Here is a 144,179-nt window from a genome sequence, read left to right on the forward strand (position 1 = left end):
AATAATGATGTATTAGGAATTAAAAGGTGAGCCATAATTGTACTCATGGAGAGGTGTTAGAGTGTGAGAGAATCCCTTCCCTGCTGAACAATCCAAAGCAAAAGAAATGCACAAGAACTAATTTTTACCCCCAAACCAGACAAATACAATTTGGTAGGATTTTTAGAAAGACAGTTAAGATAAATAGATTTAATAATTTATTTACTTTTAGTTGCAACTCCTCCACATTTGCTAATAATTCCAGTTTCTCTGAGCTTTAAGTTCATAAAAGTATAGTTTGTCTACAAAAATTTTGGAGCATCGTGAATATGCTTTATTTTTTATTATTATTTTACTGTTTTTTCTGAGTGGATTTTTTTGAACACTCAATTTTTTGGTTTTTTTTCTTTAATAATTTTATTAACGATTTCATAGTGGTCTAAAATAATTTTCTTAATAATTTAAAAATATTCTTTATTTTATTTCTTTAATAATGCACAGGACTTTCAGCAACCTAATTTGGAACTAGATTATTTTTCAAATAATCTTCTAGCCCAAACCACTTTATGATTGTATGATTCTAATCTTAGGAAAAGAAAGTCTTCAGCATCTGTGGGTTGTACCTAGGCTGTAAGCAGTGCTCCTAAGGTGCTGCCTACTGTGACAGTTGCTGTCGTTGCTGAATACTTGTGACTCTTGAGGGAAAAGGTCGGGGTGAGAGAGGAGAGAGAGGGTCCTCTTGAATCACATAGATGAATTGAGTAGTGGTTGTCTTTGGACAGTGAATCAGTAACTTGTTGAAGCTTCTGTTTTACCAGCCTGTCTTGTGGCTCTCTGGGATATAGGTGCCCTGCTGGTACCTCGTAGGCTCACTCTGGACAGGAGATGTAGGCACAGTCCTGGAAAAGTGCAGTTCCCAGGTAGCTCTGAGTCATTGTATTTTGTTGAGATGACAGTAGCACCTCACACAGCTCCACTCCAGAACATGCCTGACATGACAAGAAGCTGTCAAGTTATAAACAGCTGTCCTTTGGTTGATGTGAGTGGTTCTGAGGCAAGATGTCTGTTGCCTGGAGCAGGCAATACCACTGCACATGGAGTTAAAAGAACAGCCAGGGGACTGTGCTGGCCATGGCCCCTCATCTCTAGACAGCTGTTACAATATAGTATGTGTGCCTGTGTTGGTGAAACTGGAAAGCATGTACTGATATATCACAGGATCCTCTTGCAAAATGTAGTGTGAATGTGGCTATTGTGCTCCAAAGAAGGCTGGGACTTCTCCGATATGGATGTGACAGGGACATGCCTTCTAGGGTAGACATTGACATGGTAATTTAACAAAGTCAGAATATAATGTAGCCAAAGCAGAAATTTCTTTGGAGTTCTGTGCTTAAGCTCCAACACATCAGGTCACAAAATCCATTTCTGGCTGCTTAGGTATGTCTGGCGATGCATCTGTCCTAACTTTCATTTTCAAATAATGTTTCTTGTAGACCCTTGACCAGCAGTGGAATTATATTAGTGTTCTCTTTTGAAGTGGGCCAAGTATGTATCCAAGCATGCAAAATTTGTGAAGACAGACTAAGTAAGAAAAAGAGACCTGAGCTGATGGTCCAGAGATCAAGCTTGACCCAAGAGAAAATGGGGAATACAAAAGCCTGGATTTTACTCTGTACTCTAGGGTCTACCTCTGCATTTTATTAAAAACACTGAACAACCAGGCCACCATCCTGAAATGTGCAAGTTTTGGTATCAAACCTTCTTGGACCGTGAAATGTTTAGATTCTGGCATTTTTGTGTTCTTGACCAGTGCTCTAATAAAGATTTAGGATGCAAAATATCTGTGTTACCAAAGTGCAAAAGGAGGCCCTTCCTATTAAGGGTTTTTTACGAGTCTTTTTCTGAAGATGGAGGGAACATTGGTAGAAACAGAACAGGATCTTTTGCTATCATCTGTTCTTCAGGGATAAAGTAATGAAAGCATCAAACTAAAGACAAGTGTGGATTAAAATATAGGTAAGGTATAGTAAGTAACAAGGACAAAAAGACATCTGTTAGGAAGAAATTATTTTCAAAAGTATGAACAAGAGTCCCAGTTGAGCAGGGAGCCTAAGAGATAGTGTCACTGTAAATTTCAAATGCACTGATGTTTCTACATAACTGTTAGTTTTCAAAAAATGTGGCATGGGTTAATTATACTGCCCAGCTTTTGGTGAGAATCTTAACGGGGGTTCCAAAACCTGATGTAATGAAAACAGTGGATGAACATAGTAATTCCAGGATACAAATTATGCAGAAGCTGTAAAGTAGCTAGTTTAGACATTTTTTAAAAAAAGGTTCAAATGAAGCAAATAACAAGGTAGTTGTTGCCTGTTGAACTTAATAACAGCTTCAGTCCACACAGAAACTGTCTTGACTGAAACATTGTTCCTGCATAGAAAGAGTACATTGTTAGAGCTGTGCTACGATCGGCTTTATGCAGAATGTGACAGAGGTGTTCTAAGAAATACCAGAAACAATAAGAGAATCAAATTTCATAAGGTGAATGACACTGTTAATTTCTATGGAAACTGGAGGTAAATGATAGACTAAGGAGAGTCAAAATGGTGTTTGTTAGAGAGTAAAACATCCTTGACCTGCTCACTCCTGAATATTGTCTTCAGGACTCCTATCTTACAAAAGAGTATAGTAAAAATGAAGAGGTGTATTACTTATCATAGAAAATATAGAGGAGGTATGCTGGAAAACAATACAACTGTGACTATTTTGGCAAAGGTGAGATGAGAATGGGTATTCCGTGTTTTTTTAAAGCAACAAGGGGGAACCTGACTGAATTATTTGGAAGCAGTTTTAAAATAAAAACAAAGCAAATAAACATAGTTTAATCACACAACTCACTGCTCCAAGAAGTTTTGAAAACCAAAAGGATAAATGATGCAAAGAGCTGTTTTACTAATATCTTTAAGAAAGTTCCAGAAGCAGCTATTAAAACCAGTGATCTCCATGTGGCTTTTGGTTCAGTAAATCCGTAAGATCCAGGTCATTGGAACATGTCAGCATACATTGTTAAAATAATCCATGTAAGTAGGATATTTCACTTCTTATTTTTTCTAAGCATCTGTTACTGATACACAGGAGAGTGGGTTGGGCAGATTTTTGATTTGGTGTGGTTTTGTGCATAGATGTGTCACATCCTCCTCCTGTGAGCACTCTGGATTCATTGATGCCCGTGGTCAAAGTTTTCCTGGACCTATTTGATAATGGGTCAGTGGGCTTTGAGGGTCTTTTGGTGGTCTCAATCCACCTCTACTGGATTGACCCTTCCTTGACAGCTCCTGCCTGCTTGTTGATATCACTTCAGTGCTTGCTCTGTCCTTTATGTGGTCACCATGGACCAGAACAGGGAAGTGGGCCCAGAAGGGTGCTTCCCTACCTCCATAAGGCCCCGCTTTCCAGACACAACCTGTTTTAACTTCCCTGCTTGAGTGGCCATTAGTGTTTGAGGCATAGCAATGCAGTAACTGCTTAATGTCTGAGCTTCTGCAAATTGACAAAATTTAGTCATTTTTTAACAAAAACATTTAAATTACATTTTGTTCAGTATGGCGATTGATGCTGCTTATCTAAAAATAAAGTATTGGAAAATTGACAAACTGGACTCACATGAAGTATCTAAAATACAAGTACAGTTGATACATTGGCAGAGTAGATGTATTTTATGTGTAAAGCCAAATCCTAGCAGATGCTGTTAGTTGTATATTCCCCACTGTAGCTGATATAAAAGGTTTTGTAAGAGCACTGAGTACTTGGGTCCTGGCACTGTCCTACTGAAAGATCTCTCTCAGTGGTGAGCAAGCCATCTCTGTGGAAGAAAACTTCCTATTCCCCTTGGGCATATCACACGTAGTCTCCATATGAACCAGAGCGTGTGTTTTTGAAATACTTGTTCCTTACGATGGGTAGTGGGACTATGTGAAAGATAGCACCCAGAGAGGCATTCCTGGGCATTTTGTTGTGCTAACAAGTATTGAGGTGTTGTGACTCACTCCTACCCTGCTTTCACAATTGGTGGTGTTGAACTTTGAAAAAACATGCATATTTCTCAAAGCTGCAGATAGGCTATAGAACAAGACGCTTCTATTGATACAATTAGATAATAACTGAAATAAGTTCAAAGCACAGATTTCTAGGGTAAAAGAACCTGGTATTCCTGCTGATGAAAAAGAAGAAACTAGTCTTTCAGGACCACCCACCTCAGCAAAGCTGGTTTTCTTTTTATTAAATTCACTAGAAAACCAGGAAAATAAGAATGCATTTGAATACCCATGAAGTTGCCTGGTACATAAGTCTAGAAACAAAATTCCCATTATATATGGAATTTATATATGGAATTTACAGAAAAGAAATCTGTTGATCTGATCTAATGCTGATGTGATGAAATCCAGAGGGAAGAGGCTTGTACTGTGATTTTCAGAAATCACTGTTTCCTATTTTTCACTCTGAAACATGTGAAATGAGTTGAGCATGCTTTCTATTTCCCAGAACTAGCAATTTTCTGTCTTTGGAAAGTTTTAGAGGGAGGAGCTCAGAGGTGCTGTGGGAGGGACTAAAATTCATATTAAAGTTTTGGCACGAGAGGGAGAATTGTCAGAGTAGAAGGTTTCTTCTGAGGTTTTGCTTTTTTAATTTTTTTTTTTTTCAATTTAGGATGATAGGTATTTATGTTCAGATTCTTCTAATCATTCTCTTTTGGAATGCTGATTGTCAGATTATTCCCAGGATTGAAGAATGTGGACTTTCATGTTCTCAGGTAATCTCTTACTTGTTCCAATTTGCTGTCTATTAGTATAGTAGTTATATGCTGCCACAATAATTGTAGGAAAAGCAAAAATAGAAAAATATTTCGGCTGTCCTGAACATTCACTTTATATTCCTGTCATTCTGAATTAAGTATCCAAAGTGGCAAAGATGGCTCTGAAAGGGTGTAAAAAAAAAGCATCTTTCCACTGTTTTCCACTGCTGCTGTTTGTTTAAAATCTGTCTTTTGTATTTGAAAAAATTATTTTGTTCATATCCACTACTTTTTCAGAGTCAGTTTTTACAACAGCAGTGGTGCCAAAGAGATGAGAGAGGGAGGAATGGGAGGTTTCAGAAATTCCTAATTATGTTAGGAATATTTGAAACACTGACTTTCCTGTGAATAAATGAATTAAGCATGAGAAAGAGTAAAACGTGTTTTTCATTTTGTGGGTTGAATGTAACTTCAGTATCAAATTTAATGACTTCTGTATGTGCATGAAAGGAGTGTGAACCATACCATCTCTTTAATAGCTTTGGATTTTGTATGATTCCAACTATCCCCGCAAAGGGGCAGTATGGAGATACTCTGCTCCTCTTGGCATTCTGAAATTGTAAGCATAGAGTACATTGAAAGAGAAATTTTTAAAAAAGGATTATATAGGCAATCTGACTTTTGGTCTTAGTGGGGGATGATAACTGTGTACTAGCTACAGAGAAGTGAAATTGATAGTATGAAGGAATCTGGCTGTCTGTATACACTGCTTGAAGATGTCAGTATTTAGGACAGGCAGTGAGACATTCTAAAGATTGTTTAAATGTGGTGGTGCTACTCAGATATTAAGCTAATTCATATTATAGCAATTTTTATATATTTTATATGTGTGGCCTAGAAAAACAGTAGGAATAAAGATGCTCATAAAATACGAGACTGAGCAAAAAAAGCCCTCTCTATATTTAAATATTCATGTATTATAGTTAATGTTCCTGTATTCAAATTCTGTAGTCTATATCTATTTAGATGTTCTTAGAATCATATAGCCATAAGAGATTAATATCTAGATGTACCTGAACACTTTTAAAGAATTTTTATGTACTTAGGTTCGTGAATGCAAATACACATCTATTTTAAATAATTTATGCTCATTGGTCCGCTGCAATGAGAGTTTAAAATAGAAATGATTTACCATTCTAATTTATCCCTCTAAAGAGTGTAGGACTATCGGACTCAGCATGTAAAAATCAATACCAACATTTTTTGATGAGTTTCAGTCTAGGGGACAGGATTTACCTCTGGGGACCTTAACAGGTATCTTTCTCTGTCAGACCTTAGGTATGTATGTTACCAAGACTGATTCACTAATTGCCTATGATATAGACACAACCCTGAGGTTTGGCAGACTGGATCCCTTTCTTTGCCATCAAGAGTCTGTCTTACACTTTTTCCAATAATGAAGATTGATTAACTGAGAAAGGTCTTATTTGCAGGGGAAATACATTGTTTCCAGTATAATGGAATCAATCAATCAATCAATCATTTGTGATATTAGGGACAGGACTCAGTTCATGTGCTGTATGTGATGTTTCTGCTAGTTGTATTCAGTAGAATCTTGAATACATTAATGACAAAAATGTTTTCTCAGAGGGAAAAATAATGATCCCAACAGGATAAATTACTGCCAGCATAGCATTTTCAATCTAGTGCAAAGCATTTTAACTAAATGAACTTTAGGGTCTCATGACTGGCTTGTTAGAGGAAACTACTTTTCCTTTTCCTTTGAAAGTAACTTCAAATTCTCTGCACAACTGACCATGATTTGTGGGCTCAGTCCAATTCAGGAATTATTCTAAAAGGGAGCAGTCAATCTTCCCCATGATGTGTAACTCAGTGTTCCTCATAGGGGTACTAGTCAGGGGTTACAGTTTGTCTGTGTGAAATATGTGTGTGCTGCCTTCTGCTACGGCACATCAAGTCACAAAGTAGAGAACCAATGACTTGTTTCTAGCAATTTCCTTAATGTGATAATGAGACACTGTAATTTTAAAATTATCAGAGATTTCTGCAGCTGCTGTTTTTACAAGTGAATATTACAGAAAATTAGGGTTTTTTCTTGTGAATTTTTCCTAAACTTGGTACAGTAAATTTCTCTTTTGCATTCAAACTTGAGGCTGTGTGGTTTTTCATAAAGCAATAGGGGGATGAAAAGCAATTAATTAGCATTTTTCTGCATTTTTCAAACTATGGGTATTGTCAGAAGGTTTTTAGCAGGTTTGATAACTGAAACTGTTGAGTTTGACCAGTAGACTAGATTTTAGTGTGTCTGTGTCCACTGGATATTTGTGAGCAGTTTTGACCTCCGTGGGTACTCCTTATCGGAGTAAAGCACTGGCTGTACTTAAGAGGGAAATAGTGATATAACTATTTTGAGGCATATGACTTGCAAAGCACCTGCCTTGAACTGTTTAGATTTTGAATCTTATCACAGCTTTATGAATCATTCTTGGTTTACCATGGGTATTCAGAAAGATATCCTTGCATTGCCTTGTATAAGGCACTGTTCAGGTTTCATTACTGTAACACAACCTGTGCATCTGTTCAGTACAGGAAAGGAAAAAAATAAAAGAACATTGGATGTTTATGCCAGTATTACATGGAATTTTAAAGAGCATGAAAAATATGGAGCTGTGGGTTGAATGATGGCAAATGAACGACTAAGCTTTTATTGCATGTTATGATTTTTTCTCTTTTATTTTAAGAGCTTGGCTTTAGAGCTCACGTGATACTCTAGTATTCAAAGTTTAAATGATGTGGGCATGTTCTCCATGCCCCACCCAATAGCAAACACAGTTATCAACCAAGTTTCCTTGTGAAAGCATAGGGGAATCCCAGCCTGCAATTGGAATTGGGTTTGTGCCCTACTCATTTTACAATCCACATTGTTTGCAAGCTGTACACAAAGAAATAAGCTTATGCCAAATTTGATTCAACAGCTGGTAAAGATCAAGAGCACTGCATTTAAAAAACAATCCCCAGAAAACGATGAAATAGTATTTGTGTTGTCTGCTATTTAATGCAGTAATGCTTCCAAAGTCTGTGGCTAAAGAAGGAAACCCTAAACTGAATCTGGGATTTCCCTTTAATTATAAAGGTTATTGGCAGCAAATTCTTGATAAAACTGGTGCTTGTTCCTGCTATTCATAATCAAAATGTGTGGTGTTTCTTTACTGGATATTTATAGCATGGATCAGTCCATTCTTGCTGAATATTACATACTGCAAAACCAGTGATATAGTATGGCCCTTAGGCCACAAAGTCAGCTGACATAAATTGGTATTCTTTGTTCATTATTAAGCAATTTATATTTTAAAAGTGATCCCAGGCCTTTAGAAAAGACATGATAATGTAAGCGACATAATTCATTTGTCCTCTAAAGTCTGATTGAAAACATGATTTTAGACATGGAAAATGTCTAAAGAGACTGATCAGAGACCTGACTTCCTCTGGGTGAGTGAGAGAGATACACCATGAAATCCCATCACAGGAATATGATTCAACACACTTCTTTTTCTATGCACTGATATACCTGATGACTGAAGGAGATGCATAAATATATAAAACATATCCTCTGCTAATATTTGCTGAGGTGCAGTACAATCCACCAGAGCATGCCCTAGATGGAAAGCCTGGGGTCTACCTCCCTGCCTGTCATCGACTCACTTGTGTGGCCCTCTTCAAGTCATTTCATTTCTCTGGTTTTCACAAATATAAAAGAGCGCTGACCTTCCTGTGTGGTGTGTCTTAATTATATGTTTTCATTAACTGCTTTGAAAATTATAATTAAGAGTTATGTACTCATTCATCAAAACAGTCATACTTAAGGGGCTCAGTCATTTTGAGTCATTGTATTAGAGTGATACTAACCCATTTGCTTAGATCTCCTTGCTTGCCTTCTCTGCTGGTACTTAGGAGAGCAGCAGTTTAGCAAATTTGGGTGGCTTATCTCTTGGACTGTGTTACACATTTGTTCTTTCAGTCAAAAATAGCTTGGCAATGACATAAGACAGCTTTCTGTTGTGTCCTATGTCACTGGTTGGGTGCTGTCACATTTCCTCACCTCCTGAAAAGGAAACAGCCTGTGACAGGTACAAACAGGGACTTACTGCAGTGTTCCTCAATGTTACAGCATGTACCACCAGCTCCTGTAAGAGAGGTGGAGATGGAGAAAGCTCTGCAATTCAGATCTAGCAAAAAATTCAATGGTAGATTTTGTGCTTTTTCCCTTCTCTCTTCCTCAGGAACTCTGGAAAAAGGTTGTAAGGTCTGGAAAGAGACTAGCCACTGGAATAGCAAGAGCAGAATACAAGCAGTCGTGAAAGCTGGAGGTGCAGACTTAACAGGTGTTGGAACTGGAGCTGACAAAGTGTCTTGGAACTAAAACAAGGCAGCACTAGAAGCTTCACCATGAGATATCAGCATCAGTTCCGTGCAATCAATACCCATAGCAGGAGACACATATTTAAAAAACCCAAAAAGGGATATATAAGCAAGGTCAGCAGAAGATGGGAGCAGCTGGCCTTTATTATTAGCAGTGAATTTTAGCTCACAAATCTCTCTCTGCCCTATTCTTAGGAATCTGATCTATCCTTCGGCTCCATTTGGACCCAAAACTAAGTAGTGGGTATTGAGACTTGGAAGTAGGTGCTTTCCACAGCTGTCTGACTGCTTTGCAGTTGGAAAACTACTCGTGATTTGATCAAATCTGGGTGGGACAGGTTTTTTAGGAGTGGTAATAACTTTAATGAGACCATGTGGTGTGACCTAGCTGGAATTCTTGCAGTAAGGTCTAGAAATAGTTTAATTTGTACTTTTGTGGAGTTGGCAGTGCTGTACCTGTTACATTGTCATGTCTGTTTATACTATTCCATTCTTCCTCTCCTGCCAGAGTGCCTGCGCATGCAAGAGAACCAGGGATGATCAAAAATGAGAAGGACCAAAAAGAGGCTTAAAACACTTTTTTCTAAGGATAGGTTTGGATACTCTCCTGACTTTTTGGCTCAGCATTGAAATGCTAGGCTTTGGTTATGGATGGATGGATGGATGGATGGATGGAAAGATAGGTAGGTAGATAGATAGATAGATTTAGACCTAAGAAATGATTTTCCTCCTATCTCTGCCTGAAAATGCATTGGTTTTTGGAAGCCATAAATTTCTGTGTGCTGTGTTGTGGCTCAGTGGTTGTTCAAACTAGGATCCCACATTTGAAGTTCTATGAGTTTTGTTACCATTATCCCCACAAGATCCCTAGGTTTTATATACCAACCTGTTACAGATTTAGTTTTCGCAGACTGTTACAGACATAGTAGTTTTCATAATGTCAGAAAAATATATTTCCTTGTAAAACTTTTTTTTTTCTGATTTTGTTAACATTTATAGGCTATTTTTTGAAAACCAGGAAGTTATTTGCCATCTTAAAAATACAAACCAGAAAGTATGCCCCAAACTGCAGTGTGTTGCTGAGGAAGTTCCAGATCAACTCTGGTCTGCTTGGCTAGGAATGATCACAGAACCAGTAAATTCATGTATACTCAGATGTAATACAGACACATCATAGCACTACCCCTGCATTCACAACCATAGGAATTCACTGGGCCAGAATTTTCTGAGGTCATGAATAAACTGGAAAGTCATAGTAACTAATGATGCTGAGCACTGGGATAGATTGCCTGTGGAGCTTATAGAGATCTCCACACACACTAAGAAACTATAGCTATGTTTAATGTAGCTCACATATGTCTCACATAAAGGTCATTCTTCCTAAGGCAGAAATGCAGAGTAGATGATATCTTGAGTTTTCTTCTAAGACAAGTGTCTCTGATTTCTTTCATTCATTCATCCTCTTCTCTTTTGTGGGCTCTACAGATGGTCTTTCAAATCATATTTGACTTACTCCTTTGAAACAGTCAGCAGAGCCAAAGACCTGTTTTGCTCTATGGCACATCCCATCCTTCCAGCATGCAAAATATAGGACTCACCATGAAAACCATATGGGACATTCAGTCTCATTCAGGAAGTGTCTATGCAAAAATGAAGAGAGTTTTAGTTTTAATTTGCAAATTACTTGTGGGTCTTTCTCTTGCAAGGAAATGTTTCAACATAGTTGCTTTGAATAAGTGTGGTAAATTTCAATAATTTCTGGAAAACTGATTGTCTTGCTATTGCCTCTACTTGTCTGCATATTTTCAGAGAGTATGAATCACATAAACAATGCTGTACAGTACTAGAGGTGCATTCATTGTCTTTCCTTGGAAAAACTTTGAGGAAATAGAATTTATTGCAGTTAAGATTTTCACTGCCTCCAGTTTTGTTTTTCCCTTTCATCCCTACATATGCAAACTTCCTTCATCTTTTTCCAACCTCCTCATCTCCCTGACCTGCTGTTCTTTTTTTTCTGCGACTGCAATGAGTTTTTTCCATTGCTTTTTGAATTTTGGTATAATTTTTTCATAATTGCAGTTATCACTGTAGTGTGATGATTCATGCTTAGTTTTGATCAGTAATATGTGTTCTTTGGAGTTTTTTCCCTCTTATTTTTGATGTATTTTGTTTATATATGATACAATAGAATAATTTTTAGAGCATGGTCAGATCGTGTGCCTACTCAGTCAGCCTTTGTAGCTTATTTTCTCTGCAACTTAGAGGTCAAAAATCACATACAATTTTTAAGCAAATGTATGGCATAGGTGTTTTTCAGTAAGTGCTATCATTAGAAATGAGGCACAGTGTGAAGCAGCATATGAAAGTACTAAACACTGATGGGTTTATTCAGCTGAGGCCATGCCCAGGAATTACTGCTGCTTCCAGGGACTACAGTGTGATCAGTAGGGTCAGATGATACAATGCTGCCATTGTGAAGTTGGTAGGATCCTGCTTCTTTGGAAGCCCTTCTCTTGGACCTCTGCCTCCTTTAATTGCCCTGTGCTAAGTTTAGCAACTACAGTATAAGGTTACATTATATAAATGATCTGATTATTCCACAATTTGTTCCCCCTTTCCCGTACCCCCAACAAAATTATGATTAACAGTAAAAAATTTGAGGAATAGATGTATGTAATGACTTTTCAAATGATTTTTTTTTGGTATTTTATATGATTTATTTCTCTTTAAATTTCCCAAATTTATACATAATTAGCTTCTCTCTATCACTTATCTCACACTGCAAATGTTTCATCTACAATACACACTAGATTTTTTCAGTAGGGCTTCTCTACACAGCAAATCTTGAATTTTTTATTTTCTCATGTACTCACATTACTCGTTCTTTCAGGGAAAGGTGTTTTTGGCTTTTGTTGCTCCTGATAAGACAGCAAAGACATGTATGTAGGAATTCTGGTATAGGGTTTCTGATGTAGGATTCGGACTTTCAGACATCCTAATAACACAAATATGAATAGCCAGGAAATAGTCGTCTCTCAAAAATTTTCAAGAGTACAGCTGCAAAAACCTTCACACTCTAAGATTTCCCTCATTTTTCTGTGGCTAGAGTGTTTCTGTAACTCACTATTAGAGCGAGTCAGGCATGTTTAGCATTGTCTTTAATAGAAGAATTTCCTGTACTGATGCTGTGGCACCAGGCAGGAATGCAGAAGCCTCCCAGGACTGTCATCTGAGAGTGTACTACCATGGCTTGTACGATGTCCTGTGCGAACATTTGTATGGCCTTACACCCTTACACAACAACATAACAAGCTAAGGCTAGAATGAAACCAAAGTCAACGTTAAAAAATACTTCTCATTTGGAAGGGCTATAATCAGGGGTAGTTCCAGGATTATTTAGACTTGAAATTTTCTTCTGTTTAAGGAGAAGAGGGAGAAACATCATTTTGATGGGAGCTGAGATTACCAGTTTGCTTAAATTATATTTCAGGTACTTAAGTCCTCCTTTAAAATTTGGCTGACTTAATCCTTTTGAAAATGGCTGACAACTTTGGCTTTATGTCACTACCCACTAATAATGCAAAACTCACAGAGAAATTGCCTTACTTGGGAATGATGTGACCTCATGGGCAAAACTGTTTGCATAGGTGTGTTTGGTTTGTGAAGTTTTGGTAGCTGGGGTAGGGTGGCTTCTGTGAGAAGCTGCCAGCCAGCTCCAAGACAGACCCACTGCTGGCCAAGGTCAAGACCATCAGTGATGATGGTAGCACCTCTGGGATATCAGCTTTCTGTTATCACCTGATGGAGCAGGTGGATGCCTGAAGGAGGTTGGGACCCTGTGGGAAGCCTGTGGTGGAGCAGGCTCCTGGCAGGACCTGTGGCCTGTGCAGAGAGCTGCCACACCAGAGCAGATTTGCTGGCAGGATTTGTGGCTCTGTGGGGGACCCACACTGGAGCAGTCTGTTCCTGAAGGACTGCACCTTGAGGAAGGGATCCACTCTGGAAAAGTTCATGAAGAACAGCAGCCCATGGGAAGGAATCATCTTGGAGAAGTTCGTGGAGGTCTGTCTCCTGTGGGAGGGACCCCTTGCTGGAGCAGGGGAAGGAGAAAGAGTAGTCCTCTCCCTGAGGAGGAAGGAACGCAGAGACAATGATGATGTGATGTGTGATGAACTGACTGCAGCCCCCATTCCTTGTTCCCCTGCCCTGCTGAAGGGGAGGGGGTGGGCAAATCAGGAGTGAAGTTGTGCCCATAAAGAAGAGAGGGATGGGAGGAAGGTGCTTTATGGTTTGTTTTTTACTTTCTCATTAACTTACTCTGATTTTAATTGTCAATAAATTAAACTAATTTCCCCAAGCTGAGTCTGTTTTGCCTGTGATGGTAACTGCTGGGTGATCTCTCCCTGTCCTTATCTCAAACCAGAAGCCTTTTGTTAAATTTTTTATTCCCTGTCCAGTGGTGGAGGGGAGTGACAGAGTGTCTATGGTGGGCACCTGGCATCCAGCCAGGGGCAACCCACCACAACAGGCAAAAAAATGTATCCCCACTTGCATCAGCTTCAAAGTTCATCCAAATCAGCGGAATGTGTCTCACCCACAATTTCTGAATGTAAGCAGTGTGGCGTTTTTCGTTTATAAATTTGACAGTGTAAAGCTGAACACTGAGCACTACTCCTGGGACTGACTCTAGACATATATAAAGAATAGTTGCCTAAAGCAAAACAGTGAGGGCTTTGCTGTGTATGCCAGAACTTTGGAAAACCAGGCCTGCCGTACATCTCCTCTTTTTTCTGAGCAATGGTGTTAGGATAAATGAGAAGACAGTAACTGGAATAGAAAAATATCTTCAGGCAAAAATAAAAATACATATTTCCAAATGAATTAATTACTGTCTCCCGCAGTAGGAGGAGCAATTCTGTCCTGGAGGGTCTCTTCTCATAATCTTCACTTAAATTCTTGCTTTTTTCTTTCTCTTTCTCCTTGTTTCCTGTTCTATGGCAATCTCACTGCCCACTGGTTTCAGTCACCACTGAGACCGCAAATCTCAGTCCTGTCAGTGTTGCTGAGGAATCTTTTTTCTTGTAGCCTGTTCTGTGCTACAGAGATGATTATAACATCCTAACCTCAAAGCACAGGATATCCATGGTTGTTTGGAGGGCTTGTGAAATCTGTGTCTTCCAGTTTTTCAGGAAATGGCCAAAATAATGGCTGACATGATCTGGTGTTGGTGATGGTACTGCTTCTAGCAGGACGCTGGACTTGGTGACCTTCAGAGACCCCTTTCACCCTAAATTTCTTTGATTCCATTTTATCATTCCCTGTATGAGACCTCCAGTAAGTCATTGAAATAATTAATGTTGTGTCAGAGTATCCCTGTCTCATTGTTATGCCAGAAGTGCTGACTTAGTATATTAGTTCTCCTTTTGTGTAGTTGAGTGGTCTGAAATTTTTGACACATTGTGTATGGGATGGTGCTGATTTATACCAACTGAAAGTATGGCAGTCAAAGTACATTTTAATTTTACTGTGTCTATTGTATGATATTCTGTTTTCTTAACAACTTATATTAATATTTTAGGAAACATGACATCAAAATGATTGACAAATTTTGGTTGGGTTTTTTTTGTTTGGTTCTTTTTATTTCTAAAAGAAAGAAGTTAATGCATACTGTTGCTTCAAGCAAATTCTGCTTCTAGTCCCGAAGCTGAAGTATACAATAGAACAGGCAGCTTTTGTTTCAGGCAGTCATAGCTCCCTTTGGTCCAATAAACTTAAAAGCAAGTGGTTTATATGTAGGTCCTTTTTGTATCTCAACATTACTTTTAAATAAAATTACTTAAAAAAAATTAGGAGCGGGGAATATTCTTCCCAGCAATATTGTTTTGTCTGGCTATTCACTTACAGGGTAAATGTATGTCACTGCCAGGAGTGAAATTACTGTGCTTCTAACTCTTCCAATTGTTCTGCTCAGGGAAAGGGATCCAGCCATGCAGCCACTGCAAGTGCCAGAAGATGTTATATGCCACGTGCAGTCCTGATAACATATGGAATGGTGTAGTTAAAATACGGGAACAGGATTCCTCTGCATCAGTACAGAGCAGGAGGAAATGCATTCTGACTGGAAAACAGAAATCTCTGTTATACCTGACTAGTAGCAGGTAAACAGAAGGACAAAAATCTAAGGGGGCTGAGGGTCTTGGGCTCCTGAAGTACTGCTAAGCTGTGATGGAAGAGTTGGCCTTGTGACAAGGAGCAGGTTGTGGAAGACAGGGTCTGTACCTTTGCATTTACATGTGAAATGGAAGATGGTGCAAAGACGGTGATAGGCTCTGCTTGAGATCCCTATGAAGTCTTACTGGAGAGTGTCCAATAATCTTCAGTAAACACAATCATGTCTTCCTTGTTTGTTCATGGTTGTTTCATGTTGTTGATGAGCTCAGAACACATCAACAGAGTGTTAACACAGCCAGAAGTTACTTTGCTCTGCTGGACTCAAGCCAACTCTCAAAAAGTGCATGACCTCATTAGCACTGTACTGAACCTGAGCTTGATATCCCACTTCTGAGTAGCAATTATCCTCTCAGATTCAGCACTGCACAAATGTGATGGGATGTTTTTTATTCAGCTTAGAACACACAGGGAAAAGACTCGAAGCTGGGTAATGTGTAGGTGTGTCTCAGATGTTTTTTTTTAGCATTCTATAAACAATCCAGCAGCATCCAGGTGTTTTTGTAGTTTAAAGTAGTCCAAAATAACGCTTTTCCATAAGTTTGGGTGCCTATTTCTTTTCTGCATGATTTCCAGGGTGGAAAGCATCTATTTAAGTGAAACAATAATGAACACAATCAGAAATCAGTAGAAGCTAACCATTACTGTGTTCATGAAAGAAATTAAAAGATTTGGTGCTGGCAGACAACAGGGCTTCTGGAATAGCCTTGGCTCTCACAGCAGTGCACACGAAAGCCTGACTGATTTTAAAATGATGCTTAACCAGTTTTTGAAAGGGATTAGATTATATGGTACCTGTGGTTATCAGGGGACTAGACCCAGTGATCTGGGACACCCTTTCTATTTGTCTGCAGAATGAGATGGATTTTTGCAGAGCATTGTCTCTCAACTGGAAATCAAGAAAGAACAGGATTAAATTAATCATATTTATTGGCCTTTTGGATAAAATTTGAACATCAATTATTGCAAACCCACCCTTTCCCTGTGTTCTAAAAATCCATACAGTCCCATGCTTGCTTTTAGCGATGGTTAAAGAATAGAAATTGTTGAAATAGAGGGACACATCAGAATATGGTCATGTTCCTTTCTCTCTGCCTTCTCTGACAACTGAACCTAAACTAGAAATGTAGCTAATAGCTTTGCCAGTGAAGATCTCTCAAAAGGGGGGAAAACTCTTCGTTCTACATTCACTGACTTTAATGTAGCTATCTTAATGAATGAATGTTAAATGTCTGACAATCTAGTCCCAACAAAAGAATACATTTTAAGGCATTTTCAGGCTTCTTACTATTCCTTACAGAATTGTGAAAGAGCTGTCACCAACCCTTCTTTGAACGAGGTATAACAGAACTAACAGGTAGACTGTGAAACCAAAATTTCCTCAGACTCTTTCCTGCGTGACAGAACATCCAGGGAAGAATTTCCACAATTCTGCACTTGATTTAGTGCCTGGAGATACGAAAGGAAATGGGAAGCAGATCTGATCTTTGTTTCTTTTTCTTGGCAATTTTAACTCATGATAACACTCTCTGTGCCCCTTAATCCAAGTCTTCCTCTGCTGATCTCACTTTCTTCTCTACAGTCGTTAGACAGAACAATGGGATATTACAATTACCTTAGATTGAGGAGAAGTTGCTGTGCTAGCTAAAGAGTTGGCACCACATCTTCTATTCAGAATGCTTCACGGTGGTGCTGTCTGTTCAGATAACCTCTAGCTACAGTTGAGTAACACCACAAATGGGGAAAACCCCAGAGAAATAGGAAAATCCCTAACTGTTTTTGCATTGTGTAAGTATATTTTGCTTAGGCTCTTTGCCAAAGAAGATATGAATCAAAGATTCTCCTTGTATAGGAGTAAAATGTGCCATCATGCTCAGGATCTTATTTTTGCATAAAAGATGCCCTTGGCATTTGTGAAAGGGGAAGAAAATTTCCATTCTGGTTTTAGTGTGTTATGTTTTTCTATTGCACTCATCACTGAAAATTCCTGAAAACAAAAGATATAGAAAGTGGGAGAGGAACTTGGTTAATTCATTTGAGTTATTCTTTCAGACAAATGGTCTCTTTGGACTGTTTTGCAAAATGATTGTAAAAGAAAATACCACCCCCACCCACTTGGTATTGTACAATAAAAAGAAACACTTTTTAAAAAAATAAGAAATTGGGCTGTGACCAAATGTTGCTGTAACTGGCAAGTGTTTGTGCAAATATTTGATTATTTATGTAAGCCTTCCCAACAACTCCTCACCCAGAACACAACCAAGTACCCAAGGATGACAAACCATCTCCCTACCAGAACAAAAGTCACTGAAGGACATTTCTTTCTTTCCTGTGAAAAAGGCAAGAAAATAAATGTAAGAGCTCAGATGATAGGATTCCTCTATGCAATACTGAAAACCAAACATTAATTAGGATAGACTAGAAAGTATAAGAGCAGTTCTTTATCATGCCACAGCCCCACAGAAGTGGGTGTTTTGGTTTTCCCCCTGCAATGTATGTAATTTAATTATTCTACATACAATTTTCATTTTTCAGGTGTCATAACAGGGGTATGACCTCTAATTAAAAGGATGAATCCTCTGATTTTTGTGAGATTTTTTAATTGTTTAGTTCAATAGGATCTTGGGTTTTTTTAATGCATTTTTTGCACTAAGGTTGTAACCAGAAAGAATGGTTAGAGAAGTTAAAGATGCTGTTCTAAGAAATTTTGACTGACAATTGGGTACTCTGTCAAGCTACCTAACCAAGATATTTTCAACAGTCTGGCTGCAAAATGGGAAGTTAAAAATATGGAAGTAATTTGCTGAATGATCAGCCTCACGAGAGATTAATTTCTTCCAGTAAGTAATGACTGAGAAATTAGTTGATCCAGCAATTAGGTTTTCTCAACAAAAAAGTGAGCTCCCTAAGTCACTTGATTTTTCGCAGTCATTTTGTATATTTGGCTATTCCACCTCCTAGGGCCATAGAGAGCCTCGAGTAAAGAGAGTCAATTCAAGTTTTCTTGCAGCATACTTCTGCAGGATTTCAGTAGAAATAATCCAAAATTAGGACTTTGAAACAGCAGTTAAATGTCCACTAATTTTATATGAGCTGGCATGTTCCACTTTTATTGGCTTAGTGTTGCACTGAATAATTCAGAAAATGATAGTCTTCTTTCTATTGATGAATGTGCAGTGGGATCATCACCAAACTACCAATGAAGCTTATTTTGGGGAGATGGTGTCAGAAGTAATTAATAACAACCATTTCTGTAATACAGCAGAAATTAGGTTTTATCTGTTACCATTTTCAGTTTTTCATGGGGATTTGAGGAAATTATAAAACCATTGAAATAGAACTATCCCAGTTTTAGAACAGTTATGTAAAGAAGTTTGGTTTATTTTATAGAATCATAAAATGGTTTGTTTTGCAAGGGAACTTTAAAGGTCATCTAGTCCATCTCCACTGCAGTGAGCAGGGATAGCTCCAACCAGATCTGGGTCCTCAGAGCCCCATTCAGCCTGGCTTTGAATGTTTCCAGGGATGGATCATCCACCAGCTCTCTGGACAGCATGTGCCAGTGTTTCACTGCCCTCACTGTAAAACATTTTCTTATGTCTGATCTAAATCTACTCTCTTTTAATTTAAAACCATTACCCCATGTCTGGTTGCAACAGATCTTAATTTGAGTGTCAAGGTATTATGCTGTAGGAGCAGCCAAAACAATATCTTTAACGTCTCAAATATTTTTTGTAATGTTCAGTCTATGAAAGTATGTTACCATGCCTGTCTTATTATAAAATGTGGTTTAAAATACCACCTTTTACACATTTGCATTTTTGTGAGTCATAGTAACAAGGTGCCAATAGTAAAAGATGATAACTTATGTCCAAAAGTGAGTGTTAAAAAATAGAAGTGCCAAAAGGACAGAAGAATGGGAACTGATACTGGTTAGGTAGTGGTCACTGGTTTTCTAAAGGCCTCCTTTAAAAGAGATCTTACTTAGCTTAAATGAAAAGCTGTGATGAAGGACAGGACACACTCCTTGGGTACACCAGGCAACTGCCTCAGGGGAGCAAACATGCTGCCATTTCTCACCTGCAGAAATAATATGCTTTTGCCCTACAGCTTTGTTTCTGAGGAGCACAGAATTCCCTGTGGATGAAAGCTTCCTGGAACACCAAGCAATAGTTATTTTATGATGTGCTAATGCTTGCCCAGGCTGCAGTCTCTGTGTTTCAATTCAAGTAACTTCTAAATGTCCACCAGAAGACTTTTGCTGGCTCTAAAACTCAGATAGTTGGCTTGTTGACGCGATCCTAAAATGTTTTTGAAGGACTGAGAGCTGCCATCCCATTTGAGAGCAGAGGAGACAAAGCAGTGCTTGCTACTTTTGTGGGTGTGGTAGAAGTATCTCTGTCAACAGGACACTGCTTTTAAAGGAAAGAAAATGGGAACATACATTCTGTATGCAAAAGAATACTGGTATAAGGGCTATGCCAGAAACCTGAATGCCAGAACAGCAGCAAACAGTATTTGCTGGCTAAGCAATAGCCTTTTTTTAGAATGTCATGCATAGCAGTCAACATAAGATTTGTTATTTTTGTACTCTACAAAATTTTAGTGTGTGGTTAAATGTTTATTTTACTGGGAAAATGGATGTAGTCTGTCTGAAAGATAGCTGGAAGCTTGTCAAAATCTAAATGCCAGGTTCACATTGCATCTTACAAAGACACTTTCCCTTGAACACAATAAGTACTGTGGCTGAGTAATTTAATTTTCAGTCTTCTAAGCCAGATGTCAGAAATAAAAATTCTTATTTCTAGACTTCATTTTCAATTGCCATAATGCTTCCTTTCTAGTGGGAACTTCTAAAAATCATATAATATTCAATAATTTTCTAGATATCTTCCATTATAAAATCATTGGGTTTCTTTGCTCTGGTGCGAACAAATCCGTTGTAGAGTTCAATGAAGTAATAAATAAACTCTTGGTCAGTAGGAATGGCAATACCTGATAAAATGATGCCTTTATTTGATGGAACCGTTATACTTGTTAGAACAATTACACACCTCAGTAGGGATACATGAAAATGAGGATAGTGCTGATCTTGTGTCCCCATATGTATCGGTCATATGCAGCACTGATGTGCTTTTTCACTGTATTTGAAATTCTTTGTTTTTAAATGTTGAAAATTATTTCTGTTGTGGACTATGAATATGTTTACCTGTTTAAGGTGTGTTTACTTGTGTACAATGATTGAGCAATATTTATTTTTATTATTACCTCAGCTCTTATAATATTTTGTTTCTGTTTGCAGGGGATTCATTGTAAAAGCAAACCTTCTGGTGAGTATACATTATTCACATTTTTACTGTGTTTGTTTCTAAAGATAATTTATTAAAGATATTAAATCCACTATCCTAGTGACATCAGATCACTGTCATGACAGGGTATTTACCACCAGTTCTTTTGTAAAAAACATTGGAAATTGGTAGGTTTTGATAAATAACAGGTTAATAATGACAATTGCTTTATAATTTTCCTTACCATAGTGAAGGAAATGACTTGGTAAGTCATTTCACATGTTTTTATTGCTTCTAATTATTATTATTGCCTAGAGTAATAATACAGGGTCTTCAATTACCTGAGCTCTGAAGCCTCCATCAGTCACTCCTCCACTGCACACAGTCATTTGCTGGGAAGTATGAGGCAGCTGCGTCACAAACAGTCCCCCCTAAGAGGACAGTCCCAGTTTCCGCTGAGAGGACTGTCACAGTCCCCACTTGAGAAGACAGTCACAGTCCCCTCTGAGAGTACAGTCACAGTCCCCCCCTGAGAGAACAGTCACAGTGCCCCCTGAGAGGAGAGTCACAGTTCCCCCCTGAGAGAACAGTCACAGTGCCCCCTGAGAGGAGAGTCACAGTCTCCCCCTGAGAGGACAGTCACAGTCCCCTAGCTGAATGTCAGCTGGCACGAGTCCTTACTCAGAATGCATGGCATTTATGGGACCAGTGTTAAGGTGGTGAGAAAGAACATGAGTATGGAGGGAATGCAGTTAAAAGTCCCACCAGAAAGTCTCTTGTCTTCTGCCAGAGAGCAGAGGGAACCTTTGGTGACTGGTTCAAGGGTTGTGAATGAATCTTGTTAGGATTAGGCAGCTGAGCTGGTAGTTGCACAAACTATGTGGAAGGTAGAAGAGGAAATAGGGGTGTTGACCCCTGCCCTGCTAGCTGAAGCATGCCTTCATGTCCTTGAGCAGTACAGGCTGAGAAAATCAAGCCCTTCAACCTCTTCTCAAAGGGAAGAACACCTGTAATTCTGTTGGTTAAAAACCTGTGCTGGGTGTTACACAAATGCAGATCTAGATAGTGGAGACTCATAGGTACCACGAGGTGGTGATTCATTCCATCCATTTTAGGGCAAGGGGATTTATATTCTGGGAGGGAGGCAAGAGGGGTTGTCACTCTCTGTTGACTGCCAGAGTTGCTTAGATCACAGACAACGCGTGGCTGAGGTTGGAAGGGACCTTGGGGAGTCATTTGGTCCAACCCCTGATGCAGGGACACGCAGATGATGCATGTCAGGTAAGCTAGATGTTTCACTCATAACTGGAAGGGCACTGAAAGGTTTGTAAATTAAAGATCCATATCTTTGAAGATGATATATGTGAAGCTAGTTGTAGGTTTTTCAGTGCTGTCTGAAAAACACTTATCAGCTATCTTTAACACAAGTAACATGTAGGATGACTCAGCCTTACAGGGATGATGAAAAAGCATTTTTTTGTTTTCATACTAATTCACTTGTGCAACAGTGGGTGTACACTCCTTTCCATACTTCCCTGTCTATATTATTTTTTTAAATTATTTGTTATTTGAGGTTAAATTACCTTAAAAGACCTTAACTCTATAGTAGAGGACTTTGCAGAAGTAATTTCTTTTACCTTTTTTATTTCCTGAAATTTGCAACCACCACATCAGTAGTATTTGTCAATATGGCTTTGACTCTGTCTTCTTCCTCCTGCTCTTCTAGACTGTTAGGTAGTACATAAATGTTGGGGTCCCTCCCCTGCCGTGTAGCCCTGGGAGAGGGGCCCTGAGGGGACAGACACGGGGTTTCCCTGTCCCTGCTCAGCCTCGTTCCCATTGGTTGGTTTGTGTTCCCTGCGCGGGCAGAAGGACCCTTGGTCCCGTGACTGGAACAGTTCCTCAGCAGAGCTCCGGCCATGCGGCTGGAGAAATAAACATCTCTGAAACATCTAGCAAGAATCTGTCTGTCCTATATATTTCCTTTCCACGGGACGCCTGGTTTGGTATATGCATGTTGCAGGATCCCCACTGCAACACATAAGAACTACTGTAGTATTTGAAATTCACTGTAATATATCCATACATGGATATAAAAATATCCATGATTTTAAAAAAACTTACACTTTCAGAAAATGTGTTTGGCACATTTGGCACATGTAAATCACCATGTTGTTCGATATCTTTGAAAGTTTGAAATGTTTTCTCAACACATAACCATGAAGCCCTTTTAATTTACTGTGCATTGCAATCTATTGTGAAAGAGAGGCTGTCAGTCTGAAATTTAATCAATTTCATAATTGCTGTAAGTACTTTCAAGTAGTGAATTTTGTCACTTATTAACTGAAGTGCACCATGCGGTTATTGTAGGAGAGCATATCTACTTTGTTGATGAATTTTGTTGAATCATCCTAATGAACAGATGCAGCAGATACTGTGGTAAATCATATGCAAATAGGTTAGAAATACTACTGTCATTTATACTCATGGAATGATGTGCCAGTGAAGCAATTCTAGTAAGCTTTAGAGATGCTCACAGATTTAGCACTGTTAGTATCCTTAAGCAGTTCAGATTCTTACAATACTTGTAGGCAAGACATATCACATGAAGAACAGTTAGGATTTTCTATTGGGTGTTGTCTCAGCCTTGTTAGAATAGGTTTTCTCTGCCTTTTTTTTTTCATGCTGTTCTCCAATTCCATCTTCTTACCTGAGGCTTCAAATTATCCATCTAATAATTTCTATTGCGTATTCATTGCTCAGCTCTGGCTTCTATCGTCCAACTGTACATAAGGTGTGATTTTCTGTCATGACAGTTCTAGGTTGATTGCTGCATCATCAGATAAAATCAATCATCAGATTAAAAAAAATTATCTCCTGTGGTTGAGCTGATGGCAAAAGTACAAGGATATGTCTACATGCTGAATAATAAGCCTTGGTTTCCTTATGCTTGGGCTTATATGTGTCCATAATTAAGGAACCTTTTATTAAAGCAACAATCCCTCTCTCATGTAGGGCTAATTACAGCTATTATTCATAAACACAAAATTTAGGTAAGATTTACTCAGCAGATGGTTTGTGTAGCAAGATGCATCTTTGTGTCTTCTTGGGGTATAGATAAAACTACTTGTGTGAAAAGGAAAATGGGGTGTGTTCCAGAAGAAAATATCTTAAGGGAGGATTAAAAGATGATAAAGTAGGAGTTTACTGGAGAATTAGTCAGAAATGAGTCTCATACTGTGATGATTTATACAATGAAAATTATTTTCTGTCAGGTCTTCCTCGTATCATGTATTTACTGTAATTCAAAGCTAGTACCCTCATGCATGATATGATCCATTTAAATTATTATTAATGAGTTTTGCAGCATATTTTGCAATTCTTATAATCTATCATAAAATTAATGGGAAAAAATCCAAAGTGTTAGCATAATTTCATTTTATTCAGTGCATTACATATTTGTTCTCAGTTTGAAAGTAGAAACTATGATCAAAGACAACATCTCTGCTGACAGGACAGTAGCCCCTAAACCTGTGTTTGTGCATCTGCCTGATGGTGATCCAATGCCAGTTATGCACCCAGGTTGACTTAGAATTCTCGTGAGATAGTTCCAACCCTGTGACGTCTGATGATATCATACCTCAGGCTGTAATAGCTAAGGAGAAAATTCAGCTAAGTCATGACAGTTTCCCCCAAAAATAAATAAATACTGTCAAATGATATGGAGAAATACACCTGAATAGAATGCTTTGTAAAGAACTGTCAGCTTCGAATATCTATCTATCTATCTATCTATCTATCTATCTATCTAATCTATCTATCTCTAGCTTTCCACATATGTCTACATACGTTGCCTTTCCCTTGAATCATTTCTGTGCAGACATGGGAATGGGTGAAGTTACAAGGTTATAAACCTGGATCAAGAAATTTGCACCAATAACCAAACCTTAAGCAGAAACAGTTACTCCCAGATACCATTGGGTATCCACATCTGCATCTCATACGATGCCATCAGGAAAATATATGTTTGAGCAAATAGACAGAGCTGAAACTAATCATCACTTATCACATTATTAGTAATAGTTATCAGGTAGTTCTGCAATATGGTGAACTCCCAGTTAGTTGTGGGTGGATTAATTGACTGTTGTACAATAACTTTCCATCCTGAGATACCTTCATGATTATTACACCACTCATTCTTGGAACATGGAATACAGTGTTCATATCCAGCTGCTGGGCACTGTACTTCTAAAGGCTGTCTCATCTCTGTGGAAATGTGTATAAATTCTTCAAAAGTCAATGTATTCCAACTGCTCTTAATGCCTTATTTGTAAATTTTGAGTGATCTGTGTTTTTGATTTGTTTTGCATAAACTGTCTTCTCTAGTTGCCGGTATTTCTTTGGGTAATTCAGAGTTGACCTACTGCCAGGTGAGGTAAAGTCCTTGTTTTCCCACGCTTTTCTACGTGGTTCACATCAGCATATCCTGTTGCCTCCAAAATATGCTCAATGACACAGAACCAGGATAACAGAGTGGAGATTCAGGTGTGAAGTGTTTGTCTCTTCTGACTGTATGTGTGTGATATGTATCACGCAGGACTTATTTCTCCTGATACCAGGTGTGAGGGCACTTAAGGCCTAGCAGATTTAAGCCAAGGTGTCACATTTTTGTCAGCCTGTCTTCACAGCCTGCAGTATCAGTATCTGATCTTTGACAAAGAGCTTCAGCTGCAACTGGACACTGGGAAAATGAGGATCTCAAAATACAGGGAGAAGTCCTGTTCAGATTAATGCACTTTCAGTCTTTGAATTTAGAGCACTTTCCTTCACTGGAAGGGTTGGAAGGATAAGTAAGAATAAGCTTTGTCTTTCCTCCTTCTCCACACCCTTCCTTTCCCCTGTGAGAACTGTGGATGTATCTTCCATGCGAGTCAATGAGCATCCACACTTGACAACAGTTCTTAGCTTGACATTGAGGGACGCACCCTTCCCTGATGATTCCCATTAAGAGTGTTATCCTGAATTTTATGGCAAGCACAGTATTTTGGCACTGCTGTTTCATACTTTCATACTCTTTGCCATACTTGTTGAACTCTTTCTAGGAGCATTTTGAACAGTTGACTAATATGAATTTTTTTTTTTCTTTTCTTTTTTTTTTTTTTCTTCCAGCCTCTCACCAGGGGAAGGAGAATGTTCAATAAAATAATTTGTTTTACTTGGGTGGTTTTGAACTTTCATGCTATGTACTGAAGGGAGAAGGCTGAGAAATATTTCAAAGAAATAGTTATGTAGTTACAGCTAAAAAGAGGTGTGCTGCATTGCATACCACAAAGCCAAGGGACAAAACCTAATTCCGTGGCTATTTGTTCTGATAATTTCTTGAACTCCTAGTTTTTGGGACTACAAACAATGGATGTGAAGTAGAGAAGCCCAAGGAATGCATTGGGGATTAAATCCACTGTACCAATATAAATTAATAAATAAATAACTGATTTATGTGCAGGGCAGCCTGAGAAGTAGAAAGAGATGAAATATGCTAACTGATGAGGTTTGGGGCCTTAAGACTACTTTTTCCTTCTATACTAGCCTACAGTTTTAGCTCTGCAAACCCATTTCCTAAGGCTTTGGAATGACTAAATTTCTATAGGGAAATAGAATGAGACATAGTAGCTGTGTTCTGTGCCTACTGATTACTGTGTTCTATGCCTTGAAGAAGGCCTGAATAATATTTATTCTGCTCTTGTTCTGGTATAAAGCAGAAGGAAATCCTGTAGGTGTAAGGTATTCTTCCATGACTAGGAATGCAATGGTGCCCTCTTGTGTGAAAGAGAAATTTTAAAAGTAATTGAGACCATCAGAAAGTCCTAAAATTAAAATACTACTATGAGAGTGCTCATAATATCCAGGTAATGGTTTTGAGAAAAGTTTATATAAACTATTAGTTTAGCTGTGATCTAGCAGATCTAATTAATTAAAAACAGTATTAGCCTAGGTATGTTCTGCTAATCTTAGTTGTTAGAAGTGTGATTGCTTCCTCTTGTGGGGTAACATTTCCCTAAGCCTAGAAATTTATACCAACCCCCTACATTGCTAACCAGCCAACCAGCTATTGTTGGCCATGTGAAAGTCTTAGGTAAAGTACTGGCTTTGCTAAAGTCAGTGGTGACTTTCTTACTGATTTCAGGAGACCTGGAACTTCCCCTGTAGCGCTTGCTCTGCCCCAGACATCCTGTGTGCAGTGAGGTTTCTCTGTGCTTGTGTTTGCATTTGCAGGTGGCATTTTTAACAGCTTCTGCCATGATTCTCCTGCATCTTTATCTTCTATGGTACTGAAAAGCATGAAGATCTCAACAGTGATGAAATGTGTCCAAGGAAGCCCATGCTCTCTTCATTTAAACATTAAAGGAGCACTGAGTCTAGATGGTAGGAATCAGCTTTGCTACTGAGCCCTTTCTGTTCACTTTGTGTTTACAGCTGTTCAGCCAAAATTTGTTCTATATTGTAATATTTGGGACCAAGCTGTTTTCATGCAATGATATCAGAAAAATGTTTTTGTGAAAGCATTTTACTGCAAAACAGGATGAAATTGTGACCCTTCTCAGGTGAATGAGAACTGAGATAATGAATTCTGCCTTCCAATATAACACACATAACTTGTCCTCTATCAGTGCCCCAAGCACACAGCTGCCCTTTTCTTTCTTGCTCTGGCATCCATGCAGGCACACACAGTAATTCTGTCTGCTCTGATAATCTGGACATGAGTGACTGCCCCAACAGAAGGAGAAACAGTTTAGTCATCTGAAGTTACAGTTCTGCACTAAAATAAAATGAAAGTACACAAACTTCTTGTGCATAGTCTATTTTTACTAAGATCATGCCATTCATGTGCTCCATGTGTTACCGTTTAGACATTTCCTAGCTGCTTCACTTAGAGTTAATAGGTTTATTTTTAAATTTTGCATAATTAAAGCTTCATTTATAGCAATCTGTATTAAATCCTTGTTCCTACTCCCATGTGTGGGTTATATATAATGTCCCTTTTTTAACAGAGATAAAATACATGTTCCTTTCACTTAGAAGGAAAGCTTATGGTATGGTATATTTTAATTTATGTTTTTGTTCTTCTTAAAGATGCTTAAATTATATTTTTGCAATCTGTTCCTAACTCATTTCAGAGAATGTCCGTGGGCTGGAAATATGTTCTTTTTCACTGGACACACAGCAATCTCAGTGCACAAATGTGAGATTCACTAGGAAAAAAAGCAAGATGCTTAATGGAAAGAAGGTAGACTCCTTTTTGGGGGGGAGTAGTGTACCATTTAAATGTTTACAAGCCTTTGGAAAAAAATATCTTTTGTATCTCTCTTATTTTCTTCTTATTGACTTTGTGGAAAACTGCAGTGAAACATATGCTTCAGCATTGCCAGATGAAACTCCACAACAAAATTCCCTTTTATAATGTATACATTCAATTCTCCACCATTTTTGTACTTCTTCCACTTACCTTTTGATAAGGGAAGCTGCCTCTGCAGAGCCTAATTTTCATATCAGTCTTGGTAGCTTTCTTTTTGTGCCCCCCAAATTTTGTGGAAGATTTTCTGACTCCAGTGTCTAGGAAGAACAATGCTACAATGATTTTAAGTGTGTATTACTTCACTCAAGCCATGTCAATGGAGTTTACACACCTAGAAGACAGACAGGTGCCTAAGCACTTGTGCTCATCTGTCCTAAGCCCTTGTAAGGGGCAGTATTTGTTAAGGGAAAGTATTTGTTATTAAAATTTGCAACTGGGGAAAAAGAAAAAAAGAACCACCCTTGACCAACTATTTAAAAGGCATGAATTTTTGCAGTTACTGGTGGATAGCTGTTATTAATCCTATACACAATGTGTTGCTTCATGTGCTTTGTACACCTTACACTGATTGCACAAGGAACAAAGTTCTCCTGAGCTGCAAGTGCAGATTGCACTTGGTGTCACTTGATGATGGAACATCCCTATGGGCAATGCAGGGCCACTAGTCAGCAACCAGTATCTTTTAGAGTAAGGCAAGTTTATAGGCAAGAATCAATAAACATATTTAATGAAATTTTCCTAGTTTCAGTTCAGTGACTAAAATGGTGACATAACACATCTTTTACCCTCCAAATGCCTTGTACCAAATAGGAGAATATCCCACATGAAAACCGATATGGAATTTAATAGTTAACTGATAGCAGTGAGGGAATGACCTGGTAGAACTGGACCTCAGCTTTTGTTTCCTAAATTGCTTTCTGTCTCATTAACAGAAATAACTCATGTTATCGTAATTAATAAATTTTCTGTAGTTGCCTTTAAATATTTAAACAGACTTTTTTTTTTCTATTCTGCAAATGTTTGGGCTTGTAAAATGCCTATAGACTGGGGCTTTTGTATTTTCATGCTTTTAGGATTATTCAATATCTTGTAGATATTTGGATTTCCAAAAGTGAAGCTGATAGCAACATCCTGGATTAGAAATAATGATACTTTTTGAAATCCTTTTATTAAGTTGTATCTGCTTTTACATTCCTAATGCTACCTTATTGACTGCTTAATGCTGCTTGTAAATGTAAATATATCTGAACAAAAAATATTTCTTGCTTAAATATCTTAACCAAAGGTTTTTCTGTGTGGATGCTAGCAAGGGCTGGCAGAGGAATTTTCCTATGAAACTTTTCTTTCTCATGAGAGAGCAGTTAGAGAAATCCAGCTTCTCACAGCTCCTCTGTGAAAGCTTTCATTCTCATGTGAACGGGATGGACAACAGTTTAGAGAATGTAAACCATTTCTACACCTGCAAGTTGTTTTGAGAACTGTGAAAATTATTTTCCTTCTCTAAGAATAATATTTGGAAATGGGTGTCTTACTGCTCAACCTATCACCTTGAGAGGTGGTGGGTCAATAGGGCAATCATGTAATTTCTCTTTTACAAACCGTGCTATAAAAGCTATGGGTGATTAAACGAGGTCGCTTCGGCCACATCATCTGACCTGGACTTATGTCATGATTTCGCTGTTCTCTGGGGATAACAGCAGCATTTCTGTATCTGGAAGTCATGCATGAACTTGATTTTATAAATGTTTTAAACAGGTACAGGTACAATTCAATTGCTTTGAAGTCAATGTAGCACAACACATCTATGTGACCATGAAAACTGTACCACATTACTGTGAAGTCAAGCTGAGTCAGCAGTACTATGTTGAAGGTAGGAAAACATCTTAAATCAGATGTTTTTCAAGAAATATCTCATAAAAGATAAAAACCAAGCCCAACCAAAGAAAAAAAACCCCTCAAAGGCAAAAGCACGTCCAAATCAGGTTCTGGGATACACTGACCCAACTGATGGTAGACTGCATAGGCCAGGACCAGTCTTAGTTTATGTTTCAGTGGGTTTTTTTGTTAGCAAGTAAAGGTCTCGACTTGATGTAAACCCCAGAGTTTGTATGTAAAAGTATGTGGAAAACTGAATTTACACTATGCATTTGTCCCAGTTGCCCTTCTTGTGATTGGCATGTGCTCTTTCTCTGGCTGTAGGTTCAGCCCTGCCTGCTCTCTGTGCCTCCAATGAGCTTCTGCTTCTCTGCATGGGTGGGCCAGGGGTGGCTTCAGAAGCTGAGGAAAGCTTAATAAGAAAGCCTATGAAAATTTGTTTTTACTTTCATTAACTAGCCATTCTATAGCCTGTTTATATGTAACTGGAAAAGATTAGGTAGCATTTTTCCATGTTGTTGGGATGAAGTGATGCCTTTTCTTGGTCTTAAAATCAAGAGTCAAGCACGGTTAGAAGGGGAAAAGGGATTTTACCTCGGTATTTATTTTAAGGATCTTTAGGTGCACCGAAATGCACACCTCAATGCACACCTTCAAAAGATCTGGTATAACATTATAGGTTTTACTAATTAGCATATCTAACAAAGATTCCCCAGTGAGAGGCTTGAATGGGCCCCTCTCCCCAAGGAGCCTTCCCCTGGATGGTTCTATCTTAGTTTACAGAATGTGTTCTGGAGACGACCTTGGGGTCTGGGGCACACTATCTTCTACTTATGAAGCTTCTAAAATGTTTAGTCTCTCAGCTTGACAAACAAGTCCAAGAATGTAGGCAAAAAGCACTAAGAATACAGAAGTTGTAAAAAAGGTATAACAGGGGTACAAAAGAAAAGGCAAAATATCTTCATGGCATCAGAATTGCCTCCAAATTTTTTACAAATTATGCCATGTGCATGCAAAAATTGATTCAGCACCGTGATCCAACCAAAATACAGTGTGGCCAGGGAAGGAAAAAGCAAAAAAATGCCATGACACCCCTTGTTCGATCCCATGCCTGGGATTGTCCTGCTTTCCCTTCTCCAGAGCCCATGGATGGGTGGTTCTTGCCTTTGCCCCCTGGTATGGTGCCATCCCTGCTACATGATTGGACACTTTGGTACAAGTAAAGCATTTTTGTGCTTAAAAAGCCTTTAGTTTTCTTATAAATCCTGATTCACTGTTGATGTATACAAGTACTTTGTGAACAAAGAGTGGGGGGAAACAAGGCCCAGTTTTTTTAATAAAGCCCAGTTTTAAGACACATTGCCAGGGTGAGTGAACAAATGAAAATAGGAAATATTTCTTGGTGGAAAAGAACTTTGTGGGGAAATTAGAGTAATTCTAATACTATGTTATGCAAGGAGGGGTGAAAGCAGCACATGAAAAGTTGTTTTAATGTTCTTAGGAGTTAAGTTTTGGAGATAAAAATACCAGATGTTCTGAAAACGTTGCCTGGCTTCTAATTCTGGTAAGCTCCCTAGGAGCTAGATAGGGTGTTTCTTTCTAAGGCTGGAGTCAGAATAGCAAAAATACAGAATTATTGATAACAGAGAAATGAGCCTGGTAAACAACGGGAGTTGTTTTTTGGGGAAAAAGTAACCAAAATTAATATTACTGCTTAAATTATTGTTAGGTTCTAGGTGAAGAAGTGTGATGTTATATCCTCAATTGCAGCCTTAACTGCTGATGATGTTTCTCAGTAGAAACCCCAGACTGGGGAGATAGCTCCTTAAGGCATATTGTGATATAATCTCTGTGTGTGGGAAGAGTACTTTCCTTTTTTGCTGTTTATCTAAAAGTGAAAGTAAATCTGCCTTTAAAAAGAGGGATGAGAGAGGTTTCCTGTTGGGAATCTATTGGATAATTTGGCAGTTTGTTTACACAGTTATATGAATAAAGCATCACTGACACAAACTCTGGTTTCTACTTTTCAGATTGCAGAAACAGTGATGTGGGAAAATATATTCCAGTTTGTTCAGGTGAGCTGACCTTCTATGCAACTTAGAGCTGTGCGATATTTCTGCTGACCTATACAATGACATGTTTTCATACTTTGATAAGCAGGGAGAAAAAATTATGATTTCCAACTACCACTACTCATAAGTGCCATGTAGTTGATAGGTAATGTTCTGGAAATACATTTCTACGTATTGAAATGGTACACGGTAGTGTTCTGGAAATGTATTTCTATTGAAAATGCTACATGGCAGGTAAAGATTTTGATAGTCTATTTGATTCCTAAAATTTTGGAAATAGATTTGTGTCCTTTTAATGCACTTTGGATTGCTGGTTTTATGTTTTGTCTATAGACAAACCTCATAAATAGACTGAAATTAATTTGCCAAACTGCTGTACTGATTTTGGCATACCCATGAATATATATATAAAAAAATATCCTCTCACATATTGCATTTGTCTGTCATATTCTCTATGTAACAAAATTACAATCTTGGGATAATCAGCCCTTATAGTAGTATTAGCGCGTATATTTCAAATGTTTGTACATAAACTACATAAGATTTCAAGTATTGAGGCTGAGGTGAAATTGGTAGGTGTCTCGGCCTCTCAGTATTACAAGTTCTAAGCTAAATAATGCTGAATGACGATTACATCTCATAAAAAAGAACATGAGGGCTATCAGGTTATAAAAGTAATAATAATTTCAAACATTCTAAGTAAGAATCTATAGATGTTGAGTTTCATCTCCATCAAGTTAAGAAATATATTCTGTGCCTTTTATAAGTAGATAAAATAGAAATAATAAAATTATAAAAAAAATACGTAATAATTTCATGCTTGATTTGTTTTTTCAGCTGGAAAGTTAGATTACAATTTAGACAGGGCAAGGAAAACTGTAACAGTGAATGTATCTAACTTCCCCCGAGATCAAGATTATTACGTTCGCCTCTGCCACAAATGGTTTACCTGTGAAGATGTCGGGGCATTTGCTGTGGTGAGTTAAACTCATGGTGGTTTGGGGAACTGGTGGGGGATGCCTTGCAGGTGCCAATGCTCATTAAGGTCACAGTTATAGGAAATGCCATCTATATCTGTATCATCTATATCATCTATAAAATCTATATCTCTATCATCTATATCTATCTATATCTATCTACATCTATCTATATAATCTATGTTTATACCTATGTATCTATATCTAATCTATCTATAATTTAGCTTTATTAAAAGTAATTTACTGTCTTGGATTTATGACCATCTTTTTCATTTCAGATAAAAGGAAAGGAATCTTTTAAATCTGTTTCTCTGAAATATTCTCAGCTACTCCCTTGTCTTTGCGTTGAGGTAATACAGTCTGGAATTTGGTATATATTTGTGTATCTGATTAAAGAAATTTTATCAGGGATTTGTGCTAAGAAAGGAGGAAACACCTAAAGAAAAAGGTTCTAGACTCAAGTTTTTGACTAAGACTTTTTTCACCTTAGGATTACATAAATGTAAGGAAGAGATTTTTAAGGAAATGCTAATTAAAACATGGCAATCAGAAGAAAATGGGATACAATTTACAATAATTTATGGAATGTGTTGTGTAATATTTTGACTGATTTTTTATAACCAGTGAAAAGACAGAAAATTTAATCTGACTGAATATCAGCAGCATTTGAGATAGTATTGCATGAGAAACTAAAACAGGAATTGAGGAAACTGAGAGTGAGAACAAGATTTGTATGGTAGATAATACCTAGCTGCAGGGCTAACTCAGCAACTCCTTTTGGATGGGCCTCTGCTGGTAGGGAGGTTACTTGAGGACCACACTGAGAGCCATTCTCATTCAAATGTTTTCATCCAATGACATGGGCACAAAACGCGGGAACGTGTAATGGAATTTGCTGGAACACTGTTGGGACATGTAATCAAAATGGAAGAGAGTCAGGGTAATTGGAAGACACTAGAGGTCTCCATTTGTGACATAACTGAAGGATGATGCAGTTTAAGGTATGAAGTACAAGTTCATGCACTTGCTCTAATAAGAAGAATTCTTGCTGTAAGATGCGAGTCCCCATTTAGAAATAACAGTGGAAGAAAAAAGATCTGGGTGAAATAATTGATCACAGGGTGATTAACTAGCTTGCTTCCATAATGTAAGCGTGAACAAAAGTCTAGTGAGTTAGATTATTCCAAGCTAACAGGAAAGTATGGGCAAGGCCTTCTTTGAAATACTGTGAGGAATCCTTGTATCCATATTCAAGAAAGATTAATTCAAAAGGAAGATGTACATAAAAAAAATCTGTACTGATTGGGGAATGAAGAGACTGTTTTACAAAGGACATTCAAAGACCATGTTTCCATTAACCTGGTAAAACACATGGAAAGAGAAGATATGCTTGCTGTGTAAAGGTCATTTATAAGGGTCACTTATAAGGAAAAATAAGATATGTTTAAAAAAAAAGCCATTCTTGCAATGAGATGGAGGGGGATAAACTTCATTCCATTAATATATTCAGGTTAGTTACAAATTTTTCTGATAACCTGAGAAGTGAGATTTTGGAATATCTTTCATACAAAGAATAAAAGGTCCCAAACAAATTTAAAATTATCTTGATAGCATAGAAAGATAGTATGTGAACCTAGTTTCTCACTGAATTTTGGGGTAGATTTACCTTGGGGATTAAGAATCTAAATGTAGATATCCAATACATATTGCTGCATTTGAATTAGGTGTCCAAACTCTTAAAGTCAATGGAGATCTAATTAATGCAGTCAGTTGCTCACCTGACCAAAGGTAGGTGGCCCTTTTGGAATGTGCTGGACTGCACTGTAGATTCCACTGGCTGCACTGGCTGGGTCTTCCCATTACTGTGATAGTAATTTGGGCACTTTAGTCACGCTTAGATGTCTACATTGTGGGACCTAAAATCACATACCTAAATACATAAGCAGAACCCCAAAATCTATTCCAAGCCTAGGAAATTTTTTAATTCCACCCTGGAAATATGAGGTCTCTAGAAAAATATTATTCCTCTCAGTATATATACAGAAAATTCTGCAATAGGATTGCTGAGGAAACAGATGGGAAGTCTAAATAACAGAAACATTTGCACATGAATCTAAATAACTAGGGTATAGCAGCACTCATACACATATAGTTGAAGACTGGGTTAAGTGTTAGTCTTCAGATTTTAAGGATGCATCCTTTACCATTGGCCAGGCCAGGAGATCTGATATTATGGTTATTGAATGTTTTGTTACCCCTAGAAAGTAATGAAACTGTAAGAAACTTAATGAAAATCAAACTGGAAGACTTTCTAAATGAAATTGGGCTAAATATACGACTTAGCAATAGTAGGAATATAGTGTTAGAAGGGATCACCTTAGTTCAATGCCCCTAATGATGAACAATAAAATAAAAATATAGTTCAAAATTTCTTTTAAAAAATGACTTCCAAAGCTTTCTAACAAACATAACATCATTATCTTTGGTGGAAAAATTTTCTGTCACATTCTACCTGAAATGTTAAAAACATATGTGTCTGAGAATCTCTAACTGATGCCTACTTTTTGGCTGTAGGGTTGGCTGGCACTTCCAGATGCAAGGAGGATACAGCTTTGCCCCTTTGAAAATGGTAAGTATTGCGTGATTACTCTTTATGGGAGTGATTTTCAGCAGGTCCATTAGTATGTCACAATTTAATCTACAGTGAAAATCATGTATTGCAAAACTTCAAGGAAGTCATCATATTGGTTTATTTTACTGTGGGTAGATGAAATAACTTACTTTCAGACCAAATGGTTCACCAAGTTTATGCCAACATAAACACTAAGTAACTTTCTAGTCATTTCCCACATTTTCTTAAGTGACACACAAACTGGCCAGAAGGAATGAAAGGTCAGCTTAGAAATGATGTGAGAAGAGGTCTTCCAGGAGATGTTTGAAGAAGGTGTACAGTACCCAACTTAAAGGAGAGAGCAGGGGGTTGAAAAAGGCGGTTAATATGTGAGTTCCATGCTTAATGCGAAATTATTCACACAAATATTCCAGCAATGTCAGAATCTGGTCTGAGATGGCAGCTGAAAAAGAAATTGCCTTATTTACACACACATATGAAAGTAAATGTTTTACCAGGCAAATAGAAAAAAGTGTGGCCTAAAAAGTGTTTTATTGTTTTAAGTCCAAGGTTTTGGTTTAAAGCAGATGTAGAAGTACCAGACTTATTAACAGTGTTGATTCATGTCTAGACATCTTGAATAATGTTTTCCCTCTCTCTTTGTGCACAGATACACAGGTTCTATGGGATAATACTGTTTATAACCCATTGACACAAACCCTTGCTTGGGAGCCAGCCTGTCCTGTCCTTGTCATGGTTAACCTGTGCAGGTTCACCAAGTCGAATGACCATTGTGAAGATATAGAAAACTCTTTCAGAAATTCTCCTGAGAAAGTAAGAGCTATGTGGATTAATTCAAACTGTGAGATTGAAGGCCATCACCAAAGGCGTAATGTGAAGAGCTAGACTTTGGAATAAGAGCAGTTGCAAATTCCTCTCTTCTTCTCAGATACTTAAAACTATTCATAATCACAGTCTGTTCTTGCACACTAATCAAATGATTTATTCAAAATGGTTATTGACTCATTATAAAGAAATAAAAAGTGGACATGACTGGGTAGGTAGTAATGTTTGCTAAATTCTTTGGGGTAAATAAGATCTGCTTTTTATTTATAGTTCATGTCAGATTCCCTTTAAAGTAAGGGAGACAGACACATTGTGAGGACAACTCATCCGTGGATAGGCGTAATATGTTGGAGGGATTTCTCTCTGATGGTACTGCCCTCTTTTTACTGTCACAAGAGTCTATTTTGATTAGATCAGGTTTAGATGGTTAACATTTAGACACTGAAAATGTAAATGAGATGAAGCTAAATCTCTTTAAATATTTCTGGAGACAGCAGTACTTTGGTAGGACACAATTGTTTTGTAATTAAGAACTTTCTGAAGTGCCTTCCTCAACCTGGTCCAGTGTCTTGAAATTGTGGGTGCTGAAATACTGTGTCCCTTAGTTCTTCCAGGACTTATTTTCTCAAGTTGAAAAGGGTTTTCAAATGCATATGTCTTGAATGGCTTAACACTTCAATCTGAAATCTGATGATACTGAATGCTCTGGGTTTTTGAGGTTAATTAGAATTCGTTTCATCTTGAAAAGTAAGTTTCAGGCTTGTCTGATTGTGGAGAGAAGGCAGTAAATTTAAAGTAACAACTGAAAAGGTAAATAAGATTAAATACAAGATATTAATTTTTGAAACTTTTGGATTAATATTATTATTCTGATGACATGATTGGGGAGGGGGTGGGGCTGACTCAAGACTGTAGAATGCTTTTGTGATTAGGAACTCCTGGCCTAGCCTTTAGTGATTGTTCAAATCACTATTTTATGAGTTTCGACAAAGCTTTGATCTTGAAAAAACAGATTAATTTAATTTTACATGTGAGTGATCCCTGTGGGTTTATTCATCTGCTGGTAACAAGTACGACTCATTGCTTGCAGGAGAGAAAAAGAAAACAAAAAGAAAATAAGACTGAAATGAGGTCTGGCTGGTAATGATTGTATCTGTTACCAGAACAGAATCCAACTTTGTTACAGAGTATGAGTGTTTTTCTGTATTTACTCATTGCATTTAATGGCTGAACATTAATATTAATCATAGAATCACAGAGTATCCTGAGTTGGAAGGGACCCACAAAGATCATCAACATTCATGGATAGAAATAATTCCCTTTTTTCCTCATTAATTCTAGGAAGTTTGATATTGAATTTGATCCATTTATTGTACTATAACCCTGAAAACCGTCTCTGTAGTGTGCTGGAAACTACTGCAGATTCCTCAGATAGGGCCAGCTGCCCAGTAAAGCCACACAAGGCCACACACTCTAATACTATGCACATGTACTGACTTAGGCTCAAAAGCTGCATCTCTCCTCTTTAATGAGGCTGGGGCTTTCTCTGTCAGTGACAACACTGACTCCAGGTCTGAGCAGACTCTTACAGAACTATCTTCTGGAACACCACTGTAGATGTACCTGGGGACATATGTTATGTTCTCAAAAAAAGTTACAGGAAGGAAGTGTTTGGCCGTGTATTGTGCTCAGTCACTTGAGCAACAGGGTTTATTTAAGTAGGATCACTTATATGTCTAGTAATTGTTTATATAAGACAAGGCTTTTTGTGGTAAAGCCCCTGGTGGGTAAACAGTTGTTAATCAAGAAAATAATGTTTTGTGGATTGCTTAAGTGGATTTCTAAAATTCAGCCTACATTTCACTGTTCTGAAATAGGGATATGGAAAACTGAAAGATTTCTCAACTGATGGTGGAATAGTTTTGGGTGTATGTTTAAGTGTTCTGCTGAGTTGTTCATGAGTGGCAAATAAGGGATTGAAACAAGATGACTGTGTAATCAGAATTTTGCACAAGCCACCATGGAATCAATTAATTTAGCTCTAATGGGTCAGGCTGACCATAAAAAATACTATATGTTGCAGATAAAAAGAAGAAAATTTTTCAGTAATCCAAAGCAGCAGTTGTTTCTAACTCTTTTATGTGATTAACTGCCTGGGATATTTATGAAGTAAACAAACCAGTTCCCTTCTCAGTAATCAAACCATGAAAATTTTGAGTAATTTATTTTACTAGTGAAATTGATTAACTAGTGAAACTAGTTAATAAAACTAGCTAATGCTGAGTTCTTTGTCTTTCAGCAGGTTAAATATTCTCGTGTGGACACTCACCCAAAACTTTGCATGAAGGTAAAGGGATTTCTTTGTAAAACACATATTAACTGCCCTTTTTCTGTCTCTAAAAAAAATGAGCTGCTGATATTCTTTATGATCAATATTTTGTTTCATAGGTCTGATGAATGGGAACTAAGAATGAAGGAAAAGTGAAAGATTAGATTAGAAGGTGATTGTTTTGAAGTGCAACAGCAATGATAGATAGGACACAGGTCAGATTTTGCCCTTCATTTTTTCTGTTTAAGAAAAGCACAAAAAATTGGTTTTCATCAATGCAAACTCTGAAGAATGTGCTAAACTTAACATATAAAGTTTTTCAAATATTTGAAAATAAAGTGATCAATACAATACATTTAATGGAGTATCTCTTACTAATCTAGTTGAGAAAAAAAAAGCCAAATAAGGCTAACACAGGCATATTATTCTTTTCGATTACTTTTAAGTCAGTGGAACCAGATGTTTCTGTAAAATATACATGATTATAAATATCTGAAGAATCAGGGGATCTAATTTAAGTCAAGGGTTGGAAGATATCATAAAGCAGGAAAGCTGTGAATTAATCTTCTGCAACTTTCTGGAATGTTCTGATCATCACTAGTTGAATATTTTGCCACAGATTGAAATTAAAAATTTGGTTTTCCTAACAGATTTTTCTGCTTTCAGTTTACAACCAAACGAGGATCTTGGATTAAATGTCCATTTGCTCATGGAGAATTTCCAGGTAAATATATGTTCTTAAAATTACATAAAATTATACTATGGAAAATATTTAAATCAGTCACTAGATATGAGCTGTCTCTGTTAAGTGAGAAGTGTTCACAACACTGTAAGTTTTAAGTCAAAGAGATTTGAAAGCTCGTTACTTCTATGAATCCTCAGTAGATCTAGTGTTCATCAGCATAAAAAGTAACTTGTAGGAATCAAAATAATTACTTGCATATCATTTGATAGCATTTAACAAATACAAAAAGATTTATTTTAGGCATAAATTTTAGAATATAGTGTATGGTCCCTTTACATCTAAAAGTAAGTCTTTTCCCCTACTATCAGCCTGGAAAATGAGGACTGCTGCAGTTGCAGAACAAATACAAGTTTTCTTCACGTCCCAAACCAAGGCACAGTTCTCAGTGCTTGTGTGTAACAGGACGCAGATGGCTTCATGTGAATCTCTTGGGATGCACCATTCAGTCTCTGTGGTTTGTATATATTATTTCTTAAGCACTGTAAGACTTTTAAACATACCTAACTTCATTCATTTATTATTCCATTTATTGTTCTGCAGCTTGAATCCATTAATAAATCATGTACATATTGGAACAATTACTGGAACATTTTAAAAGCATGTAGTTCTAATTCTGATCTCACACTGAAGCAAGAAATAAACAAAGATCCTGAAGTCAAATGAGTCACATCAAAGGATGTGACTATTGAGCATATTCTTCTAATGTCATTTTTGTAGTGTGGTATTTGTATTATGTATATAGCAAATGTTACTGTTAGTATTTCATATATGGGTCACTGATATAGCTGACCTGGCAAATCACACATCATGAAATGTAAGACTTGAGGCATCAATCCATGATGAACTCTAAATGTCACAGCTGCCAATACAAACTCAATATGCAAAAAGGGCTAGTTTTCAGCCAAATTATCTTTTTTAGCCAGCTGATTGTGTGGCTACACAACTGCTTCTTCCAGCAAAATGGGGACAGAGTGGGAAAAGATTATGGGAGGATGAGATTTCTGTTTCAGGCAGCAGCTAGTCATGAGAGCCTCATTCCTCTCTCGCAACTGTCTACTTCTCACACATTTTCGGTACATCACTGTGGTTTGCCCTTGCCCATTAACCCTGCCTATCAGTTACCTTGTTGGCCCAAACGGTGGTCTACTGAGACACACATCTGGAAAGTGAGGTCAAACAGCAAAAGAGTGGCCATGGCATTATTTTTCAAGCAGGGGACTATTAGCAGGATATATTCTAGTAACTACTAGGACCACCACGCTGAAAGACATCCCTCTGGTTCAGCAGCCAGCTCCTCAGTAGTCTTATGTCCACTGCTAAATATGTGCTCCTGCTGTCTGCTCCACTGACCAAGTACATGAGGTGTCATATAATGAATTTTGAGAAATTTAAGAAATCTAGATGTTGTGATTTGAATTTTTACTCCTGGCTGTGCCTGTTGACTTCACTATAGGGGGATGTGCTTTTAGAAGATACAAGCATAGCTCCTCCATCTGCCCTCTCTTTAAGATATATTCCAGCTGTACTTATTTGCCACTATATGCAGGGACACAATGCAGCTGTGCCTTCTTCAAGTACTTGTGATACTTCTAGTGAGAAGGGTGCACATACAAGGGGTTAGCTGATAACCAGGGAGCTATGAACAGGGATTTCTTAAACATAATGGGCTGGAGACTGAATGCTGCATTTGTTTTCTAACAATTCAGTTTAGATAGTTATTGCACCTCTGGTGCTGAATGTAAAAGAGCAGCTGTTAAAAGCAGAGTTCTCTCACTCAGCTCAATCTGAGGACATGTGTAAGCGGAAGGTGACATCTTGCTCCTCTAGGAGATCCCAGAGCTGAATAACCATGGGGGAAGGCCTGGGAAAAAACAGCTATCCTAATTAACCCAGACCACAGAGGGCATTGGTGGTAATATCAAGAGTCTGTCCTAATGGGAAAAGCTGTGTGGAAAATGCTGTATTACTGGCAGAGATAGAGATCTGTAAGGTAGAAGAGTTGTTGGTGCTCAGGGAACGTCCAGAAGCACTTCCCTTCAACTGGTCTATTTCACATGAAATCTGTAGAGTTTATACCTGCTGGTTTTAAAGGTTCCCTGTGTGAATTGCTAAGTGAAAGGAGTAACGGTGAAGCACCAATAAATCACAGCTAGATAATGAAGTGTGTGTTTCATGAAGGCACTGATGCATTTAAAATAATGTTTTCTTCCCTGTGGTACAAAGTTGTTATGTCCTCTGCTACTGTGACAGAAGGGGATCCCACATAAATTACATACGGTTCCTTTCTCAACACCTTGCACAGTATACACAAACTTTTCATCAAGACCTAACTCTGTGTTCTCAGAAACCAATGTTGATCCCTAACTACTAATTCCTCATCAGTCATGTTTGAAAAAGAATATATTCACCTAATTTTCCCCAAATTACTTTATGAGTTTGCCACTCTGAAGAGAGTGGTATAGGATTCATAGCTATTGGTGGAGTAACAAACATTATTTTGAGGACAAACCATAATCAATTAAATATTAAATGTCAAGCCAGTCATTTAGGACAATTTTACCCTGAGGCTCAGCTTGTTCTCAGCATACAATGGGATGGGATGTCCAGAAGAACTGTAAAGACAGGGTCATTCCTTCAACTCGTACACCAGGGAAAAGAAATGAAGATGGTGTGAGGAAGCAAACATGGTGTGAGCTGCCACACTGGGGGGAGAGTGTCCTCCTTATGAAGCCCATAAAATGCAGTATCATTAGCCCTCTTCCTGTGCTGCCACACTGTGCTTGGCAGAACTACACCAGCTGCTTATGGTCATTGAGATCTGGGGTTATCTTCTGAAAATAAATAACCTTTCATTAATTTTCTAACACAGCAGAACATGTAGCAATATTGGCAACCAAACCAAAGAGCTGGAGAGACACAGTATGTTTTCATTGTTCCGGGGTATGGAAAATAGTATGTTTCAATTTCTTTTTTTTCTTCATTAGGGAGATTCTGTTTCAATCCCTATGTCACGGGAAATGTGTGGCTCAACAATTTGCATTCAGGTATGTGTCTTGCTTTTGCCAAGTACCCTGTACAAAATAAACTAATAAACAAATCATTAAAAAACCAAGCAAACCAGCAGGTACTCTCACTGCTTTCTCCTCTCAGCTAAATCTGATTACTGTGCAAATCGAGTTGGCAAAGAGCATTATTTATAACTTGGTGTGCTGCCACCACCTTGCTTTGAGATGACATTAATTAACTGAGAAGTTGCTCTCCGTGATCTTGCTCCTCTGTCAGTGGTAGATAAAAGGCTACCACCAGGATATTGCTAATTCTGTCTTTATATGTTCCTCCACAAAAAAAATTTCCAAGCTATCAAAAGATCCAAGTAAATAATAGATGAATTTTCAAAAATTGACATTGGCTAGAAAAGGTGAGGCATATAGCAAACAGCACAGCACATGCATGGTATCCTAGAATTAGCGCTCATGAAAGTAGAACTGAGCAAATTATTTCTAATATTTCTGCACACTATTTCCATAGCTGAACTTTATTAAGACATTTTACTCACAGAAAATGGGCATGAAGCTGATAGATTTATTCCTCTCTGGAGTTAATGTTCTCAGCAGACACTGAGTGAAATGAAACTGATAGTGCAGCTCTGAGGCTCCAGTAGCTGCCCTGGAAGGCCCTTCTCAGCTTTACTTTCTGCTGCTGGGAAGAAAGAGGCAAGATGAAAGTGAGATTGGCAAGAGCCTTCTGAGTAATGAGAGTAGTTGTTCTTTCCCTAGTGAGAAATGAAATTTGGTGGTAAGACTGATATTTTCCTGCATAAATTATTTATTTTGTAAATAAGACATGTCAGACAAGACCAACAAAAATTATGATTAGCTCTATCATTTAGAGACCTAAGTGATTGCAACTCACTCAATATACACTAGACCAGCAATCTCCATATGTGTTTATTTAAAAACAGATTTAAAATGCAGTCACTTGAGTAAACCAATAAAGCAATCTCGTTTTGTCAACACAAGTGTTTAGTAACAGTTCTGCTGAAAAGGGAATAAGCCTCAATTCTTTCTTTTAAAAGGGCTGGAGAACAGATGTAGATTATTCAGTTCCACTGCAGGTCTGTGATACCTACTGTGGTAAGTATGCATGATAACAAAAGAAACATTGGGTCTTGATTCTGTAGAAGAGAACATTTCAGGTGAAGTGTGTTTCCACTGGGAAACTGAGGTGGGATTCACCCGACTGAATGTAGATGTGTGCATGAGAGCTAGATAGGCTCTGGTTCCTTTACAGACAATGGACTCATATACCTCATGAGCTATTTTAATTAGCTCTGCAAGGGCAACTTGTGTGGCTGGCTGCTGCCTCTGCTTCCTGGGTGAATTTTCCACCCTGTGCCAGATTCTGTGTGTCACACCTGTATTTACCTTCCTGTCAGTACATGAAAAAAACCATGCCTTGGCAAGGGGAACACAGTGCTGCCATTGCAGTGACTGCAGCACAATCCTGATGTCAGTTCCCTACCACTGCAAGTGGGACAGCAGCCCTTCCCTCACCTTCCCAACAAGTGGAAGTTTGCTTCTGGATATTATGATTATGATTTGAGGTACACTCAGATACACTATGGAGTCAGAATATTCTGAAATCTCCAAGCCCTGAAAGTAAGGCAGTGTAGAAGTTAGTGAGTTCAGAGCAAACTAAGGCTGTGGGGTTTATGATTAGGAGTACAGGAACAGATTGACTAATTTAGAAATAAGAAGTCTAAAAGGAATCATGCTGAGAGAAGCCTCAATCTGAGCATTTCCAAAAACACCTCCCCAAACTCACACAACCAACCAACATCCCCTTCCAGTTCACTCCAAATATAGTAAATCCTGTGACAGATTTTCCCTGTTGTCTAAAAGCACCTGTCAGTGAACTACAGCTTTAGATCTGAAAGCCTGATAATAAAAAGAAGAGAGCTTGAATTTGTAGTTTGAATGTAGTTCCCTGTGCAATCATTTGTATAATGCCAGTTCAGGTTTCTTCTCCACTGAAAAACTCATAACAAGCCCACTCAAGATGAATAAATTAAATAATCAGAGTGTTGTGTTTCATACAGTGTGGATGAATGTTCATTTTTCATGTTTTCCATTTAACAAATGCAGAGTATGACAAAAACATGTAAAATAATTAAAAGCTCTAGAGCTGGCAGTCTTGGAATTTCCCTGCATCTCATAATAGGAGAGACTATGTGTAGTAAATGAAATTAGGAGAACACTGAAAGCTGACTAAAGAACTTTTTGGGCACAATATTTGATTTAAATGTTGAACATTTTGTCACAAGTTTCTTTGGTTGGTTGATTTGGTTTTTTGTTTTGCTTGTATGTTTGTGCGTGGCTTTTTTTTTTTTTTTTCCTTTTCTTCTGATCAGGAATTTGTAGAGATTCAGAAAAAAGAAAGAGAAATTGTGCACTTACCAAGAATATTAGAACTATAATATGTCATCACTGTGCTCATTGTACATTAAACTTATGCTTCATGGATTCTGACATAACTTACGTTTTTGGGATAATGGGATCCACATTAGTTGGTAGATAAATCCATCTCTATCTGCGGACCAGTGTTCTCAAAACCTCCTTCTAATGTTAAATGTGCATGTTAAGTATTACCATTAAAGATATCAAGCAGCGTCAGTGTGTCCAAAAGAGTCATGACATTATTAAAAAGCAAGATTACAGTCATAACAACATCTATTATAAAAAAAGTCAGTGTGTCTAACCATCAGGAAGGCTGCTTTTTACCCAGGCTTCAAGAAGAGCTTTCTGGCATGTAGAATTTATTATGCTACAATGGACTGCGTTTTTCTATAAGTAGCTGTGCTTTGGGAATTACAATGGCTTGGTCTTGTTTTTTCTACAATGATGGAAATGGGAAAATAACTATTTTTTTTTTTATTTCCATTTAATAGCATTGACTTGGAGGCAAAACTTTGTGTTCTTTTTAAACTTTATATTTCCTTTGACCACTTTTCTGGGTTCTGTTTAATAAAGCCAAGCATTTTGAGACATTATTTCACCTATAAAATAAGAAACTTGTGTGTTTTGTATGAAAAAATAACCAAAATCAGTTACTGTGAGAATAAATATGTGAATCATAATGAAAACAAAATGGCAACCTATATTTGAACTTGTTCCCTCAGGTTTTCATGGTCATACAGTGATGGAAACCCAGCAAAGGCTATGACACATAGGTATTGATCTAATGCCCAGTTTAAAACATCCGTGGGAATGTGTGGAGTTTTTAGTCTTGAAACCGTATCATTGGCCTTGATACAGGAACAGAAGGAATATCTGAATGAATTTTGTATATAGCTATAAGGAATATCAGGTTCTTAACTCTCTCACTGAAGACATTCCTTGGTTGTGTGCTCTCTCTCCTCTTGCTTTCTCTCTTTGCAGTTTAGTCTGGAATCAGAGGTCTGCTGCTAAAGTGAGAAGAAAGGGAGGCAAATAACCAGTGGAAGTGAGACATTTGTAAAGTAAAAAGGCAACCTTTGAGAGCCCTGAAACAAACTCAGATCTGCTGTGCATGATCATGCTGTGCATGATATTCACATTACTAGCACCTGTCCCCTGCTTTCTCACTGATGTTTGCATGCAGATCAGTTCCCCCTGTGCTCTCACTGATTAGACATGTCTGCCCAGCCATTCCAGTGCTGCTTCTTATTGCCACAATCCTTTACAAAATACCTCTCCTAGGCTACAGACAAATCAGTTATTAATGCAGCCCATGGAGGTGCAATTTGGTAGACCCCAAGCCCTTAAAAATTCTCTTCCTTTAAGGACACCCTTTCAGAGCCAACCTAGAAGAGTGTAAGCAACCTAGAACTCCAGAGAAAACAGAGATGGTCTCAAAAAGCCTTGTTAAAAGATGGGAAAAAGATGCAGCCTTGCAAAAGCTATGCAAATCATGTGGTTGAGAAGGGGCTACCATCCTTGCTTTGAGGCAGTCTTTGGCTTCTCCCTTGTCAGAAGATGCCCTTCAGAATAAAGTATCCTGGTTTTGTTTATTTGTTCATATGAGCACAGTTTGAACTGTGACAGTCAAGAACACAAGCTGTAGACAAATGGTTAGATTTGTTATTTTACACCAACTATATATGAATGCAATGACCTTTTTCACATTTTGGAGAAAATAACCTCACAAAAATCTTCTTTCCTCTTCTGTTTTTCTCCTAGGATGAAGAGTGTGCAGTCCTTGCATTGAATTAAACATGTTCTCAAGGTTCTCAGTATCTTTTCAACATTGTATTTTGGTGCAACTTGCAAATCTTGTCTAACGCTCATGATACTTTCTAAATACTGTGAAATTATTCTCATGAGTGAAGAATTTAGCAACTTGAGCCTACTCTAATATGACAAATTCAGATTATGATTCCTCATTTCCCAAGTATTTCAAAACGAAAAATGTCTTAGATCACTTAGAAAATCAGGTCCACATTTCCCATCTAAAGTAACATTTTATATAAAACATGCTATACTTGAGTACTTTCATAGTACTGTGTACCTATAGAACAAGTATTTCAGATTTTCTTGTTTGTAACCTTCATTTTTAACCATAAGCAAAAATTTTTGAGAAATGAAGTATGGAGGAAGTTTTCTCAGCTTTGGTACATTATTCTTCTTTGCAATTTCCTGTCTTGACTTTCTCATGCCGTTCTGATAATCTCACCATCACAGCCCATATTCCTCAAGTATATCTAACAACTGCTTTCTGTGTTTGCATTTGTGTTTGACATGGAGATAATTTTCCTATTTGTCTGAGGTAGTACATGTCTTTGGTTCAATATCTATTTAAAACTGCCTTGTGGAAATCCACTCTAGAAGGAAATAGTTTAATGGAAATATTTTTTCCCCATTATATCATTATTTATACTCAATTGTTCAGGATAATATTACACAGTGTACTGATTATCAAATATTTGGCCTTTATTTCACTGAATAGTCCTGTCAAACATCCTTCCTATTGTGTAACATGGGAATAAAGGCAACTAAAAGATGATTAATGGCATATCATGAAACCATGTGGAATTGATCATGTGAGGTCAGGAATATGGGTTAGGAGTATCTGGAACAAGAAGTTGATCAATAAAAAATATTTTCCACCTGAGTGTGTGGGTTTTTAAAATTTGTTTGTTTTGTTTCAAGACATTCATTGAGACATTCACAGAGTATGGGATAAGAGACATATCCACTGCATTGAAACACAAGATTTTTTTGAAGTGCCCTGGAGAGGACAAGTTCTTCTTGACTCCTTTGATATAAAACCTTTATTGTTTATACTGCACATCTATTAGATCTAGTCTCATTCCAAGCACTGCTGCAGCTCCAAAAGCAGAGGTGGCAGGGCAGCCTTCCTAAAGCACTTAGTTACTTTCTTTGTGAAGTTGAAGCTCTGATCCATCCAGACACATGCTTTTCCTCTAATACCTTTCTGGCCATCCAGCTGAGAGAGCATTATAATACTACTCTCTTCAATTTCTTCCAGTGAAAAAGTCTTTTCTGCAGGAAAGGTTGATTTGTACAGAGTGATTTTTATTGCCATGGTATCTTAAGATCAATTTTATGAATATGTTTCAGACAGAAAATGAATTAAAATGATGCAGGTGTATCTAAGGCTAAAGCAAAACACCACCTCCAATGACGAGCTCATCTGAGGTCCTGAAGCAACAATAGCTGTACTAAGCTCTATGCTTTCAGTGAGGAAGTCCTGTTTCAGCTGCTTAGACACAATCTCTTGCACTATATCACCTCTTGTTGGCTGCAGCACTGAAAATACAAAAGAGAATATGACAAAAGAATATGAAATTTCCTGTTTTAGAGGAAAATTTGGATGGTGGACATAGCAGACACATCACTTAACCTGAAAGCGTTCATCCAAAGATAGTAGTGTAGGCTCCCACGATGGCCACTGCAGAGAGACAGGTAGTTTCCAGGTATTTTTCATTCTGCTTGGATACTTGCTTTAAAGGGAGCCTAGGCAACTCAGCCTAAATGCTTACCATTGCAATGTTCCTGCTTACACCAAATGTTTGCAAATAATCCTTAATAGTATTTCTATACTTTGGCTCAGGTCTGCCTGTTCACATTTCTGTAGTGAGAAAATTGCTGCTAGCTTTTCTGACTGACTCCCAAGCAGATCTGTATGAGTCCTTTTCTAATACTCTGCTTCAGGCAAACATTGTCTCTTCTAATTACAAAATTCCTGGGACCAGCTCTTCCTGCTCTTTCAGATGGTGACTGGACCACCCCATATATGTAACACATTTGGAAGAAGTTTCATGATATTTTCTAGAGAAGTTACAGCCTCTACTATTCTTGTGACTTGATAGCTGCAAAAGTAAAGGTGTTTAAAATTTTCACAGGACACTTTAAACATTGGTAGACCAGTCCTGAAAGAAGGTGGTACTAAAATCTTTCCCAACTCTAAAAGTATTCATTACACTCTGCTGACCACTGAAATGTTTTCTTTTTCTCACCCAAAATACGTAACAGTTTTGCAATGTTGACCAATGCACAAGTAAACGTGTTGTAGCAATAGTCAAATGCAAAAATCCCCTATGTGCTGCCTATAGACTTGGCTAATTCTCTAGAGCCTCCACTCCTTTGTTGAAGGAAATTCCCTTCTTGCTTACTGTGGGCCCAGTCTAGTCACCCTATTTTGAAATAACCTGCATGTATTTTTTATTTTTTTTTATTTCATGTGTACATTCTTACTAATATCACAGAGCATCAATGTCCTAGCTCTTCTGAGATATTAGCAAGTACCAGAATATCATTGAGATATAGCAAAAAAATATTACTAAAAAGCATCTTATCAGTGTTTAAGACTTTCTGTTATGTCTAGTGCATTGCACAAACCTGAAACTAATATTTAAAGTTAACACATAAATTAAAGCAGTTTTGTTCTGCTTACTTAGGGACTTATTTTCTTGCTATGCTGACATGTGGTCTGGTGTGGGAAACCAGCCTGGTGCTGCTGCAGTATTCTGGACATCCTTTCTTGCAGTAACAGATACATTTCCTTGATACCAGCAAGCTACAACTGAGTGGCATGCTTGAATTCCCACATCCCACATTAGAGTAGCTGTGTGCTCACCAAGTTGTAACAACAGCACAGCAGAACTAGTCATGCTCTGCAGGCTGTGTTCCTGACATACCTCTTTTTGACTTCTGATAAACTACTTCAAGGAAATAAATGGGAAGAGAAATAATGACTACTTTTGTAGGGCTATTTTACTGCTGATTTCACTTTCTGGACTACAAAATCAGGCCTATGTGAGCCAGCAGAAGGGAAGCAGCCCAGCTCTAGGGGAGTGCAAACAGTTCTGCTCATTAGGTCCTTAGCTGGCAGACTGACTAAATTGTCATACCTGACAATACACTGCAACCTGAACACACCTGTGCTTAACAAACAGAAGGAAATGTATTTGCTTCAATTTAGTGTGGAAAAGTTCCCCTTACTCATATCCTGTAACAGTTGGCCTCAAAAAATGGTGACTTATATCTCATATCCCCTGTAACTTTTTTTACTGTACACAGAAATATCTTTCCTGGATTACGAAAACAATTTCTGTCTCTTATCCAGAAAGCCCTTTAGTGCAAACATGTAAAGCTGCTGTGTTCAGTGCAGCACTGGAACAAGTCCAGTAACATGACAGGAGCTATTCCTCCCACCCCCCTGCTGGTTTTCTACTGCTTCAAGCCACTGTCATTATCACTGACTCTTACTTTGCAGAAATAGGCCCTTTCATGTGGCACTAAGGGCCATTTTTGAAAAACTTTCACTAAATGTAGAAGGGTCAGTTCTGGTACTAGATTCAAAAACACTCTAGAAATTATTATTTTCTAGGAACCATCAGACAGATTAACTCTCCATCATATATAGGTCTAAATGACTTCTTAATATATAGCTGATACAGTAAAACCAGGACAGTTTATCTACTGAGAAACACATGATAATTTCTCTAGACTGCTTTTTTTAATAGGTGAAATTTGTCAGATTTATTTTCTATCATTGACTACATTCTAAAGAATGAAACCTAAAACATCCTCTTTTAAAGCTGTGTAAGTTTCTATCTAACTTCTAAAAGTCAGTTTTCAGTATCAGCTGTGGATGGGATTGTGTTGCCTATTGCTGTCTCCACATGAGTGCTATAAAGTTTTGCACCTTTTCATATCATAGCCAATAGAATAAAAAACCTCTTGCCTTTGACTTGATAGCCACTATTCTCATATATTTCACAGGTTGTAGTGTCTGACCACACACTGCAGAGATTTTCAAGCTTTGCTTACATTGCTTATGTGCATTCAGAAGCTGGATTTGTGCTTGATGAACAGTTTTAGCACGAGAGATTCCTTGATGGGATGTGTTTGGAAGAAGAAAAGATGAAAAACAAAAAGAATGCCCAGAGATAGGATGACTAGGTAAAAGATAGGGAGAATGTACTTTGAGTCATCTATGAGCACAGGTAGGGAGAAGCTCTCAGAAGGAAACACTGTATATGAAGCCTGCAGAAGAAAGCCCATAAAGGATGAAGAATGACGCAGACATGCAAAAGTTTAGGCAGGGGTGACTGGAGGTGGGGCAGGGGAGATGGACTGAAGGGGACAAAGACTGTGAGGCAGGAGAGGGAAGGGGGAGGTGAAGTTGGCCAGCCCAGGTGTGATTCACATTCCTGACTCACAGCTACTCCCACTCAGAACCTAAAATAGGAACACAAGTGCAGAGTAACCACAGATGTGCTGCTCTGCACCCAATATATACATTTTCCCTACCTGGCTGCTTCTCATCTTCATCCCTGTTATATTCTTGTCCCGTTCTTCATGGGGCACAGTGCCAGAATGAGTGGGAGGCAAACTGACCCAGGACCTCTCTGTATAGCAGGGAGTCCTCTCCAGTGAGACTATGGGCTTCTTACCTATGGGACTTCTCAGTTTGTCAGGTCCTCAACAAGTAATCTTACAACAGCCTGTGGAAACAGCCTGTCATTTTTATTCCTTTCTTCAATAGTAAGAGTCCTAACAGTGGTGAGTGCAGGAACTCAGGCTTTCTGATCAACAAATCAATATGATTACACAGAAGTATCTTATTGTTTAAAATACACTCCACTCAGACATCTCACAGCTTTGACATCATACCCTACTTACACATTCTACTTGTACATATTTATACATAACTTATACAGTTCACTTACTTATACATTTTATAATTTATAACTTCCACATATCACACTACTTATACATCTTACTTACACCTTTTACAACTTTTACCTAATACACTACTTATGCATTTTACTTGCTTATCTTATACTACGTGTACATGTTACTCTACCTATACAATTTACAACTTATCCATAATACAGTCCATATACATTTTGCAACTGCTGTGCATGAGATCTCACATTGCTTGATCCCTCTATTTTGTCCATGAGCTCTGCACGCACTTTTCTGAAAATACGATTGGTTTCAATCCAGTGCAGCACACTCCTTTTTTATCTATTCCTTGCTGTCTTGGTATTTAGTTTTTCAGCTTCCTCTTTTCCAATTCATTTCCAATTTAGCACAGTTTACCTTTCAGTCCTTGATGAATTCCTGAGGGCTCTAACAGGCAGGACTCCTGATCCAGGCGAGCAGCATCAAGATGATGCCAGCAACAAAACCCATCCAGTGATGAGCAGCCAGGTTAGTCCAAGAACTCCAGACAACAAGACAACAAAGGACAGAGAGCAAATATAAACCTGCCCCACCTCTCCCCTCAAACCTTCAGACTGGAGCTTAAAAACAATCTTGGGGCTGATGTGCTGCAGCTGAAGGTGGAAAGGCCAGGTGAAACCAGTGAGGGTAATTCCAGCCTGGTCCCACTCTGAGGGCTCTGGTAAAAATAACTACAAATGGTTTGGCTGGGGCACACTATCAAGGTTCAAATACTTTACAACAGGTGAGAGAAAGTAAAGGTGGTTCAAACAAGTGGAGAAACACTGAGGTTCACAACAGCCACGCACCTTTGATAGTCCTTTCATGACCATTTTCCCCCTTAAAACTAGTGAAAATTGACAGAGATTTTATTTTATTTTTTTTCATTATGTAAATTTCCCTTTATTTTTTAGAAGTAAATTTTCACTTTCTTTAGTTACTTAATATTATAATGAATCTAACAGCATTGGCCTTCTGTGGCAATCAGCTTCCTTTCAGGTGGCTCTTCCTCTTCTGTCCTCTCTTCACATTCCTTCTGAAATCTAGAATGTCTTTTTACATCTGTAGTTTTCACTCATTGATATTTTTCTGCAAGACCCTGGCCAGCTGAGAGCCTTCGCATTGGACTGTTGCCAGCTCATTCTGGAAAGGCATGGTTCTCTGTATGCCTGCAGATACCAATATCATAATAACCCTTGAATGTTCTGCTTGTTCCATTGATGTATTCTTTTGTCTACCCAGTTCCTTATCTGTGCCCTACACTAATGAACCATGAGTGTCTGGATATTTGAGAATATTTCTAGACCATACAAGCATTTTCTCTCTGTTCTAAGATGGCTGTGTGTGTAGCTGAGTCCTGGAAGTCACTTAACCGTATCTGTGTGGGAATATGGCTAATTGAAAAAGATTTACTGGAAGTCAGGATAGATTGATTGATCAGCACTAATGTGGTTTCCAGACTGAGGATAACTTGCTCTGGCCAAGTCAGAGCACAGACAGCAATCAGGTATCTGTCCTCACTTTACTATAAAAACAAAAAGCCAGCCTTTTTTTCTGGATATATATTCTGTAGTGTTATTTGAGATGTGTTTCCCAAATTCACGCTTTTTGTCTTGGCTTATTTAAGGTATGAGACTGAGTTGAGCCAAATGAGGTACCTCATTTGGGGTCCTCTCCTTCAGAAACTCAGGCTGAGGCTGTGAGTTAATGATGCCCAGAAAACTGTCATAAATATCTCACCTGACTCAAATCCTTTGTCATATTTCCAGGCAGCTGACTTCTGTGGTGTTTTTGACTCTCAAGTTTCATTCTAGAGGCACATTTCTAGTTCTTTAAGGCTATGCTATAGAAGACATTAATTTGTAAGCACTAAGGTGACCAGATTTTTAACTGCTTCTATGGCCAGGAGAACATTCAGCAAATAATCAGTTGTTGCTGTGCTACAGCATATATACAACCTAGTCTGCACAAGCAGACTAAGATTTACTCCATGAAAAAAATCACAAAGATAATATAAATGTACTTGAGAGGCCTGTTTATTACTGCTTGGTGCAGAGACATTAGGTATCACAGGAAATAGCTGTACAAAAATTGCTGCTGTTGTGTCACTGCCTCAGATGAAAGAGGATTCTGTGATTCCTGAATGGATGCTCTGCTGTACTCCAGTTTAGCAATCCCCTGCTTCCAATACAAGAGAAAAAGTAGAGATTGTGTTTGAAGAATGTGCCATGTGTGTTTCCGGGGAACACACATTCCCATTTTACAAGACCCAAACACTGTAAGCTAATTATTTTGGATTCTCACAAGTTTCTGTTCTCTTTCTCCAGAAAATACTCCAATACATTCTTTCCAGCTCACAGAAATGGAGAACCATTTCATCCAGTCTTTAATGGAGATAATTTGTGTATGACTCAGCATACAGGGTAGCAGCATTCCCTTATCTATTTCTTAAGGTCTGTAAAGAAATGGCTTTAAAATGTAAGGCAATTTTATGGAATTCTGAAAAAGTACAGCACAGTGGGGGTGTCACTTAAAGAATGTTCATTGTAACATAATTCATAACCACAATTCCCTATGTCTAATCTGACAGTTGTGAATTTTTGTGAAGGGTGTGTGCTGTTCATGTGGGTGAAGTGTGAGACAAAGGGAGACAAGGAATGAACATTGCAAGAAACTTTCTCTTGCGTATCATCTGCCCTGTGAACCTGACAGCAACAATTTCTATGCCTGACAGAAACAATATTGTTCCCTGCCCACTTAGTATTGTCACGAAGAAAACAGATAGTGTCCTGCTTGAGGAAAGTATGTATTGTATCTGTAAGTCATTGTAGTTAGTAGTAGTAGAACCCAGTCAAATAGGGATTCCATTTTTCTTTTGTATTACTTTTTGCTTGGCGATATGCGCACACTACTGAGTTTCATTTCCCAGAAGCACAGAACCTCTTAATTCTTCTGTGAAGTCCAGTGATTCATTTCTAGGTAAGTGGAAACTGAGTTTTTAGACTATGAGGCATACAGAACAGTTTTTGAAATGTGGGTAATTATAGGATTATTTCATAGAGAACAAATAATATGCATGAGGAATCAAATCTATTCCTCACTAGACAAATTTTAATGGGCTCTGGATCAGAACATTATAAGCTTCCATGCTTTTGCTGTCATCCTTGCTTGTTCCTTTAAAGGCTGAAATTTATGTCCCCATGATACCACTCAGGGCAAGATGCTGTTCTGATATTTTGTGGGGTTTGCTACCTTTTCATCGTGTTCCGTGATAAAGATCTCCTCCTTCAACCATGTTGCATCTCACGATGAGACAAGCTGCTTCCCCTTATGCCATCTCCAAATCAAGTCCATCCTGAGGGAGGATTGTGAGGCTAGAGCTAGAGGCACACATTTCCATTTTGCCATACAACAATGTATTTTCTTTCCTGTTCATGGAGCCCAGATGGTTGACATCTGGAAAAATTGAGGGTGAGGAGCTGGAAGAAGCAAAAAGTACTGTTTGGGGAAAGCAGGAAAGCACAGACAGTTAGATCTTTTCCTCTGTAAATTCCATCTTTCTCTATCTGTTGCAGAGCACTTCAAACCTAATCTTGATGAGTTAGCCAAGAGCAGAGCTTCTCTGAACCATTCATCACCTTTTCCACATTTCTATGCAGTCACCTCGGGCTTCTGTAACTTTGTATGAGGACATATTGGTACTGTGTCAAATCAAATGTTCATCTAATTTGTACTCTGTCTTCAACGGGTACATCTGCTTTTCTTAGGAAATTAATGAATAAATGATTCTTGTGTGTTTAGTATCTCTGGAAGGGTTTTTTGTACACAAATTTACCTAAGTGTTTTTTTGAACTCATGTAAATCTCATATTTTCTATTCCTCATTTCGTTAAACTCCACAGTTTAAGCAGGTGATGTGTGAATTATCTGTCCCTGCTTTAAACCTGTCACCAGCCACTACGACACTCACTGAGCTCTAACGTCCCCTAGTTTATGTCAAGAGGAACAATGAACTGTTTCTCAGTACTTATTTTCTCACATTCCTTATTCTTCATTGACTTCTATGTTATCTTCTCTTGATCTTTTTATCACTTTGAAGAATTTAGGTCTATTTAGTAATTCTTTATATGGAAATCACTTGAACTGTATACAGTATTCAAAACATGAAAGCTTATGATTTTATACAGTGGCATAGAGCTGTTCTGTCCTGTTCTCTCTTCTCTATCTAATAATGCTGACAACTACCTGCCTGTTTTTAACAAGTACTTCTAAGTACTGAACTGTTGACAACATGGAACTCTTAGAAATCCAAGATCTCAATCCCTAGTGCTTATGGCTAAATCAGAATATAGCACTATATTACAAAAAGATGCAGCTTTATGATTTCTTCAGACTCTGCTTCTTGTGACTGGACAGAAGAGACAGATGCTTCATTAATACTCCTTCAACTAAGCAAGTTCATAAGGAAAAATAGACAACTGCTGAAACTTCCCTTGCATTAGACAGTTTTTGGTAACACTTCCATGAACGTTAATACGCCCTATGCCAATCTGCAGGGAAGACCCAGCCAGAGGATGTCCACTCTTTAGTGGGATGTTTGTACAGTAAGTAGGTTGCTATTATGGTATATATGGTGTGGCCATGCAGTCTCTACATAGCTGGGTTTGAAGGGAAAAGAATCCTGATCCTCTAGTCCAAATCACTTCTGCAGCAGGCTGTACCTGGCAATATCATATATGGACTATAATATTTTTCAGCAAGATAGGCAGCTTTAGAAAAGTTCTGCAACTAACTCATTATGGTAGGGTTTTTTTCCATGAGTCTACCAAGACACTGTGAGCCAGCATAGGACACATTCTCCATTAGTTAAGGTTCATGGTAAGAGTGGTGATGGAGGTGGTGGTGTCCATGGTGTTTTCTGGAGCTACAGAGTTAGGATTGTTTTTCCCCCACAAATCACTTTATTTGTCAGCACTGAGAACCACCTACCTAGCATCATCAGCTTCTCACTGTTGCAAAACCCATTTGTAATTTTTCAAATTCAGCTTGAATACCTTAGGCTCAAATGTTTTATACTATTAGCTATACTATTTTATAAGCATGTTGAACAGTATAGAAACCAACAGATAGCAGTAAAAATGTACATCAGTATTCCTTCTTTAATTGCTGGATACCTTTTCCATGCCCTCTATCTCATCCTCATATTTTTGTCACTAGAGACATCATTGTCTTCAGATAGATTGATAATAGCACAGCTGGGTCCAAAACTGAAAACTCTGGAATTACATTGCACTTATTTGCAATTAACCATGGAATGCTCCAAAGGGAAGTGCTCCAAAGAGAAGTTCTCAGCAGTGAATGATACATCTCTTGGTAGTAATCTCTTAATTTATGCAAAGTAGTGTTTGATTTGGATTACTCTTTTTCCTTCACCTTCTCAGCTGTGATTTTTATCAAGTGTTTCTTAACAGCTGCATAGGTTTAGCATTTATTTGATTAATTGTGAAAAACTGAACACAGCTTTTAAACCATAATGACTGGTGAGGAAAGAATAGACTACCCATTGGGCCTAGGCTCAAGTCTTGCTGAATTTGGGAGTTTGATGAGGAAATTTCAACCTGTGTTGAAATGTAATGCCACAATTGCATGGTTCCTCTGAAACTGCATCACAAAATTCTCCACACAAGATCCAGGACACTTAGTTATCTGCTCGTTTGTTTTCCTTTAATTTATTTATTCATTCCTTGGCATTCTTGACAAATCCCTATGATTTTCCGGACAGTCCATTTGGAAAACTTTCTGGATGCCATTGCTCTGTGTGTTCTCAAAGCCCAACAAGACTCCTCAGCAGCAATTCAGCTTCTCTTTCTCTTAAAAGTGACAAAGAGAAGAGGAAACCAAAAGAAGGCCTTCCCTCTCTTGGTGCACTGGATTACTGAAGGCTATGATGTGACGGTTTGGAAGTTACCTTATCCAGTAGCTTAGTCAGTAGGAGGTGAAGCCAGGTGATTCCCAATGCCAACATGTGTCTGAGCTCTGGTATTGACTTTTTATACTGTCCTGTCTCCACAATTTGGGAATTATGGAAATCACCTTTTGGGTCTGAGAGAAAAAAGGAGGGGGAAGAGGGATTCCCATCCACTTGTGCAATAAAAATGCAAAGCAGGGTCTTGAGGTACAGTGAGGAGAACAAACAAGGCTGGAAACTCCCTCTGGGAACTGATGAGACTGAACTTCAATGCAAACTTGTGATGATCAACACCCTGACACTGATGTGTCTCTGAGCTGCCTTTGGCTGGTGTCTCAGTAACGCATGGGAAGGAGCAGGATTCCTTGGTCAGAGCCAAGAACAGGCCCTGGAGCATATGGCTGTGCAGGGGTACCTGCAAAGGCAGCACTGCAGCTCTGTGGCAGTGACTCTGGGGCAAGTGGGGAGTGCAACATCGTGGCTGAGTGTGCTGGAAATAGACTTCAAAACCTGGTGTCTGAGCCAGATTGTAGATTGAGAGAACTAACAGTGTGCCAGGAAAACACCTCTGAAGCATTTATTGGAAAAGAGTATATATAATAGGTAGATGAAATGCTATGCCTTCCTGTTCTAACATGCATTTCATAAAGCAAACACATGCACATACAGTGTTGGTTAACAGATGAGGTACAGGGCAGGCCCAGGTGTGGCTCTGTTTTGGCTGCTGCTCATTCCAGAGGAGAGCTCCTCATCCTGAGGTGGAAGGATTACTCTGGGGGTGACTTCCCTGCTGCTTCACAGGAAAAGAAACGTGGGTTCATAAAAGAAAATGAAAGCCAATTACAGATTAAACTGTTATATTCTATTGTTTCATGGTATTTGATACTGAGAATGACTTTCCTCATGAAAAGCAGTGGTGGCTTTGCCATGATGGCTGTGGGGCTTTGTGGCACTTTCCATAGATTTGGCTCTTCTGATTTCCCTAGTGTTACTCCATGTACAGCTTTCAGAGGAAAAATGGGCACAAGGCTGTGAATTTTCACAGAAGTTTTTGCAAAGCTTGAAATCCACAGTTCCCTATTGGTTTATTTTTTTTCTGACAAGGCAGCTAAGAACCTTTTTCACATCCCTTTTGTTTCTCACATCTCTTTAGACACCCGTTTCCCACCCACCTCTATCTATCCTCAGCAGTTTCCTTTTCATGATGCTTCCGTTTCAGCTTCGGGGCTCCAAAAACATTTTTTTCAAACCAAACACTTAACCGCAGTCAAAACACCAAGCGCTGCCATTTTTTTACCTCACAGATCTTGATTTCTGACTAAATTTATTTATTAATATAGCAGCATCAGACCTTGCAGGAGGTCCTTCCACTTTGCAAAAACAAAAATGGGAAGCAAATGCAAGTTTGCAATTTTTTTTCCTATAAAAATCTCAATTCCACTTAGATACAAAGGGAAAAAAGAAGGTTAAAAGCATATATATGAGAGGAATGCACATGAGAGGAAAGTGCAACATATGACTCATGTAGTACCTTTTGAAACAAAATACAAAGGATATATCTGCTGTCAAATTATCCCTTCTTTTGAGGTAATGACTGAGGTCTGAATTGCAGAGCCAAGTCACCAGGGACCACACATGCACACAATAAGACATAGCTTCTAAGGAGAGGAAACTACTTGGTTGTGAAGCCTGGCTTCTTACATTACAGAGCTATTACTTATTAGTTTGTATTAATCTGTCTCCCATTATTGCATAAAAAATTATCTCCGTCTGTTCATAGCATCCTTGGAACCAGCCATGCAGACCAAAGATTGGCTTCTAGCTCTGCATCCTTACTAGTCCTTCTTTTCTCTTAGTTTTCATTTAGTAAAAAACAACAAAAAACCCCGATAGACATAATATTGTTTTATTGCATTGTGATGATGCACTCTCTTTCCTACACTATTTTCCCAGAGACATTAAAATATTTATTTTGCCCTACATGTTCCTTGTGCTGAAAAACTGGCTGCAGAAGTAGTTTTTGTGTTTTCTTCTTATCTTAGCCATTTTACTTTAATAATTAGTTACCTGCTTTACTTTAGTAATTTGCATTCTCCACCTGTTTATGTGGGAAGAGATAATCTGTCACTGGGTAGGAAAAGGTATATAGTATCAGTATTTGTCTTTCAGGTGAATTTTAATTCATTGACTTGTCAGAATTGCTTCACTTTCAGGTAAGAATCTAAAAGCTGCAATCAATAATCTTTTCTTGTCTCTTTCACTATCTCTTTCCTCATCTCTTTTTTTTTCTAGACCTCCCTAAAAATTGTTCCAGTTCTTAACCTTTTTTGTCTTCAGGCTGAATTCATGAACTGATTTTTAGCTGGATCTTCACCACCAATGGCAACCATTTCAATGTAAATTCTCATTCCAGAATTTTATTTTTAGCTTTAGCTGATTGCCAAAGAAGAAGCTTTAAGGTGAATTCCAAGTACTCTTTTAAGCAGGTAATATGAGCAAGAGAATTATGCCAGAGAATTCAGAGGGAAAATTCATGAAATCAATGCCTGTGCTATGGTCGCTGTGACATTGCAGGGAACAGCTGATTGCAGTGCCCAGGTAATGATGTTACTTTCTTGGCTCTGATGGCTGCATGCAAATTTGGGGAGCCAAGCCTCTGTACAGAAACAGCAATAACCACGGTTATTAGCTGACACACAACCCATTATAAAACTGGTTATCTTTTCCCGTTACAATACAGCTTCTTTTCGTTTTCAGAGGATGGTAACTCAGGGAAAGTAAACCAGGTAATTCTGAAAGCACAACCTGTTCCCAGCTTCCTATAAGGAAACGAAGCAAATATAATGTAGACTGTAATCTGTGTAAATTTGTTCAAAGTTGGGAATTTCCACTTGACAAACGCTTCTTGGTGCAGTAATAACTGGTGCAATAAAAACAAATGATGAATTCTGTGAAGAATAACAGCAGGAACAAAAGTTTCCAGTAAGGCTATCATGGTAAGACCAAGCCAGCCAGTGCTGGGAACCACTGACAGAACTACCCAGCAACTGAACTGTCCCAGAGTGACAAAGGGAGAAGCTACCCCAGTGTAGCAAATGCCATTACTGTCAATCACCTTTCATGTGGCTGTGTGAGGAAGTGTGACTTCCTCTTCTTTGCTGGTTATGGGTTATATCAGATGAGAAAATCCCTTGAAATTTGCATAGATAACACCAAACAAATTCTGGCCTTTGCAGACTGGGATCTTTCTGGGCTCCCCAATGAACTGCACTGCTCAGGGTATGCTCATCTGAATGATCTTTACTGGTTTGTTGTAGAACTGAACAAAAGTCGCTGCTCCTATGGAGGGCAAAGGTCAGTCAGGAAGGTCTGTGTCACTGGTTTCTTTGCCATGCTCACCAATCATGTTCTTAGCCAGTTACCAGCTACTCAAATAGCAAGATGAATGACATTAAATTAAAAAACACCCAAACGTTAAAGACGTCTACAGATTTTATTTTTCTTAATGTTATCCCATGAAGGGAGCAAGACAAGGAACCTCCAGAGGAGGAAAAGTAATATGGTATACCAGCTCCCTGGGTATTTGGAACAGCTGTAAGGTGAAGAGGAGGCTTTAAATGTAGCATCATCTAGCCTGTACCCTGCTGTCAGAAACGACCCCTTCCAGTTGGGTGCTTTCTGTAGAAGGGGGGTGGAAGGCTTTGCAATGGCTCAGCTGATGGTTACCCACTTACATTTTACACTGCTGGGATTTTGAAATGGATATTTGGGGTTTGCCAGAGGATCACACATGGATTTCCTGCTCTTAAGCTGCAGCAGTCAGGAGATCCTGTAATAGTTCCATTTTCCACAGAGCTCCAGCTGTGTCAGGGATCTGGGCAACTGAGGACACTCATGATGAACACACTCTAAGTGTGTGGTTTATCATCGCACCTCTCCACTGAGTGTTGCAGGAATGAACCACCATTTTCACTTTTAATAAGGCATATTAACTGTGCAAGTTGAGAGAGCGATTGATTACAGGCAGATCTGCTCCATTTACTGTAGATGTTTGCCCTTTTGCAGGCCAGCTTCTGCCAGATTTTTGGATGATGACACACTGATCTGAATTATGGAAATACTTAGCAGGAATTTATTGCTGATATGCAGTAAGCCACAGGAATGTAAGCAAGTGAAGGGTGATAAGAAATGTCTACTTCCTCTTTTGGATGAACTTCTCAGCTTTCATGTGTAGGCTGAATTAATTATGCAGTCCTAGGTATTAAAATGTTGTTCCTTGGCTAATGTACTGTGGAATGACTTTTTGGAGAAATAATTACCTATGAATACATTGTTCTGATTAGATCTATCTGAAATACCAGTGACAAATTTATGCTAAACAGGAAAGGACAGTAATTTTTTTCCAGCTTTTCAATCATGATAGTGTTGATCACAGTTATAACAGACAATTCAAATATGGTATAGAATGGGAAAATTGGACTTTTTCCTTCTGTAAAAACTCATTTGGAGTGTATTTTTGATCAGTTGTCCTGGTCAAGAGTCCTCTGAGACAAAAAGATTGCTAGTAGGTATTTTCATAAAGGACTGTGTCCCCTAATGTAATTTCTTAAATAGAGCTAAGTAGGAAAGAGTAGGTGTATTGTGAGCTTCTTTTTTCAAGAAGGAGCAGACACAGCTAAGCAGCAGAAGAAACTTTACAATTTCTGTGCAGATACAGGCAGTTAAAAGTCCTCAGGGGACTGTGAAATAAAAATAGAGGATAAGGCCAATTCATAAAAGTTACCAGGATTTTTAAGACCTAAGTACAACCTGCTGGTTTTTGGTACAGATAGAAGTGACAGTGAAGCATGTGGGATTATAGTTCAGGAACAGGCTTGGGAATTGGAGTGTAGGTATCATCAGCCTGTCACCCTGTGAACATTCCCTTCGTGCAACACCAGCCATGTGTCCAAAAGCTTTTTAAGGGGTATCCTCAGGCAGCTGCTGACTTTTTGGCATGCTGAATGTGTGCTGTGTTCCTCTCTCTCTCTCTAGCTAATTCTAGTAAGGAGCTGCCTCCTGCAGCTGGCATCTTCTCACCAAATTACATGGTTATTTATAGAAATTCTTCTTTCTCCCTCAGAAACCCAATATCTCCACTTGTTTTCTTTTACTCCCTTCCTTTCCATGGATATGTTTTAGTGGTAACATGGCAGTGCTGGGTTAACAGTTGGATGTGGTGATCTTGCAGGTTTTTTCCAGTCCTAATGATTCTATAATTCTATGAAAGATGGTAAATTTTTGCCATCTGGCAAGACCAAAAAACTGTCTTTTTTTTTTTTTTGTTTTGTTTTGTTTTGTTTTTTTTTTTTGTTTTTTTTAATGTGGACTCAGATGTGATAACACTGAGTTACAAAGACATAGTGATATTGCTGTTATGTTTGCCTGTATGTGGATTATGGGGATGAGGGAGAGGTGAAGGCAACCTATTTGTCAGCATGCTTGTTACCTATATAATATAATGAACAAGTATTGCAACTTGTTTTTAGCCATATGCCTCTCATATTTGGTTTCCCGTAGCTCACAGTTGTTTCCATACCAGCAGAGCTACATCCTAATCAGTCGCTTTCCTTTCTTACTAGCTTTTTAAAAATACTTACATGCAATTCCTTTTCAGTAGTGTAGATGATCTGACTAACGAACTCACTTGGATGATGCCTCATTTTATCTTAATCACAATATTTTTGCAATATCCGTTCTTCCTAGTACTTCTGTGTCACCTAATTCCTAGCATGAACTTTCCCAACCTGGTTTCTGGTTATATCCATCAGGTCATCACACTCCTCGAGGCTTTGGTTTATTTCTGGTGCTCTCTCTCTTCACCAAACCAACTGAAAAGGAAACCTCAGCCTGCAGAGTGTAGTGACTGTGGCCAGTGCATGGCCAGCAGATCTCCTGGGGTGGCCTTGCTGCACAGCAACTCGTGGCTCTGCAGCCCTGTGGCTCTGTAGCTGGCAAACACATGGCTTTGCAGATGAGCATCACAGATCTGTCAGCAGATAAAGGATCTGCCATGAGAGACTACACATGGGACTGGGCATTGAGACACCTGATGACAGGTGGGAGGCAGTGCCTGTGGGGCTGAATGGAGTGGGCATTGGAGGGCTCAGGATTAGATAAGGTTTTTTGGGTGATGCGTAAGAGAAGGTGATGAACTGGTACACTCGGAATTTTGGAGGCAGTCTGTAGGTGCAGCTGTGGGGTCTGGAGAAGCAGTCTTGGGAAACAGAGACTAGATGCAAATATCTACTTGTGCCTGGCCTGGCAGGTAGGGGCCCTGCCAGGAAAGTGGGCTAGGTGCTGCTGTGCATGAAAAAAAGAACTCTTCATAGAATCATGGAATCATAAAATAGTTTGAGTTGGAAGAGACCCTAAAGGTCATCTAGTTCTGACCCTGCTGCCCTGGACAGGATGCATTTCATTAGATCAGGCTGCTCAGAGCTCCATCCAATCTGGTCTTGAACACTTTCAGGGATGGGGCATCCACCACTTCTCTGGGCAACCTGCTTCAGTGCCTCACCACCCTCACAGTAAAGAATTTCTTCCCAATATCTACTCTCACTCTACTCTCTTTCAGCTTGAGGCCATTCCTGCTTGTCCTGTTACTACAAGCTCTTGTAAAAAGTCCCTCTCCAGCTTTTTTGTAGGCTCCCTTCAGTTACTGGAAGAACACAATTAGGTCACCCCGAAGCCTTCTCTTTTCCAGGCTGAACAACCCCAATTCTCCCAGGCTTTCCTCACAGGAGAGGTGCTCCATGCCCCTAACCATCTTGGTGACCTCCTCTGGACTTGCTCCCACAGGTGAACTTCTCTCCAGAGCTGGATGCAGCATGCCTCATGGGGTCTCACTAGAGTGGAGCAGAGGGGTAGAATCCCCTCCCTCAACCTGCTGGCCATGCTGCTTTTGATGTAGTCCAGGATACAGTTGGCTTTCTGGGCAGAGAGTTGGCTTAATTGACATAAGATGCTATCATACAGATTTGAAGTGATTTCACATTTTTTGCATTGTTTATTGCTATTGCTCTGAACCATAGTTCTCTGCGAGAAGTCTCCAGTCAGTCTTTAAACATAGAAGTGTAAAAAACCCACTATAATTCCTCAGGGTGTTTTTCAGTGTGACAAACCTGTATCTACAAGATTTTGTACAGAATCTTAGTTATAGTGATTAATATTTTTACAAAGACAATTAAAATGATGTGCTTGCACAGAGATGGAATTTGGCTGTGAGAAACCACTCCTTCTCACAGATTTATTGGTCCATAAAAATTACAGGCATAGAACCAGCCTTCTTTTGGGTTTTTATGAAATCTGTTAAAAAATCTAGCTATATAAAAATGTGTTATAATTTGTGGCATCCCTTAAGTTACCAAAAAGGACTGAATCAGGGCAAACCAATTCAAATTTAAACACAGTGTCTATAGTTCTGCCAAAAGATAAAATCATGCTTGAGTGCCACAGCCTTATTTTATAGCTCATGCTTGAAGATAAATTTTATGGTTCCAATAAGGCCTTTTGAAAATAGACATTTATGACTCTTTTATTAAAGACAACTCTTCACTGGGCACCACTGTAATAAAATCGTATCTCTGCAAAACAGATGATAGTGTCCCTTCGACTTTTACCATACAATAGAGTGCTGCTTCAAAGCCTGGCCACAAACCATACACAAAAATGCTCCAGTTTGGATCGGCAAATATTTATGTTATTCTTTGTGTGGAAACTGTACATTCCCTTTAAGGGCAGTTGTCCTAAAATTAAAAGTGAAATTTTGACATTGGAAAGTTTTGGCTTCAGAGAACTTATGAGCTAAGCATGGTGACTAGATTCCAGTTCTCCAATCTATGAGTTCCGAAAGCCAATGATGGACCATTGTTAAACATTTTATTACAATCTGAAGATGCTACTGCTGCTAAATGCACAAGGGCAAGGGAGAGAGACTTTGATCATTCAGTCTGTTTAGCTGTAGCTTCACTGCATGGCTCTGGTTTGTCTCTCTCCTATCTGCTTTAGCAGGGACACAGCCCAGGCATAGCTCTGGGGACAGTTCACTCCAGGCTCTTTTCTCTCAGGTATATGGAACTACCCTGTCTCTCTTCCCCTCTATAGTCATTCCATAATATGCCAGCATCTTTTGCCCTCCAGTCACTGCTGCACTGTATCCCTGGGGATGCAATACACACACTGCATCCTTCGCTATCAGAACACCCTGATGGACTGCAAAACACCCCTTACCTTATTTTGAACACTTTCAGCTGAAAGCAGCATCTTAGAGCCACCAAGGTATGACAGAGGCACGAGGATATCTGCTCTGAAGGGAGCTAACCTTTACTGGTGTGGCCATGAGCTAGTCTACACTTTTACTCAGCAGAAGTGAATTAAAAGCAAACTGCAAGCAAGCTAAACAGTGCCAAGGCATTGGATAGAGAAGTAACATCTATCAGTACTGTTTGGTGTTTACTAACCCCCTACCTGGCCCAGTTTTGCCACATGACCTTTTAACCAGAACTGCTTCAGAAGATGGCCAGGAGTGGCTTGAGGGATAACATGAGGTCAGGGGCTGGCTGCAATACAAGGTATAGTGAAGACCATGCTGTGGAAAGGATCCAGCTGTGCTGCTGTAAGCAAGCCAGGCCATCCCATTCATTTGCATGGTCAGAAAACATACCCCAGTCATCCAGCTGTAGCCAGTATTTCATTGTAATCAACCTCATGGTTTGCTACAGCAAATGTGGAAGGAAAACACAACAAAGCTGTTTAAATATGGTAGGTTCTCCTTTGCTGTAATGTCCTTTTGTAACTTGGTGACCTAATTGGCTGAATTCAGTATGATTTTAGTACTGTTAAACAGAGCCCAGTTTCAATCCCAAGAAAAGTTCCAACATTTCAATACTGTTTTTTATTACACATGAAGAAAAAACGTGACCATGTAGTTCTCCAGAAAACAAGATGTTCTCACAAAAGTTTAATTAAAAATCTCAACGTTTTCCTGCTGTTTTTAAAATCTAAATGAAAAGTTATCATAGACCACAATCAAAAAAATCCACTTTGGTTTACTGAAGTGAGCCCAAATGATTCATTTTCAGGTCTTCACCTCCCATCATACATCCAGCTTAATGAAGTAGTGTGACTATGCAGAATGATCAAAAGAAAACATATATTCACAATGAAAAATGTAAGGATTGAGAAGCCTCTAATCTAGTAGCTGGGGCAACAATTTTTCTGATGATGGGTTTCATCTGATCAGGTGTAGACATCGACTGCTGAGCTGGTTGTCTGCTCTCTTATTAGAGTCACTGGAAGGCAACAGGCACTGTTTGGAAAATGAACAAGGTTCAGTTTCTGAATTTAATTTAACCACGCAGACTGAACTAATGATCTAATTCTAGGTAATTTTAATGAGTAGAAACAGGCCTTTTGGAGTGAAATCCTTTGCCAATATTAACTTCAGATTGAGTAATAAAAGGACCCAGAGGCAGGCACAAAACATATTTAACTGGCATTTTATATTTTTTCATACTTGTGTAAATTTCTGTCAGGTATTTTACTGCCAATGTTGCCCAAGACACAGACACTCTTTGCAGACTCCTCTGGCACTGGAGTCTGAAGCAGCCCAGAAAGCCTGTGAATGATCTTCGTAGCATCTCTCAGGTTAATCAGTGTCAGTAATGATAGACAATGACAATGAAGTGAAAAACAGAAAGAGTTTTTCTGAATGCCAGGAGGTAATGAAGCTTTTGAACTCATGCATATGGCATCACTCTGTGCTGCAGTTATTAGAACAGTCTGGTGGATCATTTAATCAGGCACATCTTTTAACACCACAAGTGAACAGTCACAGATTCTGGACAAAAAGGATTTTCTTTTTACTTGCTGTAGTGATGCATTAGGTTTTAACTTTTATATTTTTCAAATCCTGGACTGCCTAGTGTGTAACTCTGAAGTTTCATGTAGCCTGTTAAGTAATGTTCTCTCATGCTGGTTAGACATAACAAACCCTCTCTAGCTTTTCACTCCAAGGACACCTTGATTGTCCCAGGCCCCAAAATGTGTAAACTAAAAGCCTTTGAAGAGGAGGGGCAAACGTGGGGTAATTACATCATTAACTGAAGTTACAGTTGGAGAATTAACCCTGATATGCAAATGGACCAAACTTATAAAAGTGTGAAGAAGCCATGACCCAGGGTCCATCTTGGATGTAGCCTTTTGACTGCCCAAGGTCTATCTTTGAAGGCCCTTCAAATAAATACCTACTTTTATTCTCTTATTTTTGTCTAGCCTCTGTTTTCAGTTAGCCACATCAAGGCATCAGTTCCTTTCAGGACTCACCAAGAAGAAATTGTTTTCATTTCTGAAGACCTCAAGAGTAAGGAATACCTTGCCAATGTCTCCTGGGCAATGGAGGAATTGCTGTAAGCTTGCTCTCAGCTCCTGATTGCTACAGCTTTTTAGAAAATCAGAGGGTAAGCCCATCAGTCCACCCAACCCAAACTTTCTGTACACTATTCTGTTGTCCCAGAATGGAGGTGGGAGGAAGAGCATCCCATCACCCATAGCCTAAAGCTAGATGGTTGCTGCGATAAATGAAAATCCCTTCTCTACTAATCTTTGCTACGTTAATTGTCATCAGCAAAACCTTGATAGGCAGAACTGCCCAGCTTTATAAAGAGCTTTTTATGTCTGAAAGACATTATCTCATAAGGTGCGACATATTGCAACTCTTCAACTACTGTCTGGAGACGTAAGAAGCACTGAAGCAGCCTGTTCCTAAATTTCATCATGCTATGATAGTAGATCCTGACTAACTGGACAAGATATTTCTTAAAAATCCACTCCGTTGAAAGTGAATGGAGAATCTTGGATAACCTAAAAAATTCAGTTATGTTCTTCCCCAGAGCTATTCTTCCCATACTTCCCATATAGGAATAGTGGCATCGAATTTATATATCCCATGTTTTGACTTTTGGATTCTATGTTTTGGCTTTGTTTTTGAGTGTTGCTGTTGGCCATGGTGGAGGCAGAGAGTGTGACAAGCTCCAATGCTAATCTCCAACTATTTAGAAACTCTCAAAAAGGATCTTAGGTTGTATAAAGAACTCTTACAAGATGGTCAAGATTGACTTAGTTGTGAGTCGAAGAGTATTTTTTTCATTTTTAATGGACCATTTTCTGTAGATGTTACCATATTTACACTTTTTTTTGTATGCAACAAAACAGAGCACCAGAGATGTCTCAGCAGTGCCAGTGAAAAAAAGATATTTGAAAAAGGAAGCCTAAGTCTCTGATGACACTTCAATTTACAGAAGCCTCTGAATTTAACAGTTGGCAAAGCACACCCATACTCACTGTTCTCCTTTGCTTCTGCATATTATGAGTTTGGTGTTACCTACAACAAAAAATCCCTCAAAGGGCTTCCCTTTTGAGATGTTTTCTTAAGGTAACTTCTGTTACAGTAGCTGGAGTTTTTCAGACTCTACTGCTGCTTACTCTTATAAGCTTTGTTTTCCTCAGCAAGGGAACTGCTATGTTACAGGCACAGGGTGTCCTTTGTGGCCCCATCATGCAGCGTGAACCTCCACAGAGTGCATGATCTCTGTGAGTTGATATAGGCAGGCATAGATAATTAAATATTCACACTGTTGTCTCTTGAATATACACAGCAAAGAGGCCAGATATGAGTGCCATGCATATGCCATGAACTCTTGCACAGTTCCACAAACAGCTAAAATGACTTCTCACTTCTAAACGTGCTTTCCTCTTACAGTCTCACTGCTGTCTTGCAGCCCAGTGTGATGGTAGCTCTGGTATTGTCACTCATGTGACTTTTCTGCTAGGGACTGACTGGCAGAAAGGCATGATTCAGTCACTGGGCCAGCTCAGGCCCTGGGGTCCCTAAAAAGTAGGCACAGGCACACACTGTTTGGCACTTCCATGCAGAATGGTCAAAAAATTAAATTAAATTGAGTAAATTAAACCGAAGTCTATAGGCTTTGAAGAAAAGGTTTTTCTTCAGTCATAAGCAGTGCACAGTACAAATGGGTGTAAAAAAAGGAAACATGGGAGGAGAGAAACAAAATATGTCATGAATATCCCCAAAGGCAAATTACCACGCCAGAACATACCAATGCCAGGATAAATCCAAGTTTTTCACCTTGTTAGGGTGGAAGCAGAACAGTGACTCACCCCAGACAACCACAACAGCCATCACCTTGTTTGCTTGTTGTGCTCTTGGAGTGTATTTTTCAGGTCATGTCTGAAAATGAAGATCTAGATTTTCCTGAACAACTCTTTGAAATTCTTTTTCTCTAAGCCAGTTGCCAGTGGATAAGTAAAGCCATCCTCACCTGTGATACAACACCTGAATGGAAAGCAAGTCACTTTATCAAAATGTTGGTAAAAGATGTCTTTCAAGCTCATGACAAAGAGCTTGAAAGAAAATATCGCAACAAGAAGAGCAAAAAAAATTGCATTTGATGCATGAAACAGCTTCTGATTCAACTTTTCCCACTGCAAATGGCAAAAGACAACCCCCTTCACAGGAGGTATTGACCAGTAATTTTTCCATGGTAAACACTTTGCTCTGTATTGTCTGTCTAATATATTGCTCTGTTGTCTAATATAGACTGGGCCATCTTTGCTGGGCTCCCAGGAACTGGGGATTAACTTCAACTGTGGCAGTCTTAGCTCATGTACAGGAATTTTAGTGGTTGTGGAACTCCCCTTTAAAGTTTTTAGTTTACATGGTGACTAGAAATTACCTGGCCAACTTCATAACCAACCGAGAAAAGATGTAAACTTGAGAGTTCCTCCTTTGCATTTCAGTGACAGTTTCTTTCTGTACCTTCCTGCATAGGCGAGGTTTTGAAATGTCTTATGCGCCACAAGGTGCTCATATGACTTGGATATCCCTGATCAGAGACCAGTCTTAGCTGCTTCCCCCACTTCTCCCAGTCTCTCACACATATTCCAAGACTCTGCTCAGAACAGCTATTTTTGGCTGTTTCAGAAAACTGTGTTGTTTATTCCAAGAATCTGTCTGAAGAATTTACACACCAGAACCCATGTTGCCAGGAATATGGAAATTATAACTGCAATACAAAGGACAGTTAATAAAACCAAGACATGATCCTAATGAAATAAATGCCTATTTGTGTCCACTCTAGGAAGCAGGAGATCTTTGTGTGTGTGAAGGTGTAAGACAAAAATTCTTGCTGCTCAAAATGGTGGCATAATTATTTTAATAGGATAATAACTAGGTGAAGACACATTCAGATGATGTCAATGAGATGTATCTTTTTCAAGCGGAAGTGCAGTAACTGCGCCTGTGAATGAGTTCCTGTGACTTGTCCATAAACTGTGGACATGGTCCTGCAGCAGCTGAAATGGCTGGAGCTGGCTTTAAGGGAACCACGGTACTAGCTCTGTTTGTGGAAATTTGTTGAGATTGCACATGAGAATTAGTATCCCAAGCTGGTAATAGTTATTTTCTGCCAATGCAAGGCACATTTCAGGATTGATATCTTACGAGACTTGCAATGAAATTAAAGCAGTGGTAAAGTAGTACAATGAGAAGCATCAAACAGTGTGATGTGAAAGGGTGTGAACCGCTGCAGAAGTATGGTTAGGTGTTGGACAGGAAGGTGGGCTGGATTCAGAATTCTGGCTTGGGCTTTGTTCATTACTTAGTTTATGACCTAGAATGGGACACTCAATTCTTCTGCTTGTTACCTTGTGTACAAATGATACCAAATTGTTATTCAGTTCTTGCTTGTACACTAAGGAATTAAAAAAACCCCAACCCTTATGCAAATGATGATTAGTGCAGTTCTCGGACCCAGGACGCTCCTGGAAATCATGCCTTGGGTGGAATGCCCTTCTCCTGAGTCAGCTGCTTCCCCAGACCCGCCCCGCGCCTCCAAACACAGAAACTCCGTATGCAGAAACACACAAATTCGTGCGGAGTTTCGTCCCTGAGACGACCCTCGACTCCTGCAACTCATTATGCCATTTCGACTTGCTCAGTACCATCTGGCAACGGTCTGGAAATGGCATTCCTGGGATTCCAGCTGTTCTTGCCTAGGAAAAACAACAGCAGGTCGCGGTACCGAGGAGGCTCGCTGCCCTGCCCACCTCCCCGCGCCAGCTGCTGCTCTCTGTGGAAAGAACGTGGCTCTGGCTCAGCAACACGGACTCCTTTCGGCAGTGACTCGCCGTGGCGGAGACCGAAGCAGCCGGGAAAGGGCCCGTTCGCGATCGCCGCGCTGCGAGCGCGGCCTCTGCCCCCGGCCTTGCCGAGCCGCGGCCTTCGCGCTCCCCCTGCCGGAGCCCGCCGTGCCCGCCGCGGGGGAGAGCCCCTGGGGCACGGCTGAGCGTGTGCCGGCCCGGGCAGCTTATACCGTGAATTAGCCGAGACGACTGAACAGAAAGTGCTCCCAAGTCTCTCGGTGTTCATCTGGGAATGAGATTTCCTATGGGTTGTTTAATAAAGCTGAGCTGTGTAAGAGTAGCAGCGTTCCCTGCGCGTTCTGAGCGTTCTGACACTACAGGACAGGCCGGTCGTGGGGTCTGTCAGGGCAGGGCTCCACTCCTGAAAAAAACCAGAAGTAGTTTCCATGCTGGTCTTCCCAATGACTGCCAGCTGCAGTGGTCTCCTCATTGGTGAGAGGGGAGGATAATATGAACACACTTGCGAGGCCTTGCACTGGTATTATTGTCTGGAATTATTGTCTGTGCTGCGGGCCAGGCAGGTCCCCCTGCACCTGGGCAGTTGGGGACTGACTGGCTGGGAGACAGCACTGCCAACAGGACCTGGGATACAACAAAAAGTATTATCCAGAAATGCATCCTTCTGCAGGGGTGGCCAGCAGCATCCTGCACTCCACTAGGCAGGGCACCAGCAGATTGAGGGAGATGTTACTTCTCCCACCTTGGCTCAGCCCTGGCAAGACCACTATCAGAGTGTTCTGTCCAGGCCAGGGCTCTCCAGGACAAGAAGGACATTGACATACTGGAGTGAGTCTTGAAAAGGATCACTGAGGTGATTAGGGGATTCGATCCAATCCTGATGTGTAAGAAGCTGAGAGAGTTGGGATTGTTTAGACTACAGAAGAGAAAATTCAAGGAATTATTATCAATGTGTGCAAATATCTGAGCAGGGACACTAAATGAGATGGAACTAGACTCTGCTAAGTGGATCCAGTGAAAGAACAAGAGGGGATTGGCGCAAACTGAAGTATGAGAAACCCCACTTGAATATAAGGAAAACTTTTTAACAGTGAGGGTGCCAAACACAGGCACATGTTGCCGAGACAGCCTGCGAAGTTTCTGTCCTCACAGATGCTTGAAATGCAGCTGGACATCGTCTGCAAGAACCTGCTCTAGGTGACTGTGCTTTGAGCAGAGAGATTGGACCACATAGTCTCCAAAGGTCCCTGCCAACCTCAGCCATGTGTCTTCTTTTTAAAATAAATGTAAAGAAGAAAAAGGCAGTAGGAGAGGAGAAGATTTCCCTTGCCCTCTGGATTCTAAAGACTGAAACAGATAAGAGGGGTTTTTTTTTCCTCTTTTTTTTTTTCTTTTTTGTTGTTGAATTGAATTAGGTGAAAACATGAATAAGAATGGGAAGGGCACTGGTAAACATAATACTTCTGTTATTACTCAGTCAAAAGGATTGCAAGCCTGAGATGGGGATTTTTTTTTTCTGGCCTGTAAACCCATTTGGAATGGATTGTGTTTTGGCTGGCTGCCTTTTTCAGCAGGGAGATTAACAGTAAGTTTATTTGTCATCTTCAGGCAGGTATAAGCCACCTTCACCATTGAAGTGGTATGTGTGGACTTGTTCACTGCAACCTTTTAAAAATTAATTTTAGCTATGTATTTTAAGCACCACAGAAATGAAAATTAAGTTTTAAACTGTAGGTCTGAACATGGATTTAGAACATCTAGCAATAGAGAGAGCAGTCATTTGCTTCTGCAGTCCAGTGTCCAATTGGATGCTGCCTGAGGTTAACTGGAACATAGCAATCAAGCTTCTCTTTGTTAAACTACACAGTGTAAGATCCTTATGCAAAGAAAATCTCAGCTTCAGGCTTTGGGTAACTATTACTCCTCTTTGTAGCTTTTCTGTAAATACTGTGTAACTAGTAAATACACAGGCCTGACTTTTGATCATGTTTGTCTTTTAGGAGATGTCCCAAAACATGTACATATGACCTATAATAGATATGATCTATAATATAAATGATCTATCTATTATATGATCTCATTAGGAAAGGTATTGGACCAGTCCTGGTGTTAATCCCCATTCCTTAGTTAAAATGTCAGTGAAAGAAAGTGGTGTGCTCAATAATCTGTCTTTGCATCTCAGAGCTTGCTGTGGACTAACACTGTCTACTTATGAAACCATACTTTCTGTACTCTTGTAGTCTGTAAAATGTGGGCCCATATTAGGCAACACGGCAGGAGAAGTTGCAGTGTTCCTGTGTCAATGCAACAGGAAGCATATGCTTCTTTTCTGGGTTGTGCACACTCGTGTTTCATAAAGCCAGTCTTCTGAGGATTTTGATTTCTTCTTGTACATGAAGATGAACTTTGCCTTGGGATGCATGATGAGCCAGGTGAACACTTATGAGCTAGGGTTTGTGGGCAACCAACATGAGCGTTACAGTGGGTGTCTGCTACAGACAGGAAGAAGATCAGTAGTCAGTAGGTCTCCTACCTAAAAAACATAATAAAGGAACACAGAAGAAGTAGAAGGAGGGTTAGGTTATTCCTCCAAACCTTGGAGGAACAAAGACACTGTCTAGGTGTGTAGGAAATCAATGAGGAAAGTGAAAGCCCACCTGAAGTTGGCTCATTTCACATTAATTAAAACGAACTATAGAATGAAATAACTTTTAAATTTGAAAAGCTGAAAATGTTACTGAAATTCACTGCTTGGAGGACTTTTCTGTATTTTCATCTATAGAGAACTATAAAGGGAAAACTGGAAAGAGTAAAGCTGAGGCTTAGCTTTTCCCTTGGGAAAGAAGATGGAAATGGCTTTTGCCTGATTCTTCCTAAGTGCCTTCTTAGACTAAAATACTTTGAGAGTTTGTTTAAACATAAAGTTGATTGGCCATGTCTGAAATAAAGTTGAAAACATTTGCAGGTAAGGAAGCTCAAATTAAAATTTGTGGGAATTACAAAACTAATTAAGGATATTCTTAAACATACAGATGTCAGGCTGATGTATTATTTTGGAATACATCCTTTGGACTCAGGCACTAAAATCGTTTAGACTCTCAGATATAGCATCTCTTGGATTTTTTCAAAAGTACTTGAAATTAGTAGGATTATTCCTCAGAATCAGAGCATTCCACAGCTCTGCTCTTCCATCTTCTCTAAATGTGTAAGTACACTTGTAACGTTATTCCCAAGAAGCTTGGAAATATGCAGGTTTATTATTGAACAAGGCCAGTGGAAGTAAATATTCATGGCTTGGGTAAGAATAAAGTTTCTATAAAATACATGTTGCTGAATTTTTCATTCTGCTTTCCAAAGTACATTATTCCTCTTGAAGCCAATAGATTTGGGGTAAAACTGGAAGATAATTTTCTCTTACTTTTATAGAAGATAAAAAAAAAAATTAATTATCTCTTGCTTGCAGCCTGTAAAGGAATTTTTTTAGTTGTTCATCATATACACATTTTGAAGGCTGGTGCAATGGGCACTACACATACTTACAGTTAAAATGCCTCAGGTCTGTATTTTAAACATAGTTCTGATCTTACAGTATCAGCAAGCTGTAGATTTGCTTTGAATTGTATCTTGGTTTGGATATGAGAATCAGGCTACAGATCTAGAGTTGATGACAGTAAGTTTTATAGCTCGCTGCCAGTTTTGCATGGCAGGGATTTTAGTACTGTTCTGGTATTTCATATACTCATTTAGTAGGAAGACCAACATTAACACCTCTAACGTGGAGCAGCAGTGCAGTAAAATGACAGCACAGAGGCCTTCCTGCTTGTCAACAAGTCCACTAGATGTCCCTCCAGCTCTTTGTGATGATAACACATGGCTGATTTACTCATGCTAAATGGATCCAAGCTGAAGAGCACTGCATTTTATGTCCCATATCTTGCATATGTAGCTCTTCTTGGGTTCCTACAGCAGTTATGAATATAACATAAATACAATTTCAGAAAGCAATGGTAGGTATTCTCCTTCTGTACATGTACACGTGTGATTTTGATCTCTCAAAAGCAATCTCTCACTGTGTGGATAGTCTGTAGATACTACCCTGGGGTGGAAAAGTGAATGCATTTTTAGGTTATGCCTAAATTTTTACAGAAAGAAAGGACAATTTATTTCAGTCTCAACATTTCTACTCTGCCGGTGACGACTAGTCTGGGAGGTAATATAACAGCAGTTTAGTTAGGTGGCCCTATCAGCCATTCAGTCTTACTATGAAAGTAGTCAGCTCAGAAACCTCAGAAAAGTTAAGATACTTTTTCACTGCATCCTGAAATATGAAAATTAATCTCCTCTGAAATGCTTTTATTGCTGTTCCATATTTTCAGCTGCAACCTCTGAATTTGTAATCTTTTTGACCATGCTGCTGTCCTGATGCATGTGACATCTGGAAATGCAGTTCCAGAGTTTGGGCAGATATCACGTGAAATGATATTCTATTTTGATTGAATATCCTTACTTCTGTGGTTTGATGTGTAAAAAATTAATCTAAGTCTTGTTCTTTGTATTTTTTAATCCTGTACTCTCTTATTCACATGCTTTCTAAGGAAAATAATCCTCATATTTTTATGATTTCTACCAATACCCCTGCTCTTTCTCATCACATTTTCCTTGATTTTTTTTCCCCTCAGTTTCTCTATGTTATGTTTTCCATAGTGAGGTGACGAGTGTAGCATGGATTTCTTTAGATGACAAAACCACAAGAGATGTTGTCAAATTAATATACTAGAAATATTAGTTGTTGGCAAAATAAATTAGTTAAGATAAAGAAAAAAATAGCTCTTTGTGTAACTTCATCTGCAGCACTACTCATATACTGATTACACAGACTGATAGTTATTTTTAATAGACATAAATCTATGTTGAAGATAAGGGCTATTGCTTTATAATTAGGAGGTGCTTCTGTTATTAAATTTAATGTGACCATTCCATTATCTTCTGCTTGCTGTGCATTTTGCGTCTCAAAGCACATCCCCTGTAGAGTAGCATAGCAATTGTAGCTAGATAGTTAATAGAGAGTAAGTGGTCTATGAAACCTTTGCTAGGTGTCAGGGATGTAAATAGCATAGGACAGATGTTTCCATTTTAATCTTGTGCTGTAGGTGTGTGCTATAATCTGGGACAAGAGGTGCTTGGTTATTTGATGTGGTAACTAAAAGAAAGGAGACCTCAGACCAAAACCCTGGTGGTTCAGAGTTATACGAACAGTGCTATTTAGAATCAGAGCAATAGTTCATCAGATCCTCTTGGTTCCTTCTGCCCCAGCTCTGATCAGCATAGCCCAGTTATGTAATTTAAAATTATTGAGCTTAAGTTGTGGGTGAGATGTGTGGAAGGAATTATTTTCTCTGCATGGACATGGCAAATGCCTTCAACATGTCCAGCGATGACAGTGAATTGGAGTGAGGATGGGGGAAAGAGAGTATACAAGGAGGCTGTGCAGATTTACTTTGGTAAATCAGACCTCTGGACTCTGAATCAGCTCTGGCACAGAAGTGACTACTTCAAACCCTTACCAATAAAATGGGCTAATTTATATCCCTAACAGAAGGTGGTAAAACTATTAAAATAAAATACCAGGTTTTATTTTTCGCTGTAGAGGATTTTACCCAAATCATGTAAGACATTTTTCTCTGATCATGGCTGCATAGCAAGTTGAGAAAACCACAAGTTAATTCACTGTGGGAAAAATAGTCCCAGTTACATATAAAAAAACTCCAACCCCAAACCAACAACAAGAAGATTATCTCTGTGCTTTTAGGGTTCCCTGAGTAAGCAGAAGTGGTGAAGCTATTGTTATTGTCCTGGATGAGCCTATGTTCATATGCAGACTAGGTTGCTATGGAGTTTCTTAAGGTGTATCAATAATAAGGGACCTGATGATCCCCATATCCCCATGACACCTCCCTCTTGGTCCTTCTAGACCGCTTTGATCCTTTGCACCTGCTGTTTTAATTACTGTTCCTGTGGTATTGCCTGTCATGGATAGGAAGGAATTAAAACCACATTTTCCTCTTCTGCTTAGCATTTCTTCCAACCTTCCTCTCCTCTTTTCTCCTATGATAATGGGAAAGCAAACAAGGGAAGTAAGATTAGGGAGGCTGATGGTAAATTCCTTTCCTCTCTCTGCTTCCCTTTCTGATAACGTGTGCCTGTACTGCTTCTCTAGCTCCTTCTGGTCCTGAAGTTGTCACTTTAGGTCTATCTCTCATTCAGTTACCCAACTCTGTTTTCCTGTCCAGTTCCTGGTTAGGTTACTTAGTCATATCCATCACAGAAGTCCTCAGAAGGGCAATATGTAAATTTTTTTCTGCTGAAATTAATTCATATTTCGACAAGTATCTCACTGGCAATTTTGCAAGTCTACATGAAGACAGATTTCAGGATCAAGTAATTGTTACAGAACTTGGCTTATGTTGTTCAAGTACTAAGTAGCATCACCTGCACCAAATTTTTCACTTTGGGTCAGGAATGCACTTGTAATACATTGAGAGTGCTGTTTGCCAGCTCAGACATGTAAAGATAGATGAATAAACTTCTGACCTTGCCTTACTTTGTAAGAGAATCTGTGCTCAGTAGCCTGGACAGTTGGTCATCATTTATCATGTAAAAAGAGGCATCAAACTAGGTAGGATTCTCTGAGTAATATTTTTCAGGGTGGTTGCCACAGAGAAATATTCACTTTTATTTATTTAGAAAATGGCTTTTACTAAATCCCTGCCTGTTTGCAAGTATTCCTTGCAAAACATGACAGAGAACAAATCAACCAAGATAATAACATAGGTATGGTTTTCTGTTGAACGAAAATGTCTTATTTTGGATTGACTTACAAGAATAATATATTATTTTCCTCACTTAGTAGTATTTTAAAGACTAAGTAATATTAATGTGATAATGGGTAATCATGAGATAAACAGTAGTTCTTGAACACTGAAACCTCTTTTGTTGTTCAGACAATCATAACAGATAAATAATTCATGACAATAAAGCCAAGAAAGAACAATAGTAATTGTTTTAGTTGGAAATATTTCCATGATGAAACTTGCAGTAAGATACTTCAGTATGCCTGTTTTCATTATCTTTTAGAAAGTCTATTATTTGAGAAGTCAGCTCTATAAACTAACTCACAGTAATTGCAATGCTAGTATTTTGAAAGACATAAGTTTACAATTGCCAAAATCCCCCTCAAATATGTCTATTTGGAGTCATTTTTACTGGCCAAAAGATAGTCAAGTATAGGATGTTAATGATTTCAGATTGTGGACCTGCAATCTAGTAAATATAAGTCTGATACAGGGCTATCACAAAGAGCTAGTTCCCTCTGATGACACTATTTTAAATAACACAACTATAAAAAGCTCATTTGTCAAGAATGATATGTCCAAGTCCCATGTTGGAGAACATTGAGAAACCAGATTGCACCTAGGTTGTGTTTTTGGGATTGTCTGTACATGGAAATTTATTTTGTGCTTATGAAGTTCACACAGTGGTTATACTCATGATTACATGGTGTGGTTTATTAGGGATACAGCTTGGTGAGATCATTTGTATGCACTCAGCTTTCAGCAAAAAGGACAGGTTCACATTTTAACAAAGGTAAATTCTCGACCTGTAACTTACTTACCTTGTCACAAGGATGAGAGAGGCCACAGAGGTTTATTTTTCTTCTTCATTCTCCCATCCATTTTTTTTTGTTAATTCTTGGGAGAAAAAAATATGTGACTGGAAGTGAGCCTATACCTCTCCTCACTGCTCTTGGAGAATTTGTCAACCTGAGTTTTTATGATCCATTTCTTGTCTTTAGTAAACTATCAGAAAAAGCTTGCATGTGACAAGTAAGGGTTTATAGCATATTTGGTGACACCATTAATAAGTTACCTGCTTTAGAAAGAACCTTAGATAGTGTAATAAAATACACCAGTTTCTTAAAAATAACTGCAAGAAAAATTTCTCCACTCTTCTTTGGCCTGAATTATCTCTTTTCACAGTAGAATTAATGGATAATTGCTGCAGGCAGTCCTGGGCACCAAGCACATGTCTTGATTGTGTCTAACCACATTGGGGTAAGTTGTAGGTGACCCCCTTCTCTCATCCTCCATAGGCAGAAAACCCAGGCAGGGAAGGAGGAGGGTGTAACACGTTCTCATAGCTCCCCCAGAACAGAAGACTGGGACAGCAGGGTTAATGGTGATTCTGACACTGCTTTCTCAAATTTAGGAAAAATATGTGCCAATAGGTTTACTTATAATAAAATATATAATGACCTTTTCTCTTTTGCACACTCTACCACCTACATTTTACACTAATGAGAGTTTAAATTGAAAGTGTGGGGCATTTCCTGACACGAACCTGTACTTGTGCCCCTTGTGAAGTGGTGAAAATGTCAGTACCAATTATGTAGGAACAGATTACCCTAATTTCATCAGATCAAAAGCCAGCTCTTCACAATTTTATGTATGAGTGTGGTGTTAGCAGAAGCTCTATTACTCTGGTTATTAATGGGCATAAAGGATGTTTATTGAAAGATGTATAGTTCATTGAACACTCTGAACTGAGTTTCTCAGAAGTCAAGGATTTGTTTTCTGTGCTCAATATCACGGAAAACACTTTCCATTTTAGTCATCGTATTTACTATGTGCTGCTTCTCATATCTGTCATCATGCTGTTCTTCTTGCCTCATGTTTTCATCCTTTTATCTCTGTACATTAGGTTATTTTGATCCAGGCTTTTATTTTCTTTCAGTTCGGTAATTAATAGAGCTGACTTCACTCCTTTTATGCCCATGCTGAATTTGCCTCATTTCTATTTTGCTTTTCAATTCATACGTCAGCAGAGATCTCTAGTTACAATAGCTTCATGTTTCCTGGAAGCTGTGCGTCATGGGGCCAAATTTATACCTGGTGTATTTTCCATTGACACAAAATCACTTCAAGAATGAATCATCCTTATGTTTTCGTTCATCTGGTCTTTTTTTCCTCAGACAATGTTCATTTGTATCAACCATGTAACACTTGTAGTCATTTGAATTATACGAAATGAAGTTATGTTTTGGGGACTTGGCAAAGACAACAACAATGAAATAAAATTATGAAAGTCACAGATCCAGGCTAGACCTGTTTCTTTGAAACAGTGTACGTAGTACTCACGGTAAGTACTAAATCTTATTGCAGTCTATTTTTCACTGTCTTGAAAAAAAGGAATGTAAGATGGGAGAGCAGATTTTAGAGATAATCTTGCATTTTTGAGTACAAAAGCTTAAGATGTCTCTGACTACCATGCAGAACAAAACATGGCTAGCAGTCAATTAGATTTAAAATGATGCACACTTAAAAAACCTATAGAACAACCATTTTGTGATCTGTTATGGGTGCTTAATATGGAGGTAAACAACGGAACTTTCCATTGTGTTTGTAAATAATGCTAGAAAACTAAACATAAAAATAGGTAAAAATATGACCAAAGGTGCAACTTATTTAAATCTAGTGATTCGCTCCTCAAATGCTTGCCATCAGTCTTAATAGACAAGCATAAGAAAAATTAATTTTTTTTGTTCTCCGTTCAGTGCCAGGTGTCGCTCTGTTCCTAAGTAGCTGATAAAGAAATAGGCTACCTCTCTGCATCTCTTGGCTGCAGTACATTCAATAAGTCTGTGGGGATGGTCCTTGCACTAATGACACAGCAGAAGGAGCTGTAAGAGGGCAGAAGAGTTTCTGAAGCTGTTTCATTGATTTCCTCCTGAGCTGAGAGGCAGCAGTACATGATCAGTTTTTGTATACTCCTTGCCAGCTGGCCGATATACCAGCACATGGTTGGGGGATCTGGGTGTGAGACTCTTCCCTGCCCAGCCTATCCACAGACAGCGAAGGCAAAGAAATTCTGGAAAGTAATTTGGATTTTATCTGGATCATCATGACGACAGACACTGTTGTCTCTCACCACACTGAGGTTGAATTTCAACCCACCATGAGGAGTTTTCACTTTGGTGCCTTGCAGGGAGCACTCTGCAAAGTAAAAACAAGTTGTAGAATATAATAGTATGATTGATGAAAGAGGAGATCTTCACATGTTAATAAAATATATTCTGAAAGAAAGTCTTCCTTCTCACATCTGTTCCTTAGTGATGCATTTTGCATAGCACCCAGCTGTTTCTTGTGAAGTCTATTTGGCTTAATAGGTGGGGCACACTCTATTTACAGAAAGAGAAATTATGGGATCTCTGGAGCCTGCTTTATGCATTTTAAACTCCTGAGGCCGTTTCTGCCTTGTGATGGGTTGGAAAATTACCGTTAACTTTGTCATTGAAGTGAAGCAAATTGGGGCAGGATAAATACTCATGTGGATTCTGTAGTGTGGCATGAGGTCTTTGAAAAAAGTGACTGTTGCAATGGGTCCCAAACCATAAGGCACAAAGTAAGAAAGAGATGCAAGGAGAACTGGAAGGGGAGTCAAGCTGAGAGTCTTTTTAAATGCATATCTTCAGTTTCTTTCACACATATTTTCACAGAAGTAAAACTTGTGATTTCTAATCCTTGCATGCTCTCTTTTTTTTAAGCTATAAACAAAACCAGAAAAGATAGTTTGGGGTTTCATTTTAGTTGTCAAAACTCTCAGCAAATTTAATCCTAAATTCACTAAAACATTGTGTCCAAAAGAAAAAGACAAGCTTTGACAACTGTATTTTTGTAAATTTGTGGTAAAAGCAAGAAGTGACAAACATTATTCACTAAAGAGCCAGACAGAAAAATTACTCTTGTCTTACTTCTTCCTACCCAGTCATTCTGGACTGTAATTTTTGAAGATGTGAGAAACCCAGATTCAATTCTCTTGCAATTCAAGGGGATTTGAACCCATGTTTCACAACAGAGATCGCCAACCAGTATTGCATGTGTTAATCCACAGTGGATTTCTCTCAAGTACTCTTTCTAATGTTGTTGAGCATTGCACAGAATACTAAACTCTTCGTGGAGAAAGGGTGTCTTGCCTATTTTACTGACTTTACCCTAATGGGTATTTAATGTAAAATGGACCTATTGCAATAGGAGTGATTAAGACCAGCACTTAAGGATACCTTAAAGCAGTTTAGACTCTCCCTGGGAGATGGGACCTGAGTTTAACTGATTTTAGGAAGTGCAGGGGTCCTATATCCTTCCAAATAAGCCTAACTCCAGATATCCTGTATCTTTCAAATACTTTAAAGCTGCACTGTTAGTGTGTGTGATATAAGGAAGAGATGCTGAATATTTATTTCCTTGAATCTGCATCCTCTTGTATTGCAAGTACAAGAGCCCAAGTACTTTCCTTGTTGTTTCCTTCAAGGTTGTCCACCTGTGAGGGACCCAGAGTGAAAGATGTAAAACCTCATTGTGAAAGATGTAAGACTGCACTCGCTAAAGCCTTTAGGGAACAGACACAAGTGCCCATCACAACCTCGTGCTATCAGCCAAGCAGAGCAAACAAGCTGTTTTAAAGCAATATTTTTTTCAGCCTTAACAGGTTCTGCAGGCATGTCAGCAGCACCTCCACATCAGAGACTGATGAGAGATCAAGTAAAGTTGGCAGGAATACTTACTGTTTTGAATGATAAGCAATTATAATGGAGAAAAGAAAAAAAAGAAAAAGCAAAACCTCAAAACTACAAAGACTAATGGGGGCATTTGTACATGAATGTGACTTGCAGTTATTTATCTCCCAGTATGTGATCTTCAGCAAATTCAGATCAAGTACTGTCTTTGTTCACTGCTTTAATAGCTATAAGCCTCCCTTAAAGGAAAAACGCATTTACTTTTATCATCTTATCAACTTTATGTGAAACAAAGCCTTTCAGTTACAAACAGCCTTGTGTCTCAAGGTGCTCTGCAAAGTAGGAGCTCTGTAAAGACTTATTGTGCACTGACATATAATAAAATGGAATGGGCAGGTGTGCTTGACAATAACTTTTACACAGTGTTTTGTCTAAAAGGCTGGAAGAGCTGTCCAGCTGTGCTGCATAATCTTGTTCTTTTTTTAATGTCAAAAAGTCAGTCTGACAGGACTAGGATGTGATGAAAAGAAGCAGCTCTTACACATTTTAGTGGACCTCTAGTTTATCAGGCTTTTGCTAAACAGTGGTAACTTGGATTATATGCAGATGGTTTCCATGTGGTGGTACTCCTGTCTTTGTGTGGCTCTGACCTGGGAATGCCATTTTCAGTATGAATTAATGTATAAAAAGCTGTTAATTGGTCCATTAAAGATTTATGTTTCGCCGAAAAACTTACTCGGTGTTTTCAGCTATTATTGACACAATGATGGCAGTTCCCAAATGCAAGTATTCCTCCACATCAGCTCAGATAAATGTTATTTAGCTGATGTTTAAATTTTTAAAACTCAAATTTAGTTTAAAAATGCAGACATCATGAAAGATAATACTTGTTTTTAAGCAACTGAAAAGGCAGGAGAGACTGAAAGAAGTTATTCTCAGACTTAATTTGAAGTGCTTGCTGCTTAGGGTACTGCATTTAATTTCAGAGTAATATCTTTGTTCTCCTTGAAGGTTTTGGAACAACATCCCCATGATAAATATTTTTTGCCTCTCTCTTTCAAATAGAGATCCAAGGCACAGCATGAACAAATGTGAATTTCATATTTGGAGAAGCATGATAAGCATTTCAAAATTTAGCCCAAATATAATCAAATATATTCCTTGTTGGAAAGAGAGCCTGTAATTAACCTACTGAAGCTTTTTACCATGGATGATCACAGTTGTTTTCATTCCTTTTAGGAACATATCATTGGAACTATGTGGCATTTCAAACTATGGATAAAACCTCATGGTTTGTGTTTTACTTTGAGAAGACAGATTTATTGCCAGAATTAAGAGTGTGCCTCCTCAGAGGCTTTGTAGGGAATACAGATTCTTTTATGAAAAACTAGGGACCTATGTTCTTTCAAATTTTCACTCCAATGACAGCATCTAGCTGTATATCCTGAGCACCATGAATCCTGGCTTTTTTGGTTCTCTGACTAGGTGTAAGCATGTCAGAGTTTTCTCAGAAGGTTTGACGCTTACGTCTGTGCTACTGGGGTTCCTAAATCTCCATGGACTTTCTTTAAATAAGGCACAGCGTTCACTGTGTCTAGATATCAATAGTGACCTTGTAGTAGAGTGCTGTGTTCCCTTGCACTGGCTTTTCGTCATCAGACTAACCGGAGTAACTCAGACTGTAACCCTGAGACTTTTGCTAAGTGACGTGGAGCCTCCCAGCACAGAGGGGATGATATAGTTTGGGGTTTTTTTTCAGTCTTTTCTTTCCCTGAGAGATCTGTGTTGCTGGTCTAGGAAACATGTCTTGCTTAGGATGTCTGCTACCAGCCATGACTTCAGAGCACCTTATTTTCCTTTCCTAGTGCTTCACTTCTCTGGGCTTTAATGGGACAGTTTCTCATGGCTTGTGATTTGGTTACATTCCCACTGATGCTCAAAGGTGATTAAGCTATTCCATTCCAAATCACACAGCCAATAGATGACAGCTGCTGATACTGCAATTTTACCCAGCACTTGTTCCATGCAAAAGCAGCTCTGCTGGGAAGGAATGGCCATGTTCTTTTAGAGAAGGCAAACAGATTTGTACTCTTAGGGGCCTCTTTGATCTTTTCTGGACTTACAAATCATGAATTCCATTCTTTATGGAAAAACTGTTCTAACAGAAGAGTTGGGGTGTGCTACTCACTTTGTTGTAGTCCCAGGCTTGGTTTTGAGGATAGTCTTTTGGGAAAGCAAAGCATATGAGAAATTCCTTCGATCCAGTTTTCATACTTGGGGTATGTATGGTAAGACCATAGCTCACTCAGCAGCACATGTCAAACAATCAAGTGGATTTCTGAGCCACAGTTGGCAAACATATGCCATCTCATTAGAAACAATTTGAAATGCTGAGCTTCAGGTGAGCATCTCTTCTTCTCCAGTGTAGAGAGAAATTTTAACCCTGAGGCTGTTGCAATGTCATGCTCCATTTGTTTGGGTAGACTTGCTCTTTTCTGTTTGCTTATGGGAAAGATACAGATTCCAGGAAAGTTGGATTGTCCACACAGTTTCACACAGCATGCATGTTGTGCTGGAGGAAGATCCCTCCAATTTTGGGGGAAGTGGCATCCTATTTGTTAGTTTTTTGTACTCATGTAGGTATTGTCCTCATTATTTATCTTCCATATTTTTCTATAGTGATGCAAGATATATATTGTCTGAAGTTTACCCTTACCAGAAGTCAACTATTTCCCTGCCCTTAAGAATGAAGGGTGTCCCCATCTGTGCTTTATCAGAGTAAACGAGTGCTCTTTTCATGCCCTAAATAGTCCATTTGGAGTAATATGTAATGCTTCTTTTCCACAGAGAAATGTAATCCGAGTCACAATCCAGCTGAAAGTAAATGTTTATCTACAGCTTGGCATCTTTATCTATGCATTCAGACTCTAATTACATGAACTATTATCTCTCAGGTAATAGTATGTCATAAGGCCAGAATTAGGGTTCCCGGATATTCAGTTATGATTTAACTCACAGGTTGTGACTTCTTGCAAAATATTAACTGGGTTCAGGTTCCTGGGAGCTGATGCTGTTGTGGACTGGGATTCATGGGTGCTCTGATTCCACTGAAGATAGCAGGGGACCTATCATACTTCATGTTGTGTTGCAGTTTCAGGGGAATTTTTGTTACAGGCATTCCAATGATATTCTTATTCAGAGCACATATCTAATTTCAAACAAGCTCTGCTAGTCTAGTGCCATTAGACATATTGTTTGCACAGTTGGTCGAATTTTGAGGAGTGTTGAAAGTAACAAGTGGATTCACTTTTGTCTTTAAATTGCCAGGGAAACACAACCGTGCAGTCACTTTTTCCTATGACATTGCCATCCTCAGCCAGCTTTGTTGAAAGTATGTAACTTCAACATGTGAAGTATTGATGACTTCAGTCATTCTCTATCACATTTATAGCGAGTAAGAGAACACTGTTTGTGTTTTACAGTGAGTGAAACAATTCAGTGTACATTAAATTGCAATCATGGAAGTCAAATGGAGTTTTCTATCTACCTGAGGAGTAACAGCACCTTCAGCAAGGCAGAAGGTTTGGATGTCGGACTTGAAATATCCCAGGAGAAGGGGAAGATGAAACACTGAGGAGGTCATGGGGAAAGAGCAACAGTGTTCAGTGAGCATTTGAAAAGCGTATGCCCCATCTTTGTAAGCAGAGGAGTCTGACAGTTGTTCTTACTCTACAGAGTAAGACTACTTCTTTGACTACAAAGACTTGGGGAAGTAGCTCTAGGCTACTGTCTTACTTTTATTGTATTTGTTTGTTTTTAATCTTTTTGCCAGTAGCCAAATTCTTTGCAATATGCTGAATATATATCAGGGTTTTGTTTTTATTTTAGCACCTCTCAGGACTTGAGTAAATGGTTCAAGGACTAGTGTCATTGATACTGTCGGCAGAAAAAACAGTCTCTTTCTGCTACTGTGTTTCCTTCATCTGTTATAGAGGAGATTGTGAAGAAATCTTTAATCAACTATATCTTTTGTTTGCATTTAGCTTTTGTCTAATTTTACAATTTCTTTGTCATTGGAATTGCATTAACCCTACGTGTTACAGGTCTCAAAAGGATCATCTTCCAGTGTGAGAAGAGCAGTGGAACCAGCAGAAATACTAATGTTCTGTTTACAACCCTTTTCCTGCACTTGCAAGGCAAAGTCTGTCTTTAAATGAGGTACAGTTTTCAAAGGCTTTAATCCAACTACCTGAGAATTTCACTGGCATGGTTACATAAAGGTATTAAGAACTGGCCATCTGCAAAGCAACCTTAATATATGCACGTTTTTAAACAAGTTCACTCCTCTCTCTAAGTGCCAAAAATTTTTGCAGTTCATTGGGAAACTCAGCTGCTTTTCTAGCTTATTCTTCTTATCTTTTCTTTGGCCACCAAAAAGTGTGAGAAATCATACTGAATCCTTTAGAAAAAGCCGTGTTTAGGGGATAAAAATGCAAAACCAGCCTGCAGGAGCTTCTTTATTTTCAGCATTCTTTGAGACTGACTCATGGTTTAGCTTCTTGTACACCCTCAATGGATGACATCCACACAGAGCAATCCCTCTAAGCAATATTCCACTTGCTTTGAATAATCTGACCTGCACAAGTTCGTTACACAAAGCTTCATATAGAGCAAGAATTTTCTGTCCTGAAAACCTCTCATCAGTAGAGAAGCCAGAATGAATGCAAACAACTTCTGTTCTGAAGTGTCAAGGGAATAGGTTTGAGTAAGAATATGCTTTTAAATGCACAGTCTTGCTCCAGCTGACCTGTGATAGAGCTTGCTGTCCACAGCCTTTGTGTTCCATAACAATATTAGAATGTGCTGGGGCTTCTGTGGCCTAACTTCCTATGGTAAATCACAGAATCATTTATGTTGGAAAAGACCTCTAAGATCATCAGGTCTCAGTTGTTAACCCAGCACTGCCAAGTCCACTACTAACCTGTGTCCCTAAGTTCCACTTCTACATGTTTTAAACACCTCCCGGGTTGGTGACTCATTCACTTCCCTGGGCAGCCCTTTTGGTAAAAAATTTTTTCATGGTATCTCACACTGAAACCCTCAGTCACCTGAACTGCTATAAACACCAGGTATTTATATATAGAGAAGGATACAGTGGCATCTCTCTTATCACAGAGGACGTCTGCTTCATTGCATAGAATAATTAGTGTTACTGTGGATGCTTTTAAGGATAAATCAGATGAAAGTTGAATGTAGAAACCACAATCCTGTGAGTCACTAATAAATAGCTGACACCTGCTTGAATGTATGGGCGCTGCATACATTTCATTTCAGTTCTACAAACCTTCTCTTATTTCCCTGCAAAAGGCTGGTTACCAGCTCTTATATATTTCTCCTTGCCTGTATATCATCTCAGTTATTAGTGTTGTGCTTATTTGAAACTGAGACTTCTGCCTACATATCAACTCTTAGTAAAAGGAAGATGTAATTGCTGAAAGGAGTCTTTTGGCATAGTGGCTTTTTAATATAATTACCATTTATTGAGGAACCAATCATTAAAAGTAAGTCAAACCTTTGATCACAGTTAAAATCTTCTTTCGTGAACTTAGAAATTGAAAATATTTATGTTATTTTAATTTAAGGAACAACCAAAAATCAAACTCATCATTGATTCAACTAAAATTGGTGTTACACTTTTATATTGGATTTTGGGATTTTAGTGGTCTGCTTGCCTGGCTTTTTTTTTCTTAAGTTGATGTATCCATGAAGAAAGACACATATAGCCAATGAACATAGTGTTTTGATGATAATGAATCAGTCAATTTTTGAAGGAAAGAATAGAGTCTATGAAAGAGTAAAACCACTTCTTTATAGGCTAAATGACCTGCAGGTCAGAATGTCAAAGCTGAAATGTTTGAAAGTGCACTTTTTCCTTCTCCTTTAATACAGCGTTGAGATGTGCTCAGTCTTTTATTCCTTATGCTTTATATTGATGGCATTTTATGAAGTCATTCCAGTGTTCCCTAGGAATGTAAGATTATGGATTATTTAATATATATTGATCTTAGAAGAATGAATTGAAAGAAATGAGACAATTTTGTGGAATATCTTGACAATAGTTTCTCAAAATACTTTAAGATGAACTGTAGGTTTAGTCTGCACAGATTTCATCCTGGGGTAAACAAATGTTCCTAATAGGGAATCTTTGTGTCTGCTTCTCAGAAATATTTGTATTTGTTGGGAAATTTTTAGAGTAGTGATGATATGTTAACTAAAAAGGATGACTGTTTTATGTTATAAAGAGAGAAAATTTTTTGAAAAATCAAATGGATAAATTTGCTTGCAAATTACATACTGAATCCAGCTTGCCAGTGAGTAGTCACTGTTTCCTATTGTTTGTGCATTTTTTAATATCTCTCAGTTTACAGTCAATAGTTTGTAATTTATATCAATATTAACGTCTTCCTCTCTCCTAACATTCTATTTTAGGGAAAGACAATAGAAGAACATCATATATTTTATGTCACATTGTTCACTAAATTTTGAACAAAGGGAAACTTTTTTTATTTAAATTTGACCCTTTGTGGAACAAACCACTCCATTTTTCTTAAAATGATTTTTATATAGATAAACTTTAAAACTCTAAATACCTGAATTCGTATCTATGTTTTCCCATTGAATACAAGTAATCATTTTTAAGATTTTCTTCATATTTATAGTATTTACCAGGGCATATGCTCATCCATTCTGGATGTTAATTGATGGCAGAGTTCAATTTTTCTGTCATCACATGGGATTTTTCAAGGACAGACAGTAAAAACTAAGCTGTGAGACTGCAAAACATGTGTCTTAGCTGAGAAAACACTGTCTTCCATCACAGCAGGCTTTCTAGTATATCAGAAAAAAAGCTATTATTAGGAAACTCCCTTCTATTTTTTTAGTAATTTGAAACAGTGACACTCTTGTTACAAATGTGTATGGTACAATGTTACTGAATGTACTAACATTCAAGCCAACCTTTTTTCTTTTTTTTTTTTTTTCCCCTCCTCAATCCTGAGGGTTTAAGTCTATACTTTACAAGACTTGGGTAATGTTTCTGAAAGGTCATGGAACATTTCATAGATCGGTAATGCTCTTGCAAATGGAGCTTTGATGAGCCGGATACTACTGTTATTCAAAAGGACTGAAAAGTCCCAAGAACTGGCTCCTTTCTGCATTTTCCTGCCACCAGAAGGAAAACAGCTGAGACAAGACAGAGCTTCTGCTGTCTCCAACCCTTTAAAGAGGAATCTTTTGAACAAGAAAGAAATGCATGAATTTGCTTGTTTCTCTGTGGAGAACAGTGAAGTGAACAGAAGGAGCCCAGAACCTGAGGAAAATCAGCTCTCATATTCTCATGCAAAAATTAAGTTCAGATTAAGCTGTTGTTACTTCCTTTCTTTCCTCTTTCTTACAGTTGCAGATTTGAAAAATGAGAATGGAGAACACTCTTGGACCTACAGATCTCTCCAGCCAGCAGAAGCAGGAATGCCTGAGGAATGGTAGTGTCAAGCACACCTGCCCAGGGCCAGTGGAGCTGCCTGGGGCAGCCCCATCCTTCATTAGAACGTCCACTGCTATAGGAAGAAGAGGGAGCATGCTGGGGGACCGAAATGTGGATGTAGGGCTTGGGAAGAAATTAGGGCTGGGGAGCAGAAGACAAACTCTTGTATTCCGTTTAGTAAGGCTTACATTTGTTCACAAGTTTAACCTGTAAATTGAAAGGTTTATGTTTAATGTCTTTGGATTAGGCAATAATGAAATACTATTCCAGTCTACAAAATACTTGCTCTGTAGTATCTGGTTTAAAAGCAGAAAAAAACCCCACCCCAAAACCCTCAGTTCTCCATTATCATGTAAAAGCTGAGGGTTTTTTTTTGGGCAGCTGCATGGTTTCTGAGGCATTCTGGGAGAGCAAATATGGAAGATTTCACGGTGTGGAAGATTTACGTCCATTTAAAAACAAGACCTGTTGGATCAATTATGTGTGCACATATACTATCACTCCAAATCTGCATATATTGCTTTTCCATGAAAAATACAGGTTCTTGCACAATGCTTCCAGTTTCAAAGTATCATAGCACTGTATTTTTAAAGTCTGTAGTAGCTGTTATCTGATATTTATGCAATGCAGACTCTGGGCAGCCAGGTATGTGGGAGTTACAGCAATTTTTGGGTAATATTTCTTAAAAGAGTTTGAGAAGCTATGTACTCTTGAAGGGCTGATCTAGCCTTTTCCCTCCTGTGAGCAGTTCTACGCAGGCACCACCCTGCTCATGGTCCAGGACACAGCTCCAGCCGCCCCTGGGGACATCATTCCCATCGCAGCAACTCTGGAGCAGGGCTGGTCTCCAGCTCCCCAGAGCACTCCCCTGCTGAGCCAGGCCCACCCATGGCCCTGCATTCCCAGAGAGCTGCTTGAGCCCAGGGTGGGGGCTGCTCCTGCTGCCCAGCTCCTGGCTTGGGTGGGACATGCACTGGCTGACACACCATGCCCTGCTGGGTCTCCTGGGGAGACCTCACCACCTCCAGTGTCTGATTCTGTGGGACCCACCAGCCTTTGTGGTGCTTGGACAATGTGAATGTTTATTAACAACATATTAATTACAACAACAACAACAAAAAATCCAAGTAGATTTTTCTTAACTGAAACATTTCCCAGGAGACCTTTTCTTCCAATCCAAAGCTCACATTCATTAAACTTTTGTCCTCTGTGACAATATGTATTAAATTCAATAGCACAAAATGAGTTGTAAGTCAGCCACTACACTCTGAATCATCAAAATACTGCTGTATTATTACCAGACGTTAAAACCGACATGTTGTTTGAGTAGGAAGAGTAATGCAAGTTTAAGGAATCCTTGTGACTCAGCGGTGTGTGTAGGAAGCCCTGTGGTGGTGTGTAGTGGGAAGAACAGCCTGGAATTGATCCTGCCAGTTTTTCCTGGGGAAAACCGCCAGAGACTTGAGCTGTTAAGTCAATGTTGCGTTTTAATGAAATTTTTGGCACATTTAATGCTGAAAGTCCCCTGAAGGCAAAATATTGTAAATCCAGCTGGTAGTGCTAGAAGTTAGGTTCATAGGTTGGGAAGGAGGTTGTTGCTTGTAGTGTTTGTTGGGAACTGGGGAGAGGTGCTGCTTCCTGTCCTGTGGGATTGGCCCTAGGGAAGTAGGGCTGGGAGCTGCCACCTGGTTCCTCACTGTAAGGGGGTGTTTGCTGTGATTGCTGGCACTGAGCCCTGGACATGAGCAGGGGTGCAAGAGTACTCGATGGAACCACTGCACGGACACTTGTGTCATAAACGTAATAAGTGAAATGAACCATGAGCAGATACATAGGGGAATATACAGGCCAGGTGGCTTGTGAGATGTGTGTGTTTTCAATATGGGCCATGTACACTTCATGACTGTGTACGTAAGTGGGAACGGAAGCAGTTGACAAAATGTTTATACTGAAAATAAAATTTTACTTCAAAGACTGCTTGTAGGCATCAGTCAGTTAGGGAAAAAGTGTTTTTTTTCTTGCCCTATGAGTTTCAGAAGCTGTGTTTCAAAGATGCTTTCAGGGTACTTGCATTCGGGAAATATAACCAAACACACTAGTGAAATACCTATTGCATATATTTAATAATGATGCAGTTGTCAGTTGAGACTAATGAATACTATAACATTAACTTCACACCATAATGTGTATGTGTGCATGTGTGGGCTTTCTCTTCCTGATGGCTCTGAGAGTATTTTGTTAAGGTAGCAACCTAAAACTGGAGAGTGTTAATAATCCCCATGTTATTTATGTATATCCTTGTGCATTGCACAGGTCGTAGCCTACGTAGAATTATCACTTCTCTGTTGGGTTCTCTCTCTGTTATTTAACTTTCCTGCAGGATCCCACTGAAAGGAAACAAAAGCACTTCTGTCCCTCCCAGATCTGGATGCAGAAACAATCCCACCTCTGTTAACTCCTGATTATGGAACTGGGCCAGCTCAGCTACATTTCTCTGCTTCCAGAGTACACAACCAAATAGTTCAACTAAAAGTAGGAGAAAGCCAGTGAAGCAAAAGAGCACATTAGAGAGATGATTTTATAATCTTAAGTGTATATTTTTCTCCCATAATGTTATACATCATCAAAAGCTAATTTGAATGGTATTCTTCTTCAGTGATAAAGGAAAGGAGCAGATCCAGCCTGCAGTCTTCTGGAAAGCCCAGAATTCCTTGAGGCTTGTTGCCTCAAGACCCTAAGCCTGTTTTACTCAGTTTTGGATTGTTTTAATTTTATGTTTCTCTTTCAATGTTTTTTTTTTTTTCATCATCCATACAGAGAAGTTGTTTCTCAAATTGTTCCTCCTTTCCTACAGTTCTAAAGATAAAGTGTGGAGAGGTTGTTTTGCAAAGAAAATCTACAGGCATGTTGGCCGCCCCGTAGTGTATTGAGAAGTCTCTCTTTAGACAGGTAGAGAAACTCAAGTGAGAACAAACCATTTAAGAGTGGGAAAGGCTGGGATGGCGCACAGTTGATCACATCAATATGGAAGCTTATGAAATCTCAACATTCCAGACAAAGTATTTTATGTGGAAGTAGAGTTCAGACACCTTGAGACTGCTCTGTGCTGAGTCTCAAAGTAGGGTTTGATTTATAAATAGGTATGATTAGGAAACTCCATTTGAAAGCTCTGTTCTGGTCAAACTTAAAAGAGTTATGTGCACACAAAAAGTTCCAGCTGCTGAGCCTGTGGCTGCAGCCTTGTGAACACTCATGACTTAATGAATTCAACAAAAACTGCTGACAATTTTTCACAGGCAATAGGTGGTTGAGTTTTTGCAGCTTTGACTCATTTGTGAACTATCGTACCATTTTGACGCTTGCAAGAAGAACATTTGAGACTACAGTATTTTACTTGCAATCCAAAGTCTCCACCTACTTTGTGCTGCGGGAGGCAATCAATGAAAGAACTTTGGCATAAAACAATATATAAACCTGGGAGCAGAACACAGGTTGATCATAATGGCTACTCTATTTGATGGTCTATAGAGAAGGAGGAATGCAATTCTAAATCTCATTAAGCTGACGAGTGATCTCTCTGTCTTTCTCTCCCTATTAAACAATTTTGAAATACTTATGCTGAGAGCTCAGTTTAACAAAATTCTAAGATGCCTTCTGAAGATCCCACAGGGCAAAACCTGTAAACATTCAAATGGGATTTCTAAGTTTGCCAAGACAAAACTGCCATGTATGTGAAAGAACTGAAGGCCACATACCTTATAACTTCTATGCAGGAGAAATGTGAGGAAAATGGACCTTATAGACCATCTCTACTGGAAAATAAAAGTGTTTGTAGGAGCTTTAAGAGGCATGGCTGTTACATTGTTCCATGGTGCTGACTGCATTAAAATGATATATTTTTTTGGTGTATTCTGGCTGCATTTGTTTAGAATAAACTTTCTAGCTTACTTATTCGACCCCAAGATTAGCTCAGTTCCTTAAAGCATGGTGCTAATAACACTAAGGTTGTAGGTTCAATCCATATATGGGCCACTCACTTCAGAGTTGGACTTGATGGTGCTTGTGGGTCCTTTCCAACTCAGAATAATTTGTGATCTACTTTAGGTTACCTTACTTAAATTTGGAAAGCAATCACTATCTTGAAGCTTTTAGAACAGAATCTTGGTTTGTGGCCATAGTGAAAATTATGAGGTACTCAAGTAACTTCAATATCTCTGCTGGACTTTTCCATGCACGGTTTACCTATGCAAACAAAAGCTATGGATGTGACTTCTCTGTTCAAGATATCTGCATGGAAGCAAGAGGGGGGAAAAATAGAGATTAAAGAATTATGCTTAAAAATATGAGATATTAAAACCCATAATAATTTAAATTCTATGAAATATTTTTTTATAAAATGGTAAGATACTTCTGAATTTTGTCTCTTAAAGGCAACCAAATAATTTGGCCATACTTTGTTGTGCTTTTGGGGATATAACAATTAGATGTAAAACTATAATCTCAAAGATGCCATAATTTGATTTTTTTTTCATGAAAAAGGGACTGAAGTACTTTTATTCATTAAATTAGGAGCAATTCCAATATAAGAATTAATTCAGTAAAGAACTTTTCCAAGAGCTGATTTGGTATATCCCAGGTGAGATGTTCAATGAGATTCCCAAATAAAACCTAAGGCTCTTAAAATGAACAACAAATCCATACTTTATTATAAAATCAATTTTTAAATTTTTAATAGAGAAAACTCAAATTGGCAATTTAAGGTACTTCACAAGCCCTGTTTATTCCAGTTTTCTTCTGACCATTGTAAGCCTGTGTGATTGATTTTAATCAGCCTTCTTGGTTGCAGCAAATTTTGCACAAGCTTTTTTCACTATGGAGTGTTTCTTTTTTTTGATTTTTTTTTTCCTGGAGAGGGAGGAGGCTTGTGTGGTGGGTTTTTTCTTTCGTTGTTTTTGTTTTTGTTTTTTAAGGGGTTTTTGTGTATGTGTGTGGTTTTTCTTTTTGTTTCCTTGTTCTTTTTTTTTTGCCATTGTTGAATATTCTTACTACCAATTGCCTTGCTTGTTTCTAGAAGTGATAGGATTCAGACATGTTAATGCTGTGGTGTTAAGGATGCATTGGCTTCCTACATCCAAGGAACTTTCTGTAACCTTCTGTTTTCAGAGATACATGGCATGGAGTCAAGCAGCTCTTCTGTAGTTCTTTGAATTCAAAATTCTTCTGCAGTCCTTTCACTAGTTTGGCATTATGTTCAGGAACACTTGCCTGTGTTGTCAGTTGTTCAAGAAGGTGCATAAGAACTTGTTCTTTAATACGCAAATATTTTATTTTTTTCTAAATGGTCTTTTCCTTCTCTTTTGGTCCTTTTTAAATGTTCTTTGAATGTAAAGGTGAATTTTCTAAAATGCAGGATGAAGAAAAGCAGACAGGAAAGGTTCTTAGAATTGTATTTCACAGTCCTTGGCTATTTTGATGCTTGTGTTATTGTGTCTTTGAAACTGAAGTCTGCCTTTATTTACAAATCTCCTGAAATTGCTTCAGTTTTCTTTATATTTCAGCTAATAAATTAAGCATTCCTACTTTCCCTAACCTGTCTCTTATGATACTTTCCATATATGTAATATAAGTGCAAGCAACTTTGCTGTCTTCCACTGTTTGCTAAATGTATTCAGTATTTGAATCAATATTGAGGTTTGCTATGAACAGTTGCGGTCAAATCTATGATAAATTATCTTTTCATCAGTGTTATTAAATGTAGCACTCAGACTATTTGCCCATTAATATGCTGTCATCTTGGAGGAATTTGTGTGAAACTGGATTACACTTGCAAAAAGAATTTCTGTAGTTTCTTCAGGTTGTAGAAAATTACATTTAGGATTAATCTTCTTTCCTCTCCACTTCCTTCCCCTCTCCCAACAACTTTTTTCCTTTCTCCTCCTTCTCTGTTGATATACTCATTATTTTCTGAATGAATGCCAACACTGTAGCAGATTTTTCAAAGACTCTCATTGTAGCAGACATTTTGAGCTATGGCTTTGACAGATTGCACATTTTGAAAGTGCGATACTGTAGCAAGCTTTTTAGTAAATTTGGCAGACTACATACTGTCTTGAAATCCACTGATGAAAAGTGAAAAATCTATTAGATGTAGGTTGGCAGGATACATGTGACCTGCTGACAGGCTGTGCACATTTTTTATTCAATTCTAGGAGCACGGAATCCAATTCTCAGGGGTTTATGAAGAATTCCAGTAAATGTCACTTACAGAATGAAAAAACATCTTGGAAGAATTAGATTGTAGGAGATGACAAAAAAAAAGTGTTGCAAAAGTCTTTGTCTTACATACAGGGATTTTACTGATATTATAACTACTGAGTTAAGAACTTGCAGGACAGCTGGGCCCAGAGAGTGGTGGTGAATGGTGCTGTGTCCAGTTGGTGACCAGCCACCAGCGGTGCTCCCCAGGAATCTGTGTATCTGTGTAGGGCCCAGTCCTGTTTAATATCCTTATGGATGATGAGGGGATCGAGTCTACCATTAACAATTTTGTGGATGACACCAAGCTGGGGGGGAGTGTTGATCTGCTGGAGGGTAGGAGGGCTCTCCAGAGGGACTTGGACAGGCCGGATTGATGGGCCAAATCCAACAATATGAGGTTTAACAGGACCAAGTGCTGGGTCCTGTTGGCCACAACAACCCCATGCAGCGCTACAGACTGGGGACAGAGTGACTAGACGGTGACTAGAGAGGGACCTGGGGGTGCTGATTGATAGCAGCTGAATACAAGCCAGTGTGTGCCCACCAGGCCAAGAAGTCCAATAGCATCCTGTCCTGTATCAGGAATAGTGTGGCTAGCAGGACCAAGGAGGGGCTTCTTCTCCTGTACTGAGCACTGGTTAGGCAGCAGCTTGAGTAGTGTGTCCAGTTCTGGGCCCCTCAGTTTAGGAAGGATGTTGAGATGCTGCAGCATGTCCAGAGAAAGGCAACAAGGCTGGTGAAGGGTCTGGAGCACAAGTGTGATTAGGAGTGGCTGAGAGAACTGGGGTTGTTTAGCCTGGAGGAGAGGAGGCTCAGGGGAGACCTTATCACACTCCACAATTGCCTGGAAGAAGGTTATAATCAGGTGAGTTTTGGTCTCTTCTCCCAGGCAACCAGTGACAGGACAAAGGACACAATCTTAAGATGCACAGGGGGAGGTTTAGGCTGGGCAGTAGGAAGGAGTTCTTCACAGAAAAGATGATTGGGCATTGGAATAGGCTGCCCAGGGAGTTGGGGGAGTCACCGTCCCTAGAGGTTTAAGGAAAGACTGGATATGTCACTCAGCACCATGGTCTGGTTGACAAGGTGGCATTAGGTCATAGGTAGGACTCAATGATCTCAAAGGTCTTTTCCAACCTAATTGATTCTGTGATTCTGTGATATAATTGGTAGAGAATAGATAGGATCCACAATAGAAATATATATTTTATGGTGCTAAAGAGCTGCTTTGATTATGTCCCGTTCTTGAAGAAAGAATTTGCAAGCAGGAAATCCTTTTATTTTCCAGTGCTTAAAATACAGGCTTACACTTGCAGTTTTGACTCTCCATTTTTGATGTTGGGGCTGGGATACTCAGCATTCCATGATAGTTCTGCAGGAAAGAACTCAGCTTCCACAAGCAGAAGGGGTTTTACAACAGTCTATTTGCAGGCAGAATGCTGCTCTGAGGAATTTCCCTTGTGGCTTTGAAAACTGTAACCCTTGGTGGTTTCTAAAAAGGTGTGTCTGATATACACAGTCTTGTACGAAAGGGAATTGAAGTTAATACCCAGTGCATACAGACACAAGAGGTGCCCTGTGTGTGCCTGTGGTTAACCTGCGGCATCATGAGTTTAGTTTGAATACTCAGGTCATGAATTTGGCAAAGGAGTGACAGGACCCTCCTCTGCATCCTTGACTACATATTTTCATCTCACCTCCACTTTTGTACTGGAATTGCCTTTTGGCAGCCTACGGTTAGTTGAGTCAAACTGCTAATCTAGCTAAAACTAATAATACCACGAAAGAGAAAAGAAGTTAGTTAATGGCTGGATTGGGAGGCTCAGTGGGCACGTGGATAGTAGTACTTGTGCAAAAAGAGGAGGAAATACATGGTTAGGGCAGGCAAAGGGTAGAACTACATTTTTAGTAGTGGCTTAACTTTGCAGGTTTCTTTAATTCTGTGACATGTACTCATCAGAGAAATAATTGGCTTCCTAATTCTTACCAAAACTGTTACAGGACTTAGGATGATATTCAAATAATCACCTGTAAAAGTGGAGGCATCTATGTTGCACTCCATTGAAGTGTAAGTGCATTTTAATGGTTGCCATAAAATTCCTACCTTGGATGCTAATAATAGTGGAATATTAAAATAGATCTTACCAAAACAGATAAGTTGTCTCTCATGTTTTCTCTCTTGTATGTTTGGGACTTCCACCTTTTTTGCATTTCAATAAGAATGGACTGTTCTGTTATTTTAATATTCTATATTTCCATTGAAAATATGTAGCCTCAGCACTGACCCTGTTGTGATGTACTAGCAAAAAAAGACATACAAAACTTTACTAATTACTTTCTGCTTAAAATTTGCACAGGCAGGCTTTCCTTTCTTTGCAAGTTTTAGGGATATTAAACTGGAAAGAGGATTGATAATGAAATGATGAAACAGACTCTTTAACAAGAAAAAGGACTATAAAAAATTTTAAAACTCCAAACTACTGATTTTGGAGTCCATAACTTGGGTTTTAGTATTTGAAGCCGATTTCTACTTCTAATACTAATTTTGTGTCTCAAAATATGAAATAAAGAATGCATTTCTCAGATGAGAAACAGGACGTAGGAATCATGATTCCTAGCAAATTCTCTAAGTTAAAGCCTTGGGTTTTTCTTTTTAAGACTTGACTGTCTTAGGGAGACCTATTCTGTTTTTGAAAGACCAGTGCTGGCACTGAACATAGTGCATAACTTAAAACGTCATAGGAAGTTGCAGATAGAAGTGTTCTAGGAGACTGGAGGTGTTTATAGTTTCTCTGAGGGAGTGAGGATGTAAAAGAGAGAAATTACGGACTTACAAAGATGCTTATAAGGAGATTCATACTGATTTTTACGTATGAGACACGGCTAACTGCTGATACACAGTGTGGGTCTCTCCTATGAGGCATTTCCACATAGCAACTAGATATCCAAGAGAAGTGTTGCACAATTTTTAGACTGCCAAACAAATCTCGGCCATGAGAAAAGGATCTGAAGATGCAAGGAAATATAGGTGATGTGGAAAGGTGGTCCGATCGCCCAGTTGGCCATTGATATGTGAAGTCCCCTTGCCAGCACAGATGTCCTCCCATCTCACCCCAACCCTGCATCAGAGCTGCTTGACAAACATGGGTTAGGCAGCCTGGTGCTGATTTCTGAGCACACCAGAGAAAGAAAATTAAAAATAGGTGATACAGCAGTAAAGAGGATGGGGGAAAGGGATGTTGGGAAACAAAGGTAAGGAGACAATGATAGTAGGGAATTTGGAGACACTGGGGTAAAGTGACTCTGCATGTAAGAGCGGAGAAGGAAGTATTTGGTGTTTGCCATCCTTCGCCTTGAAATACAGGGGTGTCTGAGTTGTGGATAACTGTACAGAGGTTATAGAGATACTGAAGTGGTCAGATTCATGAGGTTGGGTCTGACAGGATAGATGGTAGCACACAATCAACTATAAAAATCAAGATGGCATTTCCTTCTATGATTTGTGTCATAAATGAGACATTTATATAGAGTTAAGGTGATATTTTATGTGTTTGCTATAAACAGCATAGTATTTTTCTCTGAACCTTCAGTGTATTCTATTATGAAGGGCAGCATATCAGACAAAATACAACATTTTTTGTTTTGCTCCTCTATGTCAGCTCCCAGTTTAAGTATTAATTTAGAATAATGTACCACCCATCAATCACAACTTCCATGTCTTCATACTTTCCTTTGTTGTCATCTTCAGACTTGAACTAGCATGTTCCAAATATGTGTCAGTCTTTAATCGGTGTAGCCAGAATGGCATCCAACCTTTTGCAAGTTCTAGTGTACTTCTTCTGAACCGACATCTGATCTGTCAAATTCACACCTCCTGAAAATGTGAAGATGTAGGCAACAGTGTTAGTATAAGAATTATGTAATTGTGAGACAAAAATGTATAAATGCTTTTCAGTAAATTCTTTTTCTTAACACCATATACAATAATACTGTCATTTCGTCATTTGTATTAAATGTGTATTTAAAAAAAATAGTTCCCCAAATTAAAATCATTCTCCCAATATAAATACATAAAACTATCATCCTAAGAACTGAAGGCATTATCTTTGGGAAAAATAAAGTCACATTTATTGCAGGTCCTTATTTGTAAGGAACAAGATAATAGTGAACAGAAGTTCACTTTCAAAAGGAGAAAAAAGAAAATCCACAGATTTCATACCAATAGTCCTTGTTGCTTTCCTCTTATTATTTTTTTCTTTCTTTAAAATTTTGTTTCCTCTTTGAATGCGCACTAATATATTTTACTGAGCTATGAAACTACTTTCTTCAGATCACTGGGGAGGAATTGACATTCTTGAAGATGCATGTGATCAAGCTACTTACAGAAAGAATTGAAAATTCCTTGTCAGCTCCATGCATTTGTATTAAATTCAAACGTACTCTATCTTGGGACTAATCAGTTTTGCCCTTGTATGACATATACAGAGGCATCTCTGCACCAAAATATATTAGGGACTGAGATGAAGTAGGCATCCACAAGTGACTAAGGCCTAAAATTGCCATGTGAACTGTTCACTTGCTCTCAGGTCACTGTTCAGAAATACAAAGTCCCTATTCAAGGCCTGTTGTGTCTCAGTGACAGATGTGAGTAAATTATGCATAAGTCCTTGGAAGAGCTTGATTTATCAAGCAAATGAAAGACATTCTGAGGATGATGAGTTCAGTTTATAGTAAAGAAACACTGACTCCTGAGCAGCACAATGGTTAGAGTACTTACTCAGCAATTGAAAACCCAGGACTGAAATCATAACTTTTGTTAAAGAGACATGAATCCTGAACTCACTTCACAAACAGTGCTGTGGCCTGTATCAGGGTTCAAGTCTGAGCTGGCAGGGTGAACAGTTTCACCTGTGTCAAAGGATACAGAAAGAATGATCTGCTTGAGACATCACAGAAACACAAGTAGAAACAGAAGTATGGATGCTCATGGGAATGTTAGAGAATGAGGAGAAGGGATGCTGCTGGTGTCGCCTATGTTTTCTTTGTTAAGGACTTACTGAAGGGGTTCATTAGCAGCACTGGAAAGCAGGATCACACCCTGCAACAGCAAATCCACAAAGAAATGATTTGGTTTTATTAGTATAAAAATGCCACTTGAAATATTTACTTATTCATTTACATGACTCTTGTCCTAATCAGAAGCCCTCTGAATTTGATGAGCTTTCCCATTTACTTTTACAGTGCAGACTTAGGCTGTAAATTTAAAATTGCCTCTGCCTCCCTCAAAGAAGTGTTGTATTACATTTCAAACAATGTTTACTGGTGATGATATGAGTTGTCATTTTGATTACAAAAAGAGGCTCTGCAGGGAGTTGCTAATAGTAACTCTAATAGAGAGTCAAACAATAAAAGACTGGAAGGATTCAATAGAAATTATAACTGTGCTTTAATTTACAATTGTTGTCTTACAAAATGTTCTCTGAGGAATCTTTCAAAAATAAGTCATCCATACACCCATTTTTAAAGGAAAAGGGACTCTGGCAGAATGAAACATTGCATTGTACCTGTGGACAGTAACAAATATTCAGATTATTTTCTTTTAATAATACAGTGCAAAATAAAATATTTAAAATACCAAGTAAGACATTTAAAATTCAAGGGCTGTGAGTCTGATTCTTTTTCTAAGCAAAATGTGGTCTTCCTTTATTGCATCTGAGAGCAATACTATATTAACCCCAGGCAGCATCAGCCATAAAGTTAAAATGACAGCACTATGTTCCTCAAGGGAAAACGTGAAGATGCTTCTTACATTTGCATCAAAGATCAAAGCAGTTTGGGATAGGTGCTGACTGAATGTACAAAATTCAAAGGCTATTTAAGGCTAATAGCTCTAATTAGTAGTTCACCAGACTGATTTAGTGGCAGAATAAGAATTTCATACAATATATCATAAAGAAGGGAGTCTCTGTAGCTGAAACTAAACAAAAAAATGTCATTTCAGCCAAAAATTTGCCTGCTTTTTTGTTATCTACTATGGAATAAGATTAAAAACAAGATTTTTTTTTTGTTGTTGTTCTTTGGTTTGTTGTGGGTTTTTTTGTCAATATATAATACTTCTCACCTTTCAAAACAGTAACAGTAGTTTAAGACTATAAAAGTAATTTTCAGAGTATGGCAAGAAGCCATATGCATTATCAGATAAGTGATAATTTGTCATTAATTAAGTCCTCTTCCTTTGTGTATGGCAGGAATAGGCAAATCAGGTCCTGTCCTCAGGTCACTAATAGTGGTCTGAGTCCTTGGGCAACAGGAGTGCTTGCTGCAGTCTGTCATCCTGACTTCTCCCTTTCTCTCCATGCACTAAGCAATATTTAGACTGCAATCAGGAAATCGTGCTGTTTTAAATCAGCCTATTATCATATTTATTTCTTGAATTTCATTCCTGTGGTGAATTTAACTATCTGCTATTTTATGTAATTTCTTATATAAAGCCTCAGTTTTAGACGTTCTACAACTAGAAATAAAACACTTAAAACCACATGCAGTAGCATGGTAAAAATGACCCTTTGTTCCCATCTGCTGCTTACGCAATTTGAAATTATGTATGCAGGAAGTAAGGCTATTTAATACTCTATGAATTTGCACAGAAGATTGATCCAAAGTGATATTATATTTTTCCTGTAATTGTAATGCATAAAGAAAAAAAAAAAGAGGTTCAGTGACTTCTTTGTTTTTGCTGTAGTATAAAATTTGTCTTTTAAAATAAAAAAAAAATTGGCTCAGAGCAGTGAAGAGAAAAGGTATCAGTTGCAACCAGAATGTAAGAACTGTAATATAATATATCTAAAAACTTATTTGTCTTTCTCTGTTGGCTAACATCTGATTTGCCTTTTTCTATCGGTCAGTTTTCCCAAGCTCTGAACTCAAGCCAAGTAATCCTTTAGGGATGGACAGATATGCCTAAAAAGGCAACCTGAAGCCAGATGGCCCTGGGGATGTTGTGAAATGAGTATATGTTTCAAAAGAGAAGCCCAAATAAAAAGAAAAAAGGTACATGTTTTGCATTGCTCTTTGAGTTGGCATACTCAGGCTGGCAGTACTGAGCTGCTTAGGCATTTTGAAGGTGGACATATGAAATTACACATGCAATGAGCTGGGATTCTTGGTCTACAAGGTTTTTCAAATGCGTCTTGAAACAAAAGGGATATTTTGCATATTGAATCAATTTAACTTTCCCTGTAGAATCAATAAGTCCATGGTAAAATATGGGACTGGTGTGGAGTGGCAGCAGTATAAAGCAATCCCGTACCTGACCTGAGTATTCAGTAAAGGGGTTATTCTGAGAGACTTGAGATGTCCAACAGAGCAGTCCTCATTTCTAGCCATTTCTCTGCAGTTCTGGAACAGGCTATTTCCATATCTCAGCATAGTCTATGTGAAACTTTGCAGCAGGTTTTGAGGGTAAGCACTGGATGCTAAATCACGAATACTAAAAATATGACTGCAGAAAAGAATAGTTTTTGGATCTTTCTTGCTCACCTCATTAAAAGCTGCACAGATATTGGAACATTGCTCTTAGGGGAGATCTGAAGCTGGGCATGAATCTTTTAATTAACAATTTAAAAGAAAAATGATTCTCTTTGTGCATATCAGCTTATTCTTAACAGGGTAATCCAAATGATATGCAAGGGACAAAAAAAAGCAAGTCTGAAAGCTGGCACAACATTTTATACCTGCAGTTAGATTTCAGACATTTTCTGTATGAAATTAAAATACATTTTATCTTTGTACAAGAGCTTATTTAAAATGACATAAAATGACATGAAGAAATTATTTGAGGGATTTGACGTACCATATTCTTATGCATTTGGTAATCATTGAAAGATTCCCATTAAAATGAGTGTTCAGAATCAACAATAGTTTTGCCTATTTTTAAAATTTCCAAATGCAATTGCAATAATGCAATCTAATGTATTTTTACAGAAAATCCCAAGTGTTTTTTATCAATTCAATTCAATTCAATTAAATTCATCCCAATAAATTTTTACAATAAGAATGTTATTTTTTAAATATTGCCTTTACAAGGATTGTCAGGAAAGAATTAATGTAAAACTTGGGAACAGTGCGTTACTATTGATTGATATGAGATGCTCCAAACTTTCTTATAAAATAATGTCTCTTTCCTGATACATGTATAGTGAATTTCTAGACTCAGTTATTGCTTAGGGATGGGTCAGCCACCCGTTACCTTGAGTGTCCTTTTTCCTTTTGTCCTTTCAAGGTGACTTTAGTAGTTATGTCTCCAGAAACAGCAGGAGCAGAGAGAAACAGGGAGGAAAGAATGTCAGCCAGCCTGTAAATATCTGGGCCATAAGCACAATTTGGTAATTTACTACGTGCTAACTGGTTGTTAAATTTTAGGGACAGCCAGGAGCTAAATTCACCTAGTTTATACATATTAAGGCACATGGCCATGGAAATCAAAATGGTTATGTTTCTCTCCACACCGAGTACATTTATTTGCAAAAAATCTTTGATCAAAGCCATCTAGACACTTTATTAGGTACGTCTACTGAAGGTATGTTTCCTAATTGTAGCAGCTGCAATGAAATCTTAGGCTAAGAAAGTTGACTGTGGAGAGTTTAAGCTCCATATCTGCTGAATTCCTACTTGTAGTTTAAAAGGACAGTTCAATTTGCAGCTATCACATATGGGCATGTTGGAGTAATATCACAGACCCTTTCTCTTTTTCCTGTCTCTACCACCCCTCAGAATCTAAAACCATTTTATTAACGAAACAAGAAATAATAATGAGAAGCTGTCTTAGCATAAGAAATATGGGTCAAAATGCAATAGGGCTTAGATAATTATTTTCAGTAAAGCACCCTGGCTGTTTTTGCTCTGAAACCACTTATAACTAAGAACTGGCCTCTGTGTGAAGTAGAAGAGCCCTGCTGATAGTGGATTGATGCTCTCCATAGGAACGTGAGCTGCAGAGTTTTGGTGACAAAAGCGTCTGCCATTATGGCTTTTTTTTGTTTCTTTTCTTTTCCTCTGTGTGTGTGTGTCTCAAGAGGCTAGCTGCTAAATTAGAAGCTGTGATTTATATTCAAATTAGAGATGGAAGAATATCTACTAACTTTCAATTTAATTGCTTGTGTTGCTGAGTGGGTTGTGTTTGAGGTGTTTGTAGCATTTCAGAGTGATGGTTCTGCAGCAGACTGACAGAAGACTGCTTGTACCACTTAGAAACTGCATCTTTCGCTCAGAGGGGGAAACCTGAATGTATTGATTTATTCCTACGTTTAGAATACAATGAATGAAAATGGCACCTTATACGTTCTGGGATCTATGCCTCAACTGAGCAGACTGGAGAAACTGTAACAAATGCAAGAACAAAGCAGTCTGTTAATGATTCAGCTTAAAAAGAGAATGGAAATATCTTTTGTCAGCTGACAGATGTGTCTGAACATTTAATCATATTAGTTATGATATTCAGTAGAAGAATTATCCTATGAACAGCAGGGAGGTTAGTTTACCATTGTTTACTCTTGTCTTTCTTGACTTCTATGGAACAAATAGCCAAAAGGAAGAATTGAACTTGTTTGAAAAATTGAATCAATTAAAATTGATAGAGTGAATACTTGTCTTACTAGAAGTGTATTTATATCTCTGTTTCAAATAGGAAAGATGAGAAGCTCATCAAAATGAAAATGGGCACTTGAATGGATATAATCATGAGGATGTTCCCTTACATGTATAATTCCATTACATTTTAGATTTAAAGGTGTTTTATGTTACGCATTTTCACTGCTTGTGGAAATGAGACAAGAAAAACTCCTGTCTGTGTTTTGCTCACCAAATTGAATTGGGCAGGAAACAGAAACACACTTATAAGTTCATTCTGCTGATTTGCCTAAAGTTTGTGAATTCAGTAGAGAAGGCTTGGGGTGGTGTTTCCACAGACAAGAATGCATATGGCTTACACTATAGGTAGAAATGGATCTCTTCTCTGGGTTAACCACATGATTCATGAAATGGAGGCGAACACTAGAGGAAACTAGAGGAACAAGACTTCTTTACTGGCTTTTTCAAACTCGTATATGAACGTCCTTTTAATCCTCCCCACAGATTTCGTGCATGTGCCAGAAATAAACAGCTGACCTAAGGAAGAGAATTCTCCCCTGTGCATCTGTTTGGGTTATAGGTTTATAGCAGTACTGAGCTGTTGAAATCAATCTTTTGTAATCTCTGCCCTTTATGCTTTACTCAGAGGGCTGCTGTCGCATCTATAAATTATCCATTTGTGGATCTATTTGAAGATAAAAGAAGCTGGCATACAAAAGAGTTTTGACATGCTCTCCAGTTACTTATCCAAAAGTGAATGCAAAAAACCTGGGGTGTTCTGGGTTCACCTTATTGATTTAGATGTTTTTCCCACTAAAATGCTGTTAATGCAGACTGCATTTTCAAGACAAGGCTTATAGTCCAGGCAAGACTTAAATATTTATGTTGTCTATAAAATCCTATCAGAATAAACCTGTTCAAGTCTATCCTGTAAGCAAGGGCCCAGTGTATAGATGTAACACAAATGAAATATAAAAACCTGCAGGCAGAGCTGTTTATGTCTGTGTACTGTACTTCCCCAAAGCTGTTCAAGACAGGGAGGAGGAAGGGTGGCACCAGATTTTTATAATGACTGTATTATTCTTAAGTTTTTACAGCTTCAAGTATGTTGACTAATTGAAAAGTAGCAATCCTGAATTAAAAAAAACCAACTCCAAACATCTGTTACTGTGGCTCCCTTTCCAGAAATGGTTACATTATATGATAAGCTCTTTGTTTTTTTTTTTTTTTTACTTTGTTAACAGCATTTATTTTGAAGTCTTGTTCATTTGCCCCGTTGTGCTCCCTCCTCCTTTAGCCAGGTGGAACTCCTTCTGTCTTGTTTCCTCTTCTCTGTTTCCTTGGAAGAGCAGTTTTCCATATGTATCTACGTGACAAGCCATGGATGGAAGATTTTTTTTTTGTTACTTAGCAGATCTTTATTCTTCCTTATCTTTAGGGACAAGGCTGTCTTTGCAGTGGACAACAGAAAGCTGAAGAACCCTATGACTTGATATGGAGAGGGGAGAGGATTATTGCACTTCAGAAGTACAGCTCTCCTGCTGTGGGTGTGAAGGGCAGGGGGACCTTTATCCCACAGTCTTACTGCTAACTGAACTGACCTTCTGATAAGTGTGCTTTCCCTTGTGTTGTTTTCCATGCTGGATCTCTTTGGAGACAGCATTTGTTATATTACTGAGGTGATAGGGACTTATAATGATGCAGAAATCCAACTTTTCTCCACCATTTGCTTTGAGACTCTTAGCTTGCCTACTTGACTATTCTCACAAAGCCTTGTGTTATTTTTCCTGACTTATGACCCCTTAGGAAGATATCTCGAAAGTTCTGCTAACATAGGTTCTCTGATTTTACCACAGTTCCCTTCTGAGCTTGCTTTTAAAACCAAAAGCAGCAGAATGATGTAGCTGTTTAATGCACCTCTTCCATTGGTGAGTAAGGGCTGGAAGTGCCAGACAAAGGCCGTTGTCTTCTGTGGGTCACAGAACAGCTGAGTTTGAGCCACAAGTGGTGCTCTGAGGTACCTCATCTTGTTTTCAATTTGATTCTTATCTGCTATTTTAGGTACCATTATTACTCTTGGAACAGTTAAGATCAGCACTCTTAGTTAAGTGGATGTCCTCAAGTTTCACTGATTTTGAGTGTGAAGGAGAATTTAATTTTTCAAAAATCTTTTCTAAATTGAGTGATTGGTGTGAAAACAAGGTCAGAAAATTCTTTACTAGAAAAGAAAGAAAAAAGAAACAAGGATGGCTTTAAGGTTGACATAATGAAAAAGATCATGTAGAAAAGTGGTAAGCACAGTGCTTGTTACTGTGAGGATCCAAATTATTCAGGCTGATGAACTGGCTTAAACTACACTCTTTGCTCTTGTGAAAGTATATTGAAAGCATGCATTTGTTTCTATTATCCTAGGTCCTAAAAAGAACTCTATAGAAGTAATTGGATTTGCCACTGTTAGGATGGCAGCAGCACTATCATCCTGCCTAACTATTGTGTTTAGCTAAGGTTGTGTTGTGATTACCATTTTGTGAGGGTGGTCTTTCTTCATCCATGGTATTCACAGCAAGCAGTTCTACCAACTCTGATCTCACCTTCCATTCCAGTTGTATTCCTTCCCCTCTTTCACCTTGTCACAGACAAACCAGGGTTCCTGACACTGCTTGGGTGGTTGCCTTTCAGAGAAAAGTATTGCAGAGGCATTCTAGACTTGGACAAGGAATTCCTGTTTGAGGAGAGGTCTGAAATTCAAAACACAGCTTAAAGAATTTAAAAGAAATTTTTAGGAACTATGGTTTTAAAATATTTGCTTTATTTCCTTTCTTGTGATGGACTTGTTCCTTTTAACATTCTCAGGAAGCATGACAATGGCCACTGGTCACATAGCTTATTTGCATGCAGTGAGCTCTGCAATAGCAGTGATACAAACATTGGAATCCTCTAAAAAACCCAGGAGTTGTATCTGATTGGAGCAACTGAAATAGTAACGAGCAGCTGAGAGCAACTGGATAGGGTAGAAGGAATTTACAAAGAACACACTCTTCAGATCTTCCTTGGGTGCAATGAATTGTAGGCCAACGTTAATGTCATAAGCAGCTCCATATTGTAGAAACTATCTGTTAGTCTATTTGTGTGCAGGCAAATATCTGCTAAAATTGAACTATTTGTAGGAGCTAAAAAATGCCTTCATAAAACTTCTCCTCCTTGCTAAGTATATATGGGTGACTGTCCTAGCTTTGCTAGCTATAGAGATATTTAAATATTAGATCTCTCTAAGATGCTGGAATTAGTGGGTTCTGCTAATTACAGTTCTGTATAAAGTTTTCAGGAGGCTTGATATTAACTTGAGAAAAAATGGAACTTCATCTCTAACTTTCAGCTACCACAAGAAGGATGTTATTGACCTATTAGATAAATTGCAGAAAAGAAGTACCTTTAGGTATTTGATTTTGGTTTATAATTGAATCTCACAAACCCTACAGATGTTTGTTTAGCTTTTGCCTTGATCTTTCTGAATATTTAGTATAGTTATTGGTTTAATGGCATACACACCTGAAATAACTATTTAGAGACCTCATTCTTTGGAGACTATATAATGCCCAATAGTATAATAACATCTGGTAATAGGAGACAACTGTAAAGGGCTTTAGACAAACATGCTTTGCTTTATTGCTGACATAATGAAGAGACACATATGGAACTTGGTGCTCCTAAAGAAATGTGTTTGTCTGCAAAATAGAAATGCAAAATGGAGGAATCCAAGCAGTTAATTTTCATTCTACACTATGAAATTAAAAATATGCTGATCTGAATACGAACTGTAAAAATGCATAATGCCTTTTGACAGAGATCATAAATCACGGGCTTTTCAAGGCTATTAAAACAAATTCCACCCACATTGGCAGAGCTGTTTTTAAAATAATTTTGTTAACTAATGACTTGTGCTATGTTTTGAAAAATATGGTCTCCCTTATGAAATTATTCCAGTTATTTAAAAAAATTAATTTCATACTCAAATTTTCTAATGCAGTGGTTCTAAATTTATTGATACATAAACTATAATGCTTTTAAAATCAGGATGGATTGCTGAAGATAAAACCTGTGTGTGCACTGATATTATTACAATGTCCACTAGACAGTAAACCAGAGATGTAACCCCAAGTATTCATGGGGTTTTTTTCCTCTATAATTAATAATGTGCCTTGCTGGTGTTTTTTTTTTTTTTTTTTTTTTTTTTTTTTTTTTTTTTTTTGGTTTTTTTTTTTTTTTTTTGTGTCTGACTTAAAAAGATTTTCAGATAAATTATCTTGGAAAGGCATTATAAAAAGGTCTGACACTAATAATCTTACTTGTTCAGAATCTTATGTTGAGTAATATTTTCTGCAGAAACTTGCTAGATAAGTGTTACTCAGCATTAATAAGAGTTTCTCCAAAGAGTTTCTTCAAAGTTTTCTCCACTGATTGTATGGAACATCTTGCATTACTGAAGACTGTTAAATGAAAAAATAGCTTGCAATGTTCATTCCTCAGAAAACTGAAAAGAGTTTTGGGTATCCTGAAAGCCTACTGAAAATCTTTCTTTTTATCTCAAAAATGAAAAATTAAAAAAGCTTTTATGTGGATTGTAGAATAGGACACAAATTTTCTTCAAACTCTCAGATGTTTTTCTGGGATTTCATGTGTGTAATAATAAAGACTGCAGTCTAAAAATGAAACTGCTAACAAAACAGGTCTAAAACTTTTGTTTTAAGTGGTAAAAGAAAATAAAGGGAAAATGATTCATTTGAATACCTATATATATGAAGATGGCTTTTATAGACTTTGATATTTTTCCCAGAAATGTCAAAGCATTTTACAAACACTCACATAACATAAGCTGGAAACTAAATATTGAAAAAACAAATGTGTATTGATACCTCTACTTTACACAAAAATGAGAGAATAGCAGAGCAGACACTGATTTTCCTGGGGTTGCATACAAAGTCACTGTCAGAGTAACGGAAAAAGCTAACAACAGATTCTCCAGTGTGATTGAAATCTGAGGTTAAATGTGGCAAATGAGAAAATGAAGAAAAAATAAATGTTGTTTGTGTTTCAAGATAATGAAGTCTCACTTCAGGCAAAATATATGTTGAAAAATTGTATTTTATGATGTAAGTTGTCTTTCTTTGGGTGCTTTTGGGACACTGAATTTGTGACAATGTGTTCAAAACAATCCTTGAGTTGCTGAAATTTGGTCTGAATAAAATAGGTCATACAACTATTTGTGAATAAAGTAACCTAGAAGATTATCCTGCATTTGAGATATAGATTTATAAGACCATACCTGTTTCTCTTAACAAGAAGTTTCAAGCTACAACAAAACTATCTGCTGGCTAGAAAGAAAGGAATGTTTCAGCTGGCAGTGTTTATAAAGTTGGTGATCTACCTCCACAGTTTTATGTCCTCTCTTAGCCCACAGCTATGTTTATTAACACCCTTAAGTGAGGGATAGGATCTCAGGCTCAGAAAAAGGAGTCAAGGAACACTGTCTTCGTGGCACAGGCAGGAACCTGAGCAGATGTGGGAGTCTCTGTTCTGCCTCTTTATTGCAGGATCTAGACCAATGCTTACCTGTATTTCCAGGAAAAAAGGAGGGAGGACAAAGGAAAGCACTCTCTTTCCACCTTACCCTCTTATGCATCTGTCTGTGGGTCATTTCATAAGGAAAGTTTCGCCTGGGAGAAGCTTCTTGTTTAATGCAGATATTGGTAGATGCAGATACTGGTGTGACAATGACAATGCAGACCCACAAATTTCAGCCACCTGGTGGCTACAATCCTCAGATCAGGCCTCTAGGAGGAGTTTTATTGTCAGTCTCAGCTATGTCGTGCAGTTATGTTAGTCAGTTATGTTATTTAATGCACGTTACTATCTTGGCTGATAGATACCACCTATATTGTGTTTGTGGCTATTTACATTTCCCCCACTCTTCTTAGCTATCAAGTCAAGCTTGAAGTTCCTTTTAGTAAACCTTTTTCAGCAAGCAGATCTTAAAAGCCTGTTCTGATACCTAAATACATATTGCACTGGTCCTGGTGTGCTTCAGGAGGAAATGTAACCCTGCTTTCTTTTCTTTGTCAAAAAAGAAAATTGCTTGAGTATCATGAAGCAGCATCAGCAGTTCACAAGAAAGTGTGCTCAGCTAGGCCAGAGCCTATCCTGTTGTCCTGTGTCACATTAATACTCCAAATAAGATTATCAACAGAAGAGTAAATAAGAACTGTGAGTCTGAGAGTCAACATCCAAACCCTCACAATCCAAATGATCTCCCCTACCTCATCCTGAATAAGTGCTACTGGTGGGTGTTACAGCCTGGCTGGTCTTCTTTAGCTGTCTCCTCCAAACAGGTGACCTGCCACTGTTTCCAGTTTGATTTAGTGGATTTTTAGGCATTTTCAGGACTTATGGTGAGATTTTTTTTTATCTGTTTGTATGTCAGCGCATTCATATTCTTTGATTTCTCAAAAGAGGCTCCTGAAAGAGTTAAAGATCCAGGAAAATGGATTTTGTTACACTAAGCTTAACTCCAGTGCAGTATGAATGCTGTTTAATTGCTTATTATTGTCAACACATTACCTAATATGTCATGTTTTCCTTCTTTTTTTTAATAGCTTAGAATATATTTAGTCCATAGTCTTGATAACTGAAAATATCCTTAGATTTAGGACTTAAAAATTACATTTAAATAAGAATATAAATTGTTTAGGGGGAAAGAGTTTTCTCTGATATTCTCTGATTGTAATTTATGACTTCTCTACCTCTCAAGCTGATTTCAATATTTTTCATTAAATTTGGTATAGTCTTTCTTCCCAAGAGACCTGCCTCTTCATTATAACCATTTCCATCAATGACAAGATCACAGAGCATTTTTAAAGTTAAATAGGATAGAAGGATAGAAATTAGTACTTAAAGGGTGAAACTATTAGTATTTCTGAGTGCTTCTATGTATTCATCACTGCCTGATACAGATCAGTATTAATAATGGGACCAGCCAGACATAATCCATCTGCTGGATATTCCTTTTCTCTCTATGCAGTGACTGTCTTGTCGTCTTTCTCAGACAGTGCCTGCTCTGGTCTCCAGACAGGAAATCCAGACATGGCCATTCATCAATGCTGCTATAATCTGTCTGATTTTATTAGCTTTTGAATTTTATCACCAAAATGAAAAGAAAGGAGGGGAAGGAGAACCCAGCAGTATGATTCTCCTATACTTATGAGTTCTCCTAAATACAGCGGATTCAGAACAGACAAAAATTTAAAAGTGAAAAGGTACCTTGCAAATGAACTACACCCTGCTACCTCCCCCTCCCATACCCCATCCTCCACCCCCCCTTCTTTTTAAGAGGTTGGTCTACTTTTCTTTTATTTTTTATTTGAAAAATACATGTGGTGTACACTGCAGTGGGGGTTTCTGATTGATTGATCTTGTTCCTTTATTTTAGATTTCATGGTGCATATTGAATATTCTGTGTTGTTTTAGGAGCTGCCTAGGATCGGATCTTGTTTTGGAGAGCGGACATGAACAACCACTGGAAATTGAATTGTTTGCAGTTGCTCTATGGATTGAGGAATTCCAGTGCCAGTGGTCCCAGTTGAATAAATCCTAGTTGGAATAACTGGTTGAGGCAAGGAATGTTAAACTACGTAGAGAGAAAGGATGAGTAGAGTAAAGCCTGTTTCAACCCAGGGCACCCCAACAGGAAATCACTGAAGTTTATTTGGTTGCCCTTATCCCCCTTACCAAATTTCTGGTGAGGCAGAGAGGGTAAAATTTAGGTTGTAAAAAGTGTCTATCTTAGAACTGTGTGGAAATGATTAGATTTTCTCAAGGAGAACAAGCTATTTGAAGACTCCTTTGGATATCCTGCTGTGGCAGTCTAGCTGGAAGATGAATGTGGATTCATGGAAGTGTGGTGTGTGCATGCAATGAAGGAATTCCCTACTTACTGTCCTTTGTAGGACTGTACAGAAGTGACAGAGTAGTTGCCTGTTTCCAATTCTCGGATGTTGCGGTGGCTAAGTCCACTTTACACCCCCCAAGTTGCCCTAAAAGTGGTCTCTCCTTACAACACTTAGGAAGTTCTCCCTTTGTCTAGATTCTGCTGGCCACTGGCCTTCTCCTCCTTCCCATCCCGTTTCCCATTGGCCCCTGTTATATCACTCAACCTTGCCTCTGCCCCCGAGCCCTCAGACCATTGGTTTTGGATGCTCTGCCCGCCTTTGGGAGACTTTGGGATAAAACAGGCTCGGGCTTTCGGTTTTGTGCTCTTCTTGCCTCTGTTCCCTTCGCGGTGTTGCCATTAAACGCCTCGCAGCTGCAGGCAGAGAGCCCCTCTCGCCTCTCTGTCTCCTGTTCGTGCACAGCCTGTGGGTGTGAGCGGCTGTTCACAGCCACCTGCGAAGGTGAGATCGGGGGCACGCGTGGGTGCTGGCAGAGCGCTGCCTGAGCGGTGCATGAGGGACCTGTAGGGACAGACACGGCATCGATCCACCGAAGCTCTCATTCAATACTCCTCTCCATCCCACTGCTGGGGAGGGAAAGCAGGAGGAGCAAGCAGGGGAGAGAGCAAGAGGCATGTGTTCAGGAGTCTCTCAGTGGGAGCACTGAACAGGGGTAGTACCATTCCTAAGCCACAAGAAGAAGCAGCATAGAGTAATAAATTGACTTTCAAAAGTATATTTATTTAGATCTCCCTCTGCAGGGTATTTGAGCACCAGCCCAGTACACATCTGCTGTTTTATGTAGGGATTAGAAATGTCCACATTATTGAAACAGAACCTGAAAAAGACATGAAACAGATGTCCTTAAATAGTGGCAGATTGATTTTGAAAATTCCTCAATTCCATGATGAAATTAAAACATTCAAAAATGGAATGATGTCAATGGTATTCTTCCAGAATGATATATAGCAGTCTGTCGTAGCAGCATTGCTGTGTGGTTTGCTGATTTTTATAAATTCACTCGGCATCATAGTGTTAAGTGCCATTACTGTGGCTTTACTGATTTTGGACTTTGGCATGGCACATGGAACAAAGCAGTAAGTATTCTATCAGTAGACATCAAATCAGCTTTTGTATTACTTGATGTGTCTGGTGTCTTGGTATGTCTGTAATTATGCAGAAAAATGTCCACTGAAACATCTGTAAAGAGTCTAAAGTTTTGTATTGGCATAACATAAGGCTACAAGCAGTAGAATTGCACATTTATATAAGCCTTGCATAAAATGGAGCCTATGAGAGAGAACTCCTTCTGTATTTCCAATTTCTCATTTTTTGGAAAACCAAGAGCTACTCCATTGTAGTTTGTCAGAGCTGGAAATACTGTAAGTATAGTTATTTGGGATATAAATACTGATCAGGGGAGTGAAGATTTCTTTCAAAAATCATACAGCTCAAAACTCAGTCTTTTTAGGTTCATAACCTAGCCAGCAATGGATTGTGGGGTAGAACTTTTGTGTACAGTGACTTTGTCCTCAAAATTATTACAGCTGGTGGTGGGGTCCAAGGCTGTGACCCAGGAAGAGATGACCGGTCCGGGAAGACGGTCCCGAAAGGAATCGCCTTCCCGAGGTCCGGTGTCTTCCTCTCAGCTGCTGGCAGAGGGGCCCTTGCAGAAGCTGTCAGCTCTTTAGTGATATCAGCTCGTGATCCCAGCTCAGTTCTGCAGGGCAGCCTCCAGGCCAAGCCAGACCAGACCAGAGAGAGAGACGAGAAGGCCCGTGTGGCTGGTTCCGCACGAAGGGAGCTTTATTATGGGTCCCCTCCGGCCAAGGCGGGAGCCAAGGACGAGCTCTCTCTCGAGGGGCTCGAGGGAGCTTGCCTTTATAGGGATACAGGGGATCAGCAAAGGGACCAATGGATTACAGAGGGTCTGAGACAGACCAATGGGTTACAGAATGATTTGCATAGGGTCTCCCAAAGGATTGTGGGTCTACCTTTCCTCGCCATGACCTAAGTAGTTGCCTTTCCAGCAAGTCCTGCTGGGCGATTGCAAAGTCTTTTATCTCAGCAGGCATCCCTCCAGGGCAGTGGCTGGGCATATCCCACACAAAATACCCATGCAGAAAGTGAGAAATTCATATTTGATCTTTTTACCCTAAAGTGTTCAAAACTACTCCTGTGTCTTTCAGGAATTAACTCCAAAGATATATGCTTCAATCTGTTCTCAGATTTTGCAGCCTCCATATCTCTCCTTGGAGCTAAGAAAGTATTTGAAAAAAACAAGGTAAGACTCCAGGGACAGGAAGACAAGCAGAGGAATAAAGTGAATGCTGGTGCAAAAGAGCACCTGACTTTTAATTTGGTTGTCAGTAAATCTTGTGTGGTAGAAGAGCAGTAGGTCACAGGTCTTGCTCCAAGGACTGCTCCTTGTAACTGAAGTACCATCACTGCTCCAGCAGGTCCATTTTGAGAGAAAGCAGTGATTTCTAGGAAACCAAGTGTATCCAGGATGTGAGAAGTGTACTCTGAAAATTCCTGTTATTCTGAAGTCAGGCATTGGATAAGAGTAACTATTACAGAAAATGGTTTTAGATTTATAAAAATACATTATAGGATTACTAATGGCTATTTGAAGTAATTACTGCCTAAATTGTGGTTTTAAGCTATGAGTAAAGACAGGTGAAAGATCAAGGTATTACAGTGCAGACCTTAGAAAATAGTTCTTAAAGAAACAGCTCTTAAAATTTTTTTTGTTGTTTTTGTTGTTTTTGTTTTAAGCTAATTTTAAAAGCTAATAATGTTCTTTATGGAAAAAGGTATTTAAAGCAATAGGAACTTCTAATCAAATCAAATGGTCCTTGACATATATGAGGGAGTGTGTATTATGTATGTGTGTGATTATTAATTTGAATTACATTGATGGTTTCTCAAGGTATTTTTCCAATTTAAGAAAATGCCTGGTTGCAGTGGTTTGACCTTGGCTGGCTGCCAGATGCCCACCTAGCTACTGCTCTCTCATCTCCCCTCTTCTTATTCCGCCTCTTCTAAAGGACAGAGGGAGATAATTAGATAGAAAAGCTTGTGGGTCAAAATGAAGACAAGGAAATCATTTACCAATTAGCCTCACAGCAAAACAGACTTGACTTGGGAAAAATCAATTTAATTTATTGCCATTTAAAATAAATTAGGATGGTGACAAATAAAACCAGAAATTAAAACACCTTCCCTTCCCTCTCTGATTTTTTCCCAGGATCAACTCCTCTCCTTTGTTCCAACTCCTCAATTTCTTTCCCCACTTGAGTGTCACAGGATGGGTGGGGAATGGGCGTGGTGGTCAATCTGTAACAGCTCCTCTTGGCTGCTCCTTTCCTTTCCCACTTTTCCTTATTCTAATATGGGTCCTCTCCAAAGGCTGCAGTTCTTCAGCAAACATCTGCCTTCTCTGCTTTGAGGTCCTCCATGGGCTGCAATGTGGATACCTGTGCTCCACTGTGGTTTTGTCTGCAGCTGCAGCAGAATCTCTGCCCAGCACCTGCTGTCAGCACTTAGTGAAATCCTGTTGCCAAACAAAGAGTGCACATGGAGCTCTCTTTCTGCTAGATAGTAGGAATAAAGAGAAAGCAATTATTTTCAGTCAGAAATCCCAACATGCAGCTCTAAATCATGATACTTTATTTCTATTCTTTCCCAAACTTATCCTAGGAAGTTACTCAATTTAATTTCTTGGGGTTTCATGTTGCTTTTAGCTTCCTACATACATAATTAGTGTCTTCATCTCCTTTTTAGGGCTTTCTTCAGGAACATTTCAGCTTGAATGGCTTATTTTTGCTTAAGGCTACTTAACAGGGATATGGCTTTCCTTGTTTCGAGCTAGCTTGCTTAACAAAGGAATATAATTGATTTAGCCTACATACATTCCAGCCAGAGATTAGACAGATAGGAAATTCTTACTAAAAGAAGAAATCAAGAGAAGGTAATTTAGGATGATTTAAAATAGGATGGGTGGAAATGAAATACACACGAATGGGCTGTATCACTCCCTTGAGACAAGGTTATTTACTTCTGTCAAACTGCAAGAAAACATGTTTCTATGCTTGAAGATAGAGCAAAAACATATAGCAAAGAATGTTGTCTATATTCAAGCTGCAGATTCCTCTAGTTAGTTCTTAGTTACTGTCTTCTTACCTGTCAAAGTGATATGTACAGGGCCATTATAGCAGACTTTAATCCCTTCTACTCCCAAAATACAACAAAATATGTTAAGGGGAACATAAATGTATTGTAGCTGTATTGTTTCAGGAGCAAAATTTAAATAGGTATCTGTTTAATCCCTGTTGTGTTGTACACATTAGCTTAAGTAATTTCATATTTTATACTATTTATAAGCAAGAATTCTTCAATAAAATTATTTTATTTCCCTAGCAGGGTGTCCAGCTAGGGTAGAGTTAATTTCTTCTCAGTAGCTCTTACAGCAGTGTTTTGGATTTGTAATGAGAATGGTGGTGATAACACACTGATGTTTTGGTTTTTTGCTAAGCCATATTTATTCTAAGTCAAGAACTTCTTGTCTCATGCTCTGCCCGTGAGAAGGAAATTAAAACTGGGAGGGAGCATGGCTGGGACAGGTGACTAGAGCTGACCAAAGAGATATTCCACACCATGGGATATCATGCCCAGTATATAAACTGGGGGGAGTTACCTGGAAGGAGGGGCTGATCTGGGTTTGGTAAGGGGAGTCTGGCATTAGTGAGCAGGTGGTGAGCAATCGTATTGTGCATCACTTGGGTTTTTTCTAATTATTATAATTTGCCATTTTTACAGTATTTTTACTTTATTTTCAATTAGTAATTGTTCTCACCTCAACCTGCAAATTCTACTTTGATTTTCCTCCCCATTCCACTGGGTTGTTGTGGGGGAAGAGAAGGGACCTAGTCCAAACAATGTCCTACAGAGTTTCCTTATGAAGTCATAGAATGGTTTGGAAGGGACCTTTAATGATCACTGAGTCTGATCCTCCTGCTCCCTTGGGCAGGGACAGCTTCCACCACACCAGGTTGCTCAAAGCCTCCTTCAAACTGGCCTTGAACACTTCCAGGGATGGGGCATCCACAACTTCTCTGGGCAGCTTGTTCCAATGCTTCACCACCCTCATAGTAAAGAATTTCTTCCTTATGTGAAGTCTAAACATACCCTCCCTCAGTTTAAAACTGTTGCCCCTTGTCCTGTCCCTGCAGACCCTAGTAAAAAGAGTCTGTTTTTCTCATAAATCCCCCTTATATATTTAAAGGCTGCAGTAAGGCCTCCCAGGAGCCTATCCAGGTTCCTCTGGGTCTCTCTTGGTGTCCGTCCGTGTCACTTCCCCGAAGTGAATTGACTGCTCTCATTTTGGTGTCATCTGCAAACTTGTTGAGTGCACACCCAATCCCACCATGTCATTGATGAAAATATTAAATGGTATTGGTCCCAGTATGGACCCTTGAAGAACACCACTCATTTTTGGTTTCCACTTTGATATTGAGCTATTGACTATAACTCTTTGGAGGTGTCCATCAACCCAATTCCTTACCTATCTAACAGTCTGTCTTTCAAACCCATATCTCCCAAATTTAGCCTCAAGAACATCGTGGGAGACTGTACCAAAGTCCTTACAGAAGTCCAGGTAGAGACAAGTTAGAGAGTTCCACTCTTGTTATCAATAAATTAATCTTACTAAAGCGATTTTTTGGGTAGTTTTGAGATTTAACGAAACATTGAGAAAGCCTGCTGACTGTATATGAACAGGTATGCTTTACGCCTTTCCTCAGTTTTCATTGTCATTTTCAGTGGATTGAGGGTATCATTGCATCCGTTTCACCTGTGTATTTCACATAGCACCAGTCTTTTTTTGCCTTGGTCCTTTACAGAGAGGCATTCTTGTTATTGCAACCCCTTTTTACCTTAGTTAACACCTTAGCATATTGTTTAAAATTACGTGTATAGACTGAAATTCGTATTAACTATCATAAGTCTTTGTAATTTTTCTTCCGTGTAATTTTGAGACTTACTAAAATGTAGATGACAGTATTGGTAATGCATCATGCCAAATGTATTTGATTATTACCATGTTCTCTAAAACACAGTAAAATGGTAATGTGAGAAATCAACATACTAAAAGGCAGGCTCACTTCTTATTATATGCATTCCTGAGTAGTCTATGCATTGCTTAACTAGCTCACATTGGATACAATGGTTATTCACTTGTGCGAGTCCTTGTTTATAATGAAAATAATTGTAAACAAACTGATTGTTTCCATGGTCAGCATCTTATTTTAAAACACCATTTTTGTGGAAAATAAGCAAAATTAAAGGGTCAGATTCATGCATGGTTTGCAAAGGGAATGTATTATAATTGACCTTAGGATATGGTCAATTAGGTTATTTTCTCCAGTAATTATTACAGTAATAATCACCTTCATAAATTTGACAATGTTTATTTTTAGAGAATGAAGTATAAGAATTCATTTTTTCAGAACAAGCCATATGGGAATAAAAGCCCCAAACCAGAGGTAATTTGGATCTATTGTGAATCCGACCAGTAAGACAAAAGAACTTACTCTAGTACAAATAGGTCTTGTGTTCACTGCTGAAAAACTTAAAAAAATCCTGTTCCTACCTGACTCTCACAATATGGTAGTAGGCCTACTCTTTTCAAATTGCCAGAATGGGAATTAGTGTTAGTCTCAATGGGATGCTTAAGGTAAACATGCTAAATCTCTTATGAGTATGGCCTTCAGTAAGCATTTGGTAAAAGCAGTTCATTTTCTGTGGACATCTCTTCACTGAATTCTGTACTTCATTAACCATGATTATGTAAAAGTAAACAATAGTTTCAGTTGTGCTCCACCTTCATGTCACGATTTATACAGCGGATGAGACTTTCTCAGCAAATAAGGATTTCAGGTGAGCTTTGGTTGAAAAGACAATAAAATTTCTTATTGACTTCAGGATTTTGGTTTTGCATTTTCCTTTGCTCAAGTAATTTCAGTACCTGAACCTTTGGATGCTGAGAGTTTCATATCACTCGAAGGGTAATGTGAATAAACAGTATTGTGTATTTATTTAGTAGAACCAGTCCCCAGACACCAAAAAACATGTGGAAACAATGATCACAAAACCTTGCTTTGTACTTCATGTATCTGAAATGAAATCCAGATTTCCCAATAGGAAGGTGCTGGAAACAAAAGAAGAGGCAAACTAAATATTTTGGTTTTCACCCCTTTTATTTAGAACACATTAAGGAAGTGATGAGATATTAGGTGAAAAAGCAACTCAGAGATGGAAAATTAAGGAAAGCAGAAGTGATTGGTTGAATGAGATAGCGGTGATTGCAAGAATAGAGGGGAAATTGAGTGAGGAATTCAGTAACTCATATTGTGTATTGCAAGTAAAAATGGAGAACTAGTGAGTGAAGTGAAAGGACTTTTACCAGATTGCTGTTTTATGACAACTTGCATCAAAACTAAGTTGTAATTCATTTGGCAATGGAGAGACACACAACTACTTCACATTTTGTTAGCAAGCCTTGATAAAACCACTGAAAAAATTAATCTCAAAAGAAAAATACCTTGCCTTGTTCGTGATATATCACATCTGGTCAGCATGTTCTTCCTCAGAATCTCCAGTGCTCTGTATTCCTTCCTTAACTGGAACTTCCAGACCTGATGTGGCCCAGGTAAAACATTAGAAAATGATCCTACTTTCTAGAAATAACCTTAGCCTTATAAAGACATACAATTTAGACTGACAGGTAGGCAAATTATTAAAAAATCAAGCAAACACAATCCTGTTTTTTAGGTAATGGAAACTGAGCCAAAATCTTACTACTCCCTAAACAAAAGAATTAAGTAACAAATTGGACTAAAAACTATGGTATGCTTCATGTGAATATCTATTCCCACTTTAATGATTACCCCTTCACTGTAGTCTGAAAAGGTCAGAGTTGAAAAAGGGCAAGACGTTAAGGTCAACATTTCTTCCAGCAGATGAAATATGCATAGCTTGGCTGGCCTTTGCCCTGCAAATACAGAGAAGTTTAAAAAATGTCAGCATTAAGTATGACAAATACCATTGATTTTTCTTGTTAGATGAACCATCTGCCTTTTTGATGCTAGGATGAATTATGTCTACTTCTTGTCAGTAGCAGTGGTGGTATTTGGTTTTTTTTTTTTCTCTTGAATGCTCAAAATTTGTTCTCATTGAAGGTCTGCATTCCTGGAGCACTAGAGGTTTCTATAGCCTTGTGGCATGAACAAACCATCTGGCTTTGTTGGCAGTAAAGGTTATTGCCCTCAGTTCCTCGTTTTTCTGTCAAAGATTGTTGTCCTCAGATCTGCCTGCACACTGCTCATATGAGCACTCCCATTTTTTCCCAGAAAAAATGAACTAGGCTAGCTTAAATAGTTTAAAATAGTAGTTCTGCTGGGCTGCCTTATTTTTTGATGGGTGACTTTTGATGAGTGCAACCTTTTTAGAATCATAGCATTGTTTAGGGGGCAGAACACCTTTAAGATCATCAGGTCCAACCATTAACCCAGCATTGCTAAGTCTTCCACTAAACCATGTCCCTAAGCACCACATCCACACATCTTCGATATACTTCCAGAGATGGCAACTCAACTATTTCCCTTGGCAATGTGTTCCAATACTCCCTTCCCCTGAAGAAGTTTTTTATAGTGTCCATTCTGAACCTCCCTTGGTGCAACTTCAGGCCATTTCCTCTTGTGTTATCACTTGTTTCTTGGGAGAAGAGATGTACCACAACCTTCTTTCAGGTAATTGTAGAGTGTGATAAGGTCTCCCCTCCGCCTCCTTTTCTTCAGGCTAAACAACCCCAGCTTCCTCAGCTGCTCCTCATAAGACTTGTGCTCCAGACCCTTCACCAGCTCAATTTTCCTTCTCTGGGTACACACTCCAGCACCTCAATGTCTTTCTTGTATTGGGGAGCCCAGAACTAAACACAGGATTCAATGTGTGGCCTCACCAGTGCCGAGTACCAAGGGATGATCCTTGCCCTAATCTTGCTGGCCACACAATTTCTGATAGAAGCCAGGATTCTGTTGGCCTTTTTGGCCACCTGGGCACACGCTGGCTCATGTTCAGCCACTGTCAACCAGCACCCCCAGGTCCTTTTCCACTGGGAAGCTTTTCAGCCACTATTGCCCCAGGCTGTAGCTCTGCATGTGGTTATTGTGATCGAGGTGCAGGACCTGGCACTTGCTCTTGTTGAACCTTGGCCCTGTTGAACCTTGGCCCATCAATCCAGCCTGCCCAGATCCCTCTGTAAAGTCTTCCTACTCTTCAGCACATCAACACTCCTGCCCACCTTGATGTTGTCTGCAAACTGACTGAGGGTGTCCTAGATCTCATCCAGACCATTCATTAATATATTAAATAGGACTGGCCCAGTACTGATCCCTTGGTACATCATGAGTGACCATCTGACAGCTGGATGTAACTCCATTCACTACCATCCTCTAGGCCTCGGTGTTCAACTATTCTTTTGCCCAGTGAAGTGTATTCCCATCTAAGCCATGAGCAGCCAGTTTCTCCAGGAGAATTCTGTGGGAAATGGTGTCAAAGGCTTTGCTAAATTCCAGGCAGACAACATCTACAGACTTTCACTCATCTGCTAAGCAGGTGAAATTAGTCAGGCAGGACCTGCCTTCCTAAACCCATGCTGGCTGGACATGATGTGGTGTCCTGCATGTGCTGTGTGACCATACTCAAGATGATCTGCTCCATGACCTTCTCTGCCACTGAGGTCAGGCTGACAGGCCTATAGTTCCATGGATCCTCCTTCAGACCCTTCTTGTAGGTGGGTATCACATTTTCTGACCTCCAGTTGCATTGGACCTCTCCAATAAGCCAGGACTGCTGGTAAATAACAGAAAGTAGATTGGTGAGCACTTTCCCAGCTCACTCAATACCCTGGGATGGATCCCTTTCAGCCCCAGAGACTTGTGTCTAAGTGGTATTGCAGGTCATTGGCCATTTACTCTTGTAATATGGAGGCTTCATTCTTCTCTCCATCACTGTTTTCCAGCTCAGGGGCCTGGGTACCCCCAGAAGAGTCTTAAAGTCTGAGGCAAAGAAGGCATTAAATACCTCAGCCTTTTCCTCATCCTTTGTCACTATGTTTCCCCCTGTGTCCAGCAAAGGATGGAGATTCTCCTCAGCCCTCCTTTTGTTGGTCTTGTATTTATAGAAACAGTTTTATTGTCTATTATGGCAGTGGCCAGTTTAAATTCTAGCTGTACTTTGTCCCTTTTGATTGTCCCTGCATAACCTCACAACATCCTTGTAGTTAGGCTAAGTTGCCTGCCCCTTCTTGCAAAGGTCATAAACTCTCCTTTTTTTTCCCCATGTTCCAGTCAAAACCTTCTGTTCAGCCAGATGAATGTTTGCAAAGAGCAGGTCTGTGTATACCTGTGGAAGGAGACAACCACAGGTGTACTTTTCACCCAGAATTTAACTAGCTTGTTTCCAGTAGAAGAGTGTTATAATATAACTTCTGGCTATTCACTTTATCTCCGCAATCATGTTTTGGAGTACTTCCTTTAAAAAAAGATGCACTGATGCACCTACAGTCTGCGTGATGTACATTTCCATTTTATAATTACTGAGTCAAGCAGCTGTAACTTGGATAAAGTACAGGCTGTCTTCTGAAGTGGATGGGCTTTATGCATTCAGAACACTACATGATTTATAACACTGAATTACTGTAAATTGCTCAAAATGAGTTTGAGAGTAAACAGATTGTTTGCTACATCTTATTAGCACAGTGGTCAGTAGTGTCATAACAAAGTAGTCTGGGTGCGTATAATTATGCCACAGTGGATAATGAACAGAACAAAAAATAGAGAATTTGATCAAATAAGCACTTCATGGAATTCTTTTTCTAGAAGAGTTTCCAGACTGCTGTGAGGCACTAAATTATTCTGCCATTCCTGACTTACAAAAATGTACATACTACTCATACTTTCTCACTACTCTGTGAAGTATTGAAGTTGAAAAGTGAATTAACTGTCACAGTTCTTGGAGCACTTCTGCATTTGAGATGTGTCAGGGTGTTTCAGCAATCTCACTAAGTCAAGGACTAGGCTACTGCTGGAGTTCTCATTCAAGTCTAATTTTCTGTTTATCTCAGTATTATAACCGTAATTTTAACCAAACTGTGAGTCAATTATACACTTGCTGTAGACTTCCTGGCTCAGGCATTCTTAATGTTTTATTGTATATTCAAAGATTATGTTAAACATTATGGAATTTTATCATTTATGAATGCAATTTTTTTAAGGAGGAACTCTTTCATTAAAATAATTCAAATGATCAGAAATTCTTTCTCTTCTGTCAAATTCTGTCCTTTGAACACCAAATCCTAACCACGCCAATCTTTTGAAATGGAAACTTTTGCTTATCTTTAGTTTTTTTTGTCTTAAAATATTTTCTTTTCTATTTTTGGTGATTTTTCTTAGTTTTAGTTCCCAAAGAACTTTTGTAGGCAGATGTACCCAACACCAGAGTAGTTTCAAAAATCTCCTTGATTTCTGTAGAAACACTTCACAGGTTTTTATACTCAGCAATGTCTGTACAGATATATAAGAAGTAACCAAGGGGCCCCGACTGAGGTTCTGGTCCAGCAGTACTGTAGGGTCTTCTTGGACCAAGGGCTGCCTCTGAAACATTGAACTTAATAACAGTTGGTAGCACTGTTTGCTCTGGCTTTTTTCAGTGACGAGGAGTTCCCTTGTGTTTTCACCCACCCGGTGACAAAGGCTTCCAAAATGTAACTGTTCCATGTGGAACATATATTTTATTGCATATCTCTTAGTCCAAGAAGTAATAACGAGTTTGCTTTTCACTAAACCACACAAGTATCCAACATCCATACATTCTAAGGGAGCTTGGGGTCAGAATTTGGACAGAAGTTTAAACAAGCCTTTCTAATGTCTTTTTCTGAGAAGCAGAGTTTGCATTTTTACGGTCTCCTCAGGAGGATTGGGTTATATACTATGTATGCTGGCTCTTACATATCACCTGAAGGTATGAAACCTCAGCTTGGTGGGTTTCATGGAGCATTGCCTACATGATTTGGACATGCTCCAATTGGAATCAGAAAAGCTGCCAACTGCTGTTCCATTCACACTTTTCAGACCATTACATCTTCGATTTAACTTTAAGTTTGGATGCTGTGACTGGTAAAATAGTTTTACAATTTTTTAAAATTATGTTTTTTTTTTTTTTTTTTTCCCCAAGGGCTCTCTGACCATGCTCCTTCATAAGATCACTGCTCCAAGTGTAACCACAAGTGGAGGTTTGTGCAGATACACAATAGAGAAATTCAGATTCTTAAATTCTTCAATTCTCACTGAGCTTCTGTGCAAGTGATTCCACATACCTCTGTATACTCCTCATTTTGCTGCCACCTCTGAAATCCTGATAGTGGCTGCAAGAACTGAGGCAGCCATCTGTTTTGAGGAATACTGCCCTGGACTACACAGAGGGATGTATGAGACTGCTCCAAGGCTTGTCAGTATGTGCAGTTTCCACTGTGACTCAGGGTTACTAGTGAATGAGTGGAGCAGGCCCATTGTGTCGCTCCTCTTCCCTTCACTGATGCAGAAGTGATTCTATCAGTGTTTTCTAATCACATGGCCACAACAAACAGCGGTTACATCAGGTGCACAGACATCCTTCTTTCTGCTAGCCACTAAAAGCAGAAGAGGCAAGTAAGCAAACAGAAATTTTCTCTGTACCTTACTATTCACTAAAAGACCTGAAGTGGGGATGCAGTGGGAAATCTAATTTAGCCAGCTGAATGTAATTCACCTCTCAGCAATACCTATTAGGATCACCTGAATTCACTAAATGAAGGTAGTTTTAAGACTCTTCAGATTATCAGTCTTCTTAAGGACCAAACCTCACCTCAATTCTGGTAAAATCTTTGTGATTTTTTAATTAATTTCTGTTTAAAATGCCACTGAAAATTTAGATATGACATATTTAGATTTTCCTAAATAATTCTGAACCATGTGCCTGGGTAGTCCCATTTAGGACAACAGAGATACTCATATGACAATCTGAAGTGCCTTCCTCTTTTGAGTGGTATTTTGATGTACTTAGGAGTCTTTTTATGGCTTATGTTAGCAATTGTCTTTGATAATATGTGAATATTAACTTTTACTATTGCTGAATGTAAGATTTTCCTTCTAAAAGGGTTACTAAGGTTATTTCACTTTGACACTTTGCTGAGACTTCTAGAAATAAACTTGCAATTATTTTGTCTGCTCTAGAGTTTGACTTGAAGGAATTATAACAAAGAGGTTTAATTTTTTTCATTGAACAATTTTGTTTACTAATCTTTTGCCATTTATATAATATAGCATGGTATAATTGATGTTTACAATTTTGTCAAGAAGAAAAAATGTTTTTCTAATGGATTTATTATGTATCTTAATAACCAAGCAAAAGTAGCTGTAGAGCTCAATTAGTATGCTCAGATGCAATCTTAAACACTGTAACTTCCTGTAGTACCTGCAGTGCCTGTGTTGCCCTGCAAGCTGAAATTTTGTGCTTGAACTCTTTTAATACAGATTTTATTGAAACAATTGAGGTCAGGTTGTGTTTATATTGTAAGATAATTTTTTAAGTGAACTGATGATTTGTGGTCAGGTATGATGTTGACAAAAGGGTGAACGATTACAGATTTTCTCACTTGTGAATTAAAATATGTTTGTAAGTGATACTGTGGTTGCACACAGATCAAGTCCAAAAGAAAGACATGTCCAGACCTTGCTCATCTCATGTAATCACGATGGGTTGATGTATATAGGTTCCTAAATGAACATTTTCAAATAGTAAGGGAGGGGGAACAGAGACATATTTTACCTACCTCTAAAAGAAAGTATAAAAGAACCCTCAAACAACTGACACTTGTCTGATAGGGACATTTATTACATATGATGAATATCGCTAACCTGGGCTCCGTGGCTTCTGTGCCAGAGTATGAGGTGCTGCGCTCTTCCAAAAGCGTCTTGCTAGCGAAGCCGCTCAGCAGGACCACCACACACTCACACATGCACGGACAAGCTTCAGTAATATGGGTGGATGTCAAAGAGGCAGGAAAGGGCTCTGTATAGAGTTCCATGGATGGAGGTTTATTGCATCCACACCGTGAAGGAGTCAAGAGGCGAAGACAAAAAACAATGGAGGGTCCAGGTTTAAGTACGGGAGCGGGGCAAGCACCAGGGACCAATGATCTGAGGGCACGGGGACGGTACAAAGGCGGGACTAGGGAATGGGAGCCAATGGGGAAGCTCTGGGGGAGTGGCAATGGGGCAAAGGCCAATGGGGGAACATGAAGTGGAGATCTTTCTATGGCATGGAACATATAAGTTAGCAGGGGGCAGGGCAGCCAACAGCCAACCAGGAACACAGAACTGGGGTAGATTACCATAAGAGAACAAAGCATCCTGGGAGAAGCCTTTTCTGTCCACCTTAAGCTGGGGAGGAGCTATGGGTACTAGAGACCGTCCCACCAGCAGACTCTTTGTTTCTTGATACCACAGGCCCACTGGCCACCACAGATGAAGGTTTTGGGATTTGTTTGGATGCTTGACTTGGAATGAATGCATTTATTTGTCAAGTAGACTGTGAGCCCATGCCTGCAGTCTTTTAAGAAGTGCATTTTTAGTAACTAGAACGAAACGTAACAGCAAGGGCTTGAAGAGCAAAGAGAACTTGTTTGCTTTTTTTATAAACAGCTCTTTGAGAGTACATGGGTTCAACAACTCTGTCCTTTTTTTCTACTGTAGTCAGGTGTGCTACCATCATCCACTCTGTAGATGTGAAAGGACTCAGGATTGTGATTCTTTTTCACACTTTCCTTTACACACTTTGGAAGTGGCACGCTAATAGTGTACTTGTGAATAATAATGTACTGTGAATAATTAGATGCAGATAGGTAAATAACCTTTTACTCTCTGTTGATATGTGAATACAGTAATCAAACACATGATGATCCTCCCTCTGCACACGATGGACACAATTAGAAGAATATCAGAGCAAGAATATTAGTTGTTTGAATATGAAGGGAGTCACATGGCTACTTTGCCCCAAAATAAAGCAAGAAAATATAACATCTTTAGGTGTATGTATAGTGATTATAATGTGATAATGTGTAAGGCAGAAATGTGGCTGTATTGTGCTTGTAATGACAGTGTGACAGTCTGGTATGTAGGAAGAACCAAATGATTAATGACCCATATAATTGTGTATGAAAGATCATTGCTAGCCCCGCCTTGGATTCTATGAAGGGTTTTTACTCAGCTCCGGGTCCACAAGGGTTTAGTATATGCAAAATAGCTTGGGCTGCATTTAGGTTTCGCATGTCAGAGGACCAGACTGTTTCGAAGTGACATTTGGGTCTACTTAAAAATAACAGTAACTGAAAACTAAAAGAAATCTTAGCTCTAACAAAGTTCCTTGTATCAGCCAAGATGAATTACTCCATCCCTGTATGTTATGTGATTAAAAGAGAGAGGCTCATCTTCATGAACACAGAGGAGTCCAGAGAAACTACAGTGTTGTCAAATATTGCTAAACAGTTCTAAATGAATTGTTAGGAAAAGTTTGCTACACAGGGAACAATGCAGGACATCATCTGGGGCAAGGATATACAGCACCATTGTTGAAGGTCCTTTGGAGTTATCATGCAACAGCCAGGGACTGTGGGCACTGAATCACTTTTGATCCTATAAATGACTTTCCCAGATGCCAGTGAAGCTATGTAAAATCTATCTACCTAATGTTTCAAGGAGATGGACTACCATGTTCTCCACTTTCAATCTGATAAGAGTTGAATAATATCACTGAATCCTGTTATATGCCTGCCAAGAACCATCTCACAGCAGGTCTTGTTAGGTGAAATAATTCATTGATACAGAAAATGTACCAGACTTTTATAGTGCCATAGACTTCTTTGGGGTGACTGATGCTGTAAATACAAATCAGTATTGTTAATTGCAGGGCAAATTTTTCTGTTCCTGTCCATAAATTACTTTGGTTTTGCTCTTGGGGTGTGTGTGGATGTGGGTATTGTGTGTGTGTTTTGGGAGCTGCAGCGAGGAGAGAGAGAGAGAGACAGATGGAGAAAGGGGAGAGAGAGAAGCAGAGAGAGAAGGAGAAAGAGAGAAGGGAAATTGCTTTTCTTGAGAGATCTGAGACTACTTGCTGTACAGAAAATATGTTTGCAGCTGGTGAAAGGTACATTTGCTAAATAAATGATATCGTTCTCTTTTCTACAAGGTTTCAGCAGGGGAGAATGGCTTTAGTATTTGGTGACTGGTTTCAGAATAATGTTGAGAGGCTGTAATCTTGCAGAAAATACAGCTACTTTGAATGGACAGACATGTGGAATAAATGGCTTATAGATAATCCCCTGTGAATAGACATGGCATGTCTAAGGCTGGTTATGGATCTGCTATGTTAATTGGTAAGAATGAAGCTGAGTTCTCCAGGAAAAAATCAGAGCTGTCAAACAGTATCTAAAATGATAGTCATTTCCTGGTTGGCACAGATAATAATGCTAATGGTTGTCAGTGGAATCTTTGTACAAAAGATACTACATTTCCCTACTATTTTATCTCCTAGTAATGTCCTTATTTTCTTTTCACTGGTTACAGTCTTAAAAGATGCACACTATTAACCCTCAGCTATTCACAACAGAATCCACTAGTCAGCTACAAATAAAGCAGTGGACTGGTTTTTCTGGACTGGTTTGTTGGTCAACAATTGAAGAACATGTATTTTGAAGTGCACTTAGGCTGAGCCCATTTAGGATGCTCTTCTCAGCTCTTCTTGAAGGCTGTTTTCCCAAAATATTTCTTCCTTTTTTAGAGATGAGTTTTGAAGGCCTCTGGCCTGCAGGATGCAGTGAGTCTACTTCACATCTTCTTAAAGTCCTGCAAATGGTGGGACATTTATTTCCAAGGCTAGGTCACCACATCTAAAATAAGTTAGAAAGAAAGATCATTCCTGTTGACAAGGCACAAAATTATAGATTGAGTGAAGCATAAACTCCATAGAAACACATAGAAAAGTGTAAGTGAGCTTATGCTTTGCTCAGGATTCCTGCAGATATAAAACTTTCCATTTTATTATGTCTGTGTTTTTCATTATTAAAACTTCAGGTTCTGTTTCCCTTACTCTGTGGTGTTTCACTAGCATGGTATTTCCTAACATGAATTCTTCAGAGTCCTCAAATTTGTTTCTTGATTTGATTATTTCGCACTTTTGCATACATTGTGAATAGAAATTTGAGTCTATTGACTGCAATCCTGGGTAGACAATCAGGAAAAACTGAGAAGGATTGAGAAAGAAATTTGTCATGGATTTCAATGGGATTTGCCATCCTAAAACTTTAGAGACTCTTCCAAATACATTTTTTTTTTTGTTTTTATGTGATGTGTCCAACCCCCTGGATTTTTTTCACTTTTTGTCTTTCAACTACTGTAATTTGACCTGTGATATCTAATGATTACTAGCACTGGGGCAGGCTTGGGCAACTAAAAACAGGTTTGGAAAAAAAAAATCCAACTTTAGACTTGGCTAAGTATTCAGAAATTATTGATTTTTTAACCTATTTACTTAATTACCTTAAAAATTCAGATGTTGATATTTCAAATGTATCTGTAATTACAGCAATACAAAATTTGAAAATGTCTTCAGCAGTCTAAAAATATGTTTAGCAACTGGAAAAGAAGGAAAGTAGAGTGAGCATTTATCTCATTTGCATAAGATGTCCATAGTAGTCTGTTCTAAGTGGAAATAATGGGATTTAGATAACAGGTTTCTCAGTATGAGTAGGAGATAACATTGTTAGAGCTTAAAGGTTTGGTTTTGGATGTTTCTATTTTTAGACTCCCTTAATGGCTTAATTTCCAGACAAAATCAGCAGTTTCTTAAACAAGCAAATATAAAGAAACAACACCTGACCAAGGACAATAATTTGGTAGCCACTTGTGTACAGAAATGTGCCCCAAACCTACTTAGGACAGAGAGTTTTGACTGAGATGCCATATGCCTCCCTTTAGAGGTTCTCTGTGACCAACATGCTAAAACTACCATTACGGTCAATGTAGATGAGATCACAGGTGATTGTGGCCATTTGAACCACTTAAGTCATGTTCAGATATTACAAGAGAAAAGCTGCACTCTTGTGGAGTGGTTCTAGAGGCCAGGGAGAATGACAGACCATCTAGATGGAATTATACTCTTACCTCTGGATAATTGAATTTAGCACCCACTAAGTACGATGCAAGGAGAGACTAGGAATAGCTCAGGGATTGTTGCCCACCACTGGGGATACTACATACTAGTAATACTGATAATGTATTAAGGCATTTCAAATATGGTGCTTTGTAGACCAGTGTGTTATGACAATAAGTGTGTTTTAAAAGACTGTGACTTGTTCTGATACTACTGTAATGGAGGTTGCATAAATGCTTAAGTGAAGCAGATATGCAAAAATCAGCTTGTTCATCAACAAAAAGGAGCTTCATTAGCTGAGTAAATAATTAACTGAAAATAGTTCCCTTGGGTCTTATACCAAAATTGATTTACGCAAACAATGAAGCATATTGTAGGAAGATGTTCTGTTCTGCCACTTATTGAGGAAAGCATAAAAAATGTTTAGAAATGAAGTACTTTGCACACAGAATGTCTGACTTCACTCTAATAACTAAAATATGATTTATCTGAAGTCCCATTTAGCAGAGGCATTGCCTTGATGTAGGCAGATGAAATAATGAAATAACCTGTCCAAGCTGTTTGCTTCTGACCTTTCTGGGTATGCACCATGAGTCTTTACTCCTCTATAAATAAGGGTTTGTTACTAATGAAGAAATCCTGTATTACTCTCTGAATACAGAATGTGGTGTCACTGTGGATTATTTTTTTCACATATAGATACCGGAAGTAAAACTTTGCTTCCTCAAAGACTAGTGGGATAATTCTGTGGTTAGGCTTCAGCAGTATCATGTCTTGTGATTTACTCAGCTGTAAAGAGCACTTGAAGGTAAAATGCCATATTATACAGTATTACCTTCAGCATGTCAAGGACTGATAGCTTTGATTTTGCAGAAGTGCTTTACTGAAAATTTTGAAATCAAGTAACTAGAGTTCACTACATTAGAGGTACAGGAGTGTGTGGACTGCTATGAAGAGTATAGGCATCTTAAAATACTGGAAAAAATTCCACTGAATTCTGAGTTCAGCCAGGGCAGAGCTGAGTGAGGTGGAATTGGTTTCTTTGTGCTAGTATTTGTAGCTTTTGTGTTGGATGGATGTTTTGTGAGGTGATCTCTTCACAAGTACACAAATACAATTATGCAGGTTCAGTGTATTTCAGTATTTTGCCTATAGATACCTACAACTGATTATCCAAAACCAACAGATCCTGTTTGGGTTTTCACCCCTTTTTATGACAAAACAGCTAACAGGTCCTAGAATGTTCAATTTTCTTTCTTTTAATTTAACAATTTGAGAGGTGAAGAAACAAAAAGATTTCAAAACTGAAAAGAGAAATTAGAGATATAAATATCGAAATTCATAATACTGAGAAAATGCCTTGTTTCCTTGTGAATGACAACTTTAACTTTCTAATATGATGTATGTGAAATGTGAGCTCATTTAACATTATCTTTTCTCTAAAGAGATTATGGAAGTTTTATTCAGGCAAAAACTGATCTTATTTATAACTATTATATGTGTACTTATAACTGTCATATACTTGTTAGTTCATTAAAACATTTTTCCATCAAAAAGGTTTTTAATTGAGAGTTATAAATTCTAAATTTTGTGGTTTTTTTTCCTTTGACTTTTATGGTGATTATCATATAAATATACATACATTTAGAATGAACACAATTGGGAAATACTTTCTTAATTTCACTGTAGTTTGAATTGTTCAGAAAGGTTCTGCAATAGCAGATTGCTGGCGATATGCCTTCCTGTATTTTGGGAGAAAAAAAGTACTATTTTTGGTATTCAACTTAACAAATTCTTTGCTTCAATGCCTTCATGCAGTTTTTGATCAAAAGCCACCTTGTGCTGTGCAAATTGAAAGAAATTGAAAAGATAACGAACTCCACCAGGAATGTAGTGTAATACACCTGATACTCTTGAAGTGAAGCCGTGAAAATGAAATGTCATTAGTCCTAAATCTGTTCAGTTAGGTAAAATCTCATTTGAAGAAAAGGAGTTCCCATAATCTAACGTTATTGAGCATATATTCATATGCTCACTTCTGTGTAGATTTTTCAATTATATATCATGCATTGTATTTCCAGATTCAACTTGTACAGCTGGTTTTAAATATTAGAATATACATTGAAAACTTTAGGGTATAAACACTAAGAAAGCTGCAATGATTTCAGAAGGAACTCTTATTATTAAGAGAAATTCAGATGGAGACATTCAGAACAAGGAATCTAAGTATCTGAAAGGTGGAAACAGGCATATTTTATGCCATTGGAGGGAGCAGGCTCCACCCCTACAAAAGCTTTATAAACCTCTCACAGATGCTGAGTCTTAGTTCCCCACTGTGTCCAGTGTCACGGCGCACCTCACCAGCTCCCAGGCAGCCACCGTGGCCTGGAAATACACTGCGCCCACCCAGCAGCCCGCAGTGTGTGGGAGTTCCCACCAGCATTGGTCAGCACTGAGCAAGTGCACGTGTGAAAATACAAACGCTATAACATTTACAATGTAAGGTAGGCATTTTAGTTAAATTGAGATCATTTTAGAAATTTTTTCAAGTTTTTAAACTTGTTTCAGGTTTCCATTGGAATATCACCAAAGTCTGAGCAACATAGTTTACAGGGCCATAGGTGGATATTATTGACTTGAGACACTTGCATGCCTCAAACATATCTTTATTACCTTGAAATCTGATATTTAATATGTAGGAAGATGAGCAGTTAATGTAAGTCCTTGAAAATCCATCCTATTCTTGATTAATGCATTCCTAGATTTAGGATTCAAATACGATACTATCCTATTGCTCATTTTCTTAAAATGAGTAATCAATTTGCAACTGCCTTCCATAACTATGCAAATACACTAATGTGCTTTTAAAAGACAAAGGTACAAAATTATTTTCAAATACTAGTCATTTAGATAGCACTGATTAGAAGCTTTATACATTATTAAGACTGTATAATGAGTTCTTCAGTTTTAAAAATGATTTTACATCCAGCTTTATTAGATGCTTAAACTTCTCTATTATTAACACTAGAAGCTTATGATCCACCCTGGTCCCTTCCAACTTTACTGTTCTATGATTCTGGGAATGCGTGACTTGACTTGAAATCACACTCAGTTACGTTTATTCCTTTTCCTAGAAATACTTATGTATACCTTGTAAGTTCCATGTCTTAATGTGTATTCAAAATACAGAATGATACCTATTATTCATATTTTTATTTTTCAAGACAAAAATGAAATTGTATAGATATATAACGCACTGTATGTGGGTTCGTGAAGGGTTGCTGCGTTTCCCTGAAACATCCCTGGCAAAGGATTGTTCTGGTGGGTGCAGTACAGCACTCCAGCAAGCTTATTCCTTTCACCCACGTGGCTCTTTAGGCGCGGACTCACACACCACACTCAAGCCAGATTGCTCAGTGTTACCAGGGGCAAAGAGTCAGGAGGGCTCTCCCACATGGTAGTCCACAGAAGGTGGTTTATTGCTGCACTCCTTCTATGAGAGACCAGAGACAAAAGAGACCGAAACTCACAGGGCCCAGGGTTTTTATAGAGGAGAGGAGGGAGCATCAGGAACCAATGATGTGAGGGCACGGGGCAGTACAAAGGCAGGACCAGGGAAGGGAGCCAATGGGGAGGGTCTGGGGCCGTGCAGGGTAACAAGCCATTCAGACAGACCAAGTCTGCGTGGTGCCACAAAGGCTGATGGGAGAGGCTTTTCATTTCTCACCATGAGGTTGGGATGTTCTTAAGGCTTGGAATTGGTCCACCAGCAGGCCTCTGCTATTTTGGGGCTCCTTGGCCTCTCAACCATCACAATCACTGGCTCAGTCACCTCAACAGATATATTTTATGGTTATGTTTTCAGCTGTAATTGTATACTAAAGACTAGAGATCATAACTAAAAGTCTCAAATTCTTCAGTTCAGGAAAAAGATTTAATCACTATACTTTATGAAGATGTGAGTTGAATTAAGGACTAAGAATAGCTTTTAATGTGCAGACATTTTTGGTACCAGATAATAGCTGAAAGTATTAATTAAATGGAACTGAGAACTGCAGCAATTTCCCCAAGAGGTGCCTTCTAGTAGAAACATGAATGCATAGGGAAGCAAAGAACTTATTTTGCAGGTGACCATTTCTAGGAATGTTCTGCTTGAAAGACTTATAATAAATTGTGTTAAGCTTCTATTGCTGAGTTTTTATTTGAATTAAGACATTAAATTTGTTTTGGTAACTACTGTTTAACTAAAAAATGTAAATGCTTTAAGCTTCACTAAATTATCTGTAACAGAGTTGTGAAACTTTCAGAGAAATGAGATGAAAAACAGTGATGACTTAACTTCATTTTTTTTCTCAGATTTCAAATTTAAATTTTTCTGTATACTCAGAATCATCTTTTCAGCTCTAAAATGTAGATTATGATGTAAATAACTCCACCTATTTTTTAATTGATTCATTATACAGCGGGATTTAGAAGGGAGTATTTTCCTGTATTTTAAGGTCCAGAAGTGAGATCAAAGCAACCTGCATCTACCTGTGGCACTGTCTCAGGATTATGTGAAATAGATTTGTTTCCCTATTTTTAAATGCCTAATCAAGAATATTGAAAATTCAAATAGTGAAAGGTGAAATAAAATTTAGAGCATTTGAAGTACATAACAGAATAAATTTGCCATTGCAGCATTTCAGAGTTTTTATAGCTGCCTAAAGTGGATGCGTTGAATAAACTCTTTTGGTAAGTAAGAAATTAAAGAAAGTTGTGGTGAACAAAACAGTAATATCAAAAAAGTCAGTTAATCAGCTTCCTGAAATAACTCAGTGATAACTTTGACAAGTGATAATTTAGAAAATTCATTTTGATTTAAAAACATTACTTAGAGAAAGAATTGTAACTGTCTGGTTTGCCGTAAAAGAGAACACGATCTGAAATGAGCTCATTAATTTTACTGTAATATCTGATATTATTTGGTTAATTGCAGAGTAGCACTGATTAATTATTTAATTACCACAAAACAGACTCCTGTATATCAAGCCCAAGAAAAGTCTGCAGCCTCATCTAAACTCATTAAGATGCTGTTGTGTAGGCACATGTGAATGACTCTCTGGAGACTGAGTGCAGAGACAAATGGAACCGAAGAGGTTTCCGCCTCCACAGACTGCAGTTCAGGCCCACTTTGTCCCCTGGAGCTCAACAGGAAAAGTCACTGATGGCTGCATTCTTGGCTTTAGTATTTCCCATTTTGTGTTAATGCAAGTATAACATATATATGCAAAGGGCAGGATTCTTCTCCAAATGAAGGCATGAAGTCTGCATGGCACATACACATGGTGCATACACATGGGCTGGATATCTGAGCACTGTAGTCTTTGGACAGCTAATCAAGGGAGTCTAGAAAGAAGTTTAGTTCCTGCTGACACTAAGTACTACATTGCTTTCTACCATAATTGGATATAAAGAGCAGGTTGGGATCCCTTAGGGTGTCTTGCTTGGATTACATTTGCTACTCCAGAAGGCTCCAGAAAGCTTTTTATAGATCCTATGTCATATTTGCCAGTTCCCTGAGGTCTGATGTTACCCGAGGTCTTGGGATAACCTAGGTGCCTTGCCCCATTCAAATTTGTGATGTGATTTGTTAAAAAAGGAGCACAGTCTGTAAGGAATCAAGAATTTTTTGCCTGACCAAGTGAAATAGGACCACTACAGGTGCTGGTCCAGTTAAATGACACTTCTGCCAACAGTACAAACTGACCAATTTAAATAATTTAAATTTTGGGGATGAAGTTAATAATGCAGTTAAGATATGTGGGCTCTATCTATTGAGGAGCAGCAGAAGCAGAGCTGTTCTCTCAGGGGGTACAAATGAGGTCCCATGGGTGAACCCGTCTCTGGCCATGCCCTTACTGAAGGGTGCTGTCCCGAAAACCGTGAGCAGGGCGAGCAGAGCTGCAGTGATGACAACAGAGTCCAAACTGTGGTAACTTGATTGCTTTGTAACTAAAAGGATCAGAGCCACTTGCACTGTCTGAGCTGTTACAGTACCGTATTTACTGGATGCAGGAAAATATGTGGGGAGTAGAATAAAGCTCTCTATCTCAGCTGAGAGTGGCTCGTGTAGACTCTTTGTTTTGGGAATATTTATTTAAAACTGCTCCACCCAATTTTTCCATGTGATGTTTGACAACTCCCATCCAGCAACAGTACTGAGATAATCAGTAATGCTATTAAATATAGCATAGTATTAAGCAATGCTGGGAATATTTAGCAAATGTCATGAGCACGCCCTCAAGTGAATTTTTTAAACTTTTCTTTGCACCAGTGCTAAAGATGAAAAAAATTTTTTTACACCAGATGTAAGAATAGAGATCAAATACTTGGGAATTTATGCCCTATTCAATTTACTAATACTCATTAATCTTCAGTGTAATATGAGAGCCAGTCCCATTTCCTTAGAAAGACATTCCAAATTCCACGTGAAATAATGGTCTGGGCAGATATGTGTGATTCTGTAAAACTGTAATTATACAGAATGTGAAATTTAAGAGTGCTCAGTTCGTGAAATAATGGTATATTACTTCAATACTTTGCCTAGATATTTGTTATACCCACACAGCATGTGCATATGAAGATGTATATGCATTTCCTTTATGCGCACTGTGTCACACATTCAGGAAATGCAGTTAACAAAAAAATAAACTTGCTGTGCCAACATTTTTTCCTGCCCTTCCAGACTTAGCAGGGCATGTATTTTTATAGTTTAACAAGCTTTCCTATTAAATTTTGAAAAATGAATCTATTATTGACATACTTGAAACATATTCAATTAGTCTTGATTTGGTATATTTGATTTAAAGGCTTTTGATTATTTGTTCCGTGTTCTAACTTGACAACTTAGAAATGGAATGAAATTAACCTGTCAGGAAGGATTAACAAACAGATTTTGTTCACAAGTTTAGATGATTTACAAGAATTTCACTGCAGCTGATCTTGCCATTGAACCAATATTCATTTCTGAAAATTGATTAAAGGTCCATGTGATGATATCCTATACTTTCATATACTAATTAACATCCATTTATCAGAGGGGTAAAATGACACTATGTAAAGCAGCGAACTGCTCTGTACTTTAATTAAAGCCAAATTGTTTCTTATGTTAAAGAATGAACATATTTATTAGTATGTACATTAAATACAAATAAGCATAACTGACGGAATAACTAGTTAATTGAATGTTAGTTGAGCCTATTTTTATTGCAGTAAATATCCTGTAAATGTACTGCTTAGCTGCAGTACAGAACTATTTATTGACAAGGTGTGTTTCACTGAGAGGCTTAGTGAACTATTCTTAATAGTTCTTAATGAAAAAGTACATCAGAAGATGCTTCTGTAGTCTGCTGGTAAGCTGTGAATAATTTCTTAATTCTCAATGTTCAACATTTTTCAAATTCAATTTTCTCTAGCTTTGATAATGTGATAAATGGCAGCAGTGAAAGGAGCAGGTTTGAGTGTGCCTTTAAAAAGTTGTTTTCATTCTGCTTCGTCTCAGGCTCTAGCTGAGGAGGAGGGGGGACAAGGCATGGACCATGCAATGTCTTTTGTTGTAAAACATGTTTGATCAGATCACCAAGGAAGAAGAACTTTAAATTGTAACTTTACCTGCAGTAATTTTCGTCCTTCATTGCATAGGGTTAATTGTGGACAATAATAAAACCAGAAAATAATTGAAATAAATTTCATATGCTGTAAAAAGTCATTAAAAATACTTTAGTTAATTTTAAAAAAGCAAATTTTCTGTCTGTTTAAAGGAAACGTGCACCACCTGGCCTCTGTAGGAAAATATGTTCTTGTTCTAAAATCTACTGATTGCGTGAAATTTGTTTTGCAGCCGGATTTTGATTGAGATAACTGACTGGCTCGACTGACATGCCCCGGTGACTTTAATGTGATTAATGCAAAATAAGTATCTTATTTCTGTGTTGGGATCAGCTGACTAGAGAGATATTTACTTTCAGTGGATGGATACAGTCAATCAGGTGGTTACACACGTTGACTATTAATGCCTGGATTAATGCCTAGATTGTATTAGGGGCTGCATGAATTTGGTTGTGGTCTGTAGTCAGGCACAACTACAGGTTGAGGTGAAGAAAAGATGGTAGAACTATGCTGAATAAATTGTTTGGGGAGCAAAACAGTGGACGGTGACTGATGTTAGAAAACAAGAGCAAATGGGAAATAACAGCTGAACAGGGAAATCTGGTTGACAAGCCAACAGGGAGATATTTTATCAAACAAAAACTATTTACTCCTGTTTCCTATTGCAGCTTCAGTGTTACAATTACTTTGTTTTTAACAGATTAATTGTAATTTTTGCATTTATTATTTTGACACAGCCATTTATTGAATTGTGAAAATGAAAACAGATTTAATTGTCATCTTTTCGAAGTCATGCAGAATCTTATCTAAGACAGAAACCAAATTTGAACCCAAATTAAATGAAAGACTTTTGCTGGTTTTAGAGAAGAAGAATTGATCTCTATGTTTAAAAAGTACTAAGGAAGATACTTTTCAATTCTTTGGAAATCATGTGTACAATGGCTTTGTGTAGATAATCCTTGTTTTCACTGCCATAGAATAGTAGATACTCTCCCTTATCCTGTTGTTCTCTCAGGTACTCCTTTTACAAACCACACTATCTTAAACAAGGTGGTTCAAACTCACTGATTTCATTATTTGGGCAATGGTTGTAAGTTCTTAACAGGCTGCATGTCAAAGGTTATGTTGATTTCCTTTTGATCTACATAAGAGTGAATTTCATTTTATGCACAACATGTTCATTCTGTATTGCAGTGATGTTTAAAAAAAGACAGTTCATTAAGTAATTTCAGTGTATTGACAAATGGGCAGGATTAAAGACTATTAAAACAGTGACTCTTCAGTGTATCATTCCCATCACAATGCATTTTGGTATTAACAAGACAACTCTGGCTCTCTTATGATGGTAATTTTCAGATGCAGTGATTTCTCTAGGACATCACTCTTGTAGATAGACTTTAACTATTCAAATTCAGCAAGTTGTAAAATATAAGTTATCCTGATCATTTAATTGAAATACAATATAACATGTTAATAATATTGGGAAAGAAGACTCTTACATCTATTATATTTTAGCCTGCATTCCATATGAAGAAGACTTGATCTTTAGCCAAGACAGTTTCTGTGACTTTTCTATAATAAAATGGAAGTAAACTCTGGAGTAAGGAAGTACCAATTAAGGAACTTGGTAAAATTTCACCAGCAATTTGCACAAACGACTATGACTACTTAAATTGTAGGCACCTTAGTACTAATATTTTATCTTGAATAATCACAGTTTACTAAAAGTTACTGGACGAGGGTTAAAATAACCCCCATAGATCTCATCTACCTTGCAGTATAATGATTCCAGGTTCTATTGAATTGATAGAAATCTCTTCTAATCCTGGTGTTACCCCTTTATGCTATAAATGGTCCGAGTTCCCTTTGGTCTTTCCAGTTAGGTGTGTTGTCATATGGCCTGTTGCCTTCATCTTTTTTTGTGTCCATTTAAGTGTCTGCTGAATAAACAGCACGTGCATAATGTGAGCCTGAGTGCTGGTTACTCTGGATAAAGCTTAGGCAGACAGGGAGACCCAAGGGAGAGCTTCAGATTACCACTTCCCTCTGTAAACCACGCTGGGATTGTTACCTACAATTTAACTGCACTTCTGTGTACCTTCATTAATCACAGTGGATCTTGCCTGTATGTATTTCTGAATCTTCAGCTGCCTCTTGTCCTGTGCTACCTTCACTAGAATCATTGCCATTACTTATTCACAGTGTGGTGGTTGAGAAGTGCCCTGGAGAGAGACTTCTACTTGGTATATGGACACACATCATCATGTTAGTGCTGAAGGAAGGGCTGGAAAAGCCCTTCTTCCATTTGCCATGTTACCTTCTAATTGACCTATTTTTTTTTCCCCACTCAGTACAAAATTTATACAGCTAAAGGGTTTTTATATGCACTCACAGTTTCTGAAATGCTTAAATAGTTTGTATCTAATAACAAGGCTCAAGTAAAAAAAGTGTAGATGATTGATTTTGTGCTTATTTTACTACAATAAGATGGTATTGAGGTACATCAGATTTCTATTTATACCAAATTAATGGTTTCAGTGTGATTTTTACCCTGGGACTAATTAGATATGTAAAGTTAAATATGTCTGAAAGTCTATTTCCAGAATCAAATCCTCACTCTGAGGTTTTTAAAATTTAAATAATTTTTATCTTTTCCTGTTTTAGCATCAGGATTATGAAAATTAGGGTCATCCCCATATACAGGGACCTGTAGCAAGGGCTATTTTCCACAGCTGGGCTTTTGGTATTTATAATTTTTAAAGCCACAATCAAAACAATATTGCAATAGCATAAGAATTTTTGCAAGGGGAGATAATCAAAGTGTTTATAATGTTTCTTAATTTTTCTGCCTTGGGATCTTCAAAAAGCCAATGCAAGAACATAGATGGATAGATAGATCGATTGATCAATTGATCGATCTCCTTCATTAAAATTGCAAAGGTTCCTGGGGCCAGGAAAGCTATTTGTGAAAGCACAGAGTTAAACATTTTGCACAAAGAAAATTAGTAAAATGTTCCCCAGTGGTTCTGAAATAGGGTTGCCAAAATATTTTCCTTGCTGTGCATGGTATAAATGAGATCATCATAGAAACAGAGTTGCACACTTGGACCACAATGGCATGATAGTTCTGCTTCCAGCAGCATCTAACAGCTTTTTGCACCTCTTCCTGGGAGTAGGGTGGTCTGCAGAACCACTGGTCCTCGGCCCAGGTCTTTCCCATGAGGTTGCTGCCATAGTTATAACCATAGGAATTTGGAGAATACTTCCATGGATATGCACCACTGGAGG

General features: G+C 38.5%; 1 protein-coding gene across 10 annotated transcripts; it reads left to right on the plus strand.

Annotated features, from left to right (window-relative positions):
• The first annotated feature begins 480 nt into the window (after positions 1–480).
• Positions 481–47,684, plus strand: IL17REL (interleukin 17 receptor E like). 10 transcript variants are annotated; one of them, XR_004239834.1, is made up of 18 exons: positions 483–4,789; positions 20,742–20,769; positions 27,001–27,150; positions 27,903–28,012; positions 29,837–29,951; positions 31,987–32,031; positions 32,866–33,005; positions 33,284–33,355; positions 35,580–35,634; positions 36,287–36,450; positions 38,762–38,809; positions 39,458–39,515; positions 39,845–39,990; positions 42,521–42,580; positions 43,612–43,669; positions 45,715–45,765; positions 45,974–46,053; positions 46,754–47,684. XR_004239834.1 is itself a non-coding variant. In XM_032107436.1 (17 exons), exons 1-17 carry the CDS (start codon positions 4,688–4,690, stop codon positions 46,779–46,781), a joined length of 1,434 nt encoding a protein of 477 aa, XP_031963327.1. In that variant the 5' UTR covers positions 481–4,687; the 3' UTR covers positions 46,782–47,684. The 10 variants fall into 10 exon arrangements, 7 of the variants coding, with proteins under 7 accessions (XP_031963327.1, XP_031963322.1, XP_031963324.1 ...); XR_004239833.1 differs by having other exon boundaries at positions 45,974–46,037; XM_032107436.1 differs by lacking the exon at positions 45,974–46,053 and having other exon boundaries at positions 481–4,789; positions 43,612–43,673.
• The last annotated feature ends 96,495 nt before the right edge of the window (positions 47,685–144,179 follow it).

Source organism: Corvus moneduloides, chromosome 4, assembly GCF_009650955.1.
Source record: "Corvus moneduloides isolate bCorMon1 chromosome 4, bCorMon1.pri, whole genome shotgun sequence".
Lineage (NCBI taxonomy): Eukaryota > Metazoa > Chordata > Aves > Passeriformes > Corvidae > Corvus > Corvus moneduloides.

Excerpts from the sequence above, each read along its gene's own strand:
- IL17REL (XM_032107436.1), top strand. The coding sequence starts at position 4,688 with ATGATAGGTATTTATGTTCAGATTCTTCTAATCATTCTCTTTTGGAAT. Across the intron at positions 4,790-20,741 it reads GTGGACTTTCATGTTCTCAG|GGGATTCATTGTAAAAGCAA; the intron begins GTAATCTCTTAC and ends TTCTGTTTGCAG. Across the intron at positions 32,032-32,865 it reads ATATATTCCAGTTTGTTCAG|CTGGAAAGTTAGATTACAAT; the intron begins GTGAGCTGACCT and ends TTGTTTTTTCAG.